General features: G+C 36.8%; 1 non-coding gene across 1 annotated transcript; it reads right to left on the reverse strand.

Annotated features, from left to right (window-relative positions):
* Nucleotides 1-45238: 45238 nt before the first annotated feature.
* Nucleotides 45239-45345, reverse strand: LOC141541960 (U6 spliceosomal RNA). Its single transcript, XR_012481975.1, has one exon. It is a non-coding gene; the product is annotated as a U6 spliceosomal RNA (small nuclear RNA).
* Nucleotides 45346-144179: the final 98834 nt, after the last annotated feature.

The following is a 144179-nucleotide window of genomic DNA, read 5'->3' on the forward strand; positions in this document are numbered from 1 at the left end:
CAAATGAAGGATTAGTATAAATCAGAATTGTCAAACATACTGCTATTAAGGACCATGCCTAGATGAAGGGGCAAGTCAGATTGACATCCCTTCATTATGGTACCAAGAAAAAATTTCAGTTTGCTCTGTACAAGCAATAGCTCTGTTTGCTATAAGGTCTATCATTGATTTGATTAGCCAAATATTTTCATTGTTTTCCTATTTCTTTATAAATTGTGTCTCCCATTTGTAACACCACCATGGAGCTAAAGTACTATATTGAGATCACTTATTGGGGCAGCTAGGTGGTGCAGTGGATAGAGCATCAGCCCTGAAGTCAGGAGGACCTGAGTTCAAATTTGATCTCAGAGACTTAACAATTTCTAGCTGTGTGACCCCAGGAAGTCACTTAACCCCAATTGCCTCAGCAAAGAGAGAGAGAGAGAGAGAGAGAGAGAGAGAGAGAGAGAGAGAGAGAGAGAGAGAGAGAGAGAGAGAGAGAGAGATCACTTATTGCAAGTAAGCCTCTTCACCCCAAAGTTGTTAGGAAACAAGCCATATCTTCTCTTCACTTTCACAACTTAACTACCCAGATGAGGAATCACTGTCTTCAAAATCTACTGTTAATGGAAGTTTTATTTGATACATTTCAGAGAATATTGAAGTAGTTATTACATTAATAATTAATAGGGCACATGCAAGACCATATCAAAATTTAAGTAATGTCCCTGCTGTTAGCAGGGCATATGTGCTTGTAGTGTGTTTTAGAGTGGCAATGACTATGTTGAATCATTCAGGTTCTTTCCCTCAAATCTGTCTATAATGAGGAGGTATACATATGCCAGAGGGCTGGTCAAAGTCTATTATGCTTACAGAAGAATATTTTTTCTTTCATGTGAAAGGAACCTGTTCATTACTGAGTGAACTCATGGTCAAATGAAAATAGCTAGATCCTCTAGGTCATAGGACCCAGGCAGCAGGAGACAATGAATAGATTTCATACCTTGGAGTCAGGAACACTTGAATGTGAATACAACTGAGACATTTACTAAATGTGTGATCCTGGACAAGTCATTTAAACTCTGTCATTCTCAGTTTTCTCATCTTCGAAATGAGAATAATAATATAATAATAAATATTGTCAATAATAATAATAATACCTTGCAAAGTTATTAGAATAAAAAATAAAGCATTTTGCAAATATCTAATGCTATATATGTATGTGTGCTATGTATCTATGTAAATATAGAAATACATAAATAAATAAATGCACACATATCCCTCCCTACACACACACACACACACACACACATATTCATATACTGTTATGGGCCAAAACCTGAAACAAGGTGCTAAGTCAGTGGAATTGATAGAGACAATGGTTTTTTAGCATGGTGCTTAACAGTTCTCTAGTTCAGTACATGTGCTTAGTACTTACTATAGTTCCACAAGATTCACACCTTTGATAAGAGACCATATAAGCTCGGACAAACTCAGCCAGAATCCGAACCAGGCAAGACCAGAGAAATGGTGGCAGGCTCTCCTCCTTTGCTTATCCACTGAAACCAAAATCCGAAAGGCCTCCAGAAAACTAGCTGAGCCCCAAGTGAAGGAGACAATAAAGGATTTGGACTTTAACCCCTGGCTGCTCATGTGGTGATTACTGAACTGAAAGGAAGGCTGCCTCCAGAGACCCCAAGAAAATCCCAACAAGAGAATATTACATTTTAGAGAGAATATTACATATACTAGCAATTATTATCCTAGGTCTGGAAGGGTCTTTAGAGATAATGTTACCAGTTTTTTCTCATTTTGCAGATAAGAGAGAAGAGAGATTAAGTAATTTCTTTAAAGTCACACAAGTTTTGGCCAAGAAGAAGGTGATCTGTGAGTTTGCAGAGAACTGAGACAAGGCAAGATGAAAAGAACATTCTATTGAGAGTTAGGAAACCTAGTTTCTGCTATTTACTATGTGATCTAAAACAAGTCATACAATTTCTCTGGATCTGAACATTCTCCCCTGCAAAAAAAGCAGGTTGACATATGGGCCATGGAAGTGATAGTTCCTTTGTATTCTTTTTTGTTCAGCCAATATCTGTACAGTTCTGGTGTCAAATTTTAGGAGGGACAAGTTAGAATAGCCCAATATAAAGATGGTTAGGCTGAGAAGAAAACTAAAGACTATGACATATGAACGTTAATTGAAATAACTGGGGATGTTTAATCTGGATCGGAGAAATTAAATTAAGCTGTCCAAAAGTGGAATGGACTGCCTTGGGAAATAGATCAATCACTATTGCCAACACTACTACCAACTGCAGAGCAACAAATAGAAAAGAGTTCTGTGAGTTAGCAGCGCCCCCCTCCCCACCCAGATCACTGATTCCTTTTCCAGCTCAGTTCCTGCAGCCATCATGCCAGGAAGCAATCCCTATAGAGATGTGACCTGGCAACTGCTTCTCTAGGTGCTAAAGAAATTCTTACCACCAAAATTTTTGGCACTCTGATTTTATCAGTGAAAATAACATTAAAGAAGATGTATTACCATCTATTTTGTCACTAAGAACCATTGAACTTTTCCTTCTGATATATATGCTGAAACCTTTTTAAAGCATTGCCTGTCCCCCGTTGGATTAGCTTATTTTTTTCTTTGTTATCCCTAGCACCAGAAAAGTGCTTTGCACATAGTAAGTACTTTATAAATGCTTTTTCAATCATCCATCTCTTCATTCATCCACCCATCCATCCATTCAGTCATAATTTTTTTCATTTTGGTTTTCTCTTCATCAAGGATCTTCAAACAAAAGTTGGATAGCCACTTACCACTTGTAGTGTAGAGATGATTCTTCATCACTTGTTCCATATATATGTATATATAGTGTATGAGAGAAACATTGTTTTTTGAGCATGGTTTTGAACTAAATGATCTCTGAGATTTCCATTGACTCTAAGATTATCTAGACTCAGAATAAATTCAGAGCAAATGATTTAAATGTTTCTTTCTTCCCCTCCAAATCATTACAGATATTAGGTCTTTTTCTTTTGGCTACCCCAGATCCTAGGACTATTCAAACGGGAAAAAGCTATAGATTTGGAAATAGCTCAGAACAGTAATAAGGCAGTTTTCTCCACTTCCCATCCATCCCTACCTCTCTCTAGTTTTGCATCAACTTAGAATCTTTTATCATATTTCTAACTGCACAGTAGCTGAACTTTGGAAGTTTGGGTATTATGTGATCCCCAGAAACGTTGTCACAGAGACAAAGTATCAAATGCTAGAAGTACATGGGTCATCACAAGAATGCTATAAGTCTTTCCAGTTTTCAGTGGAATTTAAAAAAGGATTATAGGATCATTAGATTATAGGATCATAGATTTAAAGTGGAAGTCCAACCCCCTTTCACAGATAAAGAAACTGAAACCCAGACAGTTGGAAAGGACATTGTTGTTGGAGTTCATGTTTATCAGTATTCATCTTAGCCATGTCACTGCTATCCCCTATTCCATGCCTCAATCCAATAAACATCCCTCTCCATACACACATCTGGTGGGAGCAGAGCCTGAAAGCACCCACCAGACAATTGAGACAAAGAGATCAAGTGCAAAGACAAGTAACTGACCAGATTTAAATGAGTTACAGGTGGCCAGGGAATGGCTGGGAATTGAGAATAGATCCGTCCAAAACTGCAGATGCAAGGTTGAAGAGACAAAGGACTAGAACTGGAATCTACTTTATAGCCCCTTTGATTTCCTCCCTCTTCCAGGGAACATTGCCCCAGGGGAATCTTAATTCCTCTTTATCTATCTAATCATTTTGTTTCCCATTCTGGCTCCCTTTCCAAAAGGGGAGAGACTTGAGGGTTAGAAGATAATCTTTGCTTTCCTTATCTTCAGTAACCACAGCCACCAGCTTTTAGAAAATGTATTCCTTTCAATACTTATTTGCATTTTTAATACTATTGCAAGATGCTGTTAAACTACATGACCATTTAGCAAGTTTCTGAGTATACAGTTCGAGATTGAACAAGGCTGCAATTAACCCAAAAGAGAAAATAGATTTTCTCTAGGAGGACCATGGTGGGTTATAATGAGCTCAGGAAGTATCTGAAATTTTAACAGTATTCAGATAATAGAATATCTTGTGAACTTTTCCTTAGGTCTTGTTAATTCAATCAATCAACAATCATGTATTTCATGCCTATTCTGTGTTAGGCACTGGGCTAGGCACTGGGAATATAATGGAAAAAATGAAAAACTCTGCTTTGGGGGGGTATATTCTTTCAAGGAAGAAAACATGTGCATGTATAATTATATAGAGAATATATCTACAGGGAACACTTTATATACTCACATTGATTGGTCAAAAATAAGTTTGCGTTTCACTGATTAGCCAACAATAGGCTCTCATCCAAGCTTGAGTTGGTCATGCTTTGGGTTTTGTTGGCTCAGAGTGAATATAAATTATAATTCTTTCTATTTGGCAAGAAACCCTGGGGGTCTTCCCCTCCCAGATTGAATGTTTTAAAGGCAAAAGAAATCATCTTTTGCCTCATTTCTTATCTAGACTTAACCACTGAATGGGTGTTGCCTCAGACAAACCTTAGCTTAAAAAGACCAAGGTCACCTATCCCATCCAAGACTATCTCTAGTCATCCTGATCTATGTCTTGCTACTGGTCCCAGATGTTTCTGGAGGAGAAAGTGAGGTTGATGACTTTGCACAACCCTCCTCCACTTAAAACCAATTCACGGCCATTAGTTCTCTTCAGGTATAAAGAACAAAAAACAGCAACAATAGAGAACAAATATTAAATTAAATATTAAATAAATTAAATTAAATATTAAATAAAATTAGGGAAGGAGGGCACTAAAAGTTGGAGGAGAACAGAATAGGCTTCATAAGTCTTTTTTAAAATACTTTAAAAATTTTTTTCCAAATACAGGCAAAGATAATTTTCAACATTCAACCTTGAAAAACTTTGTTATCAATTTTTCTCCATTCCTCCACCTACTTCCTTCCCTGAACAGCACGCATTCTGACATAGGTTAAACATGTATAGTTTTTCTAAACATTTTCATGTTTATACAAGAAAAATCAGATCAAAATAAAAAATAAAAAAAAAACAACAAGAAAACAACAACAACAATAACAAAAGGTGAAAATACTATGCTTTGATCTACATTCAGACTCCATAGCTCTCTGTGAATGTGCATGGCACTTTCCATCAGAAGTCTATTGGAATTGCTATGAATCTCCTCATTGTAGAAAAAAGCCAAGTCCATCACAATTGATCATCACATAATTTTGTTATTGCTGTGTACAATATTCTCTTGATTTTGTTCACTTCATTTAGTATCAGTTCATGAAAGTCTTTCCAGAATTTCTGTAATCAACCTGTGTCATTTCTTATAGAACAATAACATTCCATTACTTTCATATACCATAACTTGTTCAATCATTCCCCAACTGATAGGCATTCACTCTTTTCCAGTTCCTTGCCTCTACAAAAAGGGCTGCTATAAACATTTTTGCACATGTGGGTCCTTTTCCCTGTTTTATGATCTCTTTAGGATACAGGCCTGGTAGAGACGCTGCTAGATCAAAAGACATGTACAGTTTGATAGTCTTTTGGGCATAATTCCAAATTGCTCTCCAGGATGGTTGGATCATTTCACAACTGTCAACAATGCATTAGTATCCCAGTTTCCTAAATCTCCTTCAACATTCATCATTATCTTTTCCTATCATCTTAGCCAATCTGAAAGGTATGTAGTGGTACCTCAGAGTTGTCTTAGTTTGCATTTTCTGATCAATAATGATTTAGACCATTTTTTCATATAACCAGAAATTGCTTTAATTTCTTCATCTAAAAATTGTTCCTATTCTTAGACCATTTATCAAATGGAGAATGACTTTACTCTTATAAAGCTGAATCAATTCTCTATATACTTTAGAAATGAGACCTTTATCAGAAACACTGGAAAAAAATTTCCCCAGCTTTCTGCTTCCCTTCTAATCTTGGCTGCATTGGTTTTATTTGTGCAAAACCTTTTTAATTTAAAGTAATCAAAATTATCCATTTTGTATTTCATAATGTTCTAGAGAGTTCTTCTTTGGCCATTAATTCCTTCCTTCTCCACAGATCTGGGGGGGTAGATTATCCTTTTTCTCCTAATTTTCTTATAGACACCCTTATGTCTAAATCATGAACCCATTTTGACCTTATCTTGGTATAGCCTGTTAGATATTGGTCAAGTCCTAATTTTTGCCACATTATTTTATCATTTTCCCAGCAATTTTTGTCAAATAGTGAGTTCTTGTCCCAAAAACTGGAGTCGTTAGGTTAATCAAATACTAGCTTAGTAGAGTCATTGACTATTGTATCTTGTGAACCTAACCTATTCCATTGATCCACTACTCTATTTCTTAGTCAATACCAAACAGTTTTGATGACTGCCACTTTATAATACAGTTTCAGGTCTGGTATAGCTAAGCCATCTTCCTTTGCATTTTTTTTCCATTAATTCCTTTGAAATTCCTGACCTTTTACTCTTCCAGATGAATTTTGTTATCTTTTCTAGATTATAAAGTAATTTCTTGAGTTTGATTGGTACAGCACTGAATAAGTAGATTAATTTAGATAGAATTGTCATTTTTATTATGTTAGCTCAGCACATCCATGAACACTTGATATTCTTACAATTGTTTAGATCTACTTTACTTGTGTGAAAAGTGCTTTGTAATTATGTTCATATAGTTCTTGGCTTTCTCTTAGCAGAGATTTCTCTTTCTATCTCTTGCTGCTGGATTTTGTTGGTAACATATAGAAATGCTGATGTGAGTTTATTTTATAACCTGCAACTTTGATAAAGTTGTTGTTTCTTGTAGTTTTTTTAATTGATTCTCTAAGATTCTCTAAATATATCATCTGCAAAGAGTGATAAAATTTTTTCCTCATTATCTACTCTAATTCTTTCAATTTCTTTTTCATCTCTTATTGCTGAATTTCTAATACAATACTGAATACTAGTGGTGAGAATGGGCAATTTTGCTTTACCTTTGATCTTAATGGGAATGCTTCTAGTTCATCACCATTACATATGTTTGTTGATGGTTTTAGATAGATGTTACTTATCATTTTAAGGAAAACCGTTTATTCTTATTTTATCTAGTGTTTTTAATAGGGGTGGGTTTTGTCTTTTATCGAATTCTTTTTCTGCATCTATTGAAATAATCATATGATTTCTGTTAGTTTGGTCACAAGTCTTGAAGTGAAAGATTCTAGAATCACATAATTTGAGTTGTAAGGAATATTGGCCATCCAAGAAATACATTAAAAATCTGCCTGATAAGTGGCAATCTCTCTTCTGCTTAAAGACTCCCAAGAAGGTCTTTCCTAGGGTTTTGAAGAGTCATATCTTTTGAGAATAGGAGGAACTCAATGGTCCTCATGGGTATTTATCTCATGGCATTAACCAATCAACAGTATGGATTGACTCCTTGCCCAGGGTAGTAAAGTCTGTTCTGGATCCTAGACCTAGGGAAAGAAGAAAGAATCAAAGAAATGGAAGAAACAATTTCTTCATCTGGAGACAGTGAGGAACAGTGGATAGAGTACTGGGCTTGGCATCTGGAGGACCTGAGTTGAAATCTGACCTCAAACACTTAGTTGCTATGTGACCCTGGGCCACTGACTTTACTCTGTTTACCTCAGTTTCCTCATCTGTAAAATGAGCTGGGGAAGAAAATAGCAAAGCATTCTAGTACCTTTGCCAAGAAAATCACAATGGGGTCATGAAGAGTTGGACACAACTGAACAACAAAATTTTTATTCAAGTTTGACACCACTGTGATGGAATGTAAACCCCTTGAAGGCATAGAATGTTTCACTTTTTTTGTTTTTTTATTCCCAATACTCAGCACAGTCCCTTTCAAATTGTAGGTTTAATAAAAGTTTGTTAAATTGAATTGAGATCCAGATATTGAAAAGAAAAATACTAGTTGAAAATAAAAACAAAACAACTCCCTGATGATGAGGAGAGATTTCAGACTAGAATCATAGAAGGGACCTTGAAGGTCATAAACCAAATACTTCATTTTATAGCTGAGTAATCTCTGGAGTCCAAAGGAAGTGCTATGGTGAGTTGGTCCTCTGTTCTTTCTATGACACAGTGCCGCTTCTTTGGCTTCTAGGATTCCAGTTATTTGTAGCTGCAGCACATAGGGGCAAAGGTGCATGTCTGTGGTAGCAGACGTGAGGACATACTTGTTAGAGAATAGGTACCCTAGTCTTCTGAAGCAAAAGGGTTCAATTGAAAGAATCAGAGCAGTTAACATGTTGGATAAAAGAAAAAGGAAAAATCCCTTATGAGGATCCCCTAAATACTTGTGCAAACAGAGCTGGATTGGGTGAACAAATTAGGACAAATCTGGATTATTGTGTTCAGAGAAGATTTCCAGAAGGATTCATTCACATCTGGACTTCAGAGAGGGATAAATAGGATGAATGAATTAAAGAATGAATGAATAAATGAATGAAAAGATTTTTGGTTTATACTAGACTCTGTCCTAAGCACTGTGGGTACAAAGACAAAAAAAAGAGTCAATCCCTGCCTTTAAGGAGCCTACAACTTCTTAAATCTGTACCACAATAGGTACTGAATATGTTAAGTACCAGATGACTGGTATAATCACTTCATGGGCATCCATCTGCAACATATCCAATAAATGGAAGAGAGAAAGCAAAACTGAGACCATCTACTTTATCAAAAGTTCCTAAGGTTTGGCAATATAAATAAGAAATTTAACTTATTTGATACCAAGTTGAATTGTGAAAAAAGCTATCACTATATTAAAAGAAACAAAAAGAGTGCCTCTCTGTCTCACAGCAATCTCTGGTAGCTGTTTCTTCTATACAACCCAAGGGACTTGATGTCCATGATGGACATTTCCTTGCCTAGATTAGATTTTTTGATACCAACAAACCTCATTAAAACCTGGAACTAGGCTCAGAGATTTAAATAATAGGATTAGGGTTTGAAAAAGCCTTAGAGATCATTTAATCTAATTTCATCATTTTATACAAAAAGAAACAGTTCCAAAGAAGAGGCTCAAACAGATATCTTTATTCATTTATACAGCACTTAAAAGTTTGCAAAGAACTTTATGTATGTTATCTCACTTTATCCTAGAATCAATCCAGTGAGGTAGGTGCTATTATTATCTCCGTTTTATAGAAAAGGAAACAGATTGAGAGAATTAAGTGATTTGTCCAGGGTCACATAATTTTTTGTTTTGTTTTGCTTTTTATTCCACTCATTTAATTAAATAAGGAAAAGAAAGAATAAAAAAAAAGGCAAAAAAAAAGGAAAATAAAAACAAAACAGAACAGAACAGTGTCATGTGCCCAGCAAAATACTAGGGAAAATTAAAAATATATAACAATTTTCCATTCAAGAAAGACTATATAGTAGTAGAAGAAATCATATTCATGATTTACTTCCATCTTTATTTCCTTGTAGGTTCTTTTGTTCTCTGTTCTTTACTTTTTTTACTGTATTCCTTTTTCTCTCTTTCATTTCCCCCAAGCAGACTATAGTTATTCACAGATATATTTATATTTACATATATAGATATATACATACACACAGAGATACACACACACAAACACACACATATATACACATATACATTCATACCCACCCACAGATCTATACACACACATATGTCTATATACACACATATATAGAGCTACATGCATATATAGCTACATATATTCAGACACACACACATATATATATATATATATATCAACATGCCCATATATAAACATGCATCTAAAAATATTAATATGGCTGAAATATCATGTAGATTTCTCTCTTGATTAAATCATAAAATTTTATTTTATCTAAGATCAATGATTACTAACTACTTTTTTTCACCCTTAATACATTCTACTCTTGATACTTGTAGTGTTTGTGTATATATTTTTCCCCCCATCCCTACTAACTCTTCTACTTTAATTTTTCTCCTTAACTTGCCTTGCTATTGTTTAATCTCCTCCCACCCATGGATCCCTCTCTTGTCTTCTTCCCCCACCTTCTGTTTTCCCCTCCAACCATCTCTTCCTCTTGATTTCTTTATAGATTTTGGAGGTTGCTATGCCCCCATAGTATAAATGTAGTGTTGTCTACTTAACCCATTCCTGATATGAGTAGGTTTTCAGAACTATAAACCCTCCTCCCCCTCTAATGCCTCTGTATCTTTTCTTCCTTTGCACCTCATTTGTATAACATAATTATTATTTTTATCTTTTCCTAGATGGCTTTTGCTTTTTAGAGTCAGATCATACTTAACTCTGCCCCAATCTTTCTTTTGAGCTACCCAATTACTTATATAATTACCCAATTACATATGATATACATTTCCATGTGAAAAACTATAAACAATTTGCCCATGTTAAGTTCATTGAAATTAATCTTGGATATTAGCTCTTATATGTTAAATTTTCTATTGAGTTCAGATTTGGTTGAAAGTTCTGAAAACCTGCAGACTTTGTGAATATCTATTTTTTTCCCCTTTCAATATTTGGTAAAATCTTGTTGAATATGATATTTGTAACCACAGGCCTACTTATTTTGATTGCATATATATTCATGATCCCAGGACCTAACATCTTTTAATAGGGTTGCTGATAAGTCCTGTACTATTTTAATTGTAGCTCTAGCACATTGGATTGTTTTTTTCTTATTTCTTGCAAATTTTTTTCTTTGATCTGGATTTCAAAATTTGGCAATAATATTCCCATGTGGGGGCAGCTAGGTGACGCAGTGGATAGAGCACCAGCCCTGAATTCAGGAGGATCAGAGTTCAAATCTGGTCTCAGACACTTAACACTTCCTAGCTGTGTGACCCTGGACAAGTCACTTAACCTCAGCCTCAGGAAAAAAAAAATAATAATAATATTCCCATGTATTTACCTCAAAGGATTTCTTTGGGGTGGATTTTTTTTCTATTCCTACTTTCTCCTCCTATTTTATCATTCCAGGACAATTTTCTTGGATTGTTTTTTGCATGATTGTGTCAAAGTTCTTTTTTTGGTCACAGCTTTCAATTAGTCCAATTATTCTTATATTTTCTCTTCTTAATCTGTTCTCCAGATCTGTCATTTTTCTAATGCTTTACAAATTCTTCTATTTTTTCATTATTTATACTCTATTTTGTTATTTCTTGGTCTCTTGTAGGTTCACTGGCTTTCCCTTGCCCAATTCTAATTTGCAAAAAGTTATTTTCATTTTTAAGACTCTATATCTTCTAGTTGATTAAATTTTTTTCATATTCTTATTTTTCTTCGATGGTTTTAATTTTTTTTTCCTCAATGTCTAAATTTTATTATTAAATTCTTTTTCAAGTTCTACAAATTCTCTCTGGGCAGGGAACCATTTAACATTACTCTTTGGAGTAGAAGAAGCTTTTAGAGGTCCTTACTTGATGTTTCTATGGAGCTAGTCTGGAGGGGTTTGCACTTCACATGGGTTAATCCCCAGTCAGGGGGATCTTCTTGGATTATATCAGGAAGACCCCTGTTCTGTCCAAAATCTTCTTGATTTTTCACCAGTCTATGTTCATCCCGAGTAAATTTGTTCTGTTTGTGGGAGAAAACTGGAGAGCTTGAAATTTACTGAGCTACTTCATCATCTTCCCAGAATCTTCCTGAAGCTGTAGTTTTGAAATGTCTGAGGAATGATTTAACTCAGGTGATCTTGAATACAAATTCACAGGTCTATCCTTTATGCCACCTAATTATATGAAGATGATAGCATTTGTGACACTTTTAAGGTTTGCAAAGTGCTTTCTTTAACTGGTTATTTCATTTGATCTTTAAACACAATATGTACCAGGTTAAGTCCTACTTGGTCATTTTTTGGGTTCAGAGTTAACGTAAATAACAATGGTTTCTGTTTTGGCCAGAAACTCTAGGCTTATTCCCCTCCCAGATCAATTTTTTTTAACTAGATAAAAGAGGCCATTTTTTTACTCATTTCTTACCTAGCTTGGTCATTGGTTGGGCATTGCCTCAGCCAAACTGAGAGCTATTGAAGACCTTAGCTAAAAAGACCAAGTTTTCGCACTTCATCCTGGGCTATCACCAGTCATTCAGATTTATATCTTTCCATTGGACCTAGATGCTTCTGGAGGAGAAAATGAGGCTGATGACTTTGTAGTCCTCCTTCACTTACACCCCATCCACTGGCATATGGATGGGCATTAACCAAGAAAGTTTGAAGCACTGACAGGATTACAATATTCTTTGAAGCAAGCAGGAAAGAACATTAATGGGATCATCTTAGCCTTAATTGAGTCTTTTATTCTTAAATAGGCCTTTTGTTCAAGTGGACTTTTTTATTATAGTCCCACCTCAGATGGAGGTTTTTTGAAATCCAATCTTTATTGTATCCAACCAAAAAAACAAGTTATGATGTCAATCCCTCCACATTTTATTTCCCTTATAAGTGATCTTCTCCTATCCTTTTTAGGGTGCTAAATTACTTTTAATGTTAGCCCATCAGTCAATGGCATAATTCCCTTCCCTGTTAATCATCTTTTGGAGTTAATCTGCTAAATTTCTCTATGAATATAACTCCCCATCAATGGTATATTTCCACCTTATGGTGTCTTCTCCTTTAATGAATAAGAAGGAACTAGCACACGTGGGTAGTACAGAAGCAGTGGGGCAGGGGTGCTGCTGGCTGTCAGCATTTGCAGGAGCAGGGAGCTTTTGGTTTGGGGTTCTAGGTTATGAAGAAAAGCTGAAGTGAAGTTAGAGGCACCATACTCCCACTTCCATGATTAGAGGTGTTTACATTAATATTCTCATTTTAAAAAATGAACCAGCAAAGAAATATCAGCAAAGTAACCCTTTTTACTGGTAGGGAACTTGTCTTCCCTTTTGTTAATTGCTAAAACCCTTATCTCTGTTAAAAATAAAGAAAAAACCTTTATGGATATAGCTTGCTCTTAGCAATGTAATAAAATCATTGCCTCTTGAATTGGAGAATGTCTAAAAGCCACAAATTCTTCTGATAACTTGTGACATTGGCCCATAACCCCAACATATTTTTGGAATATCACTTTGTTCCTCAATATTTTGGTTGTTAGCCCCATAATTCTGGTAAGCTGGTATAGAATGAATCTGATCATATCCTATAATCTTAACATTTTGGTGGTCCTGTTTGGAGAACCTCAACAATGTCATCACCTCCCTGATATCATGGTCCTCTTCTCGAAGGAAGGACCAATAATAACATATCTCTGTAAATAGGTTCATTATTCTCATTTTACAGAGAAGGAAATTGAGGCAGACAAGTGATTTGCCCAAGATTATACTGCTAAATGTCTGAAACAAGATATCAACTTGTATATTCCTAATTTCAAATCAAATACTTTATCTACTACTGCTTGAGTAAATAGCATATAGGGAGGGTGAAAATCCAAACTTTTTGATGCCAAATTTAGGGTCCTTTTTACTATGTCATATTTTCTCCACTCCCTCTATCATGGTTTCAGAGGAAAAGATTCTCTCTCTACTCATATTTTTATCTATATATTCAATATGATTTCTATATATTTTTATTTAGTCACAATCATTCTTCTTGCCAGAGGTGAATGGAAAAAACAGATAGATAACCAAGGCTAAGAGGGAGTCAATGGGACATTTAGCCCAAGGGAAATTTTCTTCTACTTAGGACTGACTAGAGTTGACATCAGCCAGGCTCTTAAGGTAAGGTTTTTGTTTGTCCTTGCTCTTGAAGTGGACCATGACATCAGAAAGGTGAAGTCATGACATGAAAGTGAATTGGATTTAGCTGAGGGAGGGCTGGGCAAGGTCACCTGCTTCACTTTCCCCTCCAGAGCCATCTGGGTCCATTGGCCAGATACAGATCAGGTTGACTGAAGATGGCCCTGGATGAAATGGGAGACCTTGGCCTTTTTAAGCTGAAGTCTTTAGCAAGTCTCAGTCTGACTCGGCAATGCCCAATCAGTGATCAAGCCTAGATAAGAAATGAAGGAGAAAATAGTCGCTTTTTCCTAGGACAAAAAAAAAAAAAAAAAAAAAAAAAAAAAAAAAAAACACAGTCTGGGAGGGGAAGATAGATACTCAAGGTTCTGATCAAAACAGCAGCAATTTCTATATATATTCACTCCGAAGGGCTGAAACATTGACCAAGGAGGGCTTGAACTGCCACCTATTGTTGATCAATTAATGAAAGCTAGAGCAATCTGAGTTTAAAGCACCCTTAAAAAAAGAAACCTAGCTGGTAAACCCCAAGATAAAAGAAAAATAAAAGTAAAAGGGATACTTAAACTGTGGAAGTGTGGAGGATGTGAAGGTAGGGTCTGTAAACATGCCTGTTGTTGGTCAACAGGTAAGTATAGTGGAGCTAAGTGAAATCTTTCCATTCCATCTCCCTAGCAGCCCAAGGGAAAAAAAAGCCTCAAAAACAAAAACAAAAACAAAAACAAAAACAAAAAACAGGTGTTGCCCATTAATGAGATGGAAACAGGAATCCGAGGGAAACTGCTCAACCATTAAGGACCTGACACTGCTGCGATTTTGACAAATAAGGCACAAATGGAGGAGGTGCCAGGAGCCCTGGCAGCCAAGCTGCAGATGTTGGCACAAATGAGAAGGCAAGTGAGGGATCTGGGGATCTGATGAGAGCTGGGGCTATCCACAAAGGCATGGCTCGAGGTAGGGCTTCCAAGTCACTGCTAACATCCCATCCAGACCCTGCTTCCGTCAGCAGCCCTTCAGCTGAACCATGATGGGAAGGCTGGGTCCCAAGATACCCTCAAGAGCTAGGCCTGAGCATCTGGGTACTATTGGCCCTCCTGGTCTCTGCCATATGCACAGGAAATATTAATCCTTCCTACTTCCAAAGATTTTTAACCTGGGGGAGTAGTGATGGTAGCACGGTCTGTGAACATGTTTTTTTAAAGCATTCTGATAGTATTTCAATATAGTTGGTTCCCCTTGTAATCCTTTGCGTTTTTATTTTATGCTTTTAAAAACACTATCCTGAGGGCAGATCCATCAGCTTCAATACTGTAACAGAAAAAAAGGTTAAGGACCCTTGTTCTAAACTCTCTGATTTTAAATTCGTTTTTACAGGGTTTACATACATATACGCATATACATATGAATTATTTGTAAAAAATTATTATATACTTTGTTTATAATATATTATATTTATCATATATAATTTATTTTTAGTATTCATTAAAAATATTTTTTGAATTCTGAATTTTCTCTCATACCTCCCTTCCCCATCTAGAGAGTTCTGAGATTCTTTCTGGTCATTGCTTGAAAGTCTAAAAGATGTAAATTTGCATATCACTTGCATACTATTCATTTAATGTCAGAATGCCCTGAAACTCCTTTCTGAGTTTTTTCTCTAGGTTTCTTTCAGCTCATGCTGTCAGCTTAGGCAGGGCCGACCTGGCAAGTGGGCTCTGCCCCAGGAATGAGCAGGATATTTCCTGAGGCACAGTGACTGGGACATCCTCTTCCTCAGGTCTTCTATGCCCCATAACCCATGCAATAAAGCTTGAAGTGGAAAACAAAAGGACAGGAAAGAGGGACACTATTTTTTGAAAGCAAGGTTTAGAAAAGGGAGTATTCTAGAGGCACTAAAGGTAACAAACCTTTTCCCTCAAATTCCAGTATTTTAATAGTACTCTGATCCTGGATACAGAATGGTATAGTGACTTAAAGAATACTGTCTCTGGAGCCTGGAGAGCTGAGTTCAAATCCTACCTCTGCAAATTATTACCTCTGTGTGTGTGGGCAAATCACTGAATCAAATTGTTTTGGAGGTAATTGGGGTTGTGACTTGCCTAAGGTCACACAGCTAGTTAGTATCTGAGGCCATATTTAAAGCTGGATCCTCCTGACTCCAAAGGAGGGATGCTCTATATGTCACTAAATCTTGACTTCACTTCTTCATTTATAAAATGAGAGAGGACCAGATGGTCTCTGAGCTCCTTTCCAACTTTGGACCTATGATCATTTATCATATATAATCTTGTATCTCCTATAATCTGGGATTGTATTTCATTTCCCCTTTCAACTGTAAATTCCATAAGAACTGGACTGGAGGTTATTTAAATTTAATATCCCTCTCATACCTAGTAGCAAGGTACTACTAGTAGCAAGAATATGTAGCAAGCACTTAAAAATATTTTTTAAAATTTTTTGTGTGTGTTTGTGTGTGTATTTGTATTGTGTTGTTATCAAAATCCAATCTTCTACAGAAAATCTTTTTCTGGTCTTCCTTAATGCTAGTGCCTTCCCTCTGTTGATGACTTTCATTTTTTCTTACATATTCCTTATTTTTACATTGTTGTTTGAATGTTGTACCCTTTCCCCCATTAGACTGTGAGCTTTTTAAGAATAGGGATGGTCTTTGTTATCTTGTTCTTTGAATCCTCAGTGTTTAGGATAATGCCTGACATGTAGTAAGTACTTAACAAATATTTATTGATTGACTATTTTATTAACCTCATCAAAGAAGCTTCATGGAATGAGGAAGAGATGAATAGGGAAAAAACAATGGCCAATCCTCAAGTCATCATAAGGTAATTTCTTAGCTTTATTTAGTTCCCCTGTCTTTGTAGTGAGGTCTTCCTGATGATGTAGTTTATAGGACAAAGTGGGGGAAAGGATCCCAGCCTTCTGAATATCCCCCTAATTAGGGGGAATAACCCTCTTGGAGAAGAAGTCCACCATCCATGATACTACCAGTTCCAATCAATTGCCATCGATGTCCAGTAAGCTCAGGGATTTTTAGGAATAGCTGTATCTTTACAGCCATCACCCAGGGAAATATCTACTACAAAAATGAGACCTGGGAACTATCCCTGGAGGTTCTACTGCCCTAGCTACTGAAGACCAGAAAAATAAAATCACCACCCAAGTTCTTGGCACCCTCAAATGGATCAATGGATATGGTTTTATCTATGGAAATGAGGCCATAGAAGATGCATTACCATGTAATTTGCTTTTGTACTTTAGGAGTGATTTGCAGCTGAAATCTACATTTATGTTAATTCCCATTACTATAATGTGAATTTTTTGAAAGTAGACTCAGTCTTTTTTTTTTTTTTCCTTTGTATCCCCAGCAGTTAGCGGAATGTTTTGCACATGTTAAATTATTAATAAATTATTTTTATTTCTTTTTTCATGCATTCATTTATTATTCGATCTCACCTTGATCAATTTATTGTTTCAATTAAAAAAGAGAGAGAGAAGGAAAAACTTTCAAGATTTAAAAAAAAAAAGGGCCTGAATACAAAAGAACTGATTTTCTACATTGAGACAAGTTGAAATTGCTTCTTCAGATCCTCCAGTTACCCTGACATATATGGCACTCTCCAACCATACATGTGTATATATATATATATACATATATATATATATTTTTTTTCCTCCCTTTCCCAGCAGTGGTTATCTTGCCTCAGACAGAATGGCTCTATCACATAAAGGTTTGCAGCTGTCTCAACTACACAATGGAGAGGATTGGGTCCCAACAAATACCTTGATACAAACAGTGTCAGAAAGAAAGACAGACAGGAGGAGGGAGGAAAAGAGGGAGGGAAGAAGGCTGGCTTGGGGGGAAGGGGAGAAGTTTTCATCTAGCATCTTTTGTAACATAGGAAAGACCTGAGAAGTCAGGAAGGAGGAAGGGGAATGGGAAGTGTGGGGCTGCTGGCTGAGTCTGAGGACCAGCTTTGTGAATGATCTAGAGATGACACAGCTAAAAAAGCATTGCCTAAAGGCCGGGGAAGGTAAATGCCACTTCTGGGCCCATGCTGCTTCCCAGACTGAGAATAAGATAATGAATTATTACCCCAGGAAATGAAACTGCTAATAAATTCAAAAGCAAAGCTGGGGAAGGTCAAAACTCCATTTTTAAAAGGGAGCTGGTGATTTATAAAGTGCCTTCTTCTTCCTTCTCTCTTTGGGCTCTGCTGCTTCACTTCTGGTTCTCTGCATGTCCTCCCCAACTCCCCATCAGGTTCCCCATCCCTAACCCCTTTCCCATCTCAGTTCTGCTTCTTCTTACTTGCATGAATTTGGTCAAGTCACTTAACCTCTTTGAGACTGTTTCTTCATCTGTGAAATGGTTTAAATCACAGCTGAAACTAGGATGGGACCATTTGTTTTGTGGTGAAGGTAGCAACAGCATCAGAATAACTGACTGATGCAGTGGTAAGAGTTCAGGGGCACTTAATCCTGTTTGACTCAGTTTCCTCATCTGTAAAATGAGCTGGAGAAGGAAATAGCAAACTACTCCAAGTAAACCTTTGCCAAGAAAACCTCCAAAAAGAGCAACAAATCGTTGGATGCTAACAAAAAGGACTAAATAAAAACAGCACCAAAGATTTCTTCAGTTTTCACACTGTAGAAATATCCCATTTCCCAGAATTTGCTTGCTTTCACTAGGACCTGTATCCCATAATGCAAATAGCTCTCTCCATCTATTAAAGCCTCCTCTCTCAGGTAACCTTCCCTCTCTTCTGTGTACATCCCGTTATTTACTGCATCTAGGTATTTACTCATCTTCTATTCACTCTAGTATCTTTGCCAAAAAAACCCCAAATGGCGTCACATGACCGAAACCACTGAACAAGAACAACAGTTATTTATGTGTTTTGTCCCTGTTAGAATGTATGTTCTGTGAGGACAGGGATTTTCTTTTCCCTTTTCTTTGAATCATCAGCATTTAATACACTACCTGGTGTATAGTAAGTGCTTAATAAATGCTTACTGATTGCCAAACCTCCCCTCCCTTATCAACTACTCCCACCTGTGCGTACAGTAACATAGGCACACACACACACACACACACACACACACACACACACACACACACACAAGGCTAATATTGTCTCACATAAAACAAGATATTTATTCCCTTAGCACTTTTTCAGCTTTAAATTTATGGTTCTCTCTCCTTTTCTCCAGTTTGGTTCTTTACAGGAAATTAGGCGATTCAGTAGATAGACTAAAAAAGACCCCAGTTCAAATGCAGTCTCAGATACTAGCTGTGGACAAGAAACTTAATATCTGCTTGCCTTAGTTTCCTCAAATGTAAAGCAATAGCACCTACCTCTCAAGATTATTGTAAGAATCAAATGAGAAAATATTTGCATTAATATATGATTATATTGATATTATTATGAAATATTGATTAATATGTGTTTGATTCCTTCTTTTCCTATTTTTCTGACTCTAATAATCTCCCCTCCATCCTTTTTTCCTTCTTCCCTTCAAATTGCCTTCCTCATCCCTTTTTGTTCTCTCCCCTAGCCCATCTCTTCTTGTCTCCTCATCCTTCCTCTTTGATTTCCCAGTTTAGGGATTCTAGGTATGTTGTGAATTTAATTCAGCCTAGTTAGTTTAGAATGCTCTGCCCCCAAAGAGTGACTAGGGATTAGGGGGTGGGGAAGAGAAAGAAGAGGAGGGTACATTTCATTTTCCCTTAAACTCTATTCTTGATGTACCTCATCTCCTGTGAAAATGAAAGACATGACTAATTCAAGTAGGGCAATTTGTAGGGGCTCATGGAATTGTTTTAAGATGACACCCCTAAAAAGATTGCTCCTGTTCTTCAGGAAGCACACTTGCTGGAACATCTGCAAGCATCTTCTAGCTCCATCCCAGCAACTTGCAGCTCTACCAGAGCTCTTTACCTCATTCCCAGATTCTTACCCTCCCCCACCCCCCAGCCACCAGCCCCTGCCGTCTGACCTCACTGGTCCCCGTTTCCATGGCAACCATCTTGTGATGTCACTGCTGTAGGCCCGTAAGGGTTCCAATGGGGAGGAGGGGAGCCGCAGGTGCCCAGTAAAAGGGAAAAGAACAAAAAAAACTTGTTACTGTGCCATTATCTTTACATAAGAGAAAATCAGGAAGGGGGGATGGGTGTTGACAGGGGCAAATGGAACATCTGAATTGTTTCTAAACAGATTGACTTTTAAAGTCTCCTCAAACTCCCCAGAGCCTTTGTTAGAGAAGTCAGAAAGGTAAGGGGCTAGATCAACCCCCTAGCCCCAAGCTTCTACCTAATGAACATTCAGATTCCTGCCTCAGGGAGTACCAGCTGTGATTTTTTTCTTTTTTCTTTTGAAAAGCATCTGTCCCTGAAGGTGAAGGATCAGCACCAAAGGCTTTGTGTCTATGCCTGGGTTTGTGTTTCATGAATCCTGAAGTTTTAGTGGGGTCAGAACATCCCTTATCCTGCCTGGATCCCACTAGCAGATGGCCATTTTTATCTATGAGCCCAACAAAAATCAGACTCTGGTCTTTAAGTCCTCAATATAGCATGGGTTTGGTACAAAGCATCCAATCCTTAACACTGCTTTTAGAGGTCCATGCAGTGGGAAAAACAGCTTAAACATTTTAACAGTATTTTATTTTTCCAAATACATGCAAAGATAGTTTTCATCATTCACCTTTGCAAAATCTTGTGTTCTAAAATTTTCTCCCTTTCCTTCTCCTTACCCCTTCCCAAGATATCAAGTAATTTGATATAGTTTAAACAGGTATAATTCTTCTAAACATATTTCCATATTTGCCATGCTGTGTGAAAAAAAATATCAAGAGGGGAAAAAATGCAAGAAAGAAAAAAAGCAAGCAAACAACAAAAAGGTGACATTCAGCCTCAACGGTCTTCTTTCTGGATATAGATGGCACTTTCCTTCACAAATCTATTGGAATTGCTTTGAGTCGCCTCATTGTTGAAATGAAACAAGTCCATAATAGTTGATCACTGCATAATCTTGTGGTTGCTGTGAACAATGTTCTCTTGGTTCTGCTCACTTCCCTTAACACCAGTTCATGTAAATCTTTCCAGGCTTCTCTGAAATTGGCCTGCTCATCATTTCTTATAGAACCATAATATTTCATTACATTCAGCCATTCCCCAACTGATGGGCATCTACTCAATTTCAGTTTCTTACCACTACAAGAAGAGCTGCTACAAACATTTTTGCACAAGTGGATCCTTTCCCCTCTTTTATTATTTCTTTATGATTTCTCAGATCAAGTAGAGTCATTTGCTGGATCAAAAAAGGGTATGCACAGTTTGAGAGCCCTTTGGGCATAGTTCCAAATTGTTCTCCAGAAAGGTAGGATCATTTCACAGCTCCACCAACAATGCATCAGTGTTCCAGTTTTCATTCCCTCCAATATTTATTATTATCTTTTCCTATGACCTTAGCCAATCTGAGAGGGGTGAAGTGGTAACTCAGAGTTGTCTTAATTTGCATTCCTCTGATCAATAGTGATTTAGAACACTTTTATATGACTTGGAATGGTTTTAATTTTATCTGAAAATTGTCTGTTCATATCCTTTGACCATTTATCAATTGGGGAATGGACTATATTTTTATAAATCTGAGTCCGTTTTCTATATGTTTTAGAAATGAGGCTTTTATAAGAAACACTGGCTGTAAAAATTTCCCCTCAGTTTTCTCCTTCCTTTCTAATCTTGATGGCATTGATTTTGTTTGTGTAAAACCTTTTTAATTTAATGTAATCAAAAAGCAGCTTTAATTTCAATGAAGAAAAATTCCATATGGACTTGAAATCTGGAGGTACCTGAACCATTCTTTGGACTGGACTAGAACTATGTTGGTGGCACAAAACACTGTCCAGATCTTCAGAAAGTCTATCAAGGCTTATCTATCTGCAAATTGCCTACTTCCCCGCTAGCCTCTTTAATCCTGTCTTCTGGGTCCAATAGCCAGATATAGATCAGGATGACTGAAGATGGCTAAATGTAATAAGAGACCTTGCTATTTTAAGCTAAAGTCTTCAATGGGTCTCAGTTGACTGAAGCAACATTCAATCAGTGACCAAAGCTAGGTAAGAAATGAGGCAGAGAATGGCCGGTTTTACCTAGAAAAAAAAATCAATCTGCAAGGTGAAAAACCTCAGGCTCTCTGGCCCAAACAGAAATGATTGCAATTTACTTTCATTCCTAGTCAATCAGTACCCAAACAGTGACCACTTGGAGTTTGGCCTGGGACCTATTGTTGACCAATCTATGAGAGTCCGACTGGTTTTAGTTTTCTAAGGTCTTTCCCTTTATTTATGTCTTTTTTTGACTAGGTGAAAAAGGACATTCTTTGCCTCAATTGCTATCTATCCTTAATCACTGAATAGGTGCAGCCTCAAGCAAACTGAGACCTGTTTAAGACTTTAGCTTAAAAAAGTCAAGGTCTCCCATTGAATCTAGGACCATCTCGAGTCATCCTGATCTGTATCTGACTACTGGACCCAGATGTCTCTGGAGGAGAAAATGATGCAGGTGACCTTTCACAGTCCTCCCTCAGTTAAGTCCAATTCACTTGCATGTCATGGTTTCTCTTCAATAAATAAATAAATAAATAATACCTTTCTGATGTTATGGTTCTCTTCAATAAAGGATAAACATCAACAATCAGTCCTGTCTTTTACTTTTCTGTTAGATCACTTTTCAGTCTTTGTGAACCCATTTGGGGTTTTCATAGTAAAGATACTGGAATAGTTTGCCATTTCCTTCTCCAACTCTTTTTTAAAATGGGTAAATAAATTTATTCTATTGTATTTTATTTTAATAGTATATTATTTTTAAAATTACATGCAAAGGTAGTTCTCAACATTCATTTTTGTAAGATTTTGAGTTCCAAGTTTTTTTCTTCCTCTCTCTGTGATCAAGGTTATACATGTACACTCATTTTTAACATATTTCCAAATGATTCATGTCCAATTCATTTTATAGATGACGAAATTGAGCCAAACAACATGAAGCCACTTGTCCAGGATCACACAGCTCGTAAGTGTCTGAGATTAGATTTGAATTTGGGAAGAAGAGTCTATCCAGCACTCTATAGCTGCTCCCTCTTCTACTTTGTCCTTCCTCTAGTTTAACTTTACTTTCAACTCCTTTCAAAAGGAAGGATTGAGGAAGCCTAGGAATCAAGTTCAACAAATCTTTTCCCCAAAGTCAGTCTATGGCCACCTGGGCAGAGTTTTCTGTTGGAAAGAATCATAAAGAAGATAAAAGACAGTGCTAGCTTGGACTGGAGAAAGGAGAGGGGTGTACCAATGCCCATGCAAATAATTCAGTCAAAAAGAAAACCTGAATAACAGCAACAAATAGCTACTTTCTCCTGAATTACATAGAGTGGGTAGATGGAAATATCCAGATAATGGTGGTTAAATTGTGTTTGGGGGCTCAATTACATGGATAATTTGGATGTGAAGAGGAGGTATCTTGGTTGAATAATAATAGGAAGAACTGTATTTAAACTCAGAGGATCCAAGTTTCAATCTCAGCTCTGTCACTTATTACCTATGTGATGTTAAACAAGTCATTAATCACTCTGGGCCTTAATTTCTTCATCTAGAAAATGAAAAAGCTGAACTTGATGAATTTTATATATTTTAATACTATATACTATTTAAAATAGTATTTTATTTTTCCAAATACATACAAAGATAGTTCAAATTTATCTTTGCAAAACCTCATGTTCTAAATTTTTCTTCTTCTCTCTTTCCTTAACCCTTCTCTGAGACCACAAACAGTCCAATATAGGTTAAATATGTGCAATTCACTTGATGAATTTTAAGGTCCCATAATTATAACAAAGAAACACACAATAATAATAGCTAATATTTATATATCATTTAATGTTTGCAAAGTGCTTTACATTTTATCTCATCTGATTCATTTGATAATTATTTCTTTTGATTCTAGTTTGCAATCTGTCCTGATCACCTAATCTCAGAAAAAAAAGGGTTAAACAATAGGTTCTAATTGCAACTTTGCTTTAGATGTCTTAGTTACTCATGTGCTTCCATCTCTGTTTTTGAATCTGAAAAATGGAGGCATTAGACCTGTTGAATAATATTGATAGATAAAAAAAAAAAGATCATTGAAATGTCTGGGAAGCCAGGGACCCTAACCTTTCACTAAATGATCATGTCTCAGGTTTCTCTGATTTTTGTTGTTCAGTCATTTTCAGTCATGATTGTATCTTTATAATCCCATTTGGGGTTTTCTTGGTAAAGATATTAGAAGTTTTTGCCATTGTCTTTCCAATTCATTTTACAGATGAGGAAACTGGGGCAAACAGGGTTAAGTGACTTGCCTAAGTCATATAGCTAGGAAGTATCTGAAATTAGATTTGAATTTGCGAAGATAAATCTTCCTCATTCAAGTCCAGAATGCTTTCAAGTGTGCCACCTAACTGCCCCAGTGTCAATGCAATAGAGGTAAGAGAATTCATGGTGTTCTAGATGAGGAAAATGGGAAATTACTCTTATAATAGAGTGGTATTTCATGCATGGGTTAGGTTCTAGAGTCAGAGCATAAAGCAAAAATCTTGCATATACTCAAAATTACCCTTGGCAATTCCTTAAATCATTCATAAAGTATCTTAGAATTGTTTTAACAGTAGGCTAGAACATATTTTTTTTCATATGGCTCTAGATGATTTTATTTCCTCTACAAACTATTCATGTCTTTTGATCATTTAGCAACTGAGGATGGCTCTAATTTTTATAAATTTGATTCATTTCTCTATATATTTGAAAAATGAGGCCTTTATCAGGAAAACTAGTTTCATTTTTTCCCAGTTACTATTGCCAACTGTTATTTCCTTTCATCATATTCTTCCCCCTATTTATTCTACTCTCTCTCTCCTTTCACCTTGTCTCTCCTCAAAATATTTTGCTTCTGACTCCTCCCCAAACCCAATCTTCCCTCCTTTTAATCACTTTCCCATCTATTATGCCCTTTCTCTCCTACTTTCTTATAGATAAGATAGATTTCTATATTTAGTTGAGTATTTATGTTATTTCTCTTTGAGCTAATTCTGATGAGAGTACTTCATTCATTCTTCCTCACCTTTCCCTTTTTTGCTCTACTATAATAGCTTTTTCTTGCCTCTTTAATGTGAGATAATTTGCTCCATTCTAGCTCTCCCTTTCCTTTTATCCCAGTACATTACTCCCTTACCTCTTAATTTTATTTTTTTAGGTAATATCCTTTCAAGTTCAACTCACACCTATGCCCTCTGTCTAAATATACTTCTTCTAACTGCCCTAATAATTAGAAAGTTCTTTTGAGTTACAAGGATCATCTTTCCATATATGAATGCAAATAATTTTATCATATTCTTAGAGAATAATAATATCCATTACATTTATATACCATAACTTATTTAGCCATTTACTAATTAATGGGACTCAAATCAATTTTCAATTCTTTGCCACCACAAAAGTTGATACAAACCTTTTCGCATGTGCCAGTCCTATTCTCTTTTATAATCTCTTTGGGATAAAGACCCAGTAGTGGCATTACTAGGTCACAGTTTTATAGCCCTTTGGAAGTGGTTCCAAATTGCTCTCTAAAATGCCTGTATCAGCTCACAACTCCACCAACAATGCATTAGTGTCCCAATTTTTTTCTTCCTTCCTTCCTTCCTTCCTTCCTTCCTTCCTTCCTTCCTTCCTTCCTTCCTTCCTTCCTTCCTTCCTTCCTTCCTTCCTTCTTTCCTTCCTTCCTTCCTTCTTTCCTTCTTTCCTTCCTTCCTTCCTTCCTTCCTTCCTTCCTTCCTTCCTTCCTTCCTTCCTTCCTTCCTTCCTTCCTTCCTTCCTTCCTTCCTTCCTTCCTTTCTTCTTTCCTTCCTTCCTTCCTTCCTTCCTTCCTTCCTTCCTTCCTTCCTTCCTTCCTTCCTTCCTTCCTTCCTTCCTTCCTTCCTTCCTTCCTTCCTTCCTTCCTTCCTTCCTTCCTTCTTTCTCTTTCTCCCTTCCTTCCTTCTTTTTTATTTTTTTCTTTCTTTCATGCTCTGGTATTCTCCATAGATTTGTGTTACTAATAGGTACTCAATGAAAACTTGATTGAATTCAATTTCCAGAGACAAGACATACATCAGTGAAGTAACTTCTTCAAAACAATGGATGCAGAGGCAGCTAGTGGTGCAGTGGATAGAGTACCAGCCCTGAAGAGAGGAGGAGCTGAGTTTCAGACACTTAACACTTCCTATCTGTGTGACCCTGGGCAAGTCATTTAACCCAAATTGCTTTTACTAAGTATATGACCTTGTGCAAATCAATTCAAGATTCAGTACTTTAATTTTCTCATCTACAAAATGAGGAGAATCCCTGTCCTGTCTACCTCAAATATTTGAGGGTGAAAATGAAGTCTTGTCATTTCCACCTTCACATATCTCCCTTTGTCTTTATTCATGCAGCTGATACTCTAGCCCTGAGTGTCATCTCATCCCATCCTCTCACACTTCAGGTTGGTCTCTCTGCTTCAGTTTACTTTCCACTGCAATTCCAATCTAATCTATTTTATACTCAGTTGCTAAAATGATCTTGCTAAAGTTCAGGTCTAACCACATAACTCTACATTAGATCAATAGTAGTGGCTTCCTATCACCTCCAGGGTCAATATAAAATCCTTTGTTTGTCTTCTAAAACCTTTCAAAACCTAGCCACTTCCTATCTTTCTAGTTTTATCTTACTTTATTCCCTTCCACATGCATTACAATCCAACTACTCTAACATACTTGTGGTTCCTTGACAAGATCCTCCATTTTCTGAATCTGTATTTTCCCCTCATGCCTGGAAAACTTACTCTGCCTTAACTCACCTACTGGTTTCCCTCAGAACTGCTACAATCTCACCTTCTGCAGGAGACCTTTCCTAGTCCCCTGATGGTCAAGTCTTCCCTCTGAAATTACCTTACATTTACACTGTATATATCTTGTATCTATAATTGTTGTATCTCCATTAGCATGTAAGCTCCTTGTGGCCAGAATGATATTTGGTATATTTATCTATCTTTGTGTCCTCATGGCTTAGTACAATATCTGGCACAAAATAAATGACTTGTTAAAATCCAATTATTCATAAACTACAACACAAATTTCAGCGACTGAGGTTTTTATTAATAATAATAAATTGTATTGATTGATTTCTGTTTCAACTTAAGTATTAATAACTCATATTTTTATGACTTTTAAAAATTTAACATTTTCCATTCATTCTCTATTCCATGATCCTTCAACAGCCTGTGATGTGGTAAGTGAAATTATGATGATACACATTTTACAAATAAAGGAATTGAGGTTAGAAAGAGAGGTAAAATTAACTGGTCCAAAATGACAGAATCACCAAACATCAGAACTAAGATTTGAACTCAAATCTCTCTTAATTCCAGTTTTGGTGTTTTCTCCACTATATCCCATTGCTTAGAGATTCAGTATTTTTTTCAGTATTTTTTTGTCAGATGATTACTGGTGACTGATTTTTCTTTTTCTTTTTTTTTAACCAAATGTGCTACATTATAAAAAATACCAAGAAACACTAAGTATTGTTTGGGACTCAGTCTACTGTCTGTACAAAATGACAACTGGAAAAATTCAAATAGTTATATCCTCTGTGGGATGTATAAAAAAAATATAGGGGCAGAGATATAATTTACTGAGTGAGGTCTATACTAAAATTTCTAGTAAAGATTAAACCTCTAATTGCTTTAGGAATAAAAATAAATGAAGAATTGTAGGTGGACAGAAGGAAACTTCTTGGATCAGGTAAAGTTTGAGCTGACTTTAAAGGATATGATTTAAAGGATGGATTCATGGAAAAGGAGGAAAGCATTCTAGAAAGAAGTACCAAAAGCAAAAGACAGTTTTGTTCACCAATGTTCAAGAAATAGATGAGATAAAGGGATATGGTTGTGACGAAGGGATCCTGAAACTCTCTAAAACTTTCAAGGAGACTTTCTCCTTGAATTCTGCCACTATAAAGACCCTGCCTGAGGACAAACAGCTTCATTCTGTTATCTAGGTGGGACTATCTGAGTCCCAGATTTTCTATTCAATTCCAGCTCAAGCTGAAACTTAACTTGTAGATATAAAGAGCCAACTTGGAACTCACTCCTTTCAGAGAAGCTAATATGCCATCCTTGGCATAACAGCAAAACTCTGCCTGCTGGAAAGATATTCTCTTTCAGCATTACCAACTCTTTATCTCCCTCACCTATTTCCCTAACGAGACTTTATATCTATCTGTCAGGATTTCTCTACTAGAAACTTTACTCCCCTGTCGGGACCTTATCACTAAGGAATTCAGCCTTTCCATTCATGCATAGCAAAGGCTCACTTCCCAATACCTATAATAAACTTCTTTTTATCTGTCTATCTTTTCAGGTTCATAAATTCCTTTAAGAAGGACCTCTGCACTGCCAGAAGGGGGTTTCCAAAACTCTCTACCCTGTGCCAAATCCCAAGGGGATTTAGGGGAGCCCAAACTCTTCATTTGGTTCCCTGAACCTATCACTAATCCTATCATTTAACTCCCTGACACCAGGAACCCTAATCTCATCATTTGGTTCCCTGAATCTAATTTCATCATTTGGTTCCTTGACCAGGAACCTCAAAATCTAGATCTCATCATTTGGATGACTTATGACCAAAAATACCTTTAATGCAATAGAGACCACCAGTGAGGTCTAGCTTAGGTAATGAGGATAATAGACACGTTACCCCAGCTCTTAGAGCAGACTCTGGCTCTTCATTCAGGAAATTCATACCAGATCTAATTTTTATATGATTTCCTATATTGCTTAATGTTTCCTTGTTCAGTCTGAGTTCTGGGGTCAGTCTCTCCTGAGATTTGGGATTCTTCAACATTCAAGTATATAACACTTGGACACAATAAAGTGCTCTGCTAAGTCCAACCTGTATTTGTTATTGATTGCTTCTTAATAAAATCTTGACTTTCTTTCTCTTTCTCTGGAGACTTTTACTTTGTCTCACCTATAAGGCTTCTAGACTTTATAAAGAAGTCCCATATCTTGATCTTTCCCCATGTTCAAAGTATGCTCTCAAGTGTTATAAGCCCTCAGACACTTTTTATTCATTTACTTGTCTTGTTAAAAAACACACACATACAAACACACACACACACACACAACAATATTATACTTCAGGAGGCTCTCTTTGTCTCCATTTTGAATAACCTGGTGGGAGTTTTCCCCCCATCAAAATCAGAAAATCTTATCTCTCCCTTCCAAATTACAAATGTGGTTAAGAAGAATGTAGTTAAGGAGTTTTTTAAAACTACTACTGTGGCAGAAAATGGCATGATATAAGATAGTGCCAATGATTGTGTCAATGGGATGGATGATTGCTATTGAATGAAAAGAAGCAATGTTCTGTGTCTTCTGAAAGACCTATAATTGTACTAGGAAGTAAAGGAAGTGCTAGGTCTCAAGAGTTGGCAGCTCTTTCCAGATACTTACATACCTATTTAAGAAGAGACTGAGCTTCAAAATCTACCTATATCAAGTTAAATAAAGTCAACAAGTATCTGTTAAATGCCAAACATGATGCTTAGAGCTGAGGATATAAAGAAAAGCAAAAAGTTCCTGCTGTCCAGAAATTCACAGTAAGGAGAGCAAAATATAAACAACTATGGGAAAATAAGATTTTATATATACATATATATGTGTATATATATATATACACACATATACATGCATATATACATACTATATGACATATTATATATCTAATATATATTCTATATAGAAGATAAAATTAGAGATAATCTCAGAAAGGTAGCATTAAGAAAGGAAGGGAAAGGTAACTTGCTAAAGGTAAAGTTTTAGAAGTAATTTGAAGCCAGAGAAGCCAGGTATTGGAGGTGAGGAGCATTCTAAGCATAAGGACCAGCTAGTGAAAATGTCCTAAATGGGGAGATAAAATACCTTCCCCAAGGAAGAACAAGGAACCAGTGTTACCAGATGAAGGGTAAGTGATATGAGGGAAGTATAAAGTATCAGAAGACTGAAAAGAGAAGAAGGGAAAAGATTATAGAGGACTTTGAGTGGTAAAGAAGGATTTTATATTTGACCCAGGGGGTCAATAATAACTGAGGGCTATTAAATGATGGGGTGACACTTAGATTTGCTTTCTAAGAAGATCATTTTGACATTTGAGTGGAGGAGGGAATGGAGTAGAAATAAATTTGAGGCAGAAGGTTGTTGCAACAATCCAGGCATGAGGTGATGAGAGTCTGCACCAGGATAGTGGCGATGTCAGAGTAGAAGAGGAGGAGTATACCTGAGATATTGCCAAGATAGTATTGAAAGGACTTGGCAACAGATAAAATATGAGAAGCAAGAAAGATAAAGCAGTTGAGGGGATACCTAAATTGTGAGCCTGGGTGATTGAAAGAATGATGGTGCCCTTAAAATTAAAAGGAAAGTGAAGAAGAGGGAAGAGGCTGGAATGGGAAGAAGGAAGATAAGTTTTATTTTGAATGTGTTGAGTTTAAGATGTCTATAGGACATACAATTCAAGATGTCTTGAAAATACATTTGGATGCTTTGGAAATGTCAGAATGGAGATCAGGAGAGAGAGAGAGAGACAAATAGATCTGTAAAATCAGTAGACTTATGCTAGCAAGTGAAGATTTTTGGCTAAATGGAGTTCTTCACTTGGTTGAAATTTTCATTTTAAATTTTATGGCTTATAAGATTGTAGGATCATAGATGTGGAATTAGAAGGACTTTCAACTCCTTCATATTACAGAAGAGAAAATGGGTTTAGTGATGAGTGACAGAGTATTTTTTTTCAAAGTAAGTCATTTGTCTTGGTAGATGGAGGGAATTTGACTTCTTGGTGGGTGGGTTATTTTAATTTAAAAAGGTTTTGCAATTCATTTCATATTGCATGCCTTGAGGCCTAGGAAATATGAGTATATTTCAGGCCCAGGCTTTTTCCATCTCATGAACTCCTGACTCATAGTTGTTGAATCCCATTTTGCCCCAGTTTTCCACCAAGTTCCTGTAGGAAAATATTTATGTAGTCAGAGCAGATCTGTGGGGTTGCATCCAGGTCAACCATTTGTACTGATGTTCACTCCACCTGCTTTGGAGTTAATTGTCTCATGCTGGTTTATGATTAATTTACATCTCTAAGTGTGAGGTCAACAACAATAAATATTGCATTACTCTTCCCCTACCCCAAAAGAAAAGTAATGCCTCCTGCAGTTAAATTTACCTATTTATTTAGGAACCCTGGAATATGATTGCTTGATCCCTGACTGAGCTTGCAAAGAGTCCTATCACTTCTGAGCTTTCCCTTTCCAGGTTATATAATAGAAAAGATGGAGAAAAAAATTCCTGCCAAATCTATGTCTCTGTCCACCTGAGGAAGACTGCTTTCACCTTATTATTTCTTATAATCAGGTATGTTTACCTGGATGGCTAAGCTATCATGTTGGTGGCACGTTTCTATTTTGCTTATTTCAAACATTTTCTTGGGGCTTGCTTTCTCCCTTTTTCTGTCTGTCCCCCATTTGCAAAAGAAAAAATGGAAACAGCTTTCTATTAGTTTTTCTCTCCTTTATCTCTGCCTCCTGTCTACCCTGACTTCCTTTAAGTCCCAGCTAAAATCTTGCCTTCTACAATAAGCCTTTCCCCAAGTCCTTTAATTCTAGTATCTTCTCTTCTTTGCTTAATTCTAATTCGTCCTGTATATAATTTACTTATACATGATGTTTCCCCATTAGATTGGGAGCTTCTTGAGAGCAGGGATTATCTTTTGCCTCTTCTTTGTATTGGTAGAACTTAACATAGTGCCTTACATATAATAGGCATTTAATAAAAGTTTACTGACATGATCAACCCAAATTTTTTTTGTTTAGATATTTTTGATCATATATTTTAATATGTCTTCTCCTTCATGCACCTTTACCTGTAATATATGGCTGCCTACTCACATCAATCCTTCATGTAGGGGCCTCTGCATTGCCTTCTGGGTGATTCACAACTTGAATTTTTAGGGACTATAAGTGTGCCATGACTTGCCGATCATATCACATCACCTGAAGAATATTGGTATTAAAAAGCCGATTCTTTGTTTCAAAGACTTTTGAAATCTTTCCCATAGGAAATTTATCCACTCTTCTGTTCAATTCTGGGCTCAGCTCATCATTCATTTGTGATGTCTGTCTCAGATATAGATGTTTCTGGATGACTTCCACAGGTTGTTTCTCCAACTATATAAAAAAATCCTGCTAGATGGTTATAGCTTTCCATATTTAGAAAAACTGCTTTCATGCTTGTGATTGTTTCTTCTAATCAAATATGGTTTTGAACAACTAAGTTGTTATTAGGATAGGTTATATTTTTGCCATTTCAAAATATTAAATAAGTATTCTTCATCTAGCAGATTTTTCCCTGTATAGAGAGTTGAACTGTGATTTTGAATGATAATACATCCCATTTAAAAGCATCTTCAGTATTCTAGGATTTACCACAGATCAGTACAATGTTAGGAACATGTGGAAAATCTTAACATCTATAGGGAACCTTTCTTTGGCTTTAACTCTGTTTGGCTCTTCTTCCTTGACAATGGTGAACACTTTTGGTAAGTACATGGCTTCCTGATATATAGCTTGCTAGAGATTAATTATCAGAAGGTAGAGCAAAGTTCAATATTATACTGTTCGATGAATCCTATGTAGTTTTGATATAAACATAGAAGATGCTATATTGAAGTATAAATGCTAAAGCCATATTTTACTCTACAAAATCAATTTTTAATATTAAAAAAATAAATAGAATCTATATTCTCTAAATCTTTCAGTAAATTGTGTGGTGGTAAAGTTGTAATATTCTGTAAGCTATAAGTTGCTATGCCTTCTCTATTTCCTTTTCTCATTCCTTAACCAAATATGACCTTAGTCATGAGATTATTCTCATATGAATTTTATAAAAATTGAGAAGTAAGTATTTGGATTTATAATGCTCTCTTGGTTCTCCTTTTTGGTAGTAATGGAATAACGAGATTTTCCTCATCACTTTAGTATCTTAATCTCCTTGTGATATATTGAAAATCAATTTTTCAGTGTCCTCAAATCTGTGATGTCTTAAGCATAGACCACTCTGTGTACTTCCTCTTTAAATACAGCTGGAACTGTGGAGTTAGGGGGCAAATATAGTAGCTCCGTTGTCCTTGATGATTTAAAGCATTTGTTATAAAAATGATCTGCAAAACTTTTATTTATGGGTTATATTCCTTTGAGTTTTATCATTAACTGCTATTGGAAGAGTTTTACTTAGGTTTAAAAAAAAACACTTTTTTTCCTTACCATTTCTTGATGTGTGTTAAATACCATTGTTTATAAGTATCCATCATAATTTACAAAACATTTTATAACTTAATTTATATTATACACCAGGAACATTGACTGTAAATTCAGTTCAATGCAGAAAGCATTTATTAAGCACTTATATTCAATATATTGTTTTCAGTACTGTGAATGAAAAGACATGGAACCTAAATATAGTGAGGAAACACAACATAAAAAGAGAAAAGTGAATATAAAGCAATCTGAATAGATTAAGAACACTAATAGGATGATTAAGAAAGGCTTCCCATAGGTGGTGGCAATATCTCAGATCCAAATCCAAATCTTGCTGATTCCAGATCTAACACTTTCCCCATTATACAACTTATTCAGTTGTATCTAATTCTTCATGACCTCATTTGGGATTTTATTGGCAAAAACACTGGAGTGGTTTGCTAGTTTCTTCTCCAGTTCATTTTGCAGATGAGGCAAACAGGGTGAAGGATAATACAATCAGTAAGTATCTAAGGTCCTCCTAACTCTAGACCTGGTGCTTTATTCATTGTATGACTTAGCTGCCTTCACTATACAACACTGACTTGTAATTACAAAGATCCAGACATCCTTGCAGTGTGCTACTTGAATCAAGTCCTGGAATGGCATCGCACCTTCTTAGTGAGAATCATAATTATTCAAATGTTTTCCAGTCTTCATATTCTCCAGGTCCACTTTTGATTTTCTCAAAGTTAAGTAAATAAGAAAAAAATTTTAATGTTAAATAAAACAGAAAAAGACTAGATAAAATGAAATCTATAGAAAGGCTCCCTAGAGCAGTCCTATAAATATAGTAGGTACTCAAAAAGCACCAAATTAAATCTGCCAAAATCACTACCAAAATTACTTGACTCTCATCCCCAAACTATTTCAAAAAAATTTATTAAAGGCTGGAGTTAAAAGTCATTTCTTTGTAAAGAGAAATGCATCTTTGAACAGTAGAACTCAACTAGCATCGCAGTATCCTGTACAGGCAAACTTTTGAGCTGTAGCCATGACTCCATTTTCTTTAGGTTTATTTTTGCCATTTTCACACTATTTGCCATTTTCCAACTATCTGAATTACATCTCCTGGTAACAGGATCCACAAGACAAGATTGGAATAAGTAACTTGTGGCATGAACCTGAGAATGTGTGAGATGGCTCCAAGAAAGTTTGTTCTGAGAGGGCAGGAGGCATCTTTGGGATTCTTCCCAACCTGAATTTTTCTATGTCCTCCCACCTCTTCTCTACTCCAACCTCAGCTGTTCTTGCCAGGACTGTGGAATATTATTACATTCTCCTGTACAATTTTTACCTCCATTACTATTTGATGAGAATTGGAGAGAACACATCTTCTCAGCCTTCCTCAGAACATTCTTTGTGAAAGGATATATTTCTGTAAATATAACTACTCACAATAATATGCATTTGGTTCTCTGAATAGAAAGTGCATACCTCTAATGGTCTTTGCATATTTCTTTCTAAATCTCAGTGTCAAAAATCTCAAAGAATTATATACTTTTTGAAATGGGAGGGATCTGTCTAATTATCTAGGACAAACGTCTCAAATAGCAAAGGAGAACACTGAGGCTCAGAAATGGGAAATGACTTCTTGAAAGACACATCAAAGATTGGTCAACAAGTATTTAAATACTGTAGTTACTATATTCTAAAAATTGGGTTAGGTAGTGGAGATACCAAAAATGGCTCTAAAGTAGCTCATCTTTTAAAAGGAGAGGCAACATATAACTAAGTATATACAAAGTATATTCATGTAAATAACTATGTATATATGAGATATATAGAAAGTAATTGAATGATAATCTCTCAAGGATTGTGTTTTTGGAGAGGCTGGGGAAGAGGAGGGTTTGGAAAGACCTCCTATAGAAAATGGAATTTGACCTGAAATCAGGGAAGCTAAGAGACAGCTAAGTGACTCCAATATTTACTGGAGTCAGGAAGACTTCAGTTCAAATCTGGCCTTAGGCACTTACCAGCTGGGTGACCCTGGGCAAGTCCCTTAACCCTGTTTGCCTCCGTTTTCCCATCTGAAAAATGAGCTAGAGAAGGAAATGACAAACCACTTTAGGATCTTTGCCAGGAAAACCCCAAATGGAATCACAAATAGTTAGACACAAATGAAAATGACTGAATGATAATACAGAAACTAAGACAAAGATGAGAAGTAACCAGTCAGTCCCAGAACACAAAGTAGAACTTAGATGCCTCCTGACTCTCAGGCCAGTGTTCTTTCTGCTCTATCTGTGTGTATTTTGTCTATCTGTATTCCTGAGTGCATGTAAGTATATGCACAGGCATAGACATCATTATATTTACATATTAATGTGTGTACATGTGTTTATGTGCTTGTCTTTCTGAATACAAACCTGAATTGAATTGAATAGTCTTTCTGTCTTTTTAGGCTGTTCCCAGCCCTCAGCCTAAAGTTCATCCCTAGCAATGGACAGAGTCTGTCTTCTACAATCAGATAAGGAAAAAAAAAAAAAAAAACACCAAAAAACTCAATACTTCAGACCACTGGAACTAGTCCCCATGGAGCTAATCTGCAGTTTCTACACATGCATATTTTTATAGATTTTCAAATGCTTATATTCTCATATTTAAAATATTTTCAGTATCTCCCTTTTCCTCTCTCTTGCTTCTTTTTTAATGGAAATACACATTTATATATGTATAGGGTAACTTAGTGGCACAGTGTATCCACTATCCACCTTTAATGCAATAGAGACCACACTGAGGTCTAGATTAGATAATGAGGATAATAGACACATTAGAAAGTCAGAAAGACTCAAATCTGGCCTCAGATACCTAATAGCTATGTGATTCTGGGCAGGTCACTTACCCCTATTTGCCTAAATTTCCTCATCTATAAAGTGAATCGAAGAAGGAAATGGCAAACCACTTCAGTATCTTTGCCAAGAAAACCCCAAATGGGATCATGAGGAGTCAGATACTACTGAAATAACTGAACAACAATAATTTGTATGCATAAATACTTATATACATACATATACACATAGATGTGGATATATACATGTGTATATACTTGAATATATGCATACATAAAACATATATATACACCTATGTATATATCTTACATGTATATATTAGAGAAGAGCTGTAAACATGAGCCATATTTTCAATTTTTAAACTGAATTGAATAAGCCCATCTCACTTTTTGAGTCAGCTTCCTCCCCTCCCCACTCTCCAAGGTTGTCTACAGAACAACTTCATAGAAATGAGAAATTATTGTACCACTGTGCTCTTTGGATGAGTTATGAAGGCTAAGGATAGTGTCTATGGTTGGTTCTGAAGTGGCAAGGAAGAGAGAGTTCAGTCTGGGCATGAAAAAGGGCTAAGATTTGTGTATGTGTTGGGGGAGAAAGATGGCATGGGATTTTGATTTAAATGATGTGACAAGGACATGTAAATCAACATGCAAATTTACCTGCATTCAATGGACATGTGATCTCAGTGATGTCAGTTCTCCCTCCCTCCTGTGAGGCTGATGTCAACCAATGGTTGTCTGCCCATTCTTTGTGATTCTTGTTCATACCTGCCTTGTGTATCTACTATATTATTTCTACTCAGTGCTCTGAGTATTGAGTGCTTCTACTCTTAATATTGAGGAAATATCCATAGATGTTGGGAGTGTCTCTGATTTTCAGTCAGTTATCCTCCTTCCTCCCCATTGGTTGAGTCAAATACTTTGATCTTAGTTCTGACCAGAAACCTGAATTACTCTTGTGGAAAATGACTTGCAGTTCATCCAGAAAATTTCCCTGCATGGACCTCATTTGAGTCTACTCCATTCACTTTTGCATTCGAGTTGTATTTAGGACAATGAGGTGGCACAGTGGATAGGACATAAGGTCTGGAGTTAAAAAGACAGGAGTTCAAACTTGGCTTTAGACACTTATTAGCTGTGTGATCCTAGGCAAGTCACTCAATACTGTCTCACCCCTAAAATGAGCCGAAGAAGGAAATTGTCAACTATTCTAGTAACTTTGTCAAGAAAACCCCAAATAGAATCACAAAGAGTTGGATGTGACTAAAACACTGAACAACAACAAAAGTTCTACAATTTGCCAGTTGTATAGTCACTCAGCCACTCTGGATCTCAGTTTCCCCATATAGAAAATGAGAGATTGAATTAGATGACCTCTGAGGACATGCCGGTTCCAAATTGTGTGATCCTATGAACTATGTTGTACATGGTCTTGTATCTTATTTTGAAATAATAGACAAAAACCCTATCCCTTCTTTTGTAACATGAGTTCTTAATTTTTGCATGGGTTAGGAATCTGATTCAGACTATGAAATCTTTCTGATAAGATATAAGATATAAGATTAAAAAGAAAACAACTTCACAGATTCCAGCTTAAGAACTTTTACTTAACTAGTCATCATACTTTTGACTGCATATACATAGCTATGTTGCTGTGACTTTGGGTCAGACCTGGAAATTCATCTTGAATTTAGTTCTTTGTTATATGAAGAACTAGTTTTGGGAACTCACCAGTAACTAGAAAGACTGGGTAAGAAGGAATCTCTTGTTTGTTTGCCAGGTTAACAGTGTTCAAGGTGGGGAATGGGAGAGGGAACCCTTCCCTCCACTCTGTTTTCAGCCTCCATTTATATATTGTCTTATACATTGTCTTCTTGCATTAGATGGCAAACCCCTGGAAGAGAGGGATTGTCTGTCTTTTTAAAATTTGTATTTCCAGGGGCAGCTTGATGCCACAATGGAAAGAGCACTGGCCCTGATGTCAGAGCACTGGCTTCAGACATTTAATACTTCCTAGCTGTGTGACTCTAGGCAAGTCACTTAACCCCAATTGCCTCAGCAAGAAATAAAAAAAAATTTAAAATATATTTCTAGCACTTAGCGGAGTGCTAAGTCTCACAGCAGATATTTAATAAATATTTATTGACTGATATACTGGCTGACTTTGCCCAGCAAGTTTGGGTGGAGCCTGAGAAGATGTGGTTAGATTTCAATTTAACAAAGAAAGAACCCATTAGGAAAGGTTGAAGAAAGTAGGTTCAGAAATCTCATTATGGTACATGGAATATGTAAGAACAGCCTGACAAAAATAAAGAGAAAAGAGGAGAAAGAGCAAAAAAAGGGATTGGGGGGTAGGGATTGAAGGGCAAAATGTGTCAGATCGGGGACATCTGGGGGAGATATAGGAAGATACAACATAGAATCATCTTGCTGTATTTAAGATGTCTGCTCACCTTGAAAGTTTCCTTCTCCTGGCTCTAGGTTCAGCTAGCAGAAGGATCTCTCTGCATCTAGAGGGAGAATCATTCATAATGTCAACTAGCAAACTACTTCAACCTTCTGGGAGGATTAGGGAGAAAGGAGAACAAAACAACCATAGAAGGCATTCAAAACTCTGCACTGCACTAAAGCATAAGGTGAAGACATTCTTCTGGGATCCAAAATACATTCCCTCCCACCTCTCTGAACTTGAAGAAGAGAAAAATCAATACCGTTGGTGGAGACATAGGGTCTCTGCTAGGGGAAGTTGGCTATTGCTCATACCCTTGCCCAACTCAGGACTGTCTGTAGTGGAGATAGCCAGGCTAGAGTGTGAAGATGCTAATTGACCAGCAGACTGCCAGGAGGCATAGTACTCTGACTAAAGGGCAATGGGACAATACAGTTAAAGCTAAAGCTCAGAAATGCAGTCTAAGATGGGCACACCCATTATTACTCCCCTCTGGGATTGCCCTTATAAGAGTCAAGTTTTTCTGGCTTCTTGTAATCTAAGTTTTTAATTTGGATCTCAAACTTGAATACTCATCCAGTCCTTTGCTATGTTAATTCAGTCCTTGCAATGAGACATTCCATTTCACCTGAAACTTCATGGTTTGTTTACTGTGAGAAGAAAAGCTTGATATCATGATTAGAACTCTGGACTTTGAATTAGGAAGCACTGAGTTCAAATCTTAATCTCAGACACTAAAATAGTGGTGAACTCATTCTTGGGACTTACCTATGATCATGAATAAATTACTTAATTGTTTAGTCAATCTACTAACATTTATTAAGTGCCTACTATGTTCCAGGCACTGCGCTAAGCACTGGGATACAAAGTATATGTTGTCATGGAGCTCACAATCTAGTGGAGGAGATGGCATACAGATTATATACAAACAATATATACAGGATAAATTGGGGATAATCATAGAAAGAAGGAACAAAGATTAAGGAAGTCTAGGAAAGACTTCTTGCAGAAGGTGGGACTTTAGCTGAGACTTGAAGGAAGCTTAGGAAGCCAAGAGGCAGAAATGAGGCTTATAGTACCATCTGCATAAGTTAGCCTGGTTTCATGTGATCTCCATGTATATGCCTCATTACTAATGTATTCTGAGCTTGTGGCCATTCCTCTGAGAGGCACTGAGTATTTTTGAGAGACTACATCACATATCTGGGATATATGAGTAATGTATTATTTTGTAACTACTATTCTTAATACTATCTTGGTAAATAAATTAATATCTACTGGCTAACCTAAAGGTAAATTCACTAATGGGGACTTGTGAAATGTAGTTGTTGAAGTATTTTATAATCTCTGAGAGTAGCGGTTCTTTGGGGAAACTGATCTACTGAGTTCTGAGTTGAGGAAGTAACCCAATGAGAATACCTGAAAGGAATATACAGAATAAATGCAAGATGACAATGAAGGGAGGGCATTAGTTATTGGAAGCATTAGTAAAAGTCAGTGTTAGAGATAATGAACAGAATTCAGAATTTCATATTGGGGAAATCAGGAATATGAGAGGAAGAAGTATAGAAGGGGAGGAAGGAAATTTGCTTTTTATGGAACAGGAATAACAGAGAGTAAAATGGAAGAGATGGGCAGATTTAAAGTGGGTTCTGGAAAGGATGAGAAAGATGAGGATGAGAAACCAGAAGAGGAGCTTACTTCTAAGTAGCTGGTGATAAATAACACAAGGATAGAGAGAGTTAAAAGTGGCTGGAATTTGTTGGAACTATGGGTTGGAGATGAAGTAGAATACTCAGTCTGTGAATCAAAGTCTTGGCAGCTCTATTTATGGGACACATGAATGATATAGGCAAAGCTAGTAGTAGATTAGTCGGTCTACGGGCCTAGCCTTGTGGCCTCCTCCTCTGGAGGAAATAGATACCTGTTGTTGCATATGCATAATGGATACTTCCTTAGACCAGGGCTGACCATACCTAGCAAGATGTATAAAAGAGAAAAGAAGAAAGCCTTTATCCGGGGGCCAGATTATATAAACCTTGCTTTCTAGTGCAGTCTTGGTGATTCTCTGCCCTCTTGGACTCTGGTCTTTGCTGAACCCTACATTTATGATCTTTTAATCCAATCCCTTCTTCTATTATATAGGCAATATATAATCGGACCCTGGGTCCTGGCCAAGTTTGTCCCATTAATTTCCAAGCCTCAGGGTAGCAACTTATCCTCCATTACACTGCATTGAGGGCAGAACACCACAAAATGGGTTTCAATGGAAGCAAGGTGTATTTAGATTAGGCATCAAACAGAACCTCCCAGCAGGGAAGGTTGTATAAGGCACTAAAAAGGATGACACAAAAAGGTCTAACCCTCTTTTCTGGGGATCTTTAAAAGCAGCTCCCCCACACTGAGAAGCTATATCATAACCAGTCTGCCATTAGAGTGTAATGTCTTTCCTTCTTTTAAATAGAAATAAAGACCAGAAGAATGATGTGATGGAATCTTGTTGTAATTTTCTCATTTCTTTTATCTCTGTCTCTGTCCTTGAATCTGTCACTGACTGTCTCTTTGTCTCTGTCTCAGTCTCTTTCTGTCTGTTTCCTTTCCTTAGTTCAAGATAGAGTTACTCAAGAAGCATTTCTTAAATGCAGCTGAATTCAGAGCCTGGTATCTTTTAAGATACAGGAAAACTGGAAGAACTGGAAAGCAGAGTCCCTGGATAGCTTGGGAAGCAAAATTTAGCTTGAGAAGTCAGGGTACAAATAGAAGAAACAACATTCACTGAAACTATAAATTTAGAACTGGGAGTCATCTTGTCCAAAGCTTCTAAAACTGTGGGTCACAATAACTGAGTGGGGGGGTTGCGAAATTTTGATTTATCAGGAAATGTTTGATTTGTATACCTATGTACCTAGGTTTGCTTAAATTTTGGGGGGGGTAAAAAGAGGTTGAAAATGGAAAAAGTTTAACAAGCCTTTAGCTAGTCTAATCCTTTCTATATATAGATTAGAAAACTGAGGTCTAAAAAGATTAGACTAAAATTGTCCAAAACCACACAGGTAAAGAAATGGAAGAGTTAGAATTTAAATGTGGGTACTTAACCCTGCTTAACACTTGGAGGGAGAAACCTGGGCTCTGAAGAAAAGATCTAAGTACCTCCTTTAGAAAGATTTTAGAAAGGTAAGAGGCTATGGGAGCAAAAGGCTGCATATGTTATCATACATATGTTATCACTGGGTTATTTGGTTTTGCCTCTGGTTATAAGGAAGGGCTCTTTGGGTAGTGGTTGCATAAACATAAATGGATACATGAAAATAGCATTTGTTAAGCACATACTTTGTGTAAAGCATTGTGAAAGGAACTTGGAATAGAAAGAAAAGTAAGACAGTACCTGATCTCAAGGAGCTCACATTCTAATGGGAGGAGACAACTCTATGGAAAGTTTCAGCTATAAGTCATGTTCCATGACTCTTAGGTTACAGGGGCAAAGTCATGGTTAATGGCTCTTCTTTAAAGTCAATTCTTCTGATGAAATCATATTTTTCTAAGCTCGAATTCAGATTTTAATGACAAGAACCTCCTTTGCTGAGTATTTAGTAGATGTGATCATAGTACCTACAGGAAGAACCCTAATTCTGTATGTCTATCTGTCTCCCTTCCTAAGTCCAAGACACAGTCAAAAAGCAAGAGTTATATAGCCCCCACTATATAGAAATGAAAACAATGGCAACATGCAACACTTATTTTTTGAGACTCAGGTTTGAGTTCTGATGCTGATAATAGCTGAGTGAATTTATAGCAAGTCACTTAAATTCTCTGCAACCTCAGTTTCACCATCTGTAAACTGGGATTTAATAATTCGGAACTAGCTATCTCCCAGGAGGATTATGAGGTTCAAATGAGAGCAAGCATATGAAATGCTAAATAAATGTCAGTAATTATTATTCTGCAGGCCCTGGGCCCAGGAAGGACCCAGAGGGGGGCAGGGAAAGACTGGAGAAATAGCCCCCAAACAGGAAACTTCCTGACTTGGGAAGCTCAAACCACAACTGCAATTAGTCAGAAAAGAAACTGAAATTTAAAAAATGATTCTAAGCTGAAGAGGAAAGTACATAAGTTACTGTAGCCCTGAGACATTTATGAATAATACAAATGCCAGGAGGTGGTGGAGCCAGAATTCAGTTAATTAATATGTACAGGCTCATAAATGCACTTGAAAAACAATAGAACTGTTTCCTCCTTCACCAGAAGTAAAAATATTTCCAGAAAGACCGACACGTTTATTATTTTCTAACATAATTACCTTATTGTGGAACATTTGTAAGGAAGCACATTAAAGATGCTAAGCACCTACCTGGTTCTTCTTAATTCAGTTCTGGTGGGTGGGCAAAGGGCTTATGAAGAGAAAAGTGTGCAGAGGGCTTGAGGAAGTGGAAGGAGAAGATCTGGGAGAAGTGTTTGCTCCCTCCCTCCTGTTTTAATCATAGCTCACCTTTTTTTCTCCTATTGCCCCTGCCATTTGGTAACTAGGCAGCATGTGGATGTTGTCTGGCTGACTACTCCTTAGGTAAATGTGGAGAGGATATTATTAGGTACAAAGCTAATTGAGAAAGCAGGAGAGAAGAGGGATGGTGGCAGTAAGAGCTCAGATACAAGTTAGGCTGAAGAGGTCTGACTGAGTTACCTTGAAACCACAAGTCTCCATTGGGAATATTGGACTTTAGGCACTTCCAAAACGAGCACAGCTAAGTCCCTATTAATTCCCAATAATCAGTGATCCTGAAGTGATCACCTTATCTGAATTCACATTGCCTATTTCTGTTGGCTGGAAGAAATGACCATATTTTATATAATTGTAACTTCAAATAGAGCAAAGGTAAATATATGTGTAGGTGTATATGTATATATGTTTATTGTATATATGCATATATTTATTATTTATCACTTCACTAATGAAGACCTCTTTGTTTTTTGTTTGTTTGTTTGTTTTGTTTTTAATAGTTTTTATTTACCAGATATATGCATGGGTAATTTTACAACATTGACAATTGCCAAACCTTTTGTTCTAATTTTTCTCCTCCTCCCTCCTCCCTACCCAGATGGCAGGTTGACCAATACATGTTAAATATGTTAAAGTATAAATTAAATGCAATATATGTATACATGTCCAAACAGTTGTTTTGCTGAACAAAAAGAATCAGACTTTGAAATAGTGTACGATTAGCCTGTGAAGGAGATAAAAAATGCAGGTGGACAAAAATAGGGATAATGGGAATTCTATGTAGTGGTTCATAGTAATCTCCCAGAGTTCTTTCACTGGGTGTAGCTGGTTCAGTTCATTGCTGCTCTATTGGAACTGATTTGGTTCATCTCATTGTTGAAGATGGCGACATCCATCAGAATTGATCATCATATAGTATTGTTGAAATATACAACGATCTCCTGATCCTGTTCATTTCACTCAGCATCAGTTCACATAAGTCTCTCCAGGCCTTTCTGAAATCATCCTGTTGGTCATTTCTTACAGAACAATAATATTCCATAACATTCATATACCACAATTTACCCAACCATTCTCCAACTGATGGGCATCCACATAGTTTCCAGTTTCTGGCCACCACAAAGAGGGCTGCCACAAACATTTTAGCACATACAGGTCCCTTTCCCTTTTTTAAACTCTCTTTGGGATATAAGCCCAGTAGTAACATTGCTGGATTAAAGGGTATGCACAGCTTGATAACTTTTTGAGTGTAGTTCCAAATTGCTCTCCAGAATGGCTGGATGTATTCACAACTCCACCAACAATGTATCAGTGCCCCAGTTTTCCCACATCCACTCCAACATTGTGCATTATCTTTCCCTGTCATTCTAGCCAATCTGACAGGTGTGTAGTGGTATCTCAGAGTTGCTTTATTTGATTAATAATGACTTGGAGCATCTTTTCATATGGCTAGAAATAGTTTCAATTTCTTCATCTGAGAATTGTCTGTTCATATCCTTTGACCATTTATCAAATGGAACCTTTGACTGTAAAAATTTTTCCCCAGTTTTCAATTTGATATAAAGAAAGTTTTCTACTTTGTGATCAATAATGATCTCTAATTCTTCTTTGGAGATAAATTCATTCCTCTTCCACAGGTCTGAGAGGTAAACTATCTGATGTTCTTCTAATTTATTTATAATCTCATTCTTTATGCCTAGGTCATGCACCCATTTTGACCTGATTTTGGTGGACGCTATTAAATGTGGGTCCATGCCTAGTTTCTGCCATATTAATTTCCAATTTTCCCAGCAATTTTTGTCAAATGTTGAATTCTTATATCAAAAGCTGGGGTCCTTGGGTTTATCAAACACTAGATTATTAAAGTTATTGCTTATTTTGTCCTTTGGCCCTAATCTATTCCACTGATCAACTAGTCTATTTCTTAGCCAATACCAAATGGCTTTGGTAACCACTGCTTTATAATATAATTTTAGATCTGGTACACCTAGGCCACCTTCATTTGATTTTTTTCCCCATTAATTCCCTTGAAATTCTTGACCTTTTGTTCTCCCATATGAATTTTGTTATTTTTTCTAGGTCATTAAGATAGTTTTTTGGGAGTCTGATGGGTATAGCGCTAAAGAAATAGATTAGTTTAGGAAGTATTGTCATCTTTATTATATTTGCTCGCCCTACCCAAGAGCATTTAATATTTTTCCAATTGGTTAGATCAGACTTACTTTGTGTGGAAAGTGTCTTGTAGTTTTGCTCATATAGTTTCTGAAAAATATGGAATGCTTCACGAATTTGTGTGTCATCCTTACGCAAAGGCCGTGCTAATCTTCTCTGTATCGTTCCAATTTTGATATATGTGCTGCCGAAGTGAGCACTGAAGAACTCTGTACAGTAACTGACCTCTTAGAATCAGTTACCTCAGGCTTCTAGGAGTCAGAGCTGAGAGATCATCTTGTTTAGACTGTATCCCTAAAATAGTTTTATCTTTCACCTAAGCTAAGCCAATGAATGTTCATCTTACTATTTCCTGATCCTAATGTGATTCATTATCATTGGTTGTAACCTAGAATTGAACAACATACTGTTAGTAAAAAAGCTTTCCAGCCTCAGTTTGAATATTTTCAGTGCTCACTGCCTCATGTCAAGTTTTTTTGTTTGTTTGTTTTGTTTTTGAGGGGAGGGAAATGAGAATGGGGGATTAACTATTAGAAAGTTTTCACTGAACTAGAGTCTGACTCCCTGTAATTTGTACTTACTTGTCTTATTTTTTACCATGTGGAACAGCAGGGGACAAAACATCTTGCCTTCAAAGTGACAATGCTTCCAAGGAACCAGAGAGAGAAAGATCTGGGTAACAAAGAGGCTGAATTTGGGTGATTAGACAGACACATCCAGTCCCTAGGGGGCTCCAATTGACTTGTCCTGGAGCTGAATACAGTTTTAAGTTATGTTTCAGTCTATCTTTTTGATCAATTCTGTGTCATGATGCTTCTCACACAGGGAAAGTATGAGCCTCTGTGTCCTCCAGATGTGGGACCAGAGAGGCTGTGATTATTTATTAATGTCTAGTCCCAGAAAGGGAGAAGTATGAGAAAAACTGCCTTTTACAACAGCAGTAGCAACAGATTTGTACCAAGTGCCTACACTTTGCAGGGTCCTGTACTAGGGGCTAGAGGCCAGCTCTAGAAAGGAGCCCTTGGTCCAAAGATGAAGACCAGCAACTAGAGGAATGTAAACTTCTTGGAAGCAGGGACTGACCTGTCTTATTTAATTATTGATAAAGAACTTGGCACTCTTACACAGTAGAGATTCTCCATTATGGAATTGATTTAAAATGAATGAGAAACCCTGGATCAAGACTGTTAACCAGTCATTTGGCTTACAAAATAATATTCTACTTTACAAAAGCATTCACTCGGACATGAAGCTGCAAACTGAGACATAGACTACTTGTGGATTCTTGGTTGTAGCCAATGTATAGATTTATTTTGTTTAAATATGCTTTTATCTTTTCTAAATGGGGGGTATGACTTGGGAGGAAGAAAGTAATTATCAATAATGATGCCAATAAAAATGGGAGGGAATAAAAGATGATTATTACAGTATTAAAAAAAACACACAGAACAGAAACAAATTCTAAGGAAGAAAAGAACAAATAGGACAGCTTTGAAACTGTTGAGTTTGTTACATGATCATGAAGAGAAATGGAAGCTATATATAATGGAGATCTATGGTTATAGATGCAATCCTTTCTTTTTTTTCCTGTTCTTTGTCAATAAAGTTGCTCATATTTGTTGACATTCGAATTCTGAAGTTCAGAATAACATTTTGACAGTATTCAAATTCTAAAGTACAAAATAACCAGATAAATGTAAAATCAGATTTTAAAAAGAAAACAAAGCAAAAGGATTAATACTAAGATTCCTATGAACAGCAAGATCCTAGAACCTATCATATGTGATTCATTTTACAACTATTTGACTACATATGTTTATTGAGTTCAGATAAAGGGATTCATTGGATGTTGGGAAAGATCGAAGGCAAAAGGGAAAGGGATTTGCAGAGGATGAACATGCATACACTTTAGGAAATAATGAAAGATAGAAGGACCTGGCATAATCTGATCCATAGGGTCACAAAGAATTGAACATGACTGAAAAATAACAAAAGGTGGACTGATGTAGAATTCTAGACTTGAAGAATCCTGTCTCAACTATTTATTTTATGTCTAACACTATATAAGCCGTATGCCCTCAGTGGGACTCATTGTCCTCTTCCTAAAGTGAGGACATTGGATCATAGGATATATATTGAAGACTACAGGTGGCTCTCAAAATTACCTAATCTTATCTTCTCATTTTGCATATGAGGAACTGAAACCTTTGGAGGTAAAGTAATTTGTTTCAAATAACACACAGTAAGCAGCAGAACTGGACTAAATGATCTCTCAGGCCCCTTCCTACTCTAAAATGCTATGAAATCACATCCCACCCACATGTATGATATATGAGCTCTGCACCCTAAACATCTCTCAGAGTAGGTCACTGCATAAAGCATATCAATCCCAGAAAGTCAGAGCACAGGAAAGAATAATAAGGCCTCAATCCCCCTGCAGTAGCAGTACACAGTTCCCACCAGACCCCTAGGCACAGGCCCCATAGCCAATATGCGAGCATGTAGTGAGATTCAAATAAAATAACGGACATAAACCTTAAATCAACATGTAAATGCCAGTTATTATTTTATTATTAGCTTAAAATCACCAGGCCTCCAGCCTGGTGATGATTTCATTCTCTTAGCTTTCTACTGCACTCCTGCTGAGCTCAAGAAATATTTATAGAAAAATACAGGGGTGTGATCATAAATGTTTAACAATCAGAATCTCTGGGCATGTGTGTGTGTGTGTGTGTGTGTGTATGTAGGGTATATACATACACTTTGAAATTTAATTTGTATTATTATTAATACTTTTTTGTCTAGACTGTCAATAAAACAATAAATTAGGTTATGATATGTAACAGATTTTTGAGATGTAAATGCACACAGCCATTCAGGCCTGTTCTGTTATGAATTTCATAAACATTTCATAATTTCACAAAGTTCTCAAACTGTCAGAACTAGCTCCTGGACTAACACACCCTTCTATGGGACTCAGATTCCTTATCTGTAGAGTGAGGGTGTTGACTAGTATCCCTTAGAGAAGATCTTCCCACTCCTGAGTAGCAGGTATAGATGTGCATACACACTCATATAATTATTCAACCCCTATGTCTCCATCTCCTCTCTTCTTTGAAGGTCTCTAATCTGGGAGAAACCTAAAATAGCATAAGAAATATCACGACAGAAAGGCTAACAGAAGTGCTTCTATGGCAATAAGATGAAGGCAACAAGGTTTTGTCTCAGGATATCAATTTGTAAGTGCAAAATGGGATTGATATACTTTATACTTGGGGAACACACATCCTCCCCACAGTGGTTCAGAGAGTCACTATTTTTGTACTTGTACCACGAGATCTTTTGTTTATCTATATCATCTGGGTATCTGGCCACTAGACCCAGATGGCTCTGGAGGGAAAGTGAGGCAGGTGACTTTACAGAGCCCTCCCTCATTTGCACATCATGGCATCGGGGCCCTCATGTCATGGTCCTCTGCGAGAAGGAAAGAACAATGACATGGTCCAGGTGACCATCTCAAAGTTTTCCATTACCATGAACTCCCTTTGCTGGGGTTTGTCATCCTTTCTACCTTACCAAAGACATGGGATAGACAGCCCTTTTCCTAGTTGGAATGCACCAGACATTGTGCTGTCCGTGGTACTGTCAAAAACCCCTTTTATTTCAACATCCCCACTCCTATCCCACTCAACTGCATTTGCCCTACATGTTTGTGATGGAGAATGGGAGGCTTAAAGTGGGAGTGATAGAAGGAAGGTAGTTGGGATGGAGCCACTGAAAGGAGATATAGAAAAAAAATATCCCTTCTAATTTCTCCTTGTAATTCTTCAGCTGTCTGGCCCGGATTGCCTCTGGAACAATTGTTTGCCAAGCCATTCAAAGGGGCATTTCTCTGGTAGCACCCAGCCTCTCTCCTTGACAGGCCATGTGGAAGGGGACAGGCCTGAATGGCTGTAATATGAACCATGAAAGTGGATATTAAAGGCTTTATTACAGGGTAAGGGCTGCTAATTGCAACGTTCCTTTCAGGAAGCCAGGAGCTGATGAGCTTAAGCAGTGGCACCCAATTATTATAACTCTGTCAGTATGAAGCAGGAAAAAAAAAATCAGGGAGGGGGCAGGCAAGCGCAAGGCATAATTACCTGAACTTTATCCAAGGCACACACCACGGCCCCGGAATTTTAAAGTCTGATTTGTTATGCTCGGCTCGCAATGCCTGTCATGTTGTTGTTGTTATTGCTGGTTGATTTCTCCCCCTCCCTCATTTCCTCCTCTAAGGGGATGAGGCTTTTGTGAGAAGCTAGAAGCTCCTTCCTCACTGTCAGCCCTTCTGAAAGTCTTAGCACCTCCATGCTGTGCTTGGCCATCAGGGGAGAAGGCAGGATAAGGTCTGGGGCAGTTCTGGGCCCTTTTATCTTAGACTTGAAGAATCAGTAGGAATCTTGAGGAAAATTCATCCATTGATTTTTTTTTAATTTTTGTTTTTAATGATATTTTATTCCCCTTCCCCAATTATATGTTCATCTATTAATTTTAGGAGGCACTGAAATCTCCTTTGTTTGAGGTGCAATATGGGATATGGGGAATATCTCTATAAGACCCTTATTTTCTAGAGGAACTCACAATTTAGTAAAGTATACTGAACGTAACCAGAAAAAGCTATATTGCCCTCTTCCATTCTGATCCAGTCAAGCTGGTCTTCTCTTCCAGATACATGGCACAGTTCCTCTTGTTGCTGGACTTCTCCATGACTGGAATGTTTTTCTTCTTTACTTCTCCTTACTCTCACAGAGTCCCTCTCTTCCCTCGAATATACCTTATGCATAATTTACATGGTCTTTACTGTTACCCACAACTGTTGTTGTGCTTCTTCCTCAATTCCTTGTATTTAACTACTTTGTACATATTTTTATTAATTTATTTTATATTTGGGCTGTATATGTTTTTATGTGGCTATTTTCTCCATTAGAATGTAGGGATGGTTTCATTTTGTTGTTATTCTTTTTATATATTTGTGGTTTTTTTCACTTTAAGCTATATATTTCCATGTTTACTTGTTATCTCCCCCATTTAAATGAAAGCTCCATATGAACAGAGAGTTTTATTTCTTTTTTCACTTAACATTTTTCCCATTACACATAAAAAATAGTTTCCAACATTCATTTTTGTACAATTTTAAGTTCTGAATTTTTCTTCCTCTCTCCCTTCCCTCCCTCTTCCCCAAGACAGCAAACAATCCAATACAGGTTATCTATGTAAGGTTGTTTTATTCTTAACCTATATATCCAGGGCTTAGCTCAGTACCTGGCACATAGTAGGCACTTAATCAATATTTGTTGATTGATTGATTGAAATAAAAGATGTAGAAATCAAGTGCTAGGAGGAATGCAGACAAATGAGGTCACTGTGGCCTATTCTTAGAAGGAAAAGCTTTGTGAAGAAGAGGAGACTTGACGTGGACCTTGAAGGATTAGATCAGAGATAGTAAAACTTTTTGGGGGGTGACTAGGAGGTATAGTGGTTAAAGTGCCAAGCCCGGAATGATAAAAACTCACTTTTTCAAGTTCAAATCTGGCTTCAAACACTTATTGCCTGTATGACCCTGGGCAAGTCATTTAACTGGTTAACTATTTGCCTCAGTTTCCTCATTGTTAAATAACCTGGAGAAGAAATGACAAACCACTCTAGTATCTCTTCCAAGAGAACCCTAAATGAGGTTATAAAGAATTAAATATGATTGAAAATGATTGAAAAATTTCTTCAGAAGAATGGAGGGGATTCTACAAGTAGAGAAGATACCAGGGGATTCTTGGAACCTGTTGCCTAATTGGTGTACTGCTAGACAAATGCTAAAAGAGGCTAACCAGTGGTCCTCAAACTTTTTAAATAGGGGGCCAGTTCACTGTCCCTCAGAGGGCAGGACTATAGTAAAAACAAAGCTCACACTCTGTATCCGCCCCTCAGCCCATTTGCCATAACCCAGCAGGCAGTATAAACATCCTCAGTGGCAGCATCTGGCCCGCAGGCCATAGTTTGAGAACCCTGAAACCTTTTCCCCACTGATGATTTTCTAAGAGTATATCCATAGAGAAGACAGAGTCAACCCAAAACCATCTGTTTCAAATGATTTTTGGATGTCAGCAGAGTAACAAAGGGAATGAGACATTCCAGAGGCTCTTCTAATCCACATACACCCAAAGAAGAGAAAACATCCTTGTTTCCTATACATTATATGAATGTTTGTAGAAGGAGGTCGAAGAAAGATCAATAAAAACATTGAGTCAAATCTCTTTCCCTGGTATTCCTCACAGTTAGTTCTTTCATCTGATAAATGAAGGAAATGTGGGATGGATAAAAGAAAGATGTCTTATTCATTATCCAAATTAGTCAAATGAAGCATCCTACCACCTGTTTGCTAGTAAGAAAAAAGAGAAATAAGAGACCCAATAAACCAGCCATTCATTCCAATCACTTACTGATGTGCTTAGGATTGTGTGAGGAAAGGGAGAGATGGGGTAAGATTCTTTCCCTCTCATCTCTATCCTTTCTTCCTTTAAATGATTTCAGAGGTTCCTGTGGCACCTTTCTTAGGAGGAGCTGAAGATATTTAACCAATATAAGCAACTCAGATAATGCTAATCCTCCTACCAGCCCAGGAACCGAGTGAAAAAATAGCAATGATTTAATTAAAACAACAATTATAACAACAACAACAACAATAAAGCCTTTAAACCCAGTACAGCTGCTTTTGCTGGGAAGTTATAGACTCTCAGCCATATTTTTAGTTCTTCCAGCTAGCTTTCTTAACTGCATAAGGGACATTGAGCCATCGCCATGACAAGACTTATGTTTTGCCATTGGACTCTGCTGACTGGAGACAGAATAAGATTTTGCACAGCTCTTACTCACTTAAATTGGACTCATATGCAAGTCGAGACATCACCTTCCTCATAGCATTGGTTCTCTTCAAAGAACAAAGGATGAACAACAACAACTATAAGGACCACTGCTATTGACCTAACACATTCAAGAAAAGGGAGCCATGATTTTCCTTTGTTTCTTATTAGAGCTTCTTGATGCTTAATTCCTTTTGAGAGAATATAGTCATTCAGTGCTTTCCTTAGCCAACAGTGTGAGCCTTCATGTCTGACTAGAGCTTGAAGGGATCTTATAAGTTACGTGGTCCAATCCCCTCATTTTACAGATGAGGAAACTGAGACCCAGATTGCTGAAGTAAAATACCCCAAATCACAAAAGTTTTTAATCTCAGATTCAGGGCCAATCTTTCCTTCAAATAAAGGCTCTGGCCTTTTTCCATACCATCAAATATCAAATGCTTTCCCTGAGGTCCTTTTCCATCACTTCTAACTTCCATTATAGCCATTCTGAAACCTCTCTTCTAAGCTCCCTGTTATATGCCAAATCAAGTTCAACAACTTTGATTTTTAGGGACTCTGTGGCATTTGTCATTTCATAGGTGTAGGTTTAGAATCCTAGCACACAGGCTGTTTATTTCTTTTTTGGCATTTGATCTGCAATTATAATAAGTGGCCATCAAGTAAGAAGCAGTTCCTTGGTTATATAGCCTCATGATCTGAATTACCTAGACTTCCCAGAGGGATGGATAATGGAAAGAAAATTTAGAATATTCTTCTATTCAATTATTCTTTTAAAATAAAAAAGTATAAATATTAATTAACATTCTACTAAAAGCATACTAAATTATAAATAATAAAAAATGCCCTAAAAGTATAAACTTTGCCAATATTTTAAAAGGTCTATAAACAATTATAGAAATTTTTAAAGAAATATAAATATCAGGGTTCAATGGCAGTTATCAGTCATTATGTAATGTGAATGCCCTGATCCCACTCTTTCAGTATCAGCTCTGCTACATCTTCCCTCAAGATTTTAGGGTGCCATAAAGGGTTGAAGAGAGATTTTTGTCATCACTATCAGTTCAAATCTCCATTCATTGTGTTCTCTACATTATTAAGATTCCAATGACATGCCCATTTCATTTAAACACTTAACATTGGGTAACTTTTACAAAAGGATATTTACTTATTAAATACAACAAAAACAATAACAGAAGTACAACCTTCCCCCATATTCTTTCTTATACATTTTCTCTCTTAAAGCATCTCAGTCTCTAGGGGAGCAGGCCTAAGAATTTCTAAATGTGGCTAGCTGAGCCTATGATCACTAGGTTGGGATCCCAAAGGTCACTCACAAAACATCACTTCTTGCCCCTCAGGGAATCTGTGCTACCTTGATTCTTATTCAAAGAATTCTGGGAACCTTCAAAAACTCCCAAGATTGTCATGGTCTCCTACAAGATCTGAATTGAAGAGTCACCAAATGAAGCCAGATGAGAATGTAAGACATAAGAGATATCTGGAAAGGATAGGCCTTTTTGAATGGCTCCCTAGAGAATTAAAACAAAACAAAACAAAACAAAAAAAGCATTTCCTCTTCAACGGGAGGTTAGCCAGCTATAACCAGTAAAGAATGCTTTCACATGCTTCATGATTTCTCCAAGGTATTCCCCTTCTGGAAGCAGGCCTCCCAAGTTCTCGTAAAAAGACTACATTCTAGGCATTCTGAACAGTGCCAGATTGCTATTAAAATTGCTTACTCAAACCCTGGATTTTTCCAGGATTGTGAAGAACATTTCAATAAATCCATATTTTCTTTGTGACCTTGGACAAATCATTATGTGTTTCCTTATCTTAAAAATGGATTGGATTGGAAAATCTTTCAGGTTTTTTCCTTCTTTAAACATATCCTGGGTCCCACTCTGGAGAAATGAGGAAGAAGAAGTCCTATGCTTTAGACTGAGGGATATGTGAAGGAAAATGTGATTCCTGACTGGCTAAGAGAATGCTAAATTTGATGTTGCATATCTTTTGTGAGGGGTTTATGGAAATTAGTTTTGGAAAGTCTTAGGAATATAGAAAAAAGACCTCCTGAAGGGTGGTGGAAAGACTGAATGGTAAACTACAGGCCGCTGAGCTGCATGCATATGGAGAAGCCTTTCCCCATTATATTATTGTTATTCAGTTGGTTTTTCTTAGTATCTGATTTTTCATGACCCTATTTGGAGGATTTCTTGGCAAAGATACTGGAGTGGTTTGCCATTTGCTCACTTTACAGATGAGGAAACTGAGGCAAAAGTACTTGCCCTGAACAACATAGCTAGTAAGTAGCTGAGACTGGATCTGAATTCAAAAAGAGTCTTTCTGATTCCAGGATTGGATCCATCTTATTATACTTTACTAATCCTGCCATTCTAGAAATTGCCTCTTACCCATCATCCTATACTCCCTACCAGGATCATTCTCTTTTCTTTGGTTTTATCTGAGATTTTTTCTGATACCCTAGGAGTTCGTATATTTTAATCTGAAGTACTTTTCCAGTTTCTCATTTCCTGTTTTTCTTGCATAAATAGATTTATTTTATATTCATTTTTGTGATGATTTTTTTTTTTGTAACTAGCATTTAGTAGGGTGGAGCTAGTCTAGGGATAATAGCTAAAAGTTGTCTTTCCCCTTAAGACTAATCAGAAAAGTGACTTTCCTTCTGAGGAAATATCCTGAGACCGCATATATTTTTTGGGTGGCAAATAGACATAATTCTAGCCTGATATCCCTTTTTGAAACCAGAGAGAAGATTGTCTAGTCTCAGCAGTCACCAACCTTCTCTTTCCCTCCCCTTTCTCCAACTAGTATTTTGCCAAAGCAGGAGTGTTTCTCCTCCTACTATCTGGTCACATCTATATATTTAGATAACCAACCTACACATAATCTTCCATGTGGGCATATATCTTACATAAACAGAATCTATGAATCAAAGAGAGACAGCATGATTGGTGAATACAGTGCTATTATTTGGAACAAGAAGACCTAAGTTTGAATGCCACCTTAAATACTTACTAGCTGCGGGATTATGGTCTAAGGGGCAGCTTGATGGCATAGTGGATAGAATACTAAAGTCAGGAAGACATGAATCTAAAACCAAACTCAGACATTTACTATTTGTGTGACCCTTCACAAGTCACTTTTTGCCCATTATCCCAATTGTAAAATGAGCTGGAGAAGGAAATGGCAAATTATTTGGAGTGTGATTCTGGATAAATCACTTAATCCTGCTTATCTCAGTTTCCTCATCTGTAAAATGAACTGGAGAAAGAAATGGCAAATTATTAGGTGTGTGATTCTGGAGAAGGAAATGGTAAACCATTGCAGTATCTCTGTAAAGAAAACCCCAAATAAGGTCAGGAAGAGTCAGACATGACTAACTAACTAAACAACAATGAACTTTAATCAGTTTCTAGATCACATTATCTCTCTAGATCTGTTTTCTTCTCTGTAAAAGGAAGATATTAAACACATTGACCTCTATGGCCCTGTTTAGCTCCAGATCTGTGATCCTGTATGTTCCTTAACATCATCAAAATCCTTATTATGGGAATTGATGCTTTGGGATTTGGTGCTTGATTGGGCATTAAACCCTTTTCAGGAGAATTTTTCTCTTTACTGATGGAATTTCCTTTTATTGTAACTACAAATTGTTCATTTATTCTCTTAGGATTGTGGGAGGAAGGCAGTATGGCACAATGGGAAGAGTATTGATTCTGAAGTCTGAACACCTAAGTTTCTTTTAGGGTCTCAGTATCCTCATCTGTAAAATAGTAGGATTGGCTTTTCAAAGTCCATTCTAGCATCAAATCTATGGTCTCCTAGAAAGGGTAGCTGTACTATGTCTTCTGGCTCCTTTGTTCTTAGAGACTGCTGCTACCCATAAACAAAACCAGAAAAATCATATGGTCATACAAGGCCTTCCCTTAGCAATAGTTTGAATCCCCAGGATAGAAGATTTCATAGCTGCTTTATTGACTTAATTTAAATACAATGGTTAAACTTATTCATTAAAAACCACCCTGCAGCTCCAAGTCTCAAATTTAGTACAGTTACATTGCTTTCTGATACAGATTTCATTCCTAGTTACAAATCCTTGTTTACCAGAATATAATTCTTAAATAATAGCTTTTTATTTTCAAAATATATGCAAAGATAGTTTTCAACATTAACCCTTGCAAAACCTTGTATTCCAAATTTTTTCTCTCTCCCTCTCCCCCGACAGCAAATAATCCAATATATGTTTAAAATGTGCAATTCTTCCACACATACTTCCACAACTATCATGCTGCATAAGAAAAATCAAATCAAAAAAAGGGAAAAAATTAGAAAGAAAACAAAAAGCAAGCAAACAACAACCAAAAATGTGAAAATACTATGCCTCTTTTCATCACAAGTCTATTGGAATTGTCCTGAATCACCTCATTGTTGAAAAGAGCCTCCAGCAGAATTGATCATCACCTAATTTTGTTGTTGCCATTTACAATCTTCTCTTGGTTCTGCTCACTTCACTCAGCATCAGTTCATGTAAGTCTCTCCAGACCTTTCTGAAATCATCCTGCTGGTCATTCCTTATAGAACAATAATATTCCATCACATTCATATGCCATTATTTATTCAATCATTGTCCAACTAATGGGCTTCTACTCAATTTCTAATTCCTTACTGCTATATAAAAGGCTGCTACAAATGTGTTTGCACATCTGTGTCCTTTTCCCTTCTTTATGATCTCTTTGGGATACAGTAGAGACACTGCTGCATCAAAGAGTATGTCTAGTTTGATAGCTCTATGGGTATAATTCCATATTGTTCTACAGAATGGCAATATCAGTTCACAACTCCACTAATAATGCATGAGTCTCCCAGTTTTCCCACATCCCCTCCAACATTTGTCATCATCTTTTTCTGATACAATCTGAGAGGTGTGTAGTAGTATCTCTAATTTGCATTAGAATATAATTTTTTTTTAATTTCAAACAACAACCTTTTAAAGCAGAATTTAACAAGATGTTAGGAGCTTATAAACTGGTTCCACCAACTAAATTGTATCCATTAGAGGGTGTCCAGGATGGTGAAATATTTGAAAGATGGAATAGAAGGAAAAGTTGAAGCAACCAGTTTATTCTGGAAAGGAAAATATTAATGGTAGGAGTTGGGCTTAAGATAGATATACTCCAATATTTGAAAACATGTCTTTCAAAAGAGACATTAGACTAGCTTGGGTGGTCCCAAAGGGCAGAATTTGGTTCAATAAAGCAAAGTTGGCCAAATAGACAGGTGTTAGCTCAATTTAAGAAAGACCTTTTTCTTTTTTCACTGAGGAATTTGGGGTTAAATGATTTGCCCAGGGTCACACAACTAGGAAGTCAGGTCCTCCTGACTTCAAAACTGGTACTCTATCGGCTGTGCCATCTAGCTGCCCTGAAAGACCTTCTTAAAGATTTTTTCTTGCTATTCAATCATTTCAGTCATGTCTGACTCTTCATGACTTCATTTGTGGTTTTCTTGACAAAGATACTGGAGTGGTTTGGCATTTCTTTCTCCAGATCATTTTACAGAGGAGGAAATTGAGGCAAACAGACAAAATAATGACTTATTCATAGGTAGTGAGTCTCTGAGGCTGGATTTGAACTCAGTAAAATGAGTTTTCCTGATTTCAGGCCTGCATTCTAGCGACTGCACCATCTAGTTGCCTTCCTAATAATTAGAGCTGTCTAACAATAGAAGGATATACTTCAATAAGTAGTGACCTCTCCATTACTGAGGGTATTTAAATAAGAGGTTGAGGATTATTTAATTGATACAGAAAGGGATTTAAGTGGCTAGGAAGTTGGACTAGAGCACAATTAAGGACCCTTCCTAATCCAAGTTTCTGTAACACTAAACCATATTGACTTAAATGTCCCCTTTTATCCTTTATCTCTTTGAGGCTAGAATAAATGAGAAGGTCATAGAAAGTCTAAAATCATAACCACCTGCAGAACAGCAAAAATCATACAGAGACTTACTACTTATCCTGATCTGCTGTTTCTTAAAAGTACAATATTCCTAAGAGTATATAGGGAAGGATAGTACAATTTATCCCTGTATTTATTAAGAAACTTGTCTCAGGTTTATTTGTTCTTGCCAAGCCTTAAGGGGTTTATTAGGTTGCATGATGTTAGTGATTTTTAAGCTCATAATAGTCCTTAGTCATGGAACCCCAGAATAAAAATACTTTAAATGAGAGATCTGATGACCAGGGGTCTTCCAACAGGACTGACTCGTGGCAAGGGAAAGAGTCCCTGGCAACCACCCCAGGGTTCTTAGAGAAAATGGCCACTTGTCAGAGAATGAGCTCACTCCCTAGCAAATCTAGTTTGAGAAACGTATTCTTGTGAGAGCAGGGGAATAGTTACAAGTTAAGTTACTGAAACCTGCTTTTGGCTTTTCTGTCTTTGTGGGATTGTGAATGCTTTGTATTCAGCATTTCTTTTGTGTGTAAAAAATAAATACCTGTCCCATACTTTAAGCATACTGCACATTATGTACTGTACAACTGATGAGGAGTAAATGATGAGTAAACTGTGGTCTAAATAGAGATGGGTCTCCTTCCTTCCCCAAAGTAACCAAGGGCTGGTTCGGCAGCAAATGAATTTGCTACTTAATGCTGTATGGAAACATGGTCTTTATTGATTAGAATGGAAACACCGGAGAGCCCGTGGGCAAAATGGCTGCATGGTACGAGGCCCCTTTACAAAAAGTAGATTTTTGAGTTCTCTCTTATACCAGAGCGCAATCATTCAGCCTGAGAGTGATGTAAATAAGATAAGGATTCTCTTGTTATCTTTTGAGTAGAGACAGAAGTCTCTTCCCAAAAGGAATTTTCTGATGCCATTTGGTCTATCTGAGCAGATGAGAATGGGGGGCTGTAAAACCCTGGCCAGCTCAGATAGCCCAAACTAGTTTGACCACATCAAAGTCCAAGTCCCAAATGGAGTTGGAGATCAAACAAAGAATACCAAAGGGCTGCAGCCCTCAACATAACTACTCTTTTTTGAGAATACTGTAGACTTGAACCACAATCTAAACTTTAAAAATAATTTCTAAGGAACCAGGATGGAGTATAATGAGTTAAGGAATAGAAGAAAAAAGAGCCTGATCTTTCTCATTACAGATCAAGATCCCTAGGACAGAATCTAGTCTGGACTACTTGTACTGTTCAAGAGCAGTGTAAAGGGAATAGTTTCATTTACTGTCTTAATATGAGATTAGAAACATTTTTTATTCTATTTTCCATCCCATTGATTCATTTTTTTTTTTAGATTACGAACTTGTGTTTAGGATCACTGAGTACCTGGCCTAAGATATCTGGCTATAGTTAGCAGGATATCATAATATTGATAATGGGTTCATGGGTTAACAGGAGAAGGAATTACAGTGGTGAAGGAAGGCGTGATATTACAGTGATGACTGCCCAATATTTGTCTCATTTATCTTGATGGCCTAGGAAATATAGGCTTTGTGGGATGGATTCCACCAGTAGAATACATTGGGAAATCCTGAAAATCTGGAGGAGTTGGCCAGTTGGGTTCTGTGAGAGAAGAAACAAGGGAGTAAAACATTACTCAATTCACTATTTTCTGGCTGTTGCTAATTACTATTGAAAATCTGGCAGCTGAATTAACAAGTGAAATTAATTGAGACCAAGCTATTTGTTCATAAAAACTACAGGAACAATTTGGCCTAGTTGAAGGTAAGAGGGCCCCCCTCCCCTACCCCAAAAATCTGTCTCAGTACCCTAACTGATCTTGTTGCTCCAATAAATTTGAGTTATTAGAGGTGAAATTTGGGGAAAGGGTGGGTACTACGGCAAAGAAGATTCTCTCTGTTCTGGTTCCTCTATTCATCTTGCCCTTAGCCCCAGATTTTCTCAAAGACTGGGACCCAGCATCACCACTCCCAAAACCTGTTCTCATTGGGGATGATGAATTGGATGAGATTAAGTAGTATTCCAGGAAGGAAATAAGGTACTTGAAGGCTAAATATTGCCAGGAGGTGAAGAAGGCTTTAGAGGTTGGGCTTGTTTGTTTAATGGGCTTGGGAACTGACACTGATTTATTTACTGAGGCTAAATTCATAAGCTGAGGGAATTAACAAAAGACCCTCCCTTCCTTTTCCATTTTACAAGGTCCTATAGGGATAGAAGAACCTATATCTCAGTTCTTGTGGGTTTAAACAGGAATCAGCCTGGCTTGGCCCTCTAAGGGCAAATTTTCTTCTCCATTATAGAAGTAGGAGAGGGAAGATACTTATTATCTGAAAGAATTGTGAATTCATGTTTACCTGAGGGCCACTAATCAGCTGAACACAGTCTATCCCCTTATGAACAGCCTGTTTCAGAAACTGTGACAGCTAAGGATGTTGTCCTGATTTCCTGGAAACAGTCATTTATCGTGGGTCTACATTGTTGAAGAAAATCAGTAAAGAATACTGAGCTCATAATGAATGGGGATGTCCTTAAAACAAGCACCAGAGAAGTTCTAAGTGTTGAAATCTTGAATGAAAAACTCTCACCGAGAAAATCACCCTTAGGGAGGTCAGTGACCTTTTCATAAAAGATATTGGTAACAATGGTTATAGGCTAACCTAACTCTGGCTCTGCCAACCATTCTGTATTAAAGTCTTCCATAAAGGTACATATCACAGCAATGTTCTCCAGGGATTTAACACTCCTTGAGATCTGGGATACATCAAAAAACTTCCAGTGAACTTTCCATGTTATGATTGGCTGGGCTAATAAAACAACAACCTAACCTAGGACCAAGCCTCACAAGTCCAACAAATTCATCCCCACTGATTTATTCAGTCTGATTTATAACTATAGTAGAAGTACATGGTACTGGTGGTCCTCCCACTTCTATCTGGATAATTTTCTTTGTTCCCTATGTAATGATGCCCTTTAAATTTCCCTTTGGGATTTTGCTTTTAACTGAAGTGGGATTCCTCAAGGATGACTTGTCTGAGTGCTTGATCCCACTAGACCTTAGATGAGCCCCCGATTTCCATGAATAAATCATTACATTGGCTTAGGGTCTCTGATTCTCTTTTGATTAGATGGTAAGAACTGAACAAATTTGGAGAGCTTTCCCCCTTAACTTTTATATTCCATAAGATCAGGATATAAAGGAGTTGGTGGAAACTCAGTAGATGTTGGGAACAGTCATCACACAGCCTTTTTCTTATTTTTCTCCTGATATTTCCTACCCAGGATTCTAAAGTGCTGATTATTTATTTCCTTATCAATCCCACATTTTAATAACTGAATCAATATCCTTTTTCTAGATAAAGTCTCTTGTTTCCTCTCTTTTCTAGATTGTGTGACTCAAGAAGACAATACTTCTATAATGTTTGCTTAAAGCAATTCATCTTAGGTTCTAATTTCAAAAGCATACCTGTCCAATCCTGAACAAAAATATATGGAGAATAGATTAGAGAGTGAAAGCCTTGAACAAAACCAATGGGCAAGCTCATCTAGACTAATAGATAAGGCTAGAGATATTGAGTCTTTAAATATAGTATCTATGTCAATGGAGAGAAGAGATTACAATCCATTCAAATCTTAAATTCTGCAGCCTTTGAGGGATTCATGGAATGATGGTATAGATTTAGGTTTGAAAGGAACCTTAAAGGCCATCTAGTCCCATTCCTTATTTTATAGATGATGAAATTGATACACAGAAATCAGGGTCACAAAGTTGGTAAGTATCCAATGTGAGTTTTCCTCTCTTGATCCATAGAAGTCAGTAAAAGGCAATGAAGATAAGCTTTTGGGAGAGAGAGTAAGGGCGAGGAAGAGGTAGAAGGAATTTCCCGTATGCTGCAGATGACAATCTGCAATATTCTCCCACCACCTCCATCTGTTCTTTGCCTGCCATCCAATCAGTTCTTTCAAATGACAGAGCTTTTCTTCAATCAGATCAACTCCCAAAAGCAACAGCATCGTCAGTTCTGCTCAGCTTTGGTCAGCTTCTTAGATCTTCTCATCTCTGTGGAATTCTGTGTTCTTTTTTCTGGTTTTATCATCTTGGCTTCCTCAATCTGTCACCTTCCCTGATCTCCTTCTCATGATTAACTGAGATAACATTCTCCGCCATGAGATCCATTCTTCTAGACATACAAATTTTACCAATAAAAGCTTAAGTATCACATTTCTAAATAACAGGGACACTGTTTTATGTAATAAAAAATGTTCCAAACAATAGCATTTTTTTTTTCTGGAAAGGGACCCATTCTCCTACCACTGACCTGCTTATTGTTCTTTAAGATCCTTTCTGTCACCCTGTCCCTATACCTCCTTATTCACTTCTTTTCATAGAGTAGTGTATTAGTTTTGCTGCCTACCATATCCCTTGCTGCTATCTTTTTGGGGTTTAGGGATATTGTTTTATTGATGTCTTTTTAAACTGATAAAACTTTCCCACATTCTCAAACCTCCCTAGTAACAAAGAAAAATAATCACATAAAAGCAAATAACCAAGTGTTTGTGAGCATCTTAAACCTTTCCACTCCTCTCCCCATTATCCTTTTACCCCTCCCACTGCCACTTCTCAGCCCACCCTCAGAATGTCTCATCTTCCAGAACATATATTAGTTATTGCTTTTAATCTAAGTTTGGCTCTCTTTTAATGTTGTTTTTATTTACATTACCATAATCATTTGTGCATATTGTTTTCATTGATCTCTTTCTCTTCACTCTGCATGACTTCATGCAGGTCTTCCAATGTTTCTTTGAATTCTTCCTATTTGTCATGTCTTGCAGCTCAATAATATTCCATTACATTCATATACCACAATTTGTTCAATCGATGGGCACCCACTTTATTTCCAGGTCTTGGTTACCACAAAAAGTGCTGTTATAAATATTTTAGAACATATAGGGACCCTTTTTCCTGTTCCATTCTTTCATCTTCAGGCTAACCCCAAAGGACTCTGGGTACATGGGAAATGAACTTTAACATTTTTAATCCAATGTCTTGCTTAAAGAAGAGGCTGAGTTAGTCCAATCTCCTTTTTAAGAGAAATGTCAAAGATGCTAATACTTGCCTACTGAAAGTCTTAACTATACCACAACTGATACAGGGTATGCTACAAAAAGACTGAGTACTAACATCCTAGGTAGAGAGCAAGCTCTGTCAGCTGCATTGCTCATCTCTCAATTATTCTTGCTGAGTTTAGACATTAAGGTTGTAGCATCACCTAAACTGCTTGTACCAATTAAGATAATCCTCCTGTCAAAACTGTACATGGGCCAGGCAATGTGGTAGAGGTCCCATGAAAGCTAATGAATTGTGATAACCTAACAATGCTGCCAAGGTGTTACCCACAAATACACCATGAAGTCAGCAGTGGGGGCACCTTCATTAGTATATGGCATTTTCCAATTCCTGACCTGCAGATGGCAGTGATTCTATATTTCACTTTTGCACCAAACTACAGTCTAACTGCATCTGGATAAATTAGCCCCACAGGGCTCAGAAAAAGTACTTCAGAGAGATCTTCTTCAGATTAACTACTAAAATTTAACTACAGTGGCTTGACTTTCTCAACATTTAAAGCCATTTTAGGAGCTTCAAGTTCCCCCATCCCTCTGCTTCAGAGGCCACAGAGGGCTCTTTGATCATTAGCTACTAAGTAGAGCTCCAGTTTGTACATCAAGGTTAGAAAATTATCCTTTCCCTTTTCCACTAAACAGGCTATGTACTCATCACCAATCCTTTTGAATCAAGGAAATCCAGAACTGATAAGAGAAGTCAACTAGTCTGACTGCTTATATAGTCTAAAGCTTTGTTTTAGAGGTTGTATAATGCAATGGACAATCTCTGCTGGCTCTGGGTGTCAGAGGACCTTCTGCTACTTTATCCTCCTTAGGTAAATCACTTTCCAGTTTTCTCATAGTTTCCTTGGAATTCCCATTGGAATTCCCATCTATGTCAATGATTTCTCTCCTTGTTTGGCTGGTTCTTCTCAGAGCCATCATTTTATGAAAGATTTCTAGCCTGGCCATGTCTTCATTCTCCTTCAGGCTATACTATTGACTCATTTCCACAAACCTTTGCCATGGCCCCAACTGGGTACCTTAATCACACCCCTTTCCTCACTTTTCGGCCCCTGTTTATGTGCTGTCCCTTCTCCTCTGCTGGAATGTAAGACCCTTAGAGTATCTAGATGGCATAGTGGATAGAATACCAGCTCTGAAGTCAGGTGGACCTGAGTTCAAATTTGACCCCAGACACTTAACTCTTACTAGTTGTGTGACCTTTAACAAGTCATTTAACCCCAATTGCATCACAAAAAAAATCTTAAGGCTCAATTGATAAGCTATTTTTAGGAAGCCATATTTCATCTCCTCATAAGGTAATGATCTTCCTATCCTTTAAATTCCTTTTTCTGACACTTCTTTAAATATACTTCTCATGCATTATTATGGCTTATAAAGAGCAGCATGGAAATAGTAGAGTAGCAAAGATCTGAATTCAAATTTCTACTTCTGGCATGTACTAGCTGTGTAACAATTGTACTATGAAAACTTCAAAGACCATAAGTTATAGATGAATTTCTGTTTTGCCTTAGTGGAGAGAGTTTATACACCAATAAAATCTAAACTTCAAAAAATATTATTTTTTGTTACATATGTGCCAAAACTCCACCCTCACACTCTTCAACTGTAAACCCCATAAGGGCAGAGACTGCTTTATATCTCCTCTTTAGCATAATTCTCTGCACAGAGCAGGAATGTAATAAACATTTATTCAAATGAGGACCTACATGGCCATAACTTCAACCTACTTTTGAGCTAAGGGAGAGACTAAATCCTAAAAGTTCTTCCCTGGATCTAACTTAATTCCATCAGGCTATAATCCATTTTCTCATTTGGTTTGTGAGAATATGGAGAATTGGTTGATATTTTCCTCAAATTTCTTTTGCTACCTTCTTATACTATTATTTCATTTCTTTTCCCTCTCTCTTCTCCTTTCTGTTTCCTAAAAAGATTTTGTGAGCTTATATGGATCCACGTTCCATACTGGGGCATGATCCCGAAGGGTCACTATCTCATTTCGTTGCTCTTACTGTAGAGTAAAACTCCTGGGAAATCTGAACAAAGCTTAGACATAGCTCATATCTATATCTTTCCTAAAATGAGAAACAACATCTTCCATTTCCACACAGTCACTCAGTGCATATATATTATGGATATTGGGTATGAGACAATCAGGCTTTATGTAAATGACTCACTGGAATCTATGAACAAATACAGAAACACGATGTGTTAAATAGCCCAGTAAGATTCCCATGAGAAAGACAGACATTTTGCAGGCCTGCTGAACAATTGTATTCATTTACCTAGGACCTCACCACCCTAGCAATTCAAAGTGATATCATGGAGGATTGGCAAAGTACAGATTTCCTGACCCTTGTGGGTTTGCCTTAAACTTTTAGCATCAGGGTGGTCCTCTTCCTTCTCCAAATTTCATACTATTGGTGAATTTTTTTTTCCTTCTGGAAGAATAGTACCCATTTCTCAAACTTAGGGACTCATAACTCAGGTTTAGCCTAAGAGGCAATTGCAAAGATTTGAAACATCCATCTTTAAAGGGAGTTAGTTGGCAGAGTGAATAGGATACTAGACCTGAAATCTGAAGTTTGTTGGTGAGTTGCTTTTCAGCTGTGTCTAAATTCTTCATGACTCCATTTGTTTTTTGTTTGTATGTTTGTTTGTTTTGGGGTTTTTTCTTTTTCTTTCTTTCTTTTCTCTCTTTCCTTCCTTCTTTCTTTTCTCTCTTTCCTTCCTTCTTTCTTTTCTCTCTTTCCTTCCTTCCTTATTTCTTTCTCTCTTTTTCTCTTTCTTTCTTTCTCTCTTTCTTTCTTTCTCTCTTTCTTTCTTTCTTTCTTTCTTTCTTTCTTTCTTTCTTTCTTTCTTTCTTTCTTTCTTTCTTTCTCTCTCTCTCTCTCTCTCTCTCTCTCTCTCTCTCTCTCTTTCTTTCTTTCTTTCTTTCTTTCTTTCTTTCTTTCTCTCTTTCTTTCTTTCTCTCTTTCTTTCAATTTATTTTCCATTTCCTTCTCCAGATGAGGCAAACAGGATGAGGTGAATTGCCAAGGGTTATACAGTTGATAAGTGTATGAGGCTAGATTTGAATTCTGGAAAAGGAGTCTTCCTGATTTCAGGCTCGGCACTCCATCCACTTGCTGACCTGAGTTCAAATATGGCTTCAGTTGATCAATGATGGACAGAGGTAGCTACATCCAGAGAAGGAACACTGGGAAGTGAATGTAAATTGTTAGCACTACTGTCTGTCTGCCCAGGTTACTTGTACCTTCGGAATCTAATGCTTATTGTGCAACAAGAAAATGGTATTTACACACATGTATTGTATCTGGGTTATATTGTAACACATGTAAAATGTATGGGATTGCCTGATATCGGGGGGAGGGAGTAGAGGGAGGGGGGATAATTTGGAAAAATGAATACAAGGGATAATATTATAAAAAAAATTAAAAAAAATTAAAAAAAGAAACATATTGTGTAAAAGAGACAAGACCCTAAAAATAAATGATAAATATGATCACATTAAAAAAAAATATGGCTTCAGATATATACTAGCTAAGTGACCCTAGACAAGTCAATTAACATCTATCTGCCTTGGTTTTCTCAACTATAAAATCGAGATCATATCATCTCTTTCAGATGGGTTTTTCTTAGGATCAAATGAGATAATAAAATGTAAAACACTTAGCAAAATGCCTGATACATAGTAGATGCTTAATAAATGCACACTTTCCTTCTCCTTTCATGAATTCTAATTCTTGGCCTTTGCTTAGAAGAAGAAATAGAAAAGTAGAAAAAGGCAACCAGGATGGGAAGTCCAGGAACTCTTATCTAGATAAGTTATCTTATTGTATTCAGATATCTAGACCATTTTTTACTCCTAGGCAGGGTAAAGAAAAGGAAGCTATCTTCTTCCTAGCTTTCATCCCAATTCCCTTTCCTGCACTTTTGTTTGGAAGTTAAAGAGAAATATCTGGAAAAGAAAAGGGTGGTTAGCTTGATTTTACATAGAAGGGGGGAAAGCTCCAGTTATTGGGACCAATCAGAAGACTCTCTATCTTTTCTCAGTGGGCTGCTAGGAACATACCTTCTTCTATGAGAGCTGCCCTTTTAACAAGGGTTCATGCCTTAAAGGACTCCTGGAGGTCTCATCTAATTGATCAAAGGAGATTTAAGGCAAGGAGATCAATTAGAAAGCAAGTGACTCCACCTCCACCATTTTCTTTTCTGTAAAATGAGGGAGCTGGACTAGTTAGCCTCTGAGATCCCTTCCTTTTTAGAGCCATGATTTCATTTCATCATTTCTGTATGCTTGGGTTGAAGAAGCCCAAGGAACTTCATTCTGTCCTATTTGTAGCCTCCCTCTTCTTTCCTTTTTCCTTCTTTGTCATTCTTCTTTTGCTCCTCCAAATAATGTGCTTGTAGCATTCATAGGAATTTCAGAGACCAACACATAGCTGAAAGGTATCCTCACTTCCACAATATTTTTTTAATTAAAAACTTTTTATTTACAAAGCATATGCATGGGTAATTTTTCAATATTGACCCTTGCAAAACCTTTTGTTCCAAATTTGTTCCTTCCTTCCCTCTACCCCTTCCCCTAGCTGGCAGGTAATCACTATATGTCCTTCCCACAATCTTAATAAATGCACATTCAGCCTCTGCTTGAAGATGTCCAGCCTAGAAATGCATGAAACCTCTCAAGGCAGCTGATTCCACTTATGGATAGCTCTATTGGTTAGGATTTTTTTTCCTGATATAAAACCTAAATTTGTCTTCATATTATTGACTTGTTGCTCCTGGTTCTGCCCTTTAGATCTAAACAAATCCAATTCCTCTTTTGCATACTCATAGTAATTACTTAAGAAATATCCTCCCAATACTATCTTACTCAAGCTCCTTCTCATAATTATTTTAAATTTCCTTCCTGCACTGGCATCAGTCCCACAGGACAGTTACAACCTAACCAATACCCAAGTACTCATAAAAGGAACTGCATAGGTGCCAATGGGGAAAATTACTCTTCCCTGCATCCTAGCATACCCATCTTCAGAATCGCAGATCACCTTGTGACTATAGCAGGTACCCTTTGGAGAGTGACCTTTGGATGCCGGAACAGTGACCTGGGAATAAGAGCTTTACCCACCCTTAAGCCTAGCTCTGGTTTTTCCTTTGGATTGGACTAGAGTTAATCACACAGTAATATATCTACTGTTCTAAGAATAAATATACATATTTTGGTGGCATACGCTCAAAAATGTTTTGCTGATGGGAGTTTGTGATCTTATAATTGGGAGACTCTCTATTTTATATACTGGTTCAGTCACTCAGAATGTTAATTCTCCCTTTCAGTTTTGTGTCATCTTTGAGGAATATGACATCTATGCTTTAATTCAAGTTATTAATGAAAATGTTACATAGTATTGGGCCAAAACACAGATCTCTGCAATGATACCCTGGAGTCTACCTGCCAAATTAACATCAAAATATTAATGATTCTTCTTTGAACTGGTTATTTTACTAATTTTGAACTCCTCTAATTATATTATTGATAGTCCACTTTTCTCTATCTTCTCCACAAGAATAAGTCAATCAACTTATATTATTAAGCACCTATCACATTCCAGGTACTGTACTAAGTGCTGGTGATACAAAAAAGGGCAAAGCCCCAAAATAATAGTTCCTGCTCTCAAGGATCTCACAGTCACAGGAAGAAACAACATGAAGATTTGTGGTGCTCTCAGAGGAAAGACACTAACATTAAGAAGGACTGGCAAAGGTTTCTTATAGAAGGTAAAACTTCATATGAGACCTGAAGGAAGCCAGGAAAGCCAGGAGGTGAGGAGAGAGAGTATTTCAAGCATGGGGGACAACTAGTAAAAATGCTCAAAGTTAGGAGACAGAGTGTCTTGTGTGAGGAACCACAAGGAAGGTGGTGTCATTGGACTTTACAGTATGTGACACGGTATGGAAGGAGGAGCAAGGTTTAAGAAGACTGAAAAAGTTGGAAAGGGACAGGATAAAAAGAGCTGTAAAAGCCAAACAGGGAAGTTTATATGTAATACTGGAAGAAATTCTAGTTTATTGAAAGGTGGTGGAGAAGATATATAACATGTTGTGCTTTAGGAAGATCAAAATTAAGATTAAAATAGTATGAGTGGAATAAAATATAGAAAAGTATGATGTATTTTTTTATTTATTGAATACCTTGCTGTCTAACATTCCCCCAAGCTGTTAGTTAAGTAATCATGAAAAGAAAGGAAATAAAGTAAGTTTGGCATTTAATTTTCTTTTCTATGTTTGTTTTCATTTCTGTTTCCCAATTCTTTCTTTTCCAGATATTTACCAAGCATCTCTTTTATGATCCATTCTAGAATTTCCTTAAGAGTTAAAGTAAAATTGATTGACCCAGAATTGGAAAACTCTCATTTCCCTAGGGGTGCTGGTGGTGATGCGCCGTTTTTTACTAGAGATTCTGATATCATACAGAGCCAGAATTTAATTATGGGAGAACCTGTCCCCAAAGAGGGGAACCAGACCTTATTCTAATACGTTATAGCTCGTTGTGTCACTCCTAATACTAAAATAAGACATATTTTTAGAACAAAACTTAAGTTTGACTTATTTCTTGAACCTCCACAAAAATGAGTTTATTGGATCCCTCCTAGAAAAGAGATCACTATACAAAATAATAGATATAAAGAATAAGATAGCTATTTATTTCTTCCACCTAAAAACTAATACATAAAAGATTCATAAGTACATATTAAAATATAACATGAAATGTTTTGTGAGCTAACAATAATGCTGTTATTCATTCTTCATTTTTGAAGAGGACCAATAATACTGGGCCAGTTGTCTTGGCTTATGTCTTGCCACCAATATTTGGAAGAGAGAGTGAGAATGACCACTTTGCCCAGTTTTGCCTTGCTTAAATCCAATTTATGAAAAAGACAAGACATGATATCATTGGTTCTCTTTGAGAAAGAAAAACATACAATAACAATAACCCAGACTGTCACAAGTCCAATTGTCCAGGAAAGCTAGGATGTGGGCTTTAGCCCTTTAGTTGAGGGATTCTGGAAACTCTGACCTCTCAAATCCATGAGGTAGCTGACACAGCTGGAAATATTTCTCTTGGAATCATTTTTGGTCATCTATGCCTAAGCATAGGAAGGAGACACAAAGTAGAATTAACCATAAATTTGAGGTCCAGTGTTAGTCTTGCTTAAGCAAGCAAATTTTTAAATCATATGTATTAAATTCCCATAACCTGTTGAGGGGAGAAGAAGATTCAGAGAAGAGAAGAGAGAAATCCCTGTACCTTCCTTTATTAAAAGTCTAAGAGGAATTGATGTTGGACAATTTTGCTGGCCCAGCGAGACTGCTGCTATAAAAGAAACTGGAAGGAATCCCTGATCTCTATAACTAAAAGAATGGACTATTCTTCCTGCTTCAATGGTCAGTCCTTTTTCACATGAGAGACAAAACAGAAATACAAGTAGGTCATATATTTCCTTTATCAAGAGGCCAGAATATATGTGTTCTACAAGAAGGAGCCAGTACACAGGCCAATTCCCTTGCATACTCCAGAGGATGGTCTCCACTACTCTAGATTATGTATTTCCTACTATTTCCCCACAGGAGAGAACATTTTTATGAAAATGGAAGACTTCCAAACATTCCTAATGACTAACATAGAACAGCATTAAGGCTTCATAGTATAAATACAACATTCAACAGATGACTCAAGTTCCCAGGTGGAAACTTGTCTAAATCTCCCCATCTCCAACATAGAGACCTAAGGAGAGTAATAAGGTAGAAGATGGACCTCAACATAGGAAGAGGGATGCATTCTCCTAATCTCAAGGTGGATGGAAACCTCAACCTAAGGATAAACCCTAGGGAGAGATTACACATTTTTAAGCACAAGGATCATTCCACAGGCCACCCTTCCTCCAATCTCCCAGTCAATAAGCACTTTTAAAAATCCTATTATGTGTCAGACATTGAATGAAGTCCTGGGGGATAGAAAAGCAAAAAGATAGCTCCTCTGTCAAGGAGCTTACATTCTAATGGGGGAGATACAAGTAAGGATAAATTAACAATAATCAACACAACTTCTAATTTAAGATTTACTAACACACCATGGGTACCAACATAGTACTATGTATATAATAAGCATTCAGTGAATATGTTGAATTTGAACCTTTCTTATACAGAGATGATATCTGCAAACCTACACCCTCCATCTACTCCCAAACCCAGGTTCATGCTTCTATTTAGCAGCTTTAAAAAAAGTCCCAGCTCTTTCCCCTTTCCTCAGAGGTCCTATTTTCCATCTTTAATCCTTTTAATTCTTGGGGAAAGGAGGGGGGCTAGCAGAGAAGGAGAAGTAGAATAATAGCCTCAAATAAATTCTAAGATGAATAAAGAACAATCACAATTAAAAAGAGATTTCCAAAAGAAAATCTGATCCCTTTTAAGAGGAGAATCGCCTGAGCCTATCCCCTCAGCCACATTGTCTTCATCATATGGGTTTCAATTATTTGCTGCTGAAACTAAGAGCCAACATCTAGGGATTTCTGCCACCTTTGAAGTTAACTTTGTGATAGCTCTTTTCAACACAGTAGCACAGTAGACTAAACACAGTTTTTAATTACTTACTAAAGCAATAAAGTTTCTCTTACCAGATTCGTCTTTGCTAAGCCCTCCTGGGACCTCATTCCTCACTCCTCACCCCATGTCCCCTCCTACTTTGGAAGGAAGAACCCAGGAAGAAGCCCTGTTCCCTCCATTGCAGAGATTCATATAATAGATTCAAAATGGCAGGGATTGACTTGCAGGGACTTTCAGGAGTAGAAGCCAGAGCTTCTGGCACCCACTCTGGGGTCTTCCAAGGGCAGGAAGGGGGAAAACAAGGCCCATCAATTTAGACTCAACTCCAGATATGATTCTCACTTCCTATTTGTCCTTAAGCCTCCTTTCATCTCTCTGGGACTCAGTTTCCCCATCTATAAAATGAAGGGATTGAATTAGTTGACCTCTAAGTTTTTTTATGATCTTAATATTTCTTTAATTACTTACTTGGCTGATTTTCCATAACTGTCCTCAAAATTGTCCTAATTCCCTAGGCTATATCAACTCTCATCACTTAAAATTAGTGCATAGGCTCATAATGTAGAGCTGGAAGGGGCTTTCAAAGTTATACAACTCCTACATTTTGCAGAAGAGAAACTGAGACAATGGCATAAACCCAGGCAGAGAGGTTAAATGATTTACGTGGCAGCCCTGATAAATGTCAGAAGCAGAATTCAAACTCAGATATTCCTCAAAGTCCAGCACTCTAACCCTGCTAGTACCTCACTGACATCTCCCCCAAATCAGGCAGTACATGTTCCCAGGATGCCTGTGCATTAGGCAGAATGTCCAGTGGTATGGACTACTGGAATCTCAAGGTGAAAAGTCAGTCAGCCACAAGTCCTTCTCTCAGGATACATATTGCATTTCCTTCTGAAAGGAGTATGAAAGGTTGTCTAATAAAATTCTCACTTTGCCCAATACAAGAGAGATGGAGTCATTTGCCCAATTTCACCCAGAGCCTGTACTAGAACCCAGTCCTGCTGAACCCTAAGCATTCACCTCATCTCAATTCAATACAATCTTAAACTTATGGCCTCCCACTTAAAACTTTTGAACCATTCTCTTTCCCCCCATCCTTCCACTTACCTTTGTGACTATTTCCTAACATTTTTTCCACTTCAGTAATTTGAATAAGTTTTTATTTCCATATCTATTGAACTGCCTTCCTGCACCCTATAGTTCTCACCTGTGTCAATCAGGAAACCCATCCTGCTGAAGATGGGTTGAATATCAGCCATTTCCATGAGAATAAGGTTTGGGGGATCAGCTTTGTGGTCTTAAGAGGCAAAAATTGGCTTTGATTAAGCATATATAGTCCTCAAAAGGAACCCCACAGACCAGAAATATAGTGAAAAAAGGGGAGGATGGAAATTTATGTTATTCAGTATCAAGCTCTCAGGGGATATCTATCAGTCCTGATATTAAAAGTTAAGAAACTAGTAATGCCAATTATAGGGGAAAAACAATGTAAAGACTCAAAAGAATAGGAGGCAGTGAGAAGAAAATAGCTGGGGAGAGGTTTCTGATACTTGCTGCATCCCAATAAAGATGTAGCATTTGCTTGGGATCTGACTGTTTTCCCCCCATATCCAGAGACCACTATACATAAGTCTTTAGAAATACAGTGGGACCTCCTCTATGACACTAAGTCTGGCCCAGGAGTTCACAATCCCACCATGCAACAGGAGCAAGGGGTGTCTTTCTTTATCTTAGTACTGTGATTTCTGAACTTTATGTAATGATACTCCCTCCTTTATAAATAACGTTGCTATGTTCCCCCATTCAATAAAATAATCTATGGAAATAATTTTCTTAGCTTGTTATTTTATTCAAATAAAATTAAGAATTTGTTACTATTGTTTATAACACACAAATCTTAAATATACAATAAAATTATATGTCCTCAGCTTACCCTTGTTCTGCTAAGTTGGATTTCCCCCAAAAGGGTGGCTACTAATCCTAAGGCAATCCACTTTTATAGTTCATGATTCCCCACTATTGTGCTTATTTTTAGTATTCAGCAGTAGATACAATTACCTAGAAGGCATATTATTCATAATATTAAAATGGCATAATAAGAACAGTAATATTCCCTTCATAAACCTGGAGCTTCCCCTTCCACAAGTATGTACGATGTCAATAAGAAGAGTGAGCAAAAAATACAATGGTAGTGATTTATAGACGTGTAATAAATATGGCCAAGATAACCCACAGATCTGATATTAGAGGGTCTTCATATCACCTTGAAAAATCCTTATGATGAATTTTTTTAAAGAAATCCTCATACAACTTACTACTCAATTGCCAGAGGTAGTAGAATTGGAGACTCAGTTCATGGATGGCTCCATTCTTTTCCACCAGGTACAAAGCTCTTTGAAGTTGCTTCCACTACTAGAGTGTCTGTTTGAATAAAGAGTGCTTTTATGCTTTTTCAACTATGCCTTGAATCTTCTTGAACTAATTCCTTTGACTACTGGATGGAGTATTTCCTTCTGGCAAGCAATTCTCCCCAAGGTGCAATGGCAAAGACAAATCCCTTACATCTACATAACAAGAGTTATTCCCTCTTCGGGACCATGCTCTTCTTCCACTGCTGTCCCTTGGCCTGAACTACCTATAGCTCTCTTAATTGCTACAGTCTTTTAAAGGACATCCAGGGATATGACCAATCATTGTTTGTCCAATGGCATTGCTCCCTTAATTCAATCAGGGATAGCATCGTGAACACATTAGCCCTTATCATCAGTGATTACAACCTGTGACTTCATCAAATGAACTGGGGGATGCATCAAATCTAAGTTGCTTACATACAACATATGCAGATATTTATTTACTGATAAATTATTTCATAATGTTCATATGTATAAATTATAAAAATAATAATCCCAGTACAATTTTTAATGTGATAGATTGGTACACTTGATTTTTGGTGAAAAGTTTCTCAAAAGTGGTATCATTGATAATATTGCTATTTATACTTCTTATTCAATCAGTAATGGAGATAGATGTTTTGTTTTATAATAGCTAAAGCAGAACACTCCATTTCACACAAATAAGAAGTTAGGAATAGCAGGAAAATTGGCATCACTTTGCTTGATAAACCAGAGAACTCTATTCACCCGTAGCCAAAACATAACCAGATTTTCAGGTTCAAACACTTATTTCAACACATGATTGAAATGTCTTGTGATAGCCTATTAATCATTCTTGTTCAGATGAAATAAGAATAAATGTATCATATTTGTCCATGGTAAATGGGTTCCTTATCCATTCACATTTAGAAATATATAGGTCTTTACAATAAAATGAAAATTGCTTCTGCAGATCAGTCAAGTGATTAATAAGCAAGTCTTTATTTTCATCTATTTCATTTTCAGGACAGGTATTTTTGAAATTGAGAAACATTAAAAATATTATTGTTAAATTTATTATCTATAGTTTTAAGGGTTTTTCCCCCTCAATGTCGCTTTTTCTGGATTAGAGTATGAATTTGAGGGCCTTGCATTGATTTATTTGAAAAAGTCAGTTTAAAAAAAAACTTCCACCAAATATGCAAGTTTCAGGAGGAAATTTTCATCATAAAATGAATTTGCTCCATTTATTATTACCATTAATCAGTATTACAAGCTCTTCTTTTAGGTCAAACATCCTTCAATATACTTTGGCAGGAGAAAGTCAGCATATTTCACAATAATATAGAAGTTCCCTTTACTTTGCTCCCACAATTTTGAAAAAAAAAGTCTTCTTTTAAATAAACTATTTTCATAAAGTTAATTGTTTATATTTAACTTTATGTAGTCCCTCACTTATATTTTTAATACAAATGATTTTTTGTGAAACAGGCAATGTATCCATATTATGTGATGTGTCACATTTCACATTTGTATGTATAGACCTGTGTTTCATTCTGACATCAATTGAGTTCCAATATATGCCATTGTAGAAGTAGTACTGTGGTGGACAGAATTGTTCACTCCTATTTGTGCCCCTCTACGAACTAAAGGCTTGTTTCTTAGATGGATTTCCCAATATAAACATTATTTCTCTGCTCTTGTAAGTTATATCAAAGGCTCAATAATTCTTTTGTAGCTCTGAACCCCCAGCCAGAGACAATGCTTTGGTAAAACATTTCTCTGTGAGAGCTCTCTTATCTGTGGGATGTTTAGTCTAATATCTTATTTTCTGTAACTAGGTAATACAGTGAATTTCATGCCAGACCCGGAATCATGAAGACTCATCTCCCCGAATTCAAATCTTGCTTCAGACATTTACTAGCTGTCACTTAGCTCTTTTTGCCTCAGTTTCCTCATCTGTAAAATAAGCCAAAAAAGAGAAATGACAAATTATTCCAGTATCTTTGTCAACAAAACCTCAAATGGGAATATAGCTGAAAACAACTAAGCAACAAAAACAACAATTATCTGCTCCTTTCTTCTATAATTACATCCTAGACTTGGAATTGGTCAAGGGTAAAGTCTCCTCTCCTCCTCCCCCTCAGTTATATTTGATTTTACTTATTAAAAATATTTACTTTTCTTTGGGAAAATTATTCTGTCTGACCAATGTATTCTGCATGTAACACTCAGAATGCTGTTTCAATCTGTCAGATTTTTGCTATTTGCTAATTTAGGAAGTGGAAGAAGACAGAGAATTTAAAACATTTGTAAAAAATAAGCTCTCCATCAACATTAGTGCTTTTTCAATCCCAATAATAAATACATTAGAATATAATTTCTAAGTTTGGCATTTCCTTCCTGGTTCTATATATCTATGAGTTAAACTATTTCTATATTGCTTATGCTAGTTTCAGAAACCCAGTGGATTTTCTCTTCAAACTAATTATATACTTCATGAAGAGCTATTTTTCACTTTAAAAGATTAAAAAACTAGAGGCAGTAAAAAAGATTTCTACATTGCAGAATTGTTTTTAGAAACTAGCTTTTATATTGTATTTACTAAAAGGAAAGACATTGAGCTATATAGATTATGACACTTTTAACTTCCCCACTTTGAATTTATATACTTCATGTCCAAATACAGCAAGAAGCATAATGGTTTAACTTGTGTGTCATAAAAGCTTGTTCAGACTGATGGTTATGATGTCTGGCAGATCGAACTTGCATGGGCCAACTGCACACTGACCTCATTTGCACATGATATATCAAATAATTATGGCTCTGCATTCTCTATCAGAGAGAATGAATTTATCAGGTTAGTCCTGATTTTGTTGACTTTGACTTGAACTTTGTTTTCAAAATTTGTTAAAACTTTATTTATTAAAAAATGGATGTTGAGTTGCACTAGAAAATATCCAATAATTTTGAAGACTGCTTTTCATCTCCATATGATGATATGTATTCCATAGATTGGAAAGCTCTGCTCCAGGGGAACCATAAATGAACCTAGGGTGTGTGTAGAGTGTGTGTGTGTGTGTGTGTGTGTGTGTGTGTTCATATGTGCCTTGGGGATGAGTTATGGATATGGAAAATGGGAACTCTTTATCAAGAAAATATTCTGATGCCTCAGTTAGGTGGTACTATGAATAAAGCCCAGAATCTGGCCTCTAAAAGATCTGAATTTAAATCTAGCCTTAGACACTTCCTGTCTCAAGTTATGTAAGTCACTTAACCTCTGTCAGCCTCAGTTTCCTCATCTTTAAAATAGGAATCATTACAGTACTTTTCTCTCAGAATCATTCCGAGGGTAAAACGAGATATTTGTAAAGTGTTTGAAAAACCTTAAAGTTATAGTTGTTATTGTTCAGTCATTCTGGTGATATCTGACTCTTTATACACCATTTGAAGTTTTCTTGGCAGAGATGTTGGAATGGTTTGCCATTTTCTTTTCCAGCTCATTTTATAGATGAGGAAACTAAGGTAAGCAGGGTTAAATGACTTGCCCAGAGTCATATCACTAGAAAATGTTTGAGACCAGATTAGATTTGAACTCAGGAAAATATATCTCCTTGACTTTAGACCTCAGCACTCTATCTACTGGATCATCTAGTTGCCTTATTGTTGTTACCAACTAATAATGCATGTGCTATAGAAAAAGGAAAATCTGCATTGAGGCTGGGGAACAGATGAACTACTTCTGAAGTGAATTCTGAAGAAATGAAGGAGTTATACTAGTTCATCTGTAAAATTCAGTCCAACTCTATTGTTCTCTGATCATTTTTTTGCAGAAGATGCCTAGTTAAGGATAAGGTGCTCTGGTGCTCAACAGAGAGATATAGACATGCATCTGGCTAAGCTCCAGCTTCTCTACAAGCCTGTTCTTCTCTCAATGCTGTTTTTATTTGGTTTGTTGAAGACCGCTGTTTCTACCAATGCAGTACAGGCAAGGAACACAAATAGGAAGGTGTTTGCAGAGAATTTAAAATGACAAACTTACTTTTTCTACTCCTTGGAAGAAGAGTCCCCTTTAAAGGCTGGAAAATGAAGGAAGCTGTGCAAAGTAGATTGACTGGAGAGGAGATAATGTTTCCCACGTCATCTTTCCATTTGAACTAAGTAAAGCATAGGAGCTCAATACTTTGGGAGATTCAAAGAAATTGAGTAATGGGGAGAAAATATTTCAAGGAGTTGACCAAAAGACACTCTTTATCTGCCTGAATACTTTGAAACTGAGAACCCACAGGAATTGAAGCCAAGGGAATTTTAGAGAATCGAATAACTAGAAATGACATGGGAGGAAATCTAATCCTGCTCCTGTATCTCATATATGTAACCTTTGACTTCTAAGCTGCTGCCCAGATATTATTACCATAGACACACTGGAATCTTGATGTGGCAAACAGTTTCTGTCCCAGAGTTCATTATTTTGGTGACATCTTTTTGAACTTGGCTTTGGAGACTTTTGAGAAAGAAATGTCATAAGAATTCTTGCTTTTTTCCCTCCTTGCACCATCCAGGAGGAGGTGAGGTGAGTAGAGTCCAGTGCTGAATCTGATTTCTAGATGCCAGCTCTGCTGCTTCCCATCTCCTCTAGGATCTGGGAGATAGCAATTGTAGGACACTGATGATGGGATGGATGCTCATTACTGACTCCACCTGCTTCCTGATTGGTTAATAAAGATAAAGGCAGATAAAGAGACAACAGTCTCACCTTCCCAAGCTGCTACAAAGTTGTCATTTATGTTATTTACATCTCAAATGAGTTTCTCACTTACATTATAATATGTTTCCATCAATAGTCATAAACAGAAACTTTAATAGAAGCCTATACCTTTGGTAAAAGTTTAATGTTGGTGCAGATAGAGATTTGGGAAGAGATTTAGATGAGAGAATTTTCCCTGCTTTAGCACGACCTCAGGCATGAGTTGAGGTGAGAGAGGAATAGATATTTATTCTATTTGGATTTTCTAATTATAAGAGCATGTTAAAAATAATATTTCAAAAATGATTTTTAAAATCCCCAAAAAGCAATAAGGGAAAAGTATAATATTCAAAAAATAATTTTTTTAAGAATTAATATGCCACATGTAATCTCTCTCTTTTGTAACAAGTAGTGTCCTGTAGAAGGTATGGATGGAGGGAAATAGCATCAGTTAGTAGCAAAATTTGAAACCTACGGAGGATAGAAGTTGAGGAGGAGTCTCTCAGGTAAAGTAGTACTTGATTCACCAACATCATTCCTCATAATACTTATTAATAGGAGATTGATTTAGAATGCTCTCTTCATGAAATATCCTGACTGAAGTGTCTGTCTATGATAAAAAAAAGTAATTGGACTTATGATCTTGAACGAGTCACTTCACTGTTCCATACCTCAGTTTGCTCATTAATAAAATGAGGATAGTAATGATTGTACTCCCTGCTGTTCAGGCTTACAATAAATAGCATTTGTATTTTAAACTTCAAAGTGTTATATAAAAGTAAATTATTGCATTTCATAGACCTCATGGATAACTCTTGTCTGTAAGCCTATAGTACTCTGTGATCAGTGAGAATCTGAAAAGACCTCATATTTCCATTTCTAGGCAAATGCTTCTCCCACTGGAGAGGGAAGTTGCTGTAAAAAGGGAGAAGCTGTTCTGTTGTCTCTTCAGAGAAATCAATTTTAACCCATGAGCCTTTGGCCCATTTATCAAAATCACATAGCCAAGGCCTGATTGTCGACTGACAGACAGCAAAGATGATCTGAAGTGGATTTAATAATCACCCTAGTGCCCAGTGGCACTTTCAGAATGGAGACCTCGTCTGCATCTCTCTGACATTGACAGCCATAGTCCCTCAGAGAAAACTCTACTTTCCCCATTCCATCTCAGAGCTGCACCAATTCTTCTCTTCTTCTCAAGCCAAGTGCTCTAGGGCCAGTATTCTTGTTACATGCCTTTCCCTTTCTCATATTCTAGCTCCTTTGGTCTAGGGAGTCAGGCCAGGTGATTCAATGTCAAATAAAGATACCTAGCCTTTGATTCTGAGGACAAGGCCAGGTTTTTTGGGGAGCTATGGAGGAAAGCTACAAGAAAGCCCAAACTTGGGATTCTTTGGTCCTGAAATCTGGTCCAGACCTCTCTGTTCTAGTCACTCCCCTCCCCTTATTCTTCCTTCTAAATCAGATTCAAAATAGACTTCGTTGTGGGAAAATTCTCTTGGAGATATCTCCTCACAAGTACTTGAAGGGAGAAGGGGAAAGGAAGAAAAGCAGATTATTTATTGTTTCAACCAGAAAATTAATAGTTTGATTTGTTCTTAGTCTTCTATAGATAGGAACAAAGGAAGTGGATTGTTGTTTTGCTCACCTGTAAAAAACTGAGATGGCATTCTACTTATTTCCATTCCTATTAAAATACAGCTCTTCAGCAAGGTCATTTTTCTTTTTTAATCTTCCAAATTTTTTTTCTTAAAAAATTTCTGTGAACTTAATAAACAACTAACTCAAATATTTTAATATGCAAAAAGAACAGACAAAAAAAGAATAATATATGAACCTATGAACTTCTAATAGTTTATTTTGCATAAAGAAATATGAATTGATATTAACAATAGTAGTAACAGAACTGCCTTGTTCATCAGTTCTCTTTGCAACTTTTTCTACATATTTCAAAGTCTTTCTTAATGTTCTTTTCTTTCTTTTCCTCTTTTTTACATCAGTGCTCTCCACTCTTCTCCCCCCCCACCCCGCCATTGTTGTTAAAGTCATTATAGAAATTAACCTACAGACTATGGTCAGTTCATTCTGCATCAGGTCATACAAATCTTCCTCGGATTCTCTGAATCTGTCTATCCCTTTTGTCATTTCTTAGGGTGTGACAATATTCTACACCATCTTATACCATAATTTGTTTAGCCATTCCTTAATTAATGGGCTTCAAATTCTTTGCTACAACAAAAATGATGCTGTAAATGTGTTTTATGTTGATGGGTCTTTTTTCTCTTTCCTTCATCTCTTTAGGGTAGGGCTAGGAATTTTATCAGTGAGTTAAAAGGTGTACACATTTAAGTGACTTTGGATACATGGTTCCAAATTGTTTTCCAGAATGTCTGAATCAAATTAGAACTCCATCAGTTGTATGTTGGTCTCCATGTGTGTTCTCCTATATCTTCTCCACCATCAGCATTTCCCTTTTCTGTCATTTTTGCCAACCTATTGATTTGAAGTATAGCTTTTAATTTGTATTTTATATTATTTTTGCTCTTTATGATTGTTAATATTTTACATTTCTTCTTTTGAAAACTGCCCACTGTTAGTGGAGCTATCAAGTAGTCCACCCATTCTGGAAAGCAATTTGGAATTGTGCCCAAAAGATCTTCTATTATGCTGATATTCCAAAGCTATCCAATAAAGAATAAAAGTCCCCATATGTACAAAAATATTCATAGCACCTCTTTTCGTATTAGCAAAGAACTGGAAACTCGGGGGATGCCCATCAGTTGGGGATCAGCTGAATACATTATGATATGTGCATGTAATGGAATATTATTGTGCTGTAAGAAATGATGAAAGCAGTGGTTTCAGAGAGCCCTGGTAAGAACTGTATAAAATAATACAGAGTGAAGTAAGCAGAATGTTGAGAATAATTTACACCATAAAAACAGAACAATTTTGAAAGACTTATGAATTCTAATCAATGAATTACCGACCATGATTCCAGAGGACCATTGATGAAATTACCTGTTTCCTGATAGAGATGCTAAATGTAACATGTAAAATCAGACATACATTTTTGGACATGAACAATGAAGGAAATTATTTTGCTTGACTATGCATAACTTTTCAAAGGCTTTTGTTTTCCTTCTTCCTGGACCTCCTGGCTGGGGAAGGGAAATAATGAGAGAGAGAAAAATTAATATTTGTTAATTAAAATATATATGTATATATATGTGTGTGTGTATGTATATATATATTTTTTTTAAAAAAAAGAACTACCCATTCATATCCACTAGCCATTTATTGGAAAATGATTCTTGTTCATATGCATTTGCTATCAGTTGCCTATGCATTTTAGATTTCAGAATTTTATTAGAGAAATTTGCTATGAAGATTTCTAACCTCTATCCCATCTCAGTCGACTGATTCTCTGAGCTCAGGAAGATATGATGTAAATAATCCAGATGGACAACCAACCAAAACATATTTATTGAACTCCTCTGATGATATAATGCCTCCGAATTGTGTTAGGTGCTTTTTTCTTTCTTTCTTTTTTAAGGAGTGGAGAAAGGATTTACACAAAAGAAATAGGTGATTTAGTTCTTTGTCTTGAGGTTTTTTGATATTGTTAGGGAAACAAAGCTTACATAAATGAGGCAATTTGTGAACAATAGAAACGACAAGAAAAGGCATGTTAAAGTGTGTTGCTTAGAATATAATTTCTATAAAACTTCAGAGGAAAGAAAAATGGTTATGGATTGGGATAGTCACAGACAGTTTTATGGAAGAGTTAGGTAGGATTTGGATACTTAAGAAGGAGTAAGGAAAAGAAAGGATAGTTTGAGTGTGATGTATATAAAATAAGGATGCTAAAGCAGAGGGAATGTGAGAGATAAATTTAGGTAAATAAGTTGGGGTTAAATTACTGAACTTCCCAAATTCTCCACTGGGCATCCTCGAACTGATAGGCACTGGGAAGTTGTTAGAAGTTTGAGCCCTGGGAATTGACAGGATGAAAGGGAGGTGACAGTTTCTTCAGGAACTTAAGACTTATGCATAAAAGACCAGACAGGCCAGTAATGTGTGAAGCAATAATTGAGCTTAATTATGGTACATTTTGATCACACAAAGGAAGGTACAACGATTAATTTGAGACATCAAGGGCCCAGAGCATGGGAGAACACTGACAAGTGAAGAGGGATTCAGGGGAAACAATAACTTCTGTATCTCAGTCATGGGGAGGAGGGGAGGTTGAAGGAAGGGCACACCTGTATCTCAGTCACTGGAGAGTTTTCTCTCCAGAGCATGTAACAATCTTTATACCATAGCAGAGAAATGGTGCCAGAAATAGTCTTCATTGGGAAACTGCTCTGAGCTTTGCCAGATTTTCTGTTATTCCTCCTACTACCTTGATACATGGATAGCTTTCTAATACATTGATACATATCACCTCCACAATCAGGACAGTTTATACCCTGATGGTGGGCTTACTTTTATATTAGGCTAGGTAATCAACTCTAATTCTTTACCTTAGACTTCAGGCATCAATACTAAAGGAATCAGATACTGAATAATACATATCTCCATTTCAGAGATTATAATAGGGAATATTTTTAATAGGTCAACCCCAATGATTACCAAAGAACATAATATTGCAAGGAACTTGCAAAGGCTCACAGAAATTAAGGAAATAGGCAAAGAAAAGGGGAAACTGTATTGGGAGGAAAGGGGTCCTTGATGGGTAATACATGCAATATTCTAACAGCTGAAAATATAAATTACCTGGGAAGTCAGAATGGAGGAGGAAGTGATGGTTTTTGTGAAAAGGGTCAAGTCCTAACTCTCCTCCATGCAAATTGTACTAAAATTTCCTTAAAGGCTTTAAGACCGCTCTCAAAGTTTGGTTGGGTCAGAAAAGATTAAGGTTGTTGACATCATGTCCTGATCCTTTGAATATAAAATAGCTATGGAAAGCCATATTCTGTATGGAGCATAGAGGAGATCTCTCTGATGGACTATAATGGGCAGTTCAAGGAAACTTAGTTCAACTGAATTAAACAGAGATGTCTTGAATGTATATTCTTATTGAATATCCTTTTGTTATGACTAAGAGAATTTCATACTATTAACTATTGAATGACCTATGTATTTTTTTTCAACATTGATCCTAAACCACTATAGGAATGACCTGAATCATCCTAGCCCAGAACAGTCATGGAAACTGATACAATGACACCGCCTTGATTCAAGTCTCTTCTTATCCCAGGCTAGTCTCTGCTGCCAAAGGGATTTTCCTAAAAGGTAGATTTGACCATCACGCTGCCCACTTTAACGAACTCCAGTGATCCCCATTGTATATGTTTGGTTGTTATGTTTTGTTCTTGAAGAGGACCAAAATGGCATTACTATATTAGAGTCAACTTACAGTGTGTCCAACTGTAGCTAATCAGACCAATACAAGCTCAGAATGCTCTGTTACAGATTGGACACAAACAATCCATCTGAATATTTGTGGTAACTTCTCTAATTTTGCACATCTTGCATTTCTTTTAGGTTAATTCAATTCTACTTTGCTCACAAAGTACAACACCTTCTCTGATGAGGGCACGTCATGCTGGTGGTCTTGTGCCCATGTCTCCCATGTCACACAATTGATTCTAAAAGTAGTCCTTGAAGTATGTGATGATCACCTGTGATGCTCTTTTTGACAAGGAGGTGATTCAGGTCACTTGCAATAGACTTGTGATGGAGAGAGCCATTTGCATCTAGAAAGATTATTAAGTTCTGAATGTGAATCATAACATACCATTTTCACCTTTTTGTTGTTGTTTGATTGCTTTTTTTCTTTCTCATTTTCTCCCTTTTTGATTTGATTTTTCTTGTACAGCATTATAACCTATATTGGATTACTTGCTGTCTAAGGAAGAGGGGTGGGGGAAAGGGAGGGATAAAAATTTGGAACACAAGGGTGAATGTTGAAAACTATCTTTGCTTGTATTTTGAAAATTAAAAGCTAATATTAAAAATTTTTAAAAAGAGAGATAACTTGAGAATGTCCTTGTATCACTTTTTCTGACCACATTGTGAGTGCTTGCAATGTGTGAGTTCTGTTGTACTTAGGATAAAATCACTCCTTTGTTGAGCTTATAAAGCTCTTGACAACCTGGCTCCAATCTACCTTTTTAACATTGTTCTACATTTCTCTTCTCTCACTCTTTGAGAATGATCCTTTTCTCTATTCCACATCTAAAACACTCCATATTCTGTCTCAATACGTTTGCTGTCCCTCATGCCTAGAATGTACGTCCTCCTCATCTACACTTTATACAATCTATCTGCTTTCCAGATGCAATTCAAACACAATTTTCTCCATGATGCATTTCTTTATCCCCTTCTCCCTCCCAAATACTTGTGCCTTCTCTTCCAAACTTCCTTATAAGGAATAGCTACTGTACATTTATTTATATTTATTCCCTTCATTTATATTTCTTCTCATTTGAGAGACAGATGGAGAGCTATTTTTGAAAACAAAAAAACCTAGATTAAAATTTTGTCTCTGACTGGGTGACCCCTAGGTGAGCTCAGGGAATAGAATGTTTGACATGGAGTCAGGAAGACCTGAATTAAAATCCAGCCTGACACTTAGTAGCTGAATGATCCTGTGAAAGTCACTTAACTTGTTTGCTTTAGCTTTTTCCATCTGTACCCAAGCATATTAATAGCACCTCCCTCCCAGGGTCATTATGATGATCAAATGAGATAATAATTGTAAAATGCTTAGCATAATATCTGACACATAAGTGCTATATAAATGTTAGTTATTGTTGTTATTATTTTGTCTCAGATACAAGCTATTGTGACCCTGGATAGGTCACTTAACTTCTCTGTGCCTCAGTTTCCCCATATGTAAAGTAGGGATGATAACAGCAACTATGTCCTACAGTTGTGAAAATAAAATGAGATATTCATAATGTGCTTTGATAACTTTAAAATGCTGTATGTGTGTTAGCTAGCTAGATGTTGTTGTTCGTCCTTCATTTTCGAAGAACAATGACAGCTAGCTAGATAACAGATGAAAGGATAATTCACATCCATGAAATCATAAATCCACTGAAGTATTGAATGTATCATAGAGATGTGACTGTGCTGAATGAATTAGAACAAAGCACTACTAGTAAAAAGGAAACCAGCAAGGAGGCTGTTGAGACAAGAAGTAACAAGGCTGGATTGAAGATGGTGTCAGTAGGAAGAGAGAGGAGGAGAGGGATATGCCTTTTTTTGTAAAAGAAAATTAACTTGCTGAATGATTAGATATGAATAACAAAGGATAATACAAAGTCAGGAATAGTCCCCCAACACTATAGTTTATTGAGGAAGAAAGACACAGATTCTTTTGGTCTGACAAGCCCTGGAATAAACACCCACTGGGTAAAATCCCTGAGCTGGGTATTATGAGGAGGTACAAAAGAAGGAAGAATTCCTGTGTTTGGAGAGTTCTCTGCTTAATGCAGAAAAATATATCCACACATGGAAAAAGAAAAATGAAAATACACAGCAGGAATTATATGTGTGTGAGAGAGAGAGACAGAGAGAGTAAGAAAAACAGAAAGAGAGAGAGAGAGAGACTGACAGACAGACATAGAGGGAGGGGAGGAGAAGTGGAAAGGGAGGATGGGAAGGAGGGGAAGAAGGGGATGGGGAAGAAGAAAGAAAGAGAGGGAAAGGAGATGTGAGAAGGAGAGGGATGGAGGGAGGATCATATATATATATATTCTAGAGAGGCTAGACAAATTGACAAATTGAATTAATTTATTCTGGAAAATGCTGGGAAGAAGTGAAGATTAAATTGGATTTTGGAAAATGGCTCTTTATCCTTCATCCCACCCCCATTTCATCAAGCTTTATTTAGATATAAAATCAATCCCAGACTGGTCTTCAAGAAGGAGCTTAATCCTAGGTGTGCCATGATATGACCTTGGACAAAACATAAAACTTAAGCTTCAGTTTCCTCACCTATAAAATGAAGAAGTGGAAACATATGGTCACCGACATCTATCTCTGACTAACTGAACAGTTTTGTCCTATGTTCTGTCCCCAATTAAAGGGTGAGCCCCTTGTTTTTCTCTTCATATCACTAACACAAATGTTTGACACACAGTAAATACTTAATAAATGATATTTTTAAAAAATCATTTATCCATTTATTCATTGTTTTTTTCTCATTTCTTTTGAGCTATGTAGACCTGTTTTCATTCACTTAGCCCAAATACAAGAAGAATTTTTCTTCAAATAATAAGTGAATAAGTAAGCAGAGGTCATCTTTTTCAGCCTCAAGATGATGTAAGCCCCTTCTACTACTTGGCTAGAAATTGGATTTCCAGAGCCCTTCATAAAATCCCTATGGATCTCGAATTGTACACAATTCTTTCTACTATTTGCACACACTCTCAATTTTTGAGTTTTTCCCCAGTATCCTCTGAATGTGAGTCAAAGTAAGCATGTTTAAGGTTAGGGCAAAATACCATGTTGTCTTTGTTACTCTGTATACTCTCCATTATGTTAGCCCTATCAAAGTGTGCTTAATAAATGCTTTTTGGTAGTAACAATGATCAATATTTAGTTGTATCCTATGCACCAAAGAACCAAGAATAGTTAAGTGGGCTGTCCCACTGGAAAGTGTCAAACAATAAAACCTGTTTCTAACCTATTAATCAACAATCATTTTTCAAACATCTACTATGCACCAGGCACTGTATTAGGTAGGCACTGAGGTTATAAACAACAAATTCTTTAAGAGTTGAGATTATTTCATTCTTTGCACTTTTATCCCCAGCTCCTAGCATAATATCTGGTAGACAATAAATGTTTGTTTACTAATTAATGGATATGAAGCTCAAATCTGTCCAAATTCATATTCCTTTGTTTTTCTTGGGACCATGATTGAGTATCATTGGAGGTGATCTGGGCAGGAAAATTAAGTAAGGGGCCACTTATACTAGCAATCAAAGCTGAAGCAGTATTCTTTGTAAGTTTGGGGGTTGGCTTGGGGGGGAAATGTTCCAATTTGTTGGCCTTGGATTGTTAAGCCACTTTTCCCAGCTGCTTCTGGAACAAAGGACATTTGGACTGGGAACTGATGGAACATCTGAGGAATGGGAGGAGAAATTGGATGGTGAACTATGGAAGACAGCTGTGTTATAGTCAGTCATTGCCTGGCATACCACCATCACACACACACACACACACACACACACACACACACACACACGAACACATCCACATCCACATATACATACATGCCTAATTTTAAAATAATTCAACTTATACTAAACTCATTGTGGCCTAGTGTCACCCCTCTATTTTAAGATACCAGGTAAAAGTGGAACTTGAGACTTGGCCATGATCATTCCTGAGGATGTTTTTGCCTTTATGTAATGGCTGTGGTAAAAAAGGGAACACTTTTTGAGACTATGGAAATGCTAGAAGAAAGGAGTCAGGGAATGTAGAAATATAGAAGGAATCTTAAAAGCTATAGAATCCGAAGCCCTTGCTTTAAAGAGAAGGAAAATGAGGATGTGCAAATGGTAGAAAGGTTTTTTATATTATATACAACTCAATAGATATGGGGACTTTATGGAAGCCTCTGTAAATTACATTTCCAGCTAGCAAATGGCAAGGGATTATATGTTTTGGAGGATGACTTCTGCTTAGTGATTCACTTGTTATTTTAGGGGAAATGCTTATTGTAATAGCATGATAATATGTAGATATGTCTGGCCAGCTCTAGGGAAATGATCTGGTGCTCCTGAAACCAGGACTATTGGTCTGATCTATGATTTCTTCAATAAACTACTTAATAGAGCCCCAGGCACACAGTGAGTGCTTAATAAAAGCTTCAGGGTGGTCATGATGATATGGTTGATTACAGTGAAGCATCAGGTCAGAGCTGTACAACATTTAAGGAAAAAAAGGTACTATTTCCCCTGTCTTTTCTAATTCCTACACTAATGGCCCTTGAGAACACATTATGGGGGTAGATTTCATGGAAAGCCTTTAGTCTAATATTGAAGATAGGCACTCACCAGTTTATAATATCTGAGATTAGACTCCCTGTAAATCTGAAGTTGCTGACTAAGTACTTGAGAGACTGAAACCAGCAAGAGCTCTGAAATGCCAGCCAAAATTAGTCAGGTGGTTTCCAAGGGCATGTATTTTGTCCTTTATAACCTAGAGAAAAATGGACCTTGGATGAAAATTTTCCAGAGAAATAAGGCCAAACTTTTGTTCTGAATAAAAACAACTATCTTAAAAATATTTTAAGGGTTATTATTCTGAACTTGACAAACACCAACAAAAATAACTATTTCCATATCCAAAGAACAGGAAATGAGGATTATATATCAAACTATGAATCCTCATCACATAACATAAGTTCAAAGTATGTAATAGCAAGCCATGGTAATGCATGTTTGTAATTCCTATTACTAAGGAGGTTAAGGCTGGTAAATTTCTTGAGTTTGGAAATCCTGAGATGCAGGTAATTCAAATTTCACACAATGTCCAGCACTAATATGTGGAACCCCCAGAAAGGAGGGGGCACCCTCTAAAGGAAGGTAGAAATGGAATAGGACAAAGTTTCTGTGCTGATGAGCATTAGGATGCAGTTGGGAATGGCCATTGCATTTACATCATGGGCAAGATATTTTTTAAAAAGAAAAGAGAAGGGAAGGAAAAAGAAAGGGAGGCAAGGAAAGACAAGGCAAGAAAAGGCAAAGCAAAGACAAGGGAAGGGAAGGCAAGGCAAAGACAAGGGAAGGGAAGGCAAAGCAAGGGAAGGAAAGGGAAGGGAAGGCAAGGGAAGGAAAGGGAAGGGAAGGGAAGGCAAGGGAAGGAAAGGGAAGGCAAGGGAAGGAAAGGGAAGGGAAGGGAAGGGAAGGAAAGGGAAGGAAAGGGAAGGGAAGGCAAGGCAAGGGAAGGAAAGGGAAGGGAAGGGAAGGGAAGGCAAGGGAAGGAAAGGGAAGGGAAGGGAAGGCAAGGCAAGGGAAGGAAAGGGAAGGGAAGGGAAGGAAAGGGAAGGGAAGGGAAGGGAAGGGAAGGGAAGGGAAGGGAAGGGAAGGGAAGGGAAGGGAAGGGAAGGGAAGGGAAGGGAAAACAATAAATTTATCAGATTATTTCCAAAGCTATCTTTCTTGTGCATATCTTCATCTTTCTCTAGTCTCTTCTGTATACATTTTTAAAATGCTTCATTGTTGTCCTTTTCTTTCTTTGTATTTTTTCTGAAATTGATCTTTCTAGCCCATTCCCTTACTCTTTTTCTTTCCCTTACCCCATAGAAAAACCTTTCCTTGTAGCAAATAAGCATAGTCAAGCAAAACAATTGCAGACATTGGCCATATAAATTGTATGTTTCATTCTGTCTCTCTAGTCCATCACCTCTGTCAGAACATGGGGAGCAAGTTTAATTATTGCTCTTCTGGAGTCATGGTTGGTTGCTGTAGTGGTTAAAGTTCTCAAGTTTTTCAAAATTGTTTCTTTATAGTACTGTGGTCATTATATGCATTTCTCTCAGTATATATCAATCAGAATTAATTCACTCTCCATCAATTTATACAAGTCTTCCCAAGTTTCTCTTAATCCAACACTTTAGTCAATTTTATGGTACATTAATATTTGATTATATTCATATACCATAATTTGTCCTTACCTGGATTACTGCCTTATTAGGGTAGAGGCATTTGCATAGTTCAATGAAACCATGTGTTATTCAGGGTCACCCAAGATGGCCAGATCATATAAGAGTTCTGACAAAAGATGCTCCACTAGAGAAGGAAGTGGCAAACCACACTAGCATCTTGCTAAGAAAACTCCACAAACCAGAAGGATGTGACATTCCCATGGTTCATGTGGGTCACAAAGAGTCAGACATGACTGAAAAACCCAGAAAAAACATAATTTATTTAGCCATTCCCCAAATAATAAACATTCAGCAGCTCTACCATCCAATTTCAATTTCTAAGTCACAATAAAAAAATGCTGATAGGAATATTTTTGCGCATATAGGTACTTTCCCTCTTGGTTTTTAATTTCCTTAGGGGTATATGCCCAGCAGTGGGATTGCTAGATGAAAGTGTATGTACAATTTATTGGCTTTGGAGGTATGTTCCAAATTGCTCTGCAGTATGGCTGTACCAATTCACATCTCTACCAATAGCTCATTGTTGCTTATTTTCCCATATACCCTGTAGGCAAATCTCATTATCTTTTTTTTTTTTTTTTTTTTTTTTTGGCCCTTTTGACAATCTGATGATTATGAAGTTAATTTTTTAAATCGCTTTGTAATGCATTTCTCTATTGGTGATGTAGAATACTTATTATCTTTGCTGATAATTGCTTTTTATTTTTTCAGAATCACCTGTTCACATCTCTTAACCTTTATGTTCCCATGTATTTTAATCAGCTCCACATGTATACATATCTGTGTGTATTCATATAAGTGTGTGTGCATACATATATAATATGTGTATTTATATACATATAGTTAAGTCATTATCCTTCATTCTTCAAGACCAAAATGGCATCTCTAGGTTAGAGTCAAGGTACAATGTTTCTGAGTGCAGCTGATCTGACCAAGATGAGCTTGGAAGGCTCTATCACAGGATGGTCAAAAATAGTTCAGCTTTCACACCAGAGGTCTTCCCTGTACATGGTATTCCCCTCCTATAAATATATGTGTGTGTGTGTGTGTATATATATATATATATATATATATATATATATATACATATGTGTTTTATAGATGTACATATGTATGCTATATTTCTGTTGTGTGCTTATACACACTCAATGATCAGAGGATAGATGATCTAGAACTATAAGGGACTTTAGAAGGCATATAGTCCAACCTTTTTATTTTACAGATAAAAAAAATTGAGTCCCAGAGAGTTGTGACTTTCTAGAATTCACATAGGCAGTGAGCTGCAGAGGCTGGATTTCAATTGGGTTCTCTGATTTAGAGCCAAGGTTTTTGCCATTATATCATTTTTGCATATTGTTTTTCATTATTGTTATTTTATTTGATGAGATTATCTGATGTTTCTATACTTTGTCATTTTACAATTATTTTTTAGTATTAAACTATTTTGTCACCATTTAAATTTTTATCCTTCCATTAAAGGTCCAGTATTTTTTATTTTGTGCTTGTTTATAAGTTGTTATGTCAAACCTTGTGGTAAATTTAAATTTATACATGTGGTCAGTTTTTGTAAATATGCCATTCGTAGTTAAGAAGCTTATTCCTTTTTAAATATTTTAGTAATATTTTTTTTCAAATACATGTAGATTGTTTTCAAAACTCACCTTTGCTGAAAATTGAATTCCAAATTTTTCTCCCTCCTCTCTTTCCTCCCTTCTCCCCAAGGCAGAAAGCAACCTGACATAGTTTAAATATGTGCAGTTCTTCTAAACATATTTCCATATTCATCATATTGAGCAAGAAAAAATTAGATTAAAAGAGGAAAAATGAGAAAAAAAAAACAAGCAACAAAACAACAACAAAAAGGTGAAAATACTAAAACATATTCCTTTATATCCCTTTTCCAGTTGCCAGATATTTATCATATTCAACTTTTCTAAAATTCTATTCAGATCTTTAATTTCTTTTTCAAAAATGTTTTTTCTTCTACTTTTCTAATTCTGAAAAGAGACCATTGAGGACATTAAGTTTTAAAGTTTTGCTATGTATTTCATTGTGTAGTTAAATTAGATTGTGTTTCAAGTACTTAGATACCATGCCATTCAATGCATATATATGTGAATGTGACCATAGATGTATATATGCATATACATATTTAATTGCAATTATTATTATTATTTAATTATCTTTGGTGAATTTAAGTAAAATTTGGGTTTTTTTATTTATATCTTTTAAATATTATATTTTGATTATTTCATTTCCTTGTCTTATACTTAGGAAAATGATTTTTATACCTGTGTAAGACTTTATATTCATCTTTATTAAATGTAATTTTGGTAAATTAAGTTCATTACCTAGCCTGGAGGTTGGCAAACTTCAGCCTGGAAGCCAAATTCACCATGTTTTTACATGATCCACACACATAACAATACAAGTTTACATATGTGGTCTATATAACCATAACAATGGTTTATGCATTCTACAATTGTATCTAAAAATATGAAAACAACTGATAACTCACTGTCCATACAAGAACAGTTTTGGGGCTGTATTTGGTCATTTGTTGATCTCTGTTGTAAAGATCTTTTTGGCTCTCAACTCACGTGATAGTCAGAAAAAAAACAATACAAGGGCACTCTCAAGGGCTGTCTTAAAAGCTTTGGAACTGATTCTGTGACATGGGAAACATTAGCATAGGAAAGCCCACTATGGTGTGCCCTCATCAGAGAAGTTTTATGCTCTATAATTGAAGTGGCTCAAAAGAAATATGAGATGTGCAAATTTAGAAAATGCACCCCAAATGTTCACTTGGATTTTTTGTGTCTGATATTTGGTAGAACATTCTGAACTTGTCTTGGTCTGATTAACCATATCCGGACACACTGTAAATTGATTCTAACATAATGATGACACTTTGGTCCTACTGGAGAATGAAGGATTTGAGGATAATCTAGTATGATATATTCTTGAAAACATATGGGCTCTTTGTAATCATTACTTTCCTCCTAATGTACACCAATCACATCTTCAATGATTCATTTATGGAAGTTTCTTAGGAATTGAAGTCAAACTCACTGGCTTATTGTCTGTAGACTCCTTTCTTTCCTTTTCAGAAAACTGGAACAGCATTCGTCCTTTGACAAATTTATACCACCTTTTCCATGTGCTTTCTCAAATATCACTGATAGTAACACACATCTGTCAGTTCTTTAAGGACCCGAAGATGTCATTATTCTGAATCAGATGACTTGAATTTATCCTGAGTATCTAGGAGTTCTCTTACTATTTTTCCTTATTTTACTTTGGTTTCAACTGCCTATTAGTCATTTTTATTCTGTCATTTCTAATGTAAAGGAACTTTTCCTTTGCCGAAAAAAATAATTCAGCATCTCCACTCTATAGTCACTTATCATTGTCCCATCTTCCCTAAGCACAGAACCTATTTCTTCTTTGAGTCCTCTTTTCTCCCTACAAAGATAGAAAACTATCTTTGATGTTCATATTAAAATTTTTTCATTATCTTTTCACTTTGCTCAAAGTTTATCTTTCTAGGTTTCTGTTGATTCCTGTGTTTGCAAGTCATCTGTTTTTGATATGAGACAGCATTTTGTTTTTTAAGGTTTTTGATATTGTTATTTAATATTGATATTGTTCTAATATAGCTTGTCTTATGAAGTCACAGGGTACAGTTTGGTCCATTCAGATTTCCAAGAAATCTGTTAAAGCAAAATTTACTAACTTCTCTAACAAGATATGTATTATTGTTTCCACTACTTCTCCAGGTTCTTGTTTCACCTCCATTTGTGTATGTATATATAAATAAAAAATATATACATAAATGAATAATTATATTTGATATATATGGATATATTAATTGTCATTATAATTACATTGCATAATTATATTTAACATATTTAATATCTTTTTTCGTGTCTTCCAGGTATTCAAACAATTTTTTTACAAGGTTCTACTTGTAGTTGTTATAGAGTGCTTCCCTTTTCTTCAGTTTACTTCTTAGGTATCTCTATCCTTTATAATTCTTTTCAGTATTCATTTCTTTTTTCTCATGTATCTAGCCTCAGATCCAGATTTAAGACCATTTGCTAGGACCAACCTCCCTGATTCTTGCATTCTTGAATAACCATTGTCAGACATTTAGTCCTGATCAAACAATGTCAAAATTTCCTCAACTCCTGCTTCTGGTTTCTATTTCCCTTAGGATATCTGCATTGAGAATTATTATATTCACTGTTCTTTGCCATAATCTTTCAATTTCCTGAATAAGATCTCAGTCAGGATACTTCTTGTCCACCCCTCATCTAGAGAGTCTCCTTTTAAGGCATTGCTATAGTCTTTTGACCCAGAGTCATCTCTTGTACATGCACTGATGATAACAGATCAAGCTTCTGCTCTGTCCACCTGAGCTTGCTTCCCTTGGGAAACCTCTCTTCCCATGCCCCAAGATAAAATAGCCTATTGTTATTTCTCTTTGATTTAAAAAAAAATTATTTTAACTCATGCCCTTTTTAGATCATTGTTAGAGTATAAGTGGGAGAACTAAGCTCTTCTATAACCTTTCATGTTGTCATATTAGTCAGTGGACCAGGACACCATTCTTTTTAAGTACAACAATTTGCTCCCTTCAATTTCCCTACTAAAGGATAATGAACAATTTTCTGTGGACTAGATATGTCAGTTTTGCCTGAAAGGTGAGCAAAAGAGGAATTTACTCATCTGACTGTGAATATATATTAAAAAATCCAAACAATCCCTTCCATACACAAATGGGTTATTTAATAGGATTTAAATATTGTGATATGAAGTATAATAGCACAAAGAACCTCAACATTCCAGGAAACAAAAAAGAAAAAAGAAAAAAGAAAAACTTATCAGCTTATTCTCTTTCTTATAACAGAGGTGAAAGAGGAAATATTCAAGAGTAACAGAGTAACAGAGAGACTCACATATGAACTGAGAGACAAAATTTTGTAAACTTGTTTTTACTCAAGCCTAGGGCAGTCTTGAAAAGGGGTAGCTTTGTGCCAAGGGATATGGAACTCTGGACTGACTGTGCTGGTTAGGACAGCACATATTTGCTTAAGAGGTTAGTTGAGTCTGTTGCAGAGATTTGGGAGAGAGACTTCAGAGACATATATGGAGAAATATCCTCCTGGGAGATGGCTGAAAGACTCTGAATTATTGGAGCCATCCAAGTCTCAAGTATGTTATGGGACTTGGCCCCATATAATTCTTTGACTTCCATAATTGACTACTTTAGAGATTGTGGAGAGAGGATCTCCTTTGAGTGTGACCTTCTCTTCTGATTCTGTATCCACTACCTACCCTATCTCTATCATTTTACACACACACACACACACACACACACACACACACACACACACACACACACACACACCATACATACATATATGTAGGTATATGTGTAAATATGTAGATTTTTTTTAGACTAGATCTGTGATTCTATCTATATAGGGAATGCCTTCTCTTTAGAAGATGCTATAACTGTTTTAACTCTACTTTCTCCAGCAATATGTACAGTTCCATGTTTTCTTCCTTTTTTCTCTTTTAGATTTATCTAAAACTAGGAGAAGGATATTGAAGGCTGCTTCTAAGATTGTGTTACTTTCTATATCAGGTCTTGAACTTTTTCCACTTATGAACACTTTTTGCCGAAGAAATTTTTGCATGACCCTGACTATATAAATATATAAAATAGATATACAAATTGAACATTTTCTAATAATGTCATAATTTAATGATCCCTACATTTAGTTACATGATCTCACATGGGGGCATGAGCCACAGTTTAAGAAGCTTTGCTCTATGTCTTATTGTAGGTCAGTTAATGTTTTCTTTATGAATTTGGATGTTTACACATTTGAAGCATATGCATTTATTACTGAAACGTGTTTGTTGTCTTTGGTTTCTTTCAGCATACAATAGTTTCCTTGTTTATTCTTTTTTTGTTTTCTGAATATTTTTGTTTTATAAACTAAAAGCACAAGTGCAACTCCTGGTTTTGGGGGTGTGTTTTTTGCATTCACTTAAGGCACAGTAAAAAAAATATTTCCATTCTCTCTATTTTATTTTTATACATTTGGGTTTTTCAAAATATATATTTCTTTTATATAGGGTTTTATTTTCTTATCCAATGTGTTATGCTTTTTCATTTTGTTGGATTGTTTAACCTATTCACATCTAAAGTTATGAAAGTTAGTTTTATAATTTCCTGCATTTGCTTCTAATATTGAGTTTACTAATCTGTAATTTATAGACTTAAATGTTAGGATTACTAAGTGAGAACTGAGGTTGTCTGGACAGTGACAAGGTGAGAATTCAGGTTTTCTGGACAATTACAAGGTGAGAACTCAGGTTGACTTGATAGAAGGAGCAAGCCCATTGGCTGAAGTGGTTCTTCCCAGAAGCCCTTGCATTATCCCACGCCCATTCTCTGGGAGGATAAAGAGGACAGCACTCCAGGAAGAGGAGGAGACTCTGAATTGCATCAGGCTTGACGGGGCTCTCTGCAGGAAGGGAAGTCACTTCTTTGGACAAGAGTTAACAGCAACTGCCTGGAGACAACGGTTCGTTACAGGAAGAAGAATCTGTCTGAGAGATTTGAGTAGACACAGCAGATCTCTTCCCAGAGAGCGATCCAGCAGCTTCTGGAGACGACAGCTCGTTACAATTGGCGTCCACACGTGGGGCAAGGACTTTTGCTTATCCTGACAAGAGGAGCTAGACCAGACCTTCGCAATTTGGCACCCGAACAGGGACAGACACAGTCCTGATTCCAGTGGAAAAGCCTCCCATCCAGATCTCAGTCTCTCTGACCCAGAACCGTGAGTAACGAGGAAACTTTGTTAAAGATTAAGTGAGCGTGCTAATAGATAAATAAGGAACTTAACTTGTTAAGGGCTAAACCAGGAATCTCTTATAGCTGAAATGGGGCAGATGTTAGCTAAATTCAATCCCTGGACCTCAGCCGACTCAACCCCAGCCCCAGAAGCAACCTCAGCTCCACCCCCATTCAGGAGTGGTACTATAGAGAGTATAATCAACATAATTGAGGAGCAGAGTTTACTTGTAACCTGGGTACAGATTGCTAAACTCTTGGCTGCATTAAGACGCACATCCCCTTGGTTCTTAGAGGAAGAAAAGATAGATGTAGATAAATGGAAGCTAGTGGGATATGAAATGAAAGAATTTCAAGCAAAAAATGGGCCTCGTTCAATTTCTGCAGAAGTATTTTATATCTACAACATAGTTCAATTAGCCTTAAACTATCAAGCAAGTTGTAGGAGAAGGAAAAGTTCTAAAAATGAACAGAGGAGGAAGTGTGAGGAAAAAAGGAAAGATCAAGATCTTTCCCTAGACCAAGAGGATTTAAATGAGGAATTATGGTATGATTCTCTTGAAGAAGCTTCAACCCTGCCTAGAGAACAGATTATTGACAGGCCCACATCAACCCCACCTTCAGAGATGGAGGAAGAAAGAGAGCAAGAGGCAGAAACACAAACAGAATTGCCTGTGAAGAAGCCTAAGCCTATGACAAGATTAGAAAAAGCATTGGTTAAAGCTAAGAGAGAAGGACAGGATATAAGTGATTTTATACATGCATATCCTGTGATTGAAAATACTGACTCTGTAGGTAAAAAAAGGAGAAGATATGCACCTTTAGATTTGAATACAATTAAGGATTTGAAAAAAGGTTGTACCCTTTATGGGGCTACATCAGCTTATGTCAAAATGTTACTAGATGGTTTGTCTTATGAAGTCCTAACCCCGAATGATTGGAAATCCATAGCAAGGACATGTCTGGAACCTGGAGAAAATTTATTATGGCTTGCGGAATTTCATGAATTATGTAAAATTCAAGTCAGATGCAATTTGGAAATAGGAGTTAACACACAATTCACTTTTGAGCACTTAGCTGGTGAAGGTCAGTATGGAGAGAATTCGGAACAGATTAATTATACCATGACAATATATGAACAAATTGCTAAGGCTGCAATAAAAGCTTGGGGTGTCCTTCCTGGACAGAAAGATCGTGGAGAGGCTTTCACTAAAATACAGCAAGGTCCCAATGAACCTTTTGCAGATTTTGTGGGACGTTTGCAAACTGCTGTCAAAAGAACTATTGGAGAAAATTCAGCTACAGAAATAATGACCAGACATCTGGCTAAGGAAAATGCCAACGAGATTTGCAAAAGAATTATATGGGGATTAGACAAAGATGCTCCTTTAGAGGAGATCATAAGACGCTGTGCTACAGTGGAAACAAATGCTTTTTACACCCGGACAATGATGAATGTGGAAAGACAGGGTCCCTCCTGGCAAGGGCCTTCTAGAGAAACTCGGCGATGTTTTCAATGTGGAAAAATTGGGCATCTAAGAGCTCAGTGTAGATATGGAGATACAGTGAGAAGACAGGGTGAGAGAAGACCTAAAACTCCATGTCCAAAATGTCACAAGGGCCTCCACTGGGCCTCCGAATGTAGATTGACACAGGGAAATGACAGGTGGGGCCCAGCTTCAGCCCCCCAAGTGGGGCATGATGGCAGCCGAGGTTACATCCAGAGAATTTTAAGACACGATCAATCAGCCAAAAGGCAATCAGATGGAAAAAAGGGATTGAAATTAGGAAAAATAGAGTTGTGTGCAGTAGAGACTACCGAGATACTCCCTGGAGAAGTGAAATCTGTTCCTGTTGAGCCTATGGATCCTTTGCCTCCAGGCACAGTAGGCTTGACCATTTCACCTTCTGAGAGTGCCTACAAAACAGTGTCCATCCATACACTGATGTGGGAGACTGGAGAACGTGTATCTAATATCCCAGTCACTAACACAGGCAGACAACGTGTGATTTATCAACCAGGAGAAGTAGTAGCATCAGGCTTATTGTTACGGACCCCTAATAAGCAACCTAGTGATAGTCACCTAGATTTTGACTCCAATGAACAAAATCCAGGAATATATTGGACAGCAGCTGTGACAGCTGACCGACCTATGCTTACTATTTATATAAACGGAATACCATTTGAAGGATTGGTGGACACGGGTGCAGATCGTACAGTTATTAGAGGTGCCAATTGGCCCGGTCACTGGCCAAAGATTAAAGCAGACACCTATATGTCTGGGGTGGGAGGATCAATAGCAGCAGAAGTTAGTGCTAGGCCTTTGAGATGGGTATTTGAAGGAGAAACAGGAGCTTATACTCCTTTTGTGGTTGAAAAAATCCCCATCAATCTGTGGGGAAGAGACATTTTACAGCAGATAGGATTACAAATAAGCACTTCGGCTTTTTAGGCAGGGCTGCTGTTGAAGGCCTACCTGCACTTTCACCAGTTCCTATTCAGTGGAAGACTGATTCACCAGTGTGGGTAGAACAGTGGCCCTTAAGAAGTGATAAAATTCAGGCCTTATTAGACATAGTGCAAGAACAACTTGACCAAGGACACTTGCGGCCTTCTCTAAGTCCTTGGAATTCCCCAGTATTTGTGGTGAAAAAGAAATCTGGAAAATGGAGGATGATAACTGATCTAAGAAGAGTAAATGAACAGATGGAAACTATGGGAACTCTTCAGCCTGGACTTCCATCTCCTACTCAGTTGCCAAGAGAATGGCCTCTATGGGTTATAGACATTAAGGATTGTTTCTATTCTATTCCTCTAGATAAGGAGGATATGAAAAGATTTGCTTTTTCAGTGCCTAGTGTTAATTTGGCTGAGCCTTATAAAAGATATGAATGGACAGTTTTGCCACAGGGAATGAAAAACAGCCCTACTATGTGCCAAATGTATGTTGCAGCTGCTCTTGCTCCAGTAAGAAAAGCCTTTCCAAAAGTAATATTGTTACATTATATGGATGATATTTTGGGATGTGCACCTGAGGAACAAATGTTAGAGGCATGTCTACAAAGGACCATGGAAACATTAAAGTACTACAAACTGCATATAGCTACAGAAAAAATTCAAAGACATGCTCCTTTTCAATATTTAGGATATGAAGTATATCCTAAGACACAGTACAAAAGCTTTCTTTAAGAACAGAGAAGTTGAACACCTTAAATGACTTTCAAAAATTAATAGGAGATATCCAATGGATGCGTCCAGTGTTAGGCTTAACTACCAATCAACTACAACCACTATATGACATTTTAAGGGGAGACAGTGCTTTAAATTCACCACGCCAGCTTACAAAAGAAGCACAAAAGGCTTTGAGAGAAGTTGAACTGGCTTTATCCAATGTGGTTGAAAGAGTCACTCAAAAACCCTTGGAAATATCAGTTTTTGCTACAAAAGAGGCACCCACAGCAGTCCTTCATCAAGGAGACAGAGTGATTGAGTGGGTGAACCTCCCAGCACAACCAGAACAAAGCCTTACACCTTACCCAGTGCTTTTGGCTAGGATTTTATTAAAGGCTATTAAGAGAGTAATACAATTATCTGGGATAAGTCCTGAAAAAATATACACATTCTATACTAATGCACAAATTAATGTATGCTGTGAGACCATCCCAGAATGGCAAATTTTATTGGCCACCGCTCCAAATTTTGCACATGGATCTCCATTAAAGATTACCCGGCTACTACATAATTGGCAATGGATTTTTGAAGAAAAGGTTTCTAAGGTTCCTCTTAAAGGACCAACAATCTTTACAGATGCCTCCAAAGAAAATATTTGTGCCATATACTCTCATGATTTAACCATAAAGAGAGTAATCAGGACTCCTTTTGAATCCACTCAACAGAATGAATTATTTGCTATCATGCTAGCTCTCACTTATTACCCAGGAGACATAAATATAATTACTGATTCAGCCTATTCAGTAGGTGTAGTACAAAGAATTGCCACAGCCCAAATAAAATTTGCAGCCTCCAATATTTATCAGCTCTTTAAGGAACTTCAAGAGCAAGTGAGAAAACATCCAGGCAAGATTTATATCTTGCATGTCCACTCACATAGTGGACTTCCAGGTCCCATTTTTGATGGAAATTCAAAGGCAGATAGCCTTCTAACCATGTTAGCCAGTAGTCCTTTATTTCAGGAAGCACAAGAATCTCATTCTAAATATCATCAGGCTGCTCGAGCTTTACGTTTACAATTTGGAATCACAAGAGAGGAAGCTAGGAGCATAGTAAAAAGCTGTACAGCTTGTCTTCCTTTCCATGCTCCTACACTCCCTCCAGGGAAGAATCCTCGTGGTTTGAGACCCAATGAAATCTGGCAAATGGATGTGACCCATTATAAATCTTTTGGTCGTCTATCTTTTATCCATGTAGTGGTAGACACCTTTTCAGGATTCACATTTGCAATGCCAGCAGCAAAAGAGACAGCCCGAGTGGTCACTGAATTCCTTATACAAGCTTTTGCAATTATGGGTGTGCCACAAGCAATAAAAACAGACAATGGACCTGCATATACGTCCAAACATTTTACACACTTTTGTGCACAGTATAAGATTTTACATACCACGGGCATACCCTTTAATCCTCAAGGGCAGGCAATAGTAGAGAGAAGAAACAGAGATATTAAGACACTCCTCCAAAAACAAAAGAAAGGGGGAGCCACAGGTAGCTCTAGGGAACTTCTAAATTTAGTTCTCTATACCATTAATTTTCTAATTTTTGACAAAGATGCACTGGCTCCAGCAGACAGGTTTTATAACCCACCAGAAGGGCAGTGTCCAGTGAGAGCATCTCCACTGTCCTTAGATAATCGCCAGGTGATGTGGAGAGATCCAGAAAGTGGTGAATGGAAGGGACCAGATAGGTTAACTGCCTGGGGGAGAGGGTTTGCTTGTATTTTTTCAGCAGGAGAAGGAATCAGATGGGTGCCAACGAGTCATATTCGCCTTGTCCACCAGAGAGAGACAGAAAAAGAGAAAGACCTCAAAATAAAGGAGAAGATCTAAGAAACATCTGACACTGAAAGAGCATGGATAATAAGAAGACTGTTAAAGAACTTTAAAAACCAGCAGGAATTATTGGACTTCCTCACACAAGATGAGAATAATGGACAATGGACTTATGGACATTTATAAATTTTCAATTTATGACTATTTGATTATGTTATATACTTCTAGCATGTGTTATGTTACTATGTTACTATATGCTTATGTAATTTATGTAATTATCTGTAATACTTCCCATATTGATGGATTTATGTTTCAAGGTCATTTATGTAATTATCTGTAATACTTCCCATATTGATGGATTTATGTTTCAAGGTCATGACTGTCCTATGTTCTAAATCAAAAGAAAGGGGGAGATGTTAGGATTACTAAGTGAGAACTGAGGTTGTCTGGACAGTGACAAGGTGAGAATTCAGGTTTTCTGGACAATTACAAGGTGAGAACTCAGGTTGACTTGATAGAAGGAGCAAGCCCATTGGCTGAAGTGGTTCTTCCCAGAAGCCCTTGCATTATCCCACGCCCATTCTCTGGGAGGATAAAGAGGACAGCACTCCAGGAAGAGGAGGAGACTCTGAATTGCATCAGGCTTGACGGGGCTCTCTGCAGGAAGGGAAGTCACTTCTTTGGACAAGAGTTAACAGCAACTGCCTGGAGACAACGGTTCGTTACAGGAAGAAGAATCTGTCTGAGAGATTTGAGTAGACACAGCAGATCTCTTCCCAGAGAGCGATCCAGCAGCTTCTGGAGACGACAGCTCGTTACACTTAAAGATTTGCCTGAAGGCATTGAGAGATCATAAATACCTAGTATCATACAGGTAGAATATGCTAAGCCATGAATTGAATCCAGATCCTCCTGGTTAAAAGACCATTTATTCCACACTGCCCCTGTCTATGCAGTTTTTGCTCTCAAGGAATTTAGAACTTCCTTATACTCAGAAAGAATCTTTTATTTGATTTCTGAGTCACCTGCAATGTAAAGAATTAAGGCCTTCATTTAATTGAACACATACAAATGGCAGATAAGGAAGGCAGTGTTGTGTAGTGAAAAGACACTAGGGGATGGATTTGAATCCCACTTTTGCCCCTTTCTTCTTATGCCACTTTGGGAAAATCATTTTACCTTTCTAAGCTTCATTTTCCTCCTCTAGGAAGTCTAGAAGATATCTAAGGTATTTTCTAGATTATTTTGTGTTTGTAGGTACAATTCTTCATTAGTGCTTTGGAGCTCTTAAGATAATGATCAATATTAGGCAACTTAAGGCAGGTATGGATCCTTGGAAGTATAAGGTTATAATAACCTAGAATGTCCACATTTCTCCTCTTCCTCTTCATCTCTATCTTTTGACTTCTCTGGTTTCCTTTAAGTCTCAGATATTCTTTTGCTCACATCTTTAATGCTAAGTGACTCCTCCCTGTGATTATCTCCAGTTTACCTCCATCTATTTTATTAATCCATAGTCATTCACATGTTGTCTCCCTCATTAGGTTATGAGCTCCATGGGAGCAGGTACATCTTTTAAAATTAATTTTATAATTATAACTTTTTTTTTGACAGTACATATGAATAGGCAATTTTTTTTACAACATTATCCCGTGTACTCCCTTCTGTTCTGAATTTTTCCCCTCCTTCCTTCCACCTCTTCCCCTAGATGGCAGGCATTCCCATACATATTAAATATCTTATAGTATATGCTTGGTACAATATATATGTGCAGAACCGAATTTTGTTGTTGTTGTTGCAAAGGAAGAATTGTATTCGGAAGGTAAAAATAATCTGGGAAGAAAAAAAATGCTCACAGTTTACACTCATTTCCCAGTGTTCCTTTTCTGGGTGTAGATGATTCTGTCCATCATTGATCAACTGGAATTGTATTAACTCTTCTCTATGTTGAAGGTATCCACTTCATCAGAATACATCCTCATACAGTATCATTGTTGAAGTGTATAATGATCTCCTAGCTCTGCTCGTTTCACTCAGCATCAGTTGATGTAAGTCTCTCCAAGCCTCTCTGTATTCCTCCTGTTGGTCATTTCTTATAGAACAATAATATTCCATAACATTCATATACCATAATTTACCCAACCATTCTCCAATTGATGGACATCCATTCATTTTCCAGTTTCTAGCCTCTACAAAAAGAGCTGCCACAAACATTTTGGCACATACAGGTCCCTTTCCCTTCTTTAGTATTTCTTTGGGATATAAGCCCAGTAGTAGCACTGCTGGGTCAAAGGGTATGCACATTTTGATAACTTTTTGGGCATAATTCCAGATTGCTCTCCAGAATGGTTGGATTCTTTCACAACTCTACCAACAATGCATCAGTGTCCCAGTTTTCCCACAACCCCTCCAACATTCATCATTATTTTTTCCTGTCATCTTAGCCAATCTGACAGGAGTGTAATGGTATCTCAGAGTTGTCTTAATTTGCATTTCTCTGATCAATAGTGATTTGGAACACTCTTTCATATGAGTGGAAATAGTTTTAATTTCATCATCTGAAAATTGTCTATTCATATCCTTTGACCATTTTTCAATTGGAGAATGGCTTGATTTCTTATAAATTAAAGTCAATTCTCTGTATATTTTGAAGATGAGGCCTTTATCAGAACCTTTAACTGTAAAAATGTTTTCCCAATTTGTTATTTCCCTTCTAATCTTGTTTGCATTAGTTTTGTTTGGGCAAAAACTTTTTAATTTGATGTAATCAAAATTTTCTATTTTGTGATCAATAATGATCTCTAGTTCTCCTTTGGACACAAATTCCTTCCTCCTCCACAAATCTGAGAGGTAGACTATCCTATGTTTCTCTAATTTATTTATGATCTCGTTCTTTATGCCTAAATCTTAGACCCATTTTGATCTTATCTTAGTATGTGGTGTTAAATGTGGGTCCATGCCTAGTTTCTGCCATATTAATTTCCAGTTTTCCCAGCAGTTTTTGTCAAATAATGAATTCTTATCCCAAAAGTTGGGATCTTTGATTGATTTCTTTCTCAGTTTTCAATCTACCTGGTTTAGGTATCAGTACCATGTCTGTGTCATGAAAGGAATTTGGTAGGACTCCTTCAATCCCTATTTTTTCAAATAGTTTATATAGTACTGGAGTTAGTTGTTCTTTAAATGTTTGGTAGAATTCACATGTAAATCCATCTGGTCCTGGGGATTTTTTCTTAGGGAGTTGGTTAATAGCTTGTTCTATTTCTTTTTCTGAAATGGGACTATTTAGACTACTTACTTCTTCCTCTGTTAATCTGTGCAAACTATATTTTTGAAGGTATTTTCCATTTCATTTGAGTTATTGAATTTATTGGCATAAAGTTGAGCAAAGTAGCTCATCTCCCTCCTTTCTTTCTCTCAGATATATAATAGGTTACCTTTGCCTCTTCATGAGATGTAGTACCACCACTTTACCCTTTTTTATGATATAATTTCCTTTCCACCTCTAGTTTCTAGGACAAATTATACATGTGTTCTTTACATAACTTCATATAGTTCTCAAGATTTCTTTTTACCTTTTTAGAAATCTCTTGAGTTCTGTATTTGAAGATCAAACATTTTGTGTAAGTCTGTTTTTTTCATCAAGAATAAATGGAATTCATTTATTTCATTAAATGTCCATCTTCTTCCCTGGAAAATGATGCTCATTTTTGCTGGGTAAGTTATTCTTGGCTGCATACCAAGTTCCTTAGCCTTTTGGAATATCATGTTCCAGGCCTTTCATTCTTTTAATGTGGACATTGCTAGATCCTGGGTTATGCTTATTGTGGTTCCTCCATATCTGAATTGTTTTTTTCTAGAAGCTTCCAGTATTTTTTCCTTTGTCTTATGGTTCTTGAACTTGGCCAATATATTTCTTGGTGTTTTGATTTTAGGGTCCCTTTCAGTAGGTGATTGATGGATTTTTTCAATGTCTATTTTACCCTCTGTTTCCAAAACATCTGGGCAGTTCTCTTTGATAATTTCCTCGAAAATAGTTTCCAGGCTCTTTTTTCCCTCACATTTTTCAGGCAGTCCAATTGTTCTCAAATTGTCTCTCCTGGATCTGTTTTCCAGGTCTGTTGTCTTTCCAATCAGGTTTTCAATTGTTTTGTTTTTCTGGTTTTGCTTGACTACTTCTTGGTTTCTCCTTGAGTCATTCATTTCTACTTGTTTGAGTCTAATTTTCAATGATGTATTTTCTTCACTCACTTTTTTAATATCTTTTTGTAATTGTCCAATTGAGTTTTTAAGTGAGTTTTTTTCTTCTATGGAATTTTTTTTCCATTTCATGCATTTTATTTTTTAGAGAGCTGTTTTCTTTTTCCATCTCACTAATTTTATTTCTCAATGATTTGTTTTCTTTATCCACTCTGTCTTTAAATGCTTGGGATGACTTCTCCAGGCTCTCTTGCCAAGCTTCCCTTTCCTTTTCCCATTTCTCTTCTAGCACTCTGTGAGAGCGTTTTTAATTTCCTCTATGAGGTTCTTTTGTATTGAGGAGCAGCTCATATTCCCCTTAGGGGATTTCTCTGGAGACCATCTGCTTTTAGTCTCCTCAGGGTTTAGAGTCTGCTCTCTATCCGTACAGAAGCTGTCAATGGTTAGAGTCCTTTTAAATTTTTTGTTCAAAAAAAAAAAAAAAAAAAAAAAAAATTTTGTTCATTTTGGCAGAGCATGAATCAAAGAAAACAAATTGACAAGAGAAACAATTGGTCTGTTTCTGGGAGGAAGGGGGGATAGGGCTGGATGGTGTTACTGAGCTTTCTCTACAGACTGAGGGAGACAGTGGCGAGGCACTAACAGGACATCCGATGGCTGTGCTGCATCTGCGCTCTGAGGCTCTGAGAATGGGCTGAGTCACTCCAGGTGGGGATGGGGTGGCCAGTCCCGAGAGACGCTAGCTTTCCAGGGTTTTATTCTTCACCTCTGGTGTACCCTCTCCACTGCTCCTGGCTTGCTGCCAAGATGGAACATCCACACTGGGGGAAAAGTCTTTTTGCAGAAACGGCAGAGATCACACCCCGAACCCCTCCGGTCCGAGCTGTGTAAGCTGCCTGTCTCGCTTTCGCCACCTGCCCTCAGTTTGCGCCCAGTCTGTTTGTCCCCTCCCCCAAGCAAACACAGACCTTCTCTGGCGAATTTCAAGGATGGCTTCTGTTGGTGATTATTGGTGGGTTTCTTTTCCGGTCAAGCATTAATTCAGAGGCTTGTCATGAAGTCCTGAGAGAAAACAGGAAGCTCAAGCAGCTGTCTGCCTCCAAGCCACCATCTTGGCCGGAAGTCCAAGCAGGTACATTTTTTAGCTTTCTTTTTATCTGCAGTGCTCAGCAGAATGCCTGGCACATAGTAGGTATGGTGCTTAAAAGCCTGGATCTAGAGACAGGAAGATTTGAATTTCAATCTTGGCTCAGATGCTTGCTAGCTATGGGTATATCATGTAAACTCTTTCAGCCTCAGGTTCTATATGTGTAAAATGGGGGTAATAATAGCACCTACCTCAGGATTGTTGTGAGGATCAATGAAATGACAAATATTGACAAATTGTTTTTGCAAATCTTAAAACTTTATACAAATGATAGATATTAGAGGATATGTTAATTGACTGACTGACTAATCTTCCTTCTAAGTGTGTTATATTACTTAGAGTTCTTTCCTTTGTTCCTCCCACATCCCTTTTCACAACCTCCACCAAGCGGCTCCTATGCATGGATTGTTTCTCTATTTTGCTTTTATCAATGTGCCTAAGATTTTCTTATTTCTGCTATGTATTTAATCACATTGCTCAGATATTCTTGGCAGTCCCTGCCATTCTCTATATTCCAGATGTAGAAAATACATGAGCTCTAAAGACCTAGAGCTGAGAAGATGCCAAATGTATTTGGAAAATGATAAATATTCTGGTTTGCCTGATGCATAGGATGCATACAAGTCACTTTGCCCATTGGTTTTTTAATCACCTGGTAAATTTAAAGGAATATATCATCTGCTTGGTGGAAGAGACCTTGGCTTTTCTGTGCTCTAGTAGCCTCTACTAAGTAGCACCAAAACACATTCTGAACCCTCAAATAGAATGACTATAGAAAGTGTACACTCTTCCGTTCTCGCCTTTTAGATTATAGTGGTTCTCTTTTGGAGGAAGGCAAAGTTAAGTGACTTGTCCAGGGTCACACAGCTAGTACATGTCTAAGGGTAGATTTAAACTCAAGTCCTCCTAATTCTAGGACCAATGCTCTATCTACTGTGACAACAACCTGACCCAAATGCAAGGGTTTTTACCTGGATTCTGTGAACCTGGTTTTAGTCATATACATATATGTATGTTTGTATGATATTATAAATATCTAAATAAATATATATATATATATATTATATTATCCATATTTATATATTATATCAATTAACATATCAAATACATTAAAATATCTAAATAAAATTATAGTATATTTTATATAATTTGTAATAAATTATAAATATATACTATATAGTATATATATAAATTTACATATGGGAACCTATATATGCTTTCTCACTTTTTCTCTCCCATATACACTCTCTCTGATCTATTTTATCTATGCCCATATATAAAACATATACATTTATAATGTTAGTGTTATATGTATCATATGTGTAATATTATTTTTATATTATATGTACAATATTATTATATTATAATATAATATATGTTATATATTCCTTTGTAATCCTATATATTTTATTTTATACCTAGGGAGACAGTTATGTGGAACAGTGAATACAGTACTGGATTTGATGTTAAGAAGGTCTAAGTTCAAATGTTTCATCGGACTTGTGTTTAGCTGTGTGTAACCCTGGCCAATATCTTAATATCTCTCAGCTCCGGTTTCCTCATCTATGAAATGAGAATAACAATAGCACCTATCTCACAGGACTGTTGGAAAAATCAAATGAATCAACATATATAACGCATTTTCAAACCTTAAAGTGACATATAAATGTTAACAATTATTACCTATGAAATATTAAATTGACTTTATCAGATTGCCAAAGGGTTCCATGATGCAAAAGAGTTTAAGAACCCTCCTTTCAAGAAAGACTTGCTCCCCAGAATGTTACTCTTTAGTTCAAAGGTCCCTCAAATACTATAAGGGTAGCTTTCAGAAAGTTACTCCTTTTTGTTAACTTGATTCTTTTCCACAATTAACTCTTATTTGTCCTACTTCTTAGTTCCATTCCTCCTCTTCAGAACTCTGAGGAGACCCTCAAAGATTAATAATAATAATATAAATGATGATGACGATGATGATATAACTGGGTAGTGCAATGAATAGAGTCCTAGACTTGGAATCAGGAAGACTAAGGCCCAGTTCCTGCCTCAGATATTTACTAGGGTGTGACCCTGGGAAAATTATTTAACCTCAGTCTGCCTCAGTCTCTCCATCTGTAAAGTGGGGATAATAAGAGTTATCTCCCAGGATTATCATAAGAATCAAATGAGATAACATTTACAAAATGCTGTGTAAGCCTTAAATCACTATATCTATGTTATTTATTATCATTGTTGTTGTGGTGGTTAATAATAATAAACATATTATTTATTATTGTTGTTAATAATAATAATTATTATTATGTAAATAATTATTTTTAAAAAACATGGATAGAATTAAAGTATTATAATCCACATAGAATGGAAGTTAGGAAAAAATGACTTTAAGGTTTACAAAGCACCTTAAACATGTCTCCCATTTCACACAGCCTGATTCATGTCCGTGCTTCCTTATCCCCCTCAGCTGCTCTGGTACAATTTACAGTATTAGCACAGCTTTCCCCCCAGCATCTGACATGGGGCTCTTGCCAGCTTTATCTTGGCACTGAGTTACACACAGTATCTCAGGAGGCTCATGAAGGCTCACCACTCCATCGGGAATGCAATTCCACGTTTAATAAGCTCTCCAAGCAAAAGACAAGCCTGCCATGGTGACCTGTCTATCCATCCCTTCCCCCATACTGTCCCACCCCTCACGACCCAGAAAAGTGGCAGGAAGCAGAAGAAAGAGAAATGGCAGCTGGACTCCAAAGGCTGGGCATGGGGGACGGTGAATGAGGATAGTGCCAGGGAGATTTGGCAATGCACTAGAGCAAAAGAACAGAGGAATAAGAGGAGTTCCAGGCAGTTGGGCATGTCACATAATTACGGGAGAAAAATTAGGCCGAAGCCTGGCTCTCTCTGTCTCTCTCTGAGTGATCATCACCCTCATTATAAAGCAACTAATTATTAGCCTGGTTCATTAGCAATTATAAATCTCTAACTCCAGAACTTCATTTAAAAAAATTGTCATTTTTTTAAATGAAGTTCTGGAGTTAGAGATTTATAATTGCTAATTATAAGTTAACACTTAATTATGTTCCTCAGCAGTCTGGATCGAACACAATATTAACACACCCAACTTCCATCAAGAACTGGGTATCCCATAGGCACCTCAAACTCAAGAGGTCTAAAACAAAGCTCATTACCTTTTCTTCAAATACACGTCTTTTCTAATCTTCCTAATTTTTGTTGAGAGTACTATCATCCTTTCAATCACCCATGTTTACAACTTACAAAAATAGTAAAAATTTTATGATTGGATTAACATTTTACATCCCACCCCCATTAAAGTAACATATTTCCTTTCAAATATAGTTCAGAAGTAACTATATTTTCTTTTTGAACTTCTAAATTATTTGTTTAGACAAAGTCAGTTTTAATGACCGTGTAATTTATTGACAATATCAATGACATTCTCAACTCCTCAGTTTCCCTTACCCCAATATCTAGTCCATTGCTAAATTTCATTGTTTTTACCTCCACAGAATCTCTTGATTTCATCCCCTTCTCTCTACTCACATTGTCCTTCCTATAGTTCAGACCCTCTTTACTCTTGCCTGAATTATTATAAAAAAAAAAGTTCCCCTCATCTTTGATCTCTCTCTTTTTCTATTGATCTTTTTCACAGCTGCTAAATTGATTTTCCTACGGTCTGACCATGTCATTCCCCTATGCAATAAACTCTAATGGTTCTTTTTTTTTGCTTTAAGATCAAATACAAGCTTCTCTGTTTGGCATTTAAAGTCCCTAACAACCTGGTCCAAGCTATCTTTTCAACCATATCTACTTTCCTTCTCTTCATTCATATTGTGATTTAACCAAACCAGTCTTCTTATTATTCCTCTTTCCTTTGTGTCTTTGTCCACATTTCTGTTTCTGAGAACTCCTCCAATCTTTAAAAGCTAAAGTACTTTCATCTTCCAGTGGCCACAAAGGTGCCACGGAGCACTTAGAACTTGATCAGACATTGAAGATCATCTACTCCATCCCGGGCCATCACCAATCATCTTGACTTTTGACTTGTCACTGGATTTTGATGACTGGGAGAGAAAGTGAGACTGATGATTTTGTGCAGTTCTGGCTCACTTAAATCTAATTCACACATGAATCAAGACATCAACTCAAATGTCACTGCCTCTTTGAAAATGAAGGACAAACAATAACTTTCCCCTTAACTTTCTCTATACTCCACAGCTGCTGGTACCTTCCCCTAAAGATTACCTTATATTTATTTTATACTTAACTATAGAAAACTTTTGTGAAGTGTGAATTGTGATGAAATATCTTTAAGTTGTACACTCTAACAATCACATTCACCCTTCAAACCTTTCTAGTAATAGCCTATTTCCTCATTAATTCCCTCTCTTGTTGGATTCAAAGACAGTTTCATTGTGTGTGCTCTGGGATATCCTCTGTGAATTTACAAAAATAGTAAAAATTCTATGATTGGATTAATTCTTCATCCTATCACTACCAAAGTAACATCAGGGAGCCATCCTCTTCTATATTTTCTTTTTTGAACTTCTAAATGACTGGCTTAGACAAAGTCATTTTTAATGACCATGTAATTTATTGATAATATCAAGTATTAGCAATATCAAACAAAGATAAGCTTTCAAATATCTTCCCAGAAGATCTGAAAGCAGAGTGGGAAGTGGAGGGACATTCCTAAGAAAGGTGAGATTTAAGCTTTAGGAAAAAGCAAGAGAGAAAAAGAAGCTATTTATTGGATTTCAATCTCACCAACTGTAATGACTGCTCCTTTGGTATGTTCTCAACACTAGTCCACAAATGCTAGGTTGTCATCTTAAACTCTGGCATGGTACCCCAAAATGTGGCTAAAAAGTCCCTTCTTCAAAGCCACTGGAATAATAAATAAACAGATTCCTGAATGTTTGTCAATATTCTAACCCTAATAAGAAGGTGTTGCAAAATCTTTGTAATATTTGGGAAATCTTTCAAAGTCACTTTGATCATTGACTTCAGGAACCAGATTACATATAAATTTCTAAAGATCGGGGTCTATATTCATCCCCAATAAATCATAGAAGACCTATACATCTGGATGAATGGAACTTTAATTGAGCTAAGCACACCAAGCTTCTAAATTTGATCTTGTGAGGAAGAGAGAGGACCCCCTCTCTCTTTTTCCCTCCTAATTAACCATGTTACTGAAATGTCCAGATTAGTTGGAGACAACACATCCATCTGGGAGAGATTTGATGAAGAGAAGAATAAAGTGTCCCAAGAGAACAAAAACAGCTGCACAAATCTACCAGGGCATTGACCCTTACATCCCAGAAAAGTTAGACTTAAGGAGAACTTCATGAAGATTTCATTAAGGAACAAAAAGATTTTTTAGTAATCACAAACTATGAATTATCTGTTTGCCACACAGGCTCCCTATGCATGTATTTACAATTGCCTCTGGTTTTGGAAAGGAATTGTTTTTGTCCCAGTTTTCCTTGTCTAAATACCATTTCTAAAAGCTAATTCTATAGCTGATAATAAGAAATACATTAGTAGGAGCTCATAAATTAGAATACAGTTATGTCTTCCACATCAAAACTTTCCCTATTACACTTTTGATATATTGCTAGTTGGCATAAGAAATTAAATGATATTTTTTCCATTTAAAGAAATACTCTGTACTATTTTATTTTTTCAAATACATGTTAAAAATAGCTTTCAATATTCATTTTTGTAAGACTTTGTGTTCCAAATTAAATAGTAATTTGGGGAGAATTTTGCAGAAGCTGGAGACAACATATGAAGGACAGCAGATGACATGGAAAGAGTTTAGAAAATCAGAAATGCATTAAGTATGTATAGTATTATATAATATCAACATATTTTATCCTTAATAACATAACAATTCATACTTCTCTACTACAAAGGAAAGGCCAAAAAATTTAACGTGACTTTTTCAGATCCTAAAAGCATGGCATCCCCAACCTACCCCCATTATAACTCCCAGTGTGGAAGGAATAACTGTAGTATAAATTCAGAAGATCCTTAATTTTACCCCTAGAACCTTGAGGCAGTAAAAGGAGTCAACTGTCCTCTGGGGACCCAGTCAATAGAAGCTTTGAGTTAGGAAAGTAACCCTGGAAGCCATGTTTCATATGTATATATTATCTTTCTAATGGAATATAAAGTCCTGGAGGGTGGAGCACTTTTGTTTTTGTACTTCTGTCATTCTCTGTACTTATCAATACTAATAGAAACATAATTGATGCTTAAGAAATGCTGATTTTACAATGCACAGGGACTTGGTTGGTACTTACAGTAGCTGGGGCTCAAAGAAAGGTTATTCACTGTCTTTTGGTCCAGAAGCCCATGTTTCTCACTGTGAGTTAAAATTAATTTCCCAAAATATGAGCAAAGAAAGCAGATCTCAGAAATTTCTGATTCTAAAGCTCTTTCCCTTGGAAAAGTTCTGCACTGAAATCTATCAGATCTAAGCTCTGGAGAAGGTCAAGGTGAGGATCCTCCATTTCTATGTATAAATGGGAGAATCTTACTATTCTTAGTCTCCTAAGATAAAGTCCATGCATCGGGTATCATCTGGCTATTATAAATAAAAAGGACAGGACTGGAAGTTGAGTTCTAGTGTCAGCTCTTGCTGTATAGCCTTCAGCAAATTATTTAACCTCTCTTGGTTTCAATAGAGTTTTAAATAAGAATGTTGGGCTAAGTGATCTTTAAGGTCTCCACCAGTCCCAACATCCTATGGTTCTTTCTTTATTTTTCCAAATATTAGAACTGACCATGCTTTATTATCCAAGAGTTAAAGGTTCCTTTAACGAACAATTTATTGCAAGGCACTAAGTCAACAAAATTACAATTGTTTACTTGCCTTCTCAATTCCTTTTGCCAACCATATCTCATTTTTTTCCTGGTAGAACTGGTTATATGAGTGATATTTCCTCACTTCTTTTCTCTGTCTGGCCTCTCCGTCAGAGTTAAGTTGAGGTTGGAGGGGAGATGATAAATAGCATGTCTGAGGTACCCAAGCCCGAGGACAAATCTGGTTATAGAGGTCAAACTGAGTTCAGTAAACCAAGAGAGACGGAACTTCAAGCCAGACATGCAGTAAGTGCTATCACAGACTGGGCAATCTCCCCCAAAGATGCAAAAGTTTTAATTAAGTGTCTTTCTAAGTAGTCTTGGTCCTTTAGGGATAAACAGTCTAAGACTAATAGTACTAACAGATGGTGCCCTCCTATAGATAATACACAATAGGGATTCTGATGAGGGTATTTCTGCTCTGGTACTACAGTCACCATGCCTTCTCATTCTGTGTAATTTTGGCCTTTTTCTAAATCCTTTGTTTAGGATCTTTCTAAGATGATGAAGATCTTTTTCTGTTGCTCTTAATATTTTGGGGGCACATTTAAAATCATTATGGATGTCTATTTATTGTCTCTTGTTTTCTATGCATGGCCAGTTTACCCTGCTCTAATCTGTAAGTCTACTTTCATGTCCTTTCTTACTTCTTACCTGGAAATGATCATTAGTAAAGAGCTACAGGTGAATTAGTCCCACTGTTTTTCTTTTCTTTGACAAGAAGTTTGGTTCTTCTGAGATTCTGATGTTCCATGATTGAAACATATACCACCATAGTGTTGCTGGGAAAATATGAGTTTTAGAAATAAATGGTTTAAGATCATGGGAGTTGGAGCTGGGCACAATGTTAGGGCTCAAATATTATCTAAGTCAAGACCTTTATTTTACAGATAATTGAGGCTTATACAGCAAAAGATAATGTTGTTGAATCATTCCATTTACATCCAATTACATTTATTCATGATCCCTTTTGAAGTTTTCTTGGCAAAGATACTGTTATTGTTTACTATTTCCTTTTCCAGCTCATTTTACAGATGAAGAAACTGAGGCAAATAGAGTAAAGTGACTTGTCCAAGATCACACAGCTAGTAAATATCTGAGACCAGATTTCAAATCAAAAAGAGGAGTCTTCTGATTCCAAGTCTGGTACTCTATCCACTGTGCCACCTAGCTGCTATCATTTCTACAGAGTTTAAAAGTTTGTAAAATACTTTATATTCATTATATCATCCAATCTTTGCAGCAATCCTACAAGGTAGATAAAATATTATCCTCATTTTACATATAAGAAAAATGGTTTACAATGCAATAAATAGCAATAAGATGATTGGAACTGAAATTGTCTAACTACAAATTCAAGACTGCTTCAAAATAGAATCCTTGAAAGCTCTAGATAATTAACAAATGTAATATATCCGAATTTTCTCTTATCCAAATCTTGATCCAAATCATTATTCATCTGTAATATTTATCTAAGATAATCGAAAGAGGTTACATTTAGAGTTGGGAAGCATCTTAGGGACTATGAAGCCCAATACTCTAATTTTACTGAGGAAAAAATGGAGTTCCTTAGGTATGTGTATGTATGCAGCAATAGACATCACATTTTTCATCCAGTTTGCTTTTTTTGTGTGGATGTTTATTAAACGGATGTTTTGCAAATTATGATGAATTTAACTGACGAGGCTTTGTAGTACTTTGGGTTTCTATTAGCACCAAGTGATAACTAGAATTTTTATAATTAATAGTAAACAGAAATATTAGAATATTTGTACATTAGAGGTCAAATATGATAACTAGATATATATATATCTAGAAGAGGTTAAATTAAATGATTTGAAGATCCTTTGTGGCCTTCCTCATGTTTTCAATGTGACAGAATAAATTGCACCAAACGAGCAGATTTGGATAGATTCTAATCTATTCTTTAAGGTTTCCAAACATCTTGTTTTCTATTTATATTTCATTAAACTGAAATTATTCTTTTCAACTTTACTAATGATCTTTCTTGTAAAAAGGGGGAAATGACATATATACAAATATATCTTGTGGTGGCCAAAAAAAAATGGAAATTGAGGGAATCTTATCAATTGGGGAATGACAGAACAAGCTATTGTATGTGAATGTGATAGAATACTATTGTGCAATAAGAAATGATGAGCAGGGAGATTTCAGAATAACCTGAAAGACTTATATGTACTGATGCAAAGTGAAATGAGTAGAATCAAGAGGATATTATACACAGTAACAGCAACATTGTATGATTATCAATTATGAACAACTATGAATGACTTAACTCTTCTTAGCAATACAATAATTCATGATAATACAAAAGACTCATGATGGAAAATAATATCCATATCCAGAGGGAAAAAAACTGATGGAATCAGAATGCAGATCTAAGCATATTATTTTCACTTTTTCCATATTTTTTATTTGCTTTTGGTCTGTTTCTTCTTTTACAATTATGACTAATATGTAAATGTGTTTTACATGATTGCACATAATCTTTTTTATGTTAAGTTTGGTAAAATATATGTAAATCCAATATAGACATACATATTTATAAAATTATTTTGCTGAAAAAGAAAAATCAGATCAAAAAGGGAAATAATGAGAAATAAAATAAAATGCAAGTGAACAGCAACAAAAGTAGTAAAAATGCTATATTGTGATTCACATTCAGTTCCCACAGTTCTCTCTTTGGGTGTAGATTGCTCTCATCATCACAAGATCATTGGATCTGGTCTGAATTATCTTATTGTTGAGAAGAGCCACATCCATCAGAACTGATCATCGAATAATCTTACCATTGCTGTGTACAATGATCTGGTTCTGCTCATTTCACTCAGCATCAGTTCATATAAGTCTCCCTAGACCTCTCTAAAATCATCCTGTTGGTCATTTCTTACAGAACAATACTATTCTATATCATTCATATACCACAATTTATTCAGCCATTCTCCAATTTATGGGCATCTACTCAATTTCCAGTTTCTTGTCACTACAAAGAAGGCTGACACAAACATTTTTGCACAGTACATAGATAATCTTTATCAAATTGCTTACCATTTTAGGAAGAAAGGAGAAGGGAGAGGTAGAAAACTTTGCAACTCAAAACTTTATAAAAATGAATGCTGAAAATTGTCTTCTCAATAATTGAAAAATATTATTTTTTAAAAATTACTAATGATCTCTCCATTTAGTCAATGATAAACAAGCACTTATTAAGCACTTACTATGTGCTAGGTATTAGATACGTCAAGAAAGGTAAAAACAGTGAACCTGACTTAAAGAAGTTTATATTCTAATGGGGAAAACAATATAGAAACTAAGTATATGAGAGATCGCTATAGAATAAATGGAAAGGACACAGAGATGTCTAGAAAAGGCCTCCTAGAGCAGGTGCGATTTGAGCTAAATCTTGAAATCAAGGAAAATTAGAGGCAGAGGTGAGGGAATAGAATCTCTCTAACATGGCAGATAGCAAGCATAGTAAGGTAGAACAATAGATAAAGCTCAAACCTAGAGTCGGGAAAATCTGAATTCAAATCTGACTTCAGATATTTACTAGCTGGAAAATCACAACTTCTGTTTGTCTTTGTTTTCTCAACTGTAAAAGGGGAATATTGATAATATCTACCTCAAAGGGTTGTTGTAAGAATAAAATGAGATAATATTTGTTTTTAAAATAACTTTTTTTGAAAAAATGCAAAAATAATTTCCAACATTTACCTTTGCAAAACTTGGTGTCCCAAATTTTTCTCCCTCCTTCCCTCTCCCCAAGACAGTAAGCAATCCAGTATAGATTAAACATGTGCAATTCTTCTAAACTATGTCCATATTTGTCATGCTGCACAAGAAGTCAGCTGGAAAAGGAAAAAAAATGAGAGAAAAAAAGCAATCAAGCAAACAATAACAACAATAAAGAATGAAAATACTCTGCTTTGATCCATATTCAGTTTTCATAGTTTTCTCTCTGGATGTGGATAGCCCTTTCCATCCCAAGTCTATTGGAATTGCCTTTTGAGTCACCTCATTGTAAAAAAAAAAAAAAAAAAAAAAGAATCCAGTCCATCACAGCTGGCAATGAGATGACATTAGTAAAGCACTTAGCACAGTAACTGGTTCATAGTGAGTACTGAATAAATGTTTATTTCTCCTATCTCCCAAAGGCATAGAGATAAATGATGGGAAAATAGGAGAGATAGTGTTTCTTACTTGTAACAAAGAACAAAGAATATGCTATTTAGAACTGAATTCTAGTTGGGACATGTTGAGTTCATGATGTATACAAAATATCCATTTTGAGAGTTCCAAAAGGAGTAACTGATACATAAATTTGGGGATAATCTTCATAGAGATGTAGTTGAAACCACTGTAGCTGAAAAATAGGGTAGGGAAATAAGATAAAAATATCCAGGAAAAAGCTTTGGGGGACACTTACAGGTAATAGGTACAACCTGGATAAAGTCCAGTAAAGGAAACTGAGAAAAAAGTGGACATCAGGAGAGAACAATATCATGAAAACCTAGAAATTATCAAGAAGAGAGTGATCAACAATGTCAAAGACTGCAGAGAGTTCAAGATTGACAAATTTCCTTTAGATATGGAAAGTAAGAGATCATTGATCAAAAGTGCAGTTTCAGTTAGATGATAGAGCAGGAAGCCATATTGAAGAGGGTTTAGAATCCCATGGAAGGAGAACAAATAAAGGTATTAGGTGTAGATGACTTTCTTATTTTTTCTAAGGCCACTTTTTTTAATTAATTTTTTAAATTTTTTAAAATTTTGATATTAAGTACAAAGGATAAAGAAAAAGAACATTTCCATGTATATAACACAACATAAAATGAGAATTCAATATAAAACCATGGATTTTCATTTCACTCACACACACATTTACTTTGTTTGGAAAAACTATATATATACTATACATTGTCTTCAGGGCTATCCTGCTTTTCTCTAATCCATTCTAGGTGGTTGTTGTTTTTTTTGTTGTTGTTGTTCTATATTGTGCACTTATAGATGACATTCTTAAAAAGATAAACCATGAAGAAAAAGAGAGACATAGGATGATAGCTAGAAGAAATAGGTGAAATGAAAGATTTTTAAAGATTAGGAGATCTGAGAATGTTTATAAGCAGCTGGAAACAGATCAGTAGATAGGAAAAAGTGGAAAATGAGTGAGTAGAGATGGTAACTGGGATAATATATTGACAAAGTAAGAAGGAGATATCAAAGGTCCAACCAAGCAGAGAAATTGGCTGTGGCAAGGAGAAGGGCTTCTTGTAAAATTTGGGTGAAGCTGGAGCTAGTAAAGGAAGCTGACAAAGTTATACGAGTTGATAAGGAGGAAAAAAAAGAGAGCTCCCAGCAAATGGCCTCTGTCTATCTAGTTCATGAAGTACAAGGCTCATCTAATACTTTTTCCCCAAGTCATCTTTTTTTAACTTTCCTCTTACTTGCTTTCTCCTCTCTAAGCTATGGAAATCAATGTAAATATGTCACCAATAAAACTCCTTATTTCTGCATACTCGAAAACTTTAGAAACAAAACCTTCTAATCTGTTTAAAGCCTTCTATGTGAAAAGTTTCAGTGGAAATTTTTTACCCCTTTGTTAAAAATCTAAAAATGCAATATCTTCTGATTAGTTTGAAAGAACATTGGAGATTGATTGACATTAGGTAAGCCAAATTTACTAGCTAAATTTCAATTTTTTTTTGTATTTTTGGTAAATGAGATTGAAAAATTAGTATCACGATTTAGAAATTACTGTCATTAGTATCATGATTTAGAAAGTGTAACCAATATTAATATGTTTTGGATGATTTCACATGTATAATTGATATCACAGTAGGTGGAGAAAGGGCTGTAAGAAGGGAAAGAATTCAGAACTCAATTTTTTAAAAAGAATATTAAAAATAAAAGAAGAAAGTATAGTCAATTATATATTTTCCATTTGAATTTGTTTGCTTTTGAGTTTTTTTGTTTGTTTAGTGTGGGCTTTGGGTTTTTGTTTTGTTTTGTCTTTTAGCTATGAGAAACATTAAAACCAAGCTCAGCCCATGATGAACAAGGACTCAGAAAGATCTGAGTTCAAAACCTGCCTCAAACTTTGACTAGTAGCATGACCTGGGCAAGTCATTTAACTTCAGTCTGTATCAGTTTCTTCATTTCTAAAATTTGGATTAAAATAGCAACTTCCTCTTAGGGTTATGCAAGGATCAAATTAGCTATTTGTAAAGTACTTTGCAGTCTTTAAAGTACTATATCAAGAATGGCTATTATGATTATTATTAAAACTAATCATATAGTGTTAAAACAAGGTTTACAAAAGTAATGAAACATGCAATCGTTAATATGATTATCAATAATATTTTGGAGAAAGAACAAGGTTTTTTGATACCATTAATAAATACAAATATTTTTACCTTATTCTTTTTCAGTTTCATTTTAAGTACATTTTAAAATATGTAATATTATCTATCAAGGTTATAAGACAGCATATAAATTATAAATAATTAAATATATATGTATATATCATATATAATATATATATAATAATATATAAAATATAGGGAGAGCATATTCAACAATTTACTGATAAAAGTAGCAATTAATTTAATCTAGAGAACACTGATTTAAACTAGAGTAGGGTGTAAGGAGGTAAGTTGGATAAGGTACTAGGGGAAAAGCCCAGGAGAAAAAAATAGGGTTTTGCTGTAGAACCCAGCTTCTTAAACTATGATTCAAGATCCCATCTGGTAACTAGTAAGTGAATATGTGGTTTGCAAAATTATGATTTATTACCACTAAATGTTTGATTTGTATACCTAATATAATAACTATCAATAGGTATAAGCCAAGTAAATAAAAGTTCTTTGGGGGTAATCCTCAATGACATTTTTAGATTATAAAGAAGTTCTAAGATCAAAAAGAATGAGAATCACAGTTAAGGCACTGTTAAGTGAACTGAAACTAAATGATCTTTAGTTTTTCTGGACTTTTTAGGATCATGGAATGGAATATACCGAGAAGCTAGAACCAACCTCGGTGGGCCAGGACTGGGTTAACCTCTGGAGAATAGACTATTCTGTTCTGAATTGTATTCTTTTCAAAATCAGTCTTGCATGATTCCCATCTTGCATTTCAGCTCCTAGCATTTTCATTTTAAGACAAAAGATACACTTTGTAACATCAGGTTTCATCCAATAGATGTGTAATCTGTTGTCTTCCCTTTATTCTTGGGAGAGGAACATGCCATTGTCAGTTATTTAAGTAGCTGGGCCACTAGAGAAGGGTTTTCACCTCACAGGTGAGGATAAACATGTTCTCTATCTGGGGAATATTCCTTACAAGTGCTAGAAAGTTTCTGCTCTTTTCCTTTTTTGAAAAGCAAACAGTTCTGTAATTTGAGGCATAGGTAACAATCGGAACCTGTTGTTAGACACAAGCAATTGTGGAGTTACATGCACTAAGGAGCCCTTCTGATCTAAACCCTTCTACATGGACCAGATTGGGTTTAATTCTGGTACAAAATAAGGGCTCTTAACCAGAGATCTACAGACACCTTCTGTAGATAGATTTCACAGACTGAGTGATTTTTAACAGCTGCATTTAAATATAATTGGTTTCCTTTGAAATCCCACATACATTATTTTATGCACTTAAAATATCATTTCTGAAAAGGGGTCTATAGGCTTCACCAGACTGCCAAAGGGGTCCATGTCATAAAAAGGATTAAGAACTCTTGACTTACAAAGAAACATGTCAGACTCCCTTTGGCTCATTATATGCCAATCATGGCACTCCTGGGGCAAAAGACTTAGATCAGCTCAAGTGTAGGGTCTCACCAAATAGGGTTATAAAAAGGTACTCAATGCACAGTGTAAATCAGTAATGCAACAGAGCCATTAATTTAATCCACAAAGAAGAAATGCATAATACAAGACTCAAATCAGTGTTCACTGGCAGAAACAAGCAGCTGTATTAACTACTGGTAGACTGTATCAGGAGATTCTGATTTAGACATGAGAACATGAAAATAGTTTGTGATATTTGTGATTTTCTGAATAGATATTTTACACTTCATCTTGCTTCTCACTAAAGGTAGATGTGTTCCAGCAAGTAATCTTCTAGCCAGACATCCTCTTATCCAACAGCAGAAACTCTCTCTGCTCCTAGTCTCACCCAAGAGGTCCTGGATCTCCCAATTCTCAAATCCCTAAGATTGTCATCAAGACTGTTTAAATCCAACTTGGATTTTCTCTTCAATCACCTATACTGAGGAAAGGAAAGACAGTGGAAAAGGAAGAAGGGACCAGGCTCTTCAGTTTACAGCTGCCATTTTAGAGTAATCATCTAGCAGCCTGGGTCAGGAACAGCCTTCTCCCCCCACTCCTCACAGGAAAGGCTTAAATAGTCCTGAACAATTTGTAGCCAGAGCAAAAAGGGACAATCGAGGGAGAGTCGTTCATGTTTAAAGGTTCACTGAGTCGAGAGGTTCTTCCTACAGAATGGCCAAGAGGGATTTGTTTTGCTATTCCCATAGTACCAATTAATCTAGGCCTGAGTCAGTCAAAAAATTCATTATCCCAAAAGCACCCACGCACTGAACTAACCTCTGTGGTCAGCCAGATACAAAGGCAGTTCTGCCCATGCCCCCTTATCTTTGGAAGCCAAATTTGCCTTAATACCCTAGAGGTCACCAGTGATGGTTAGGAAGCTAAAGCTAGTGTCTTCTCCACATTTTCCAAACCGATATGATAGACTCCATTATTAGACTCTGGTGTTTTCCAACTTGCTCTATTTTGGCTCCCCTGAGCAAATCATTTTGTATGATATTGTCTGACAAATTGATTCTGAAGCAATAGGTTTCAGGTTGTAAATAGCCTTTGCGTTAATTGTCTATACTTAGACATATGTAACTTTTGACTCAAATGACTTATTTAAAGGGACTCTCCTCATTGGTGGAAAGTGATTACTCAATGATCAATACCTATGTGAGGGGAAGTGTTTGTAAGAGCTGTTGAAAAGAGAAATTCTAGTCTTCTAGTTCAGCTTCTAGAGAGAAATCATGTTATTCCCAAATTCTCTTTAATCTTTTGAAGGAAGAAACATCCTAGGAATAAACTGATACACAGATGAGCCAGAACTCCCCTTCTTAGCTTACCACACTCTAAACACCAAGTAACTTCCTCTTGGGTGAGATTTGGGACTTGGTCTAAGTTAAGCCGTTACCTCACTCCCAATGAGAGAATGCATTCATTCTATATATTTTCCTATGTACATTCTTTTATATTTTCTTTTTCTGATTTCTGTTTTGCTATCAATTTGGATAAATCATTTGTTATTCACTATATGTGTTCATTGTAGAACTCTCACGTGATGAGGGGGAATCAAATCTTGGGGCCCTCCTTCCCAAGTAAGTGATAGTGAGTAGGAGTACAACTCGAACCTAAAATTTGTTTGTCCTAAATTTTTATATACATATATAATTTCAAGCTAGTCCTTCTCTGAAGGAAATAGAATGACAGCCTCTGTTGCCAGTCTCTTTCTTCCCCTCCTGACAAGAATCAAAGTCTTCCATGGAAATTAATGTGAGGAGAGGTATCTATTCTTATCTTCTTGTGAGATACACAAGGATACAAAACACCAACATACATACATTACAGTACCATACTCCCCCAAAATCAAGATTACACTATAGAAAGTAGAATATTAATCACTTATAAGCTGTATCACAATAAGAAAAATCATTTCCCATCTCTGGGCCTCAGTTTCCTATTTCTATAAAAGGAAACGTTTGAACTACATAATCTCTAAAGTCTTTTCTGGTTCTAAATCTTATGTTCTGAGGTCTCAGCTTTGTCATTTGATGTCATAACATCCTGTCCTAAAAGGCATGATGATAGTGTCTTTGAAGGGCTTTCATATTAAAACCCAATGTGGCTTCTGAAAGTGCCAAGGAATGGTCAATATGGTGTTAGCTTTCTGCTAGCTTCAGGAGAAATGCCAGGAGCAGAACAGAGATCTGTACACAATGTTCATCAATCTGACTAAGGTCTCTGATACTGTCAGTTGTGAAGGCTTATGGAAAATTATGTCAAAATTTGGTTGCCTGGAAATTTATCAGTATTATATATCAGTTCATGATGACATGTGTTCTGGGGTTCTGGATAATGGACAATGCTTTTGATTTCTCTTAGTTACCAGTGAAATAAAGCAAAGATTGTGCTTGATCCCAAGCTTTTTAGCATGATGCTTTTAGCAATGTTGTCAGACACCTTCAAAGAGGATGAAGATGGCATCAGGGTCAAGTACTGTGCTGATGGTAAAGCTAAGAACAAAGTGAAAGGAGAGTTGATGCATGATTTTTTGTTTGCAGATGATTGTGCACTCAATGCAGCATCTGAGCTGAGATGCAACAAAGTGTGGATCAGTTCTCTGCTGCTTTGGAATGATTTTGGTCTAACAATAAACATCAAGAAAACACAGGTTCTCTACCAGCCAGCACCATATCAGTGATATGTGGAACCATCAATTTTAGCAAATGAAGAAATTTTGAATACTATGGATAAGTTCATTTATTTTGGCAGTAAGCTTTCCAGAGATGTACATAGGGATTAAGAAATTAGCACACTCACTGCCAGAGGTAGCTCAGTGTTTTGGAGACTCCAAGGAAAGTGTGGGAAAGAAGAGGTATAAACTCAAATTCTACGGAGTCATTGTGCTGACCTCATTGTTGTATATTTGGTGAAACCTGGACAGTTTACTTGCACCATACCAAGAAACTGAATCTATTCCATTTGAATTGTCTTAGAAAGATTCTGAAGATCACCTGTAAGATAAGGTACTAGACACTGAGATCCTTTATTTATTATTATTATTATTATTATTATAGCTTTTAATTTACAAAACATATGCATGGGTAATTTTTCAACATTGACCCTTGCCAAACCTTCTGTTCCAGCTTTTCCCCTCCTTCCCCCCTCCCCTAAACGGCAGGTAATCCAATACATGTTAAATATGTTAAAGCATATGTTAAATCCAATGTGTGTGTGTGTGTGTGTGTGTGTGTGTGTGTGTGTGTGTGTGTGTACAGTTACCTTGCTGCACAAGAAAAATCAGATCCAGAGAGAAAGAAAAAAACCTGAGAAGGAAAACAAAAATGCAAGCAAACAACAATAGAAAGAGTAAAAATACTATGTTGTGGTCCACATTCATTTCCCATAGTTCTCTCTATGGGTATATCTGATTCTTTTCTTTACTGAACAGTTGGAGCTGGTTTGAATCATCTCATTGTTGAAGAGAGCTACGTCCATTAGAAATGATCATTGTATAATTTTGTTGTTGCCGGGTATAATGATCTCCTGGTTCTGCTCATTTCACTTAGCATCAATTCATGTAAGTCTCACTGAGGTCCTTTTTTGACCTGAATTACCAAACATTTAGAGTCTTTTGAAGAGAGCACAATTCTTATAGGTTGGTCATGTTGTTCAAATACCAAACATAAATTTGTCCCAAAGACTATTTTATGGAGAACCCATACAAGTCAGGTGCTCACATAATGGTCAGAAGAAGTAATACAAGAATACTCTCAAGGTTTCTCAAAATAACTTTGGAATTGATTGCATAATCTAGGAGATGGTGGCAAAGAACTACAGAGCATAATGTGCCCTCATAAAAGAAGGACCTGTATTAGACGAGCAAAGCAGAATGCTGTAGCTCAAAAGAAATGAGATATGTATTGAGAGCTTGTATTGGTTTGATCAGCCACAGTTGGACACAACTGTACCTTGATTCCAACATAGTGATGCCATTTTGGTCCTCGTCAAGAACAAAGGAAGCAAAGGAAAGCCTTCATATACTCTGTCCTCAGGATGTTTTCCCTTTGAGAAGGGGAGGTAAGGAGACTAAATTGACAGTAACCTGGTATCTTGCCTCCCTGTGATTCATATTTAAATAGACCCATGTCTATTTAAACTTTAGTTTTGTCACACTGTATGTGGATACAAATGGGCACAAAACACTACCCTACCCCATTCCTCATGCACCAAAATCAGGCATGAAATGTAAAGATTAGAACTTTGGACTCACTTAAAAGCTGACAGGAGGCAAATAATTTCCTACCTCTGGACATTAGTTTCCCATTTCTGTAAAATGAAGCATTTGAACTAGATTATTTCTAAAGTCTTTTCTAGTTCTAGACTCCTCTTTGTGAGTTCAAATCTGATCTCAGACATGTAATAGCTGTGTGACCCGACCCCACCACCCCAGGCAAATCACTTCACCCTGTTTGCCTCAGTTGTAAAATAAGTTGGAGAAAGAAATGGCAAACCCCTCTATTATCCTTGCCAAGGGACACAAATAGGGTCATGATGAGTTGGACATGACTGAAAGGTGACCGAACAACAACAAAAATGGCAGACTCTAGCCCTAGAGTTCTAAACACTTCCTCACCTGGCTGCCTCCCTTCTCCTCCTTCTCTTCCCCTCTTCCTCCTCTTCTTTTCTCTCCTCTCCTCCCCTCCTCCTTCCTTCTCCCTCTCCCACCCCCTCTTCTTCTCCCTTTCCTTCTCCTTTCAACATTGACCCTTGCCAAACCTTCAGTTCCAGCTTTTCCCCTCCTTCCCCCTTTCCTTCTCCTCCCACTCCTTCTCCCTCTCCTCTTCCTTCTCCCTCTTTCCTTTTCTCCTCCTTCTCCCTCTCGATCTCCTTCTTTTTCTTTTCCTCTCCTCTCCTTCCCTCTTCTCCCCTCCCCTCTCTTCTCCCCCCTCTATTACCCTCTCCTCTCTTTTCTTCTCCTCCCCTTCCCTCTCCTCTCCTTTTTTCCCTTCCCTTCCTTTCCCCTCTCCTCTCTTCCCTACTACAGACTTACACAATTAATTCCAGCCCAAAAGTTTTAAAAGCGACAATTTTAAGCTTGAGTAAAGGGGAAGGGGCAATGCCTAATAAATCACCTCAAAGTAAACTGGATTTCCATGGGAGTTTGCGTATTTCTTTTCACTAGATGGCCACTTATTCTCTATATTTTAGGAAGGGAGATTCTTGTCCAGCTATGGATTAATCTTTCAATATAAATTCTGGGAGTCTGCCTTCGAATAAATAGTAAATGATGTCTTGTTGAGGATCCACAGAGGAAGTCTCTGTTCTGTATGACCTCTAGGGGTTACTTTCAGCCTGATATTCTGTGATTTGTATGACCTTTGTTTGTCAGACAACCCTGTACCAAATTTCTTTTCCTAAACTCCCCAGCCACACTTCCTCTCCAGTTACAAATGGTTATTGTAGAAGATACGGCAGGTGATGACTTATTGCTGTGAAACACCACCTGTCAGCAAACTGACAGATAATTGGCCCTTAAATCCCATGGGGGAGACATGGGGAGGATGAGAAAAAATTATGGCTGTGAAACCGTCTTAAAAATTATATCACCTTGGCTGACAGTGTAATTACCCCCCTTTTTAAACTTGAGATTTGGTATAGATCTCTCAACCCTTAAAGAGAATTGAGGGTTATTTTAAGGTCTCTTCTATTCCCAGTCTCCCTTTATCTCCTTGGTCTGGTGATACCAGATTACTGACAATTTAGTCTCCTTACCTCCCCTTTTCAAAGGGAAAACATCCTGAGGACAGAGCAGATGAAGGCTTTCCTGACAAGTTGTGCAGATCAGTGGTTCTCAAAGTGCCATCCAGATAATCCTGGGAATTTCTGAAACCCTTTCAGAGGGTCTACAAATTTAAAATCAGTATTTATTTCTAATATAGTAAATATCCATAAATATAACCCAAATAAACAAAAACTCTTTGGACAGATCCTCAATACTTTTTAATAGCATAAAGATCCTGAGAACAAGTTTGAGAACTCTGATATAAAGAACTGAAAATGTGGACCTCTCCCTATAGGGAAATAATTGACCTTTACATAGTACTTTATATGCATTGTCTCATTGATGTTCACTTCTGTTTTATAGAATAACTGTAGCAGATGTTATCTTATTTTAGAGATAAGGAAAACCGACAAATGACTTGCCTAAGGTCATCTAGCATACATACATCTAGCAAGTACATCTAGAAACAGGATTTAAAATCAGATCTTCCTAACACTAGGATCAATTATCTACATATTCTGCTATACTTGGGTATCTGAGGGTTTGGAGGAAAATCAATATTTTTAAAAAGTTTGTCCCAGAAGGGAGGAAGCAGGTGTGAATCAAACCCTTTAGTCCTATTCTGAGCAGTCTTCTGAGGGTTGATGAAGCTACAAGGATGAAGCACTTTCAAGGAGAAAAACGGAGATGTTGCCAGAGTTGAGACATACACAATGCATCCAAAGACTGATGATCACTGAAGATGGAAGGATTAAGTGATTCTTCTTCACCTTAGGCTAAAAATTGGATCACCTCTATTCCGAGATTTTAAAAAAGGTCTAAAAGCAAAAGCCTAGAGATTTTTTTCTCTAATTCTTAAAACAACAAAGTAAGCATCTTTTTTCTCCCCAAGAAGACAGGTAAGGTAATAGAGCTACTTTGTTAAGTAGGAGGGAGCAACAATTGTGCCTTAAGGACTTGGATAAGGACTTTTCTGAAGTATCAGATCTCTCCCCTAGTTTGTTAGACTCCTGGCAGCCTCCAGGTGAGGGCCAGGAACCCAGGAGGACGAAGCTGGGGATGAGAGGAACAAAATGGGACAAATGGAGGTGGAGTCAAGTCTTTTAAATTTATAGGTTTTAAGAAATAAAAACTTTAGGTAATAAAAATGTCATGGATCTTTAAATGGGCTTTTCAGGGTCTGGAAGTTGGGAAATAACACTCTAGGATAAGTCTGGCTCCACACCCTCTAAATGTGTGATGGGATTCCAAGGCAAGAATTGTAAAAGGGGAGGAGAAGGCTTTTGGTGGGTCCATAAACTGCTACTATTGGTAAGGTGTTGAAAAGAGGAATGCTCAACTCTGAGATTAAGAAGCAATACAAGGAAATGGACAGAAGTTAATGTGTGCTGGTAAATATTTAACAGCCAGCTCTCCAAAAAAAAAAAAAAAATTAACCTGACATACTTTTTAGTTTAATGTGCATTATTGATATATCTCTATATCTATCTATATAGATGTAGATATTCTTAAATCTAGGCGATCAATAAAACAATAAATCAAGCTCTGATTTATAGCATGTACCAAATTCTGAGGTATCACATTAATAATTTAACAATCAGCTCTCAAGAGCCTGCATAGCTGGCTCTGGAGAGTATAGAAAATGAAGCTGCACAGAGATAGGCCCAAGCTTCTTTTTGGCTATCTCCAGGGCCTATCCTGCTCCTAGGTCTTCAGGGCTATAACAAAATATTAGTGGGGGCAATAGATAAGAGGGCAAGGGTATTCAGAGAAGCTTGGAATATTAGTTATAAGGGTCCCCAGAGACTAAAACAACTAATACAATCTATGGCCAAATGAGAATCCTCTTTAAGACCTACTCAATAAAGGATATATAATCCAGTGTTATTTAAGGTTATTTAAAGACTTCCAATGAGGGAGAACACACTATCCCTGAGAGGCAGCCCATTCTACTTTAGGACAGCACTGTTAGGAAATCCTTCCAAAATGAAGCCTAAATCAACTTCTTTGCAGTTTCCTCCTATGCCCCTGATTCTATCATCAGAGGCAAAATAGAAATATAATTGTTCTTGCATGTGGTACCCTTAGATACTTTGGTAGCTTATCTCTGGGAATTCCCTCTTTTTTCCCTCCTGTTTTCCCTTCCCCCTTTCCACAACCAGTTTGCATTACCAGCAAGAACTAAATGGAATACCAGGGGAATGAGCAGTGAGCATAAGTATGGGAGAAATGAGGCTCACACTCACAGAGTTATTCCTCCAGATCGTCAAATACTGGACTTTCAGTATTGAGGCTTTTGTTCTAAATGCTCAGCCTTCTATTGTGACTGGGAAAACCTCCCCAGCAAAGCACCATTTAGAAGGAACTCTGCCTTGGCCATGTTTTTAAAGATTTATATTTCATTCCTCCTCCTTCCTACCACCCACACACAAACTCATTTTTGTCCCTTATTATTTCTAGATGATGAGTGCTGTGCCATTTCCTTGGGCTCAGCGTCAGTCTTCCCCACCCAGAGGAATCCATTCCCTCAGTGACATCATAGTCATCCCCCCAGCAACTAGCAAGGATGGCACAAGCGGAGAACAATGTGACTTTGGGGTGAAATAGGGGAAAACAGCAGCTTAATTCCTCCTTCCCGAGCCTGCATTCCCTCTTTCAGACCCTCTCATCTTCCTGCCCATATTGTCCATAAATAAAACAGGGCAGAACAAACAGAGGGTAGAGTGATGCTAAGAAAGGAAGAAACCCACATCTTTGAGATGAATTGATTCTGAACTTGATATTTGGGGATGGAGATTTTTTCAGTCTTCAAGGAGGTGTCAGCAGTTCTATAAGTCCAATTGTGAAGATGTGGCAACTCTAAAAAACAGGAAAAAATGTGTATATATAAATACTTATTACATGCACACACACAGACACACAGACATGTCTTGAATCTGTAATATATGCACACATATACACTTCTATATATAATGTCTTCATATACATTTATGTAATATATGTATAATATGTACACATATATTCATACACATGCACATAAACATACATATATGAATATATGTATACCTACATACACATATGTATGTATATATATACACACATGCACATACCTATATACACATATCTAATCATTGATAAATAGTGCACATACATCTGTATGTACACAATACAATGAATATATAATATATATATACATGAACATATATATAGGCAATAGCCATATTGTGACTGTGTGTATGTATATGTGGATTATATATTACATATACAAGTGTTATTGTGAACACAATATACACATATGTAAATACATACATATATACTGAAACAATACACATGTGTATCTATAATATATACATGCATAAGTATAAAATACTATACATATACAAATATTTATATACACAAAACATACATACATGTATATATATATATTTACACATACAAAAATACATACACATCTATATCTACACGTGCAAATAGTCTGATACATGACACACACATTATATATATATGGAAGCCTCAAGTGTAAGTAGATCTAGTGCCCAGACTAATGCCAGCACGCCAGGCAGCAGAGGCCATTGTTTTGTCTGATTATTTGCCGTAATGTAAAAGAACATTCTGGCTCAGGATCCCGTGCGCCCCAAATTCATGAATGAAGGAGAAGGGCTGTTTCGGTCCACGGCCATCATGCTTTATTGTCCCCACACTCTAATGGCTTCATCAATATTATCTTGCTGTTTCTGTTCATGTGACATATGTATTAATGACCGAGCATGGAGGTGACACAAAACCCCCAGGATGGGACACACCGAACAAAGAATTAAAAACAAATGCTCCCTTGCTCCCTCTCCACCCTACTCCATTTTGGGGGTGGAGGGTGGGAGAGTTGCAAAGGCTTTTCCTTGGTGAGGTAATTGGAGGCTGCAATTTTTTTATTCGGCATTGATCCGTGGATTTTTCTTTTGCTGTTTCTTTGCTGGGAACCGCTCGGGGCAAGTGTGTTGTGCTGTAATGAATATGGAGAGCCCTGCCATCATCTTGCACTGAGGTGCTGAGCCAGGCCTAGAGGTGGGGGTGGGGAAAAGTGGGACATCTGTTCAGCTAAAACTCCCTCCACCACGGAGAGAGAAAGGGAAGGAAGAAGTTAGGAAGGTGGGAAGTTAAGGTTTTGTTTGTTGATTTTCAGTCGAAGCTTATAGAATGAAGGATGTGATGGGAAGGCATGTGGGGAGACAGGGATGCTGTTTGGGTCTGGTTTCATCTGGATGAGACCAAAGCCCCATCCAAAGAGCCTCTGCCTCCTGAGTTATACTTAAGGCCAATTAAGCCTTTGCTTTCTTCTTGTCCCTGTAGATGTCCAGATAGTTCTTCAACTCTTCCAACATCTGGTCCCCAAATCCAAATCCACAGATTCACCCCGGCTTTTCCATTTTGATTTTTAACATCCACCATCCAGCTATTAAAATTTAATTTTGCCTCTATTAGGCGTTTCCTCCATGGGTCCTGGGAGACTGGATATAGGGATTTCTCATCTTCTTAGGCTGCAGCTGGTCTGTTTTCTTGGTTTCTTCCAGTACAGCATATCTCAGGCATGTCTTGCTCATTATAGAAAAGTCCCAGGATATTGGGTCACTGCGTATAATCCAGGGAATTAGGCCAGAGTTATTTTTCCTTTGCTCATAAAATAAAAATATTACAGGCAACTTCCTAGTCTGGTTCCAACCAGACATTCTAGATTTTGTTGCATGATACTTCCTTTTGTATGTTTTATGATTCATCCAAATTAGCCTGTTCCCCATTCCTCCACCCTCCAACATTCTACCTCTTACATCTGGACCCGGAATGTCCTCCCTTCTTACATCCACTACCTAAGATCTCTAGCTTCCTTCCAGGCTCAATGCAAATGACTAATGAAGTCTTTCTTAATTCCTCATCCTTGCCCTCTCCTTGCACTAGTGTCTCTCCCTGACTCTCATCAAAATTATTATGTATGTATTTTGTATCTATTTACCTTCATAAATATCACCTTAATCCCCTCCCCAAACTCCCACTCCCCAAATGAATGTGAGCTCTTTGAGAGCAAGGAATGTTTTATTTAATTTTAATTTTTTAACCTAGAGGTAGTTCTTGATGCTTTGTAGGGGTCCAATAAATGCCTATTATATGAATTGAAGGGACCTTTTGGATATATTCATCATTACATTTTGGGGCAGGCTCATCCTGCCCCTAGAACTATACAGGAAGAGGTTTATTCCCCAATGCTCCAGTCTATAGAGAATTTGGTTGAGGAGAATCATCTACCATGATATATTCATTCTCTTTCTCTTTCCCCACTCCTATCTCTCAGCACTGAGTTTTTGGTTCCATGCTCTAGTTCAACCATATATATCCATCTGCACAGGCCCAATGTCTATTATATATTATTATACCATCATCATTGCTTTAAAAAAATAGTGATACCAACTGACAATACTAACCACACAGCTATGTTCAAAGTAGCAATGAATAACTTACTATTTAAACTCATCGAATAACTCCAAAGAATAAATCCAACTCTGACCAGTAACCAGAGGTTGCTTTGGGGAATTTGCCCAAACCACTCAAAAGTCAATGGCACATCAATTGGCACTGATTCCAACACTGGCCATTGCAGACTGAGGTTGCAAGAGAAGCCAGACCTAAATACTGCTTCTGCCTCCATCATGAAACAACCTTAAGGCCGACCTTTGCCTCTTTCCCTTTCTTTTCTCTCTCTAAGTTTCCCCTTTCTTTCACAAACTGGCAGGAGCAAGTCTTAGAGGCCTTGTTTATGCCTTGAACTGGTCTGCCTGACTGATTCTATTCACCTGATTCCTTCCATCCTCCCATATCTTGCCCTAATCCCTATAAAACACAGCTATCATTAATTCAAGTATCTGATGTTAATCTCAAAGAAGAATATCTCCTTGGAAGATAGATGTACTACTGCCCTCTGAGACTCATTGATGGATATTGGTTAAATTTCTTCCTTTCTTGGTCTCAGCTTCTCCATCTGTAAAAGATGGGTAGATTCCCCTTTGCCACTGACTACTTATGTGACCTTGAACAAATCACTTAAACTCTCAGGTAGGACCTCAGTTTCCTCATCAGTCCAAAAAAAAAAAAGGAGTTATTCTAAATGACCTTTAAAGTCTCTTCCAGATATAAATTATGATTGATCATCCTAGGTTAAAGTTTTTCCAGTAACTCTCAAATATTGCTGGAGTTACTTGAGATGACCAAGTGGAATCTCAGGTGTACAAGAGCTTTTAAGCTCTTTGGAAGGAAGGGCCTAAAAACAGCTTCCAGTTTTACACATGAAGAATGCTCTTACAGAACCACTGGTACAGAAAATCCGAGACCTTGGGTTTGTCTCTCATTTAGGATTCAATGAAAACAAAGGACACCTGTTCACCATCCTCCCATGAAAGATCATGGCTTGTTTTCTTCCCATCCTTCCTTAAGCTCTCCCCACACCCCATAATAGCTCACCTATCCAAGCCTGGCCAGGAAGCATTGCTGTAATAGAGCCTGCCCCAGTTCCCTTTCACACTAGAACAGCTACTTAGGAAGAACTACTCTAGGGAAGAAGGCAGTGGATAGGTCAGTGGATAGAGTACTGGAGTACTAGGCCTGGAGGCAAGAAGTAATGAATTCAAATTCTATCTCTGACACCAGCTATGAGATCCTGACTTCCCCTGCCCTTTGCCTCTTAGTTTCCTTATTTATAAAATGAGGATAACAATGGCACTTTCCTCCCAGGGATGTTGTAAGAATCATATGGGAATTAGTACCTTAAAACATGATATAATTGCTAGCTATTACTTAACTAACAGTTCACCAGGAGGAAGGAGGAAGTGAAATATAAAGAATTAGGATGATAAGATTAGTCTTGTTGACTATTGACGATAAAAACCTAAGAGCCACTGGCTCCCAGATGTTTTTTATTTATTGTACACATATTTTTCTATCAAATCCTATCCAATAAGAATACTCTGCCTATAGTGGTGACAATTTCCCCACCTTATACACCTTTCTGGCTCCCATGACTTCCTGACAGGGTATTGGGCTTCTTAACTTCTTTCTCATTATTTCATCTGTGTTTCCCACTACAGACTAAACCCATTTTGGTGCCTGTCCTGTCCTTATTGACTAATGAGAAATAATTGGATTCTGTCCTCTTTAGACCATCTCTGTATGGATCTGTTGACAAATAGATTTTTAAATGATTTAAAACCTGTGTCCTGGTAAGGGTTCGTTTTTTTAAAAAAATAAATCTTCACTGAAATTAGCCAATTTTACATATTTGGGATGGTTAACAAAAACAAGATGTGTCAATATGTAAAATTCATTATTTTCCCAGGCAGAATGAAAAAGAGTAAGTTCTAGGCAGAATTGGACAAGTTCAAGGGAAAAGGCAGGCCTATTATTATGGTGAAGAACTTCCAAAGAACATCAAACTGCCAGTTTCTTCTTCCATTCCCACCGTCCATCAGCATAATATAACAAAAAGAATGTTGGAGTCCTGATTATTACCTATATGACATTGGGTAAGTCATTTAATTTCTCTGAACCTCATTTTCCTCATCTGTAAAATAAGGCAATATATAATTTAGATGACTTCTAAAGTCCCTTGAGCTTATGAATAGCTCTGAAATAAAAGTATGTTTGGAAGCCAGTGTTTGGTTGCCTTTTGGTATAGCCATCCATCCATTCATTCAAAAACATTTATCACATGCTTGCAATACAGTGATTGGAGATGGAGGATGTTAATGATCTGAAGACATAGACCCTCTGTTGCCAATGGAACCCTGGTACTGTTCAGGCTTCAATGAATAACTAAGTAAATCCCCAGTCCTCTTCTCCTCACCCTAATTAATGGTAGCTATTGGAGTTTCAGCAAGGATCAGAGCTCATAAAGAATAATCATATAGTCTAGGTCCTACCCTCTGTGTACATAGGCAGAAATGAGAGAAATAATTTGGATTTCTTCAACCTGGATTCAAATAAACCAAGATGACCCATGGTAGTCTTTAAGAGGAAAGAAAAGCTCACACTGAAAGAATTTTGAAGGCAGAGATTGTGTCTGAGTAATTCATTTTGAGTTGTGCCTAACATAGCATCCCAAGTTGGTAATTGTGGAACAGAATATGTATTTAAAGTTGAAATGGTGATGAATAATAACTTATATTTACCCATAAGACTTTATAGCTAAGAGGTGCTTTCACATTAGTGCATTTGATCTTGTGTGAAGAAGCTATTATTATCCCCAATTTATAGAAAAAGGTAAGAAGCTGTTTGTAGGTCTTATCAAAGCACCAAAGACCCAGGTCTCCTGAGTCCAGGTCACATAATAATAAAACTGATGATAACCATAACTGATATTTTTATTTAAGGTATTCAAAATACTATATAAATATCATCTCATTTGAGCTTTACAAAAGCTCAGTAAGTTACATAACACAGACAGTAACACCCTCATTTTCAGGGGAGGAAATGAGCTCCAAAAGGCTAGTAAATGTCAGAACCAGAATTTGAGTTGAGGTCTTCCTGACTCCTGGTCTGGCACTCTAGCCTCTCAGTCTTTCAATGATGATTGATCACAATTAAAATGATAATCAACAAAGAAATCAGCTTTCCATCAGCTGAGTATACATGGCTTTTCTTTTGGGGGTAAAGAAAGACTTGCCTCCTCTCGGTACTCCCCTCCCCTCTGCCCCCACCCAAGCAAACTCCCTCCTCTAGGTTTTAAAACAAACATCAGCTGCCAAGCATCTGTGTGTGATCGATAGGGCCACTCATCTGTGTGGTTTGAGGCCCTTTCCACAGATGCAATCAAGGCGCTGGAGACATCTCTGGCAGCGGGTGCGCAGGGAGGGAGTTCTGCAATGCATTTAATCAAGGAACAGATGGAGAGCTGATAGAGGGTGTAGAAAAATCAGGTTTTTGTGATAACATTCTTACTCTGGGCCCTGCCACCCCCCACCCACCCTCCACATTCACTAAGCTGCTTCAATAAGAATTCCCAATGCCAATTTCTGTACTGTGCTTTAAAGAGACATCTTCCCCAGAACCTTAATGTCCTGGGAGAGACTGGGAGACATCTAGGGGGCAGGCCAGCTGGCTGCTTTATTTATCTCCCCAGACCCACTCGCACACTGCCTGGATCTTTAATCCTTTATCCAGGTACCCTGGTTACCTGAAACTAAAGGCTAGAGAAATCTGGGGAGCCAGGGTTTTGTATTTGAAGGTCAGAGTATCAGGAAGTTTTACCCTTTGATCTCAAGGTATTACTACCTGATCTGTAACCCAAAGATGTAAAAGAAAAAGAGTCATATGCCAAAAAGTATTTAGAGCAGCTTTTGTTTATAGTAGCAAATAACTAGAAAAAAATTTTTGGAGGGGTGAATGTGTGTGCCCATCAGTTGGAGAACAACTGGACAAATGGGATATGAACATAATATGATTCAGTGGTGTTGTAATGCAAATGACAGTTTGAAAAAAACCTGGGAAGACTTTTTTTTAACTGATGCAGAATGAAATGAGCAGAACCACCAGAACAAGTTATACAGGTACAGTAATCCTATAAGGAAAAATAGCTTTGAAAGACTTAAGGACTCTGATAAATTCATTGACCAACTATGATTCCAGAGAATCAGGGAAGAAATAGCTACCCAGCTCCTGACAGAAGTGATGGACTCAGCAGATATAGAATGAGAAATGGCCAAAGTGGAAATGTGTTTTGCTTGACTATGTGTATCTGTTAGAGAGTTTTTTTCCTTTTCTTTCTTTTTTTCAATGTGGGGTGGGAGTCGGGTAGGGTAAGTAAACAGATTGGGGCAATTAAAAAATTAAATTTCAAAATGTCTTCAGCTGTTTTATAATCCTGGCTCTCCCTCCCTTCTCCATCTCTCTTTCACAACTGAATTTCACTGATCTCTCCTTCTATGACTTGCACTCACACTAGGATATTCTTAGCCCTCAAAGCACTCCTCAAACCAATCCATGTTTGGTCTTTAGTCCTATGTTGACATAGAGGCAGCTAGGTGGTGTAGTGGATGGAATGCTGGGCATGGAGTCAGGAAGACTCATTTCTAGAGTTACAATCTGGTCTTAGATACTTACTACAGGGTAACCCTGGGCACGTCATTTAATGTTTGCCTCAGTTTCCTCATATGTAAAATGTGCTATAGAAGTAAATGACAAACTACTCCAGTGTTTTTGCCAAGAAAACTTCAAATGGGATCCCAAGGAATCAAGCATAATTGAACAACAACAAAATCTATGTTGACACCATCAACATAAAATAAATTCATTCTGTAATAACATCCATAATTTTGATCAAAAGATAATTTAGTGGACCACTCTGGAATAAAAGGCTAGACAAATATGTGAATACTTTAGGCTAGTCATCTTCAATTTTGACTAATTCATATCTAAACAGGACTGAGGAGACTTAAAAGTGGGCAAATACACTCTTATTTGTGTGGCTTTACACAGGTCATTTTACTTCCTCTCTGGGTTTTTTTCCTTTGTAAAATTGGTGGGATAGACTAGATAGTCCCTGAGTCAATTTTCCAATTCAGCTATTCCAGGAGTCTGTGAATTTATGAAATGCATTTGTAAAGCCTAGAGAAAAATAGCATCCAACAGTAAAATTGGGATTGGTCCCTTTTCATATTCTATAGTGGTCCTTCCTCTTTTAGCTACACCCAATCCCTCCTGCTGTCTGCTGGGTTAGCCAAACCACCTGGATGTGTTTCTGTAGCAATCCCCCTCAGATTTTCCCTTCCTAACATAGAATCCTTAAAAAATACAATACAACGTAGTTGAAGGAGTGATATAGAGATATTCACACTCTTTTAGTTTAACTGCCAAAATCTTTAAAGATGAGCCTGTTTATCTTCAAGAATTCATTAAAAGACTTTCAACAAAGTATGATGAAAAGTCATCAGATCCCTTGTCTTTATCGCCACCACCTGAAAGTTGATGGGCCTTCCTGCATCTTGCCATCAATAGAAACATATGTTTAGATTAGTTATCTTTGAAGACCAATTCAAACTAGGTTTTATTCCATTTGATCTGAAAGGGAATTTAGGGATTACCTAGTCCCATTCTTATGTTTTACAGGTGAAGATATCGTAGCCAGGGAAGGGAAAGTCACACAAATATTATATAATGATGCCTGGATTCAAATCCAGGCCTCTGATTCCAAGTCCACTGATATTCTAACCATATAATACTGCCACTTTTTCAGAGGAATAAAGATTTATCTGGGTTCAAGCTATACAAATCACCAAACATAGTCACAAAAAAGGCAGTCTTAATATCAATTTAGAGAGATTTCAGATTGTTCCTTAGATACCTCCCTCTAGTTCCCTATTACAAAGATAATAGGTTTTTTTTTGCTGGTCCCTCTCTATTTCCTATTCAAGTAAATCAACCTATTGATAGACATTTATGTACTGTATGCCAGTTACTAGCCAAGTCACTCATGATACAAAGAAAAAAAATGAATCAGTACCATCTCTGAAAGTACCTGTACATCTGACCTAATAAATACATTTAGTAAATGTTTAAATAAATTATCTACCTATCTACCTATCATCTCTATATTATCTCTCTCTGTATATAGATATGTCATCTATTTTTCTATTTTTTATTTTGTCTTCTATTTATCTGTATTTATCATCTACCTCTTTCAATAATTTTTCTATCATCTAGCTATCCATTTCTGTTTCTATCTTAACCTGTCATCTATCTCTATATACATCTATCTATCTATCTATCTGTCTATCTGTCTATCTATCTATCTATCTATCTATCTATCTATCTATCTATCTATCTATCTAGAAAGCTCTTCAAGATAATGCACTGCCCCACAGAAAAGACCCACTGTTCTCATTGATCACACGTTATGATACTGGGATGGAGGTGAGGAAAATCCCAAACTTAATCTAGTTATTTGAATTTTTTAGCTTTGTGGAAGCTGAAAATGTTCATATAGTTTGGGTGGTAGGAATGGACATTTAAAAAACTGGGGCATGGCAAGTCTCTTCATATTTCAAAGAACTGCCATGTGAAAGAAGAAATAGACTTGCTCTATATTGCAGAAGTAAGACTAATGGGCAAGTTACAGGAAAGCAAATTTCAATTTATAAAAAGTTTCTCATAACTAGACCTGCCCATTGATGAAGTAGAGTGACTTGTTTTCAACTGTGATCTCCTTGTCCAAGGAAGTATTTAATCAGAAGATGGATGACTCTTATCAACTTGCACAGTGCTGAACTTGCAATCAGGAAGATCTGAATTCAAATCCTTTCTAAGAAACTTCCCTACCTGTGTGACATTAGGTAGGTCACTTTCACCACCTTCACTATTAGCCTCAAGCTTCAGTTTTGTCATCTGCAAAATATGAATAATAATAGTATCTGCCTCCCAGGGTTGTTATGAGAATCAAATGAGGTAAAAGATGTAAAACTACTTACTACTATGTGATAGAGAATATTCCTGTACTCAATGGGAATTCGGACTGCAGGAGTCTCATAACTCTAATATTCTATGATTCTGGATAAACAGGAGTTTGCTGACTATTAATTTTCACTCCTAAATGAGTTGCTCTTTGAATGTCTTCTCATTTTCCATGTGTGATCTTTCTCTCTTTCCCAACTAAATTATAAATTCCCTAAGAGTAAAAATTCTGGTTTCTGGCTCATTTGTACCCCTTCCCTACCCCACTCTAGGCAGGTCTTATCTTGAGGACTTTCAGTGACTGCCTGAGGAGGGCCAAACATTAGGGAAGAATTACCAACAAACCCTTAAAAGAGCATTTTAGAAGAAGCATTACTGAGTCTAGGTAGATCAAAAATTGAGAACTGAAGGCCCTGTCATTATATTTATCCAAAAATCCTACAATCTTTCCTTATGGAGTAGGGACACTGTGAGTTTCTTTTCTTTTGCTTTTTTTTCTATTTTTTTAAAGGACATTAAGTACAATTCTGTTGCCTGAGTCCAGTGGGAGACAGCAGGAGATTTACACCTAACCTGCCAACAGATGACAGGGAAAAAATTGTAACAAATGTCATCATGAACATAATTGGCACACAATATTAAGGGAGGATGTTGGGTTCTGAGTTAAGCCCAAGGTCCCCTTTTTTCAAAGGCAGGAATACATTTTAGAAGTGGAGCAATTTCTCCTTTCTAAATATTAAAAGCAAAAAATATGAATTATTCCATGGGATCCCAGATATCCCATTGCCTTTGTAGATAGAGGGGCAAGAGGAGAAAGATGAAGGTAGGGAAAAGGTGAGGGAGAAATCCTAACCACCAATCTAGAAGAACACTAGAAAGAGGATTCTTCCATTCTACTTTAATAAACTATTATACTGATAACCAAATTGCATCTACTTAATTTCTATGACCCCTAAGATACACTCAATTAAATGTGGGGGACATGTTTTGATTCTACCATTCAGAAAGCAATCTTATACAAGATAATAAAAATGAGTCATATATACCTTTAAAAAATGCACATGACTACACTGAAGGTGAGGATATTGATAAAAATAAAATGTAGCTGGCCAATGAGAGTCCATCATCCCTATCTGCTATTAACCCATGGGAAAGATTTGGTGGACCTGTTTCATAACATACATAGGTGTTCAGTGATTATTTCCTGCCTAATAATTAATTTTCTGCTAAGTCAGAAAAGAAGCAACTTACAAGAAAAGAACAAGAAGAATAGGAAAGAAGGAAGGAAGGAAGAGAAAGGGAAGGAAGGAAGGAAGGAAGAGAAAGGGAAGGAAGGAAGAAAGGAAAGAAAGAAAGAAAGAAAGAAAGAAAGAAAGAAAGAAAGAAAGAAAGAAAGAAAGAAAGAAAGAAAGAAAGAAAGAAAGAAAGAAAGAAAGAAAGAAAGAAAGAAAGAAAGAAAGAAAGAAAGAAAGAAAGAAAGAAAGAAAGAAAGAAAGAAAGAAAGAAAGAAAGAAAGAAAGAAAGAAAGAAAGAAAGAAAGAAAGAAAGAAAGAAAGAAAGAAAGAAAGAAAGAAGATAAGAAAAGGCATGAACAAGCCATATTTGCTTCTCTTTCCTGGTAGCCAATGAAGCATGGAGTGTTGTGAACATCTGGATAAGGGAGTAACTTTGGACCCTTATCCAATAGTTCTGAACACATGGTACTGTTGCTTTTCTGTCTGCTATGTTTCATTCTTTCCTGTTTTTAGACAAATGAGAGTAAGAAATAAATCCAACCAGGATAAGGAAGATCAAAAGAGTTATCAGAGGCTCAGAAACTATGCTTGCTATCAACCAACCCTGTGGAGAAGACAGCTTCGAGGAGCAACTTGTTTGACCTAGCCCAGCAGTGCATCAACCCAGCAGCCAAGGATGCTGAGTTTTGTGAACAAGAAAGATTCTATTGGTAATGACATATTTGGAAGTGAACTTGATAGTGGGGAAGAGTGTCTAGATAAATTTACATTTGAGCCTACTTTCCTTAAGAACTAAGATTTTAAAAAAAAGAGTATATTTCAATTCAGAACAATGTCTCTGCATCAATTGGTATATCTTCTTAAAAAGTTCATTGATATTATCTGCTCTTTAATGATATTAAGGAAATATAAACCATTAGGTCAATCAGACAATGAACACTTATTAAGTACCTACCTTGTGCCAGGCACTGTGTTAAGTGCTGAAGATACAAAGAAGGATAAAAAGACAGTCTCTATTCTTGAGAAGCTCACAATCTAAGGTGAGAGTCTATATGCAGATAACTAGGGAAAGAGGGAATATTTATTAAATTTATATAGAGTCTATTGCTGCCATGCACAAGCCTTATTTCATTTGATATAGAAACCCTGCAAGATAGGTTCTATTGTGAACTTTTATAGTTGGGGAAACTGAGGCAGATAGGTTAAGTGACTTATCGAGGGTAACAGAGCTAGTAAGTGTCTGAGGTCTTTTTGACTCCAGAGCTATCTATCCACTGACCCACCAGCTGCCTCTTGTTTGCACAACCATGTATAAATAAACTAATACAGTATAAATAAATAGTATAAAAAGTATTTTTAAAAAGTATAAAAAGAAAGTACTAAAATTACGATGAATCAAGAAAGACTTCTGGTAGAAAGAGAGATTTTACTTGGACTTGAAGTCAGGAGGCAGAGATAAGGAAGAAGAGCATTCCATGCTCCAATGAGCCACAGATGGCAAAAATTCCCAATTGTGGGCAGTTAGATGGTACAGTGGGTAGAGGACCAGTCCTGGAGTGAGGAGAAAAGATTTATGTTCAAATTCAGCCTCAGACATTTACTAGGCTTATTATCCAGCTCAAGTCATTTAATTCCTTTTGCCTTTAGGAAAAAAAGAAATAAAAGAAAATGCCCAGGATTGGAAAGTAATAGTATCTTGTTCTAGGAACAGTAAGGAGACCAGTGTCATTGTGTTCAAAAGTATGGACAGAGGGTATAAGGTCTAAGAAGACTAGGAAAAATAAGTAGGACTAAAGTATAACATCAAACAGAAGATTTTATATTTAATCTTGGAGGTGACAGGAAGTCACAAGAGTTTATTAAGTGTGGATAGTTATAGAGCTGAAGTGACATGGTTGGACCTATACTTTAGGAAAATCAGTTTACTGGATGAGTGGAGGATGGATTGAAGTGGGGAGAGATTTATGGCAAGCAGATCAACCGGCAGGGTATTGCAACAGTGCAATTGTAAGATGATGGGGAATCTGCTCAAGAGTGTCAGAGAAGAGAAGGTTGCATACTTAGGAGATATTACAAAGATAAAATCAATATGACAACATATTGGATATGAGGGTAAAAGATAATAAGGAATAGAGGATGATACCTAGGAT

The sequence above is a fragment of the Sminthopsis crassicaudata genome, chromosome 4 (genome assembly GCF_048593235.1).
Source record: "Sminthopsis crassicaudata isolate SCR6 chromosome 4, ASM4859323v1, whole genome shotgun sequence".
Taxonomy (NCBI): Eukaryota; Metazoa; Chordata; class Mammalia; order Dasyuromorphia; family Dasyuridae; genus Sminthopsis; species Sminthopsis crassicaudata.